The sequence below is a fragment of the Jaculus jaculus genome, chromosome 3, assembly GCF_020740685.1.
Source record: "Jaculus jaculus isolate mJacJac1 chromosome 3, mJacJac1.mat.Y.cur, whole genome shotgun sequence".
Classification (NCBI taxonomy): Eukaryota; Metazoa; Chordata; class Mammalia; order Rodentia; family Dipodidae; genus Jaculus; species Jaculus jaculus.
In genome coordinates, this window is record NC_059104.1 from 101,200,678 (window position 1) to 101,305,523 (window position 104,846).

Here is a 104,846-nt window from a genome sequence, read left to right on the forward strand (position 1 = left end):
GGTTCTTGGGGCTGTTTTTATTTTTTTTGGGGGGGGAGGATTGAGGTCATTACACTTTACTATAAGTCAAAAACATCAGAAGAGTCTGGCCTTTCCTTATCTCTGCCCCCTTAAGGAATCTTTCCACTCCTGTCTGAGAAGGCCCTTCCTAGACAATTAAGATTTCTTGGAAGATAGCCCTTTCCCCAAAACCCTCACCCCAGACACTTGATGTCAAGACTAGTGGGCTAAACCCAAAGCTTATCCATGGGGCTCACATGGAAATTTTCAACCTGAGTCTCAAGTTGGGCTCCCTGGGCAACAGCTCTGCACTCTTTCCTTCTCTTAAATTTGGGGTTTCTCAAACTCTGTTTTGCCTCCTTGGGCAAGACCTGTGCCTTCCTTGCCTTAAGTTCTCCTCTTAAAGGTCTCCCTCCTTAAAGCTCAAAGACATAAGGTTTTGTAAATATAAAAACATGTCATCTATGAACAGAGATGTTTTTATTTTTTCTTTCCTGGTTGTTGCTCTTCATTTTGTTTCCTGGCCTAACTATTCTTGCTGGAATGTGAAGAACAATGTTTAATAGTGTTGGTAAAAGTGAGCCTTTTCATCTTGTTCCCGATCTTAGAGAAAAAGTTCTAAATTGTTCCCAACTGAACATGGTTAGATATGGGCTTTTCATATTTCCATTCACTACTTGAGGAATCTTTCCTCTATTCATAGTTGAAGAGTTCTGATTGTGAATGGGTGTGAAATTTTGTCTAATGCCATTTCTGCATCAGCTGAAATGGATCGAATGGATTCTGTCCTCTCTTTATTGCAGGTCTGATTTTCACTTGCTGAGTCATCTTGATAGTACAAGCATGAATCTCAATCTCATTTCCTGTTGATTCAGTTTGCTAGTAAAGTTATGAAGGCTTTTACATCTATGTTCATCAGGAAAATCTGTCTGTGGTTTTCCTGTCTTGGAGTATCCCTATCTGGGTTTGGAATCTGGCTAATGCTAGCTCATAAAATGAGCTGGAGAGAACTTCCTCCTACTCTGTACCTTGGAAGAATTTGTGAAGGATCATTGTTAATTCTTTAAATGTTTGGAAGCATCTTTCAGTGAAGCCAGCCAGCCCTGGACTTCTCTTTGCTGGAGGGCTTAACATCCTCCTTGTTAGAAATGTGCTTGGAATCCTTTACATTGGCATGGTTTGATCTTAGTAGGTTGTATGTTTTACAGAAATTCATCAGTTTTCTTGAAGTTACACAGTATGTAGGTACATAATGGTTCATATCAATTTTTGCATTTTATTTCCGTGACTGACATCTGCTGTAATTATCTTTTTCTAATTTTAGTTATTCTGAGTTTTTTCTCACTGTTTGTAGTCTAGTTGAGGGCATATTCATTTCTTTTATCTTTTCAAAAAGATCAGCTCTTACTTTTATTGATATTTTATTGTGTTTATACTATATTCTAGCTCACTTCTCTCTGTCCTAATCTTTATTATGTCCTTCCTTCTGTTGACTTTGGGCTTTGTTTGTTCTTTTTCTGGTTCCTTGAAGTGTAAAGTTAGATGGCTGGCTTGCAGTATTTTTCTTTTTAATGCAGGCATTGCTGCTATCACCCTTCCTTTCACTGTCCTCTCAATGTGCCCTGCATCTGCTGTGGCTCTGTTTTCATTTGTCTTCAGACGGTTTCTAAACTCTCCTTTGTTTTCTTTCTTGACCCAGTGGGGGTTTAAGAATGCAGTGTTTAATTTCTACATATTTTGGGGTTTTTTTTTTTCCTCCTATTGATTTCTAGTTTCATTTCACTCCATTGTACAGAAATGGGTTTTTGAAAAAGGCCTGTTCATAACTATAAAGAATATTTCCATGAATTCAAATGGCTTGCTCAAGTCTTGTATGTAAACAGCAAAGCCAATATCTACTGTAACCTATTGCTTCAAGGAAAAAACACTGTAAGATATTCAAACCCTAGTGCTTCTTTTAAATGAATAACTAAGATGTAAGTGGCATAAAGTCAGGAATTGTACACCAACATCTGATGGCCTTTTTTATTCAGCTTAAACAATTATAACTTATTGTATTAGTCAGGGTTATCTAGAGGAACAGAATTGAAAGAATGAATTATATTAAAAGGGAATTTATTGGATTACCGTATGGCAGTCCAACAATAGCAGTTTGCATGCCTTAGAGTCAAGGAACCCGGTAGCTGCTCGGTCCATGAGGCTGGATGGCTCAGCAGTCCCAGTCAGGCACTGAAAGTCTGGAGGTGTCCTGGAGCCTCTGGTCCATGCTGATCTTCAGTCCACACTGGAAAGCAGCAAGGAGAACCTGCATCCAGGTGGGAAGAGAGGACTACTTCCCTTCTCAGAACTTCCTTAGATTAAAGCCCACTCTGGGCAAATGGCTCACCCTGGGGGAAGGATTCCTCCTTTAATTAATCCTTCCTGGAAGCAACCTAGAGACTCACTTATGAAGAGCGTCTGAACAGATCAAGTTGACACAAAACTTAAAGATCACACCTATCATTATATCTATTTTTTAAATTAATTTATTTTGGGACAGGGTGTCTTATAGGCCAGGCTGATCTCAAACTTGCATTGTAGCTAAGGTTGACTTTGAACTTCTGATCCTCCTGCTTTTCCTTCCCGAGTGCTGGGATTACAGGAGCATGCCATAGCACTGGAGGATGGTGCTGGGGATTGAACCCAGAACTGGGTCCATTACTAAGCAAACACTCTTATCAACTAAGCCACAGCATATTAGACTTTATTTTTTGTCTGTGTATGTGTGCATGTGTAGATGCATGTTCATATGTATGTGTGTGCACATGCATGTACTTGTGGAGGCCAGAGAACAATACTGGGTGTCTTCTTCAGTCAGTTTCCACCTTATTTTTGGACAGCATCTCATGCTGAACCTGGAGGTCCCTGATGTGGCTAGAGCAGCCAGCTAGCAAGTCCCAGGGATCCTCCTGTCTCCACTTCCCCAGCGCTGGGATTACAGGAGGGTGCCACTACATCCAGCTTTTACACTGGCACTGGACATCTGAATTCAAGTTCCTCATACCTGTGCAGCAAGCACTTTACCCACTGAGCTATTTCCCAAGCCATTTATACTTCTTAAAACAAACTCCAATACTACAGCCCAGCATTAAAGCAATGCTACCTAGAGAAGAATGCAGGCACCTGTTATGTCGTCTGCGCAGCGTCACTTACCATATATGACTACTGAGAACCTGAAATATGATTAGTGCAGTTGAAGAGCTAATTGAAGTTTAAACAACTACATATAGGGCTGGAGAGATGGCTTAGCTGTTAAGGCGTTTGCCTGCAAAGCCAAAGGACCTCTATTTGATTCCCCAGGACCCAGGTAAGCCAGATACACAAGGTGGTGCATGCGTCTGGAGTTCATTTGCAGTGGCTGGAGGCCCTGGTGTGCCTATCCTCTCTCTCTCTTTCTCTCTCTGCCTGCCTCTTTTCCTCTCTCTCTCTCTCAAACAAATTAATTAAACAACTACATCTGACTATGTCTGATATGTTAAATAATGCAACACTAAAAGAGAAGTTATTATTCTAGACTGACTTAAAGCATTCAGTTTACTGAATGCGATATAGGGTGGAAGGCATATTGTAAATGATTTAAATAAACCTTTATTGCATCTGGAGAATGAGGGTAAGAAGAGAAACCATATCACAAAACTGTGATGAAGGACTTTGAGAAAGTTTTGGTCTAAAAATGAGAATTCAGTAAAGCAATTAATCAAGAAATGTTTAGAAGAATAATGAGATGATAAAAGGAAGATTTTTATTTTTTAAAATATTATATGTATTTATTTATTTGAGAGAGAAAGAGAGCAAGAAAGAGAGAGAACGGGTGCCCCTGGGCTTCCAGCTCTGCAAATGAACTTCAGGTGCCTGGGCCACTTTGTACATCTGGCTTATGTGGGTCCTGGGGAGTCAAACCTGGGTCCTTTGGCTTTGCAGGAAGCACCTTAACTGCTAAGCCATCTCTCCAGCTCAAGAACGAAGCTTTGATTATGAGTTCTGTTATTTAGAGTCTGGTCTTGTGCTCTGTGACTTGTCCTTTTCACTGATGTCATGGTATAATAGCTTTACTTCCTTTCACTCAGAAGCTCAAGGGAACAGGAGAATGGTCCTTGATAATAATGCTCAAATGCTTGAGAAGTAAGCTAGCACTGTTTCTAAGAGAAAGATACTGGCTCAAAGGTTATGAAGTATTTGAGGACTCCCAAACCATACTTCTAGGTTCACCAAATATCAGGGTTCCTAGGCCTGACATTGATATAATATTTATGGTTTTGGTTTATGATTCATGAGTCTTAAGGGAATCTAAGAAGCAACTGTCAACCATATTTTAAGAAACTCTAAACAAGAAGACACTAAGTTTTCTCCTATAGATCACATTTTCTCTAACTGGTATTTTTCATTTGAAGTATCACCTTGGCCTCTGAGATTCACAAGAAAAAAAAAATATGCTATAGCCCTTTAAACATTATTGACCCTACAGATGAAAATGCTGATGGAAAAGGGTCTGAAACTTCTGGGCTGTAAATTTCTTTAAAGTTTGAATTATGATGACTTGCTATTTAGACATAATGGTCAACATGGAGACATGGCTTTAACTCTGGTTTCCTCTTCATAGCAGAATGATTCACAATGGTCAAGAGGTGGTCAACAAACAACATCAATCAACAAACAGAAAAACAAAATGTGGCCTAGTCATGGAATGTATATATGTGACATTCCTCTCTAAAAGCAAGGAAACTCTGCTGCACACTACAGCATGGATGAGCTTTAAAGCCAAATAAGTATAACACAAAATCACATATATTTTATAATTACATTTAGATGAGGTGTCTAGAATAGTCAAGTTCATGAAGACAGAAAGTGTGATGTAGTTGCCCAGAGCTAGGGGCAGGAGTGACTGAGTTGTCATTTAACGTGGTTGTTTCTGTTTGGGATGATAAAAAGCTCTGAGGATAGATAATGATGATAGCGGCAGGCACTGTGACAGTACTTAGTGATGCTGAACTGTACACTTAAAATGGCTGAGTTGTAAATGTATGTTAGGTACATTGAACTACATTTCTTTTTTTTTTAAATCAGTTTATTCTCAACTAGGATTGCATTAAGTTATACTTGGAGCATATATGAGATCACCAAGAGAGATGGACAAGTGCTGTTTTCAGCATTTCTTCTCTAGCAAATGTAGTTTAAAAACATGTCAATCTGACTTCCAATAACATTATCAGGTGGATGAACATTATTGGTGGAATATGCAATGGTCATATCCCAGGCATCAATTATACCCACATTGAGATCCTCAAAAATATCCCTCATGATAAGATTCTGAATATAGCCATGAAAGTCACTGAACATCTCTGCATTTTTATGTACCTCTCTGGTGTTTTCAGTTTTAAGTATCACCTTGGTCTCCGAGCTTCTCAAGAATAGACGTTCTATGGCCCTTTTAATATTGAGGACCCTACGGATGAAAATGTTCATGGGAAAGGGTCTGAAGTGTTGGCCAAGGGTAATGACAATGACTGTGGCATCATCTCCTGCTATCCGGTCAATTTCGCGTGGAATATAGTTGTCTTCTTTCATAGAGAACAGCTTTTCGGTAACAAATGGATTACCATGCTTTTTCCATTGAACCAAAATATGTCTTTTAATATCCAGAAGAACAAGTATTTTAAAGGGCCCAGATCCATGATGATCAAAAGATGTTAAACCTGATGGAAAGCAAATTAATATATCTCTAAACAGAAGAACAATAATAATTTTAAAATGCATGCAATTTATAGAACTCTAATCATGATCACCTCTAGCCACAGAATTGTTACTATTAAAAAATAAAGGCTTGTATCATATTTTAGATGTTTTTAAACCTGAAGAATATGTTGAAGTTTTCAGCAGACTATTTGAACAGAGCAACTACACTAATATTTGTGATTAAAAATACTAAAACATAGCTGGGCGTGGTGGCACACGCCTTTAATCCCAACACTTGGGAGGCAGAGGTAGGAGGATCCCCATGAGTTTGAGGCCAGCCGGAGACTTCATAGTGAATTCCAGGTCAGCCTAAGCTAGAGAGAGACCCTACCTTGAAAAAACAAAAAGAAAGGATACTAAAATGTGGGGTGGAGAGATGGCTTAGCAGTTAACATGCTTACCTGTGAAGCCTAAGGACCCAAGTTTGTTTCCCAACCACCTATGCAAGCCAGATGCACAAGGTGGCGTATGTGTCTGGAGTTCATTTGCAGTAGCTAGATACCCTAGCACACTCATTCTCACTCTCTATCTATCTGCTTCTTTCACCCTCTCTTTCTCAAATAAATAAAAAACATAAAATACTAAAATGTGGGTCTTGGGAGATAGCTTGGTAAAGAGCTTCCCCTGCATGAGGACCTGAGTTGAGTCAACAGTCCTCAAGAAGAAAGACAGCCGAGCGTAGGAGAGAGCTGAGTTGCTAGTATGACAATCACTCTACCTTACTTGATGGGTTCCAGGCCAATAGAAACCTTGCCTCAAGCAAGGTGGGCAGTGACTGAGGAACAATAGCCTAGGTCGTCCTCTGGCCTCCACCTCCACATGTACCCACGTGCATATGCATTTGCGCCCCCCAAACATGCACCTTAACACGCATGAACATGCATGCAGACACAAAAAACTAAAATTTACCTTTTTATTCAAAGCTGAAATACAAAAGTTTGACAGATTAAAAACATTCATAAATTAATTCTAGCACTCGGAAGGCAGAGGTAGGAGGATCACCACAAGTTTGAGGCCAGCCTGGGCTAGAGTGAGACCCTACTTCAAAAAAACAAAAAAATAAAAATAAAAATAAGGGACTGGGGAAATGGCTCAGCAGTTAAAAACACTTGCTTGTAAAGCCTAACAGCCTGGGTTCAATTCACCAGTACCTACATAAGACCAGATGTGAAAAATGGTGCATGTATCTGGAGTTCATGTGCAGTAGCAAGAGGCCCTGGTGCATTCTCTCTCTCTTTCCTTAAAAATACAAATAAAGTAAATAAATTTAAAAAAAAATAATGAGAAAAAGAAAAAAAAAAAGAATTCTAACTGTTACTATTTTTTAAATCCTTCAAGAGTTAAATATAATTTCAAAATACAAGAACTGGATTAATCATAATCTCAGCATTGGGAGGCTGAGGCAGGAGGGTAAGAAGTTCAAGGTCATCTTCAGCTATATAGAGAGTTGGAGTCCATGCTGGGCTACACGAGACTCTGTCTCAAAAAAAAAAATTAAAAGAGCATACATACTTTTTACAACTTTTTGTAAATAGTATATCCATTGACGCAATGTTGAGTCTCCCATGAGATAAATAAGCTTTCTTTTCAGGCAGTCATTTATTTGCTGTATTGTACTGAACTCGTGCTGTTTGCAAAATGTCATAATCCACCTTTCTTTCAAAGTATAGCCACTGGGGAAAGGAGTCTTCATTCCAACCTGACATTTCTTTTGCATGCCCTCAGTCTCTGGCAACAACAGAAAAAAATAATATTTACTATCACAAATTATATTTTAAATACTTTTGCTTTTGCTTCCTTTTCTTTTTCTTCCCTTCACCTCAATTTTCTTTCTTATTTCCACCTTCCTTTCTCCCCTGGGTGTTTAGCTCATGAAGTGATGTTAAAGAGATGGCTGAATTGGGCTGGAGAGATGGCTTAGCGGTTAAGCGCTTGCCTGTGAAGCCTAAGGACCCCGGTTCAAGGATCGGTTCCCCAGGTCCCACGTTAGCCAGATGCACAAGGGGGCGCACGCGTCTGGAGTTCGTTTGCAGAGGCTGGAAGCCCTGGCACGCCCATTCTCTCTCTCTCCCTCTCTCTGTCTTTCTCTCTGTGTCTGTTGCTCTCAAATAAATAAATAAAAATTTAAAAAAAAAAAAAAAAGAGAGATGGCTGAATTGTTCTCACTGGATATTTTTTTCTTGGAGCAAGGATTTCATTTGTCTTGAACCTTTGCGATTCCCTGGTATCTACCTTGTCCCTAAGGCCACTCCACAGTGGGACAGCTAAGCAAAGTCAGGAAGAAAATAGCAAGGCTAGGCGTCCCAGTTGAGTATGTCACCAATGACAGTGGCCTAAACCTTCAAGCCCCATCCTCTTCAAACAGGGAAGAGGGTCACACTGTTTATTTTGTGTCAGCCAATAACATGGTCTCTGGCTAATAAAAAAGAAAGTGCTTAATTGTGTCTAGGACTGAGCATAATTTTCTCGGTGTGTTCTTCCGTATGTAGAAGATAACATGCCATGGCCTCCTTGTTCTGCATCTCCCAGGCTGAATTCACAAACACATACTGAGCCTGAGCCCAGCTATGATTCTGAGGCAGCTTTCATATTTGCAAGCAAAAAGAAAAAAAAAAAGTATTCTCTTTCTGACTCTTTGGGGCTTGAGGAACAAATTTAGGAGCTTACATTTATACCTACTGGATTACATCAGATTTGTTAGCTGCTCCAAAAAAATAACAACAACAGAAAGGTCCTGACTTTAATAGACATTACCATCCAGGAAAGAGAGAAACAAAAAGGGAAAAGAGGTGTAATGAGGATTCAAGCCAACTCAGGAGTCTTCAAACTTCCTTTGGTGTAAAAGTTGTGCAGGGGTAGTGGTTGCCCAGGCAGAGAAGGTGTCTGGCTTCTTCACATAGGTCTGGACCCATGATTTATTTATATCTACATTCTTGTTCAGCATTAGTGAATCATTTACATACAGGAAGTCCTCGCTAAGCACTTACTGAATGCATAAAAGTGGAGGCAATATGTAATGACACACCTGTTCATTGACATATTAGAAGTCATTTGCTTTACTGAAATCCACTTTAACTGAGGTTTAGCAGAAGCATCAGTGCTGTATGGATTAGATGTCTGTGTCGACCACTAAAGTTCATGTGATAAAACTTTTTTAAAAAAATTCAGATATGGGGCTGGAGGGATGGCTTAGCAGTTGAGGTGCTTCACTGCAAAGCCAAAGGACCCAGGTTCAATTCCCCAGGACCCACGTTAGTCAGATGCACAAGGAGGCGCACATGTCTGCAGTGTTTGCAGTGGCTGGAGGCCCTGGCATGCCCAGTCTCTCTCTCTCTCTCTTTCCCTCCCTCCCTCCTTCTCTGTCAAATGAATGAATGAATAAATAAATAAATAAATAAATATAATATTTTAAAAAATTCACATATGGCCAGTTTGTAGCTGTGTAAGTGACATGGTTTAGCTGAAAGAGAAATTAAAATACACTAAAGAAATTTGCTAACCCTGAATCTACTCAGCAGAGGCATATCCACATGGTGCTGGCACAGTTCCTGACTGGGGAAGTGACCTCAAGTGCAAGTGCATACAGCATATATATGTATGTCTATGTGTGTGGTGTATGTATGTATTTAGTTTTTTGAGGTAGGCTTTCACTCTAGCTTAAACTGACCTGAAACTCACTATGTAGTCTCAGGGTGGTCTTGAACTTATCAAATCTTCCTATCTCTACCTCCCAAGTTCTGAGATTAAAAGCATGTATCACAAGCCTGTATATTTGGAGAGAGGGCAGCTGTAATTAGTGGTCTCCTTGGATTTTTATGTCTTACTCAGGCTGAAAATTAGCTTAACAGGTACAAAAATAAGTTCCAAGTATAAAACTCCTTTTAAAATTTTATTTTTATTTATTCATCAGAGTCAGTGTGTGGGGGGGGGGGGAGAAAGAGAACAAGAGAGAGAATGGGCGTGCCAGGGCCTCCAGCCACTGCAAACAATTTCCAGACGCCTGCGCCCCCTAGTGCATCTGGCTAACATGGGTCCTGGGGAATCAAACCTGGCTCCTTTGGCTTTGCAGGCAAGTGCCTCAACTGCTAAGCCATCGCTCCAGCCCCATAAAACCTCTTCTTTAAAATTTCAAAGTATTTGATATCATTTGTCCAGAAAAACAAAATGGCAGCTTCAAATGGCCAGTGTGGAATAAGCACGTTGCAACACAAAACAGTTGCTTACGCTGGTACAGCGGGGACGAGAAGTCAGGAGCACATGGCACTTACTGTTACACCGCAAGACCTGGACAGGTGGCAGGTTCTTCAGCACTTCCACCCCCACATTGGATCTTCAAGAAATGTAAAAACAAATTAGCTGACCTCTGCAGATAGCAGAGTAAGGAGGAGTCTCTGGCTTAGATGGACTCAAGCAGCCCTGAAAATGCTTGTTGCTGCTGTTCCTATTTTGATACATTTAAGATATTCTGAGAAAGGAATTGGGTAAGTATGTCAGAAAACTGTTGGCAAGGGGAACCTAGTGTCATTGGCTGTTTGTATACATAGTCACTTATGCATTTGTTAAAGGTCAGGCTCTTCTGATTAAACCATAGGATTAAAGGGATTTGTCTGTGCCTTGTTGAAGGAAATAAGAAATAGAGGTAAGGTATGGAATGGAAAGGAAATATGCCTATGGAGACATAAAGAAGGGCTGTTCTCTTTGACCTGACCATGCTATTGAAAGTGTCAACTTCTATTTGACTTTCTGCAACAAATCCATTTGCCTACCTGTTTGCTGTCTTTTCATCTCACCAGAATGTTAATTCCAACACCTAGAGCTGTGTCTGGAATATAGAAGATGCTGACTATATTGTATTTTTTGATTGAATGAATAAGGGAATAAATAAATGGGGAAAATGTTACAGTTCTCACTTCTTGAAACTTGTTTTTTATTTTTGGGTTTATCGAAGTAGGGTCTTACTGTAGCCCAGGCTGACTTGGAATTCACTCTGTAGTCTCAGGCTGGCTTCAAACTCACAGTGCTCCTCCAATCTTAGCCTCCTGAGTGCTGGGATTAAAGGCCTACACCACCATGCCTAGCTTCTCAGAACTTTAATCGATGTAATTTTGGGGAAGAATAAAATACAATGAACAAAACAGGAGTAATGGTATTTCACTCAACAATATGTAATGGTTCCTAGAAGAGATAAGGTCCAAACTAAGAGCTATGAAATGCTAGTGGTAAGAGAAAAGCTGGTCCATTTGTGAAATGAAGGCAGTTCAGTTTGACAGAGTAAAGCAGAAAGAAAGTGAGCCAAAAGGCTACAGAACTAAGCAAGTCCCTGTAAACTTATTAGTGTTTGAAATTCACCAAAAGAGCTACGGAGTCATAATAAAGGGTTTAAACAAAAAGTTGTTGTTTTTTTTTTTTTAAAGAAAAAACATTAGGAACAATGAAGAGAACTGAAAAGAACCCTTACTGAGCACTGGGGAGATGGTTCAATGGATAAGGTGCTTTAGATGTACAAGTGAAACCTGAGTTTGGATCTCTGCGGCAGGTGTCTAATCCCAGCACACCTATAAAGAGATGGAAATGGAGCTAAACCATCCCCACAGCTCATGAGCTAACGAGCTTTGGAAATGAACAAGAAGTGCTACTTCCAAACACGGTGGAAGGTGAAGAACAACATCCTAAAGTTGTCTTCTGTGTACTCTCTCTCTCTCTCTTTCACACACACACACAGAGACAGACAGAGAGAGAATGACTGAGGCCAGTGACTCCAGCCCTGGAGATAGTTGTGAGAACCTAGGTGAAGTCTGAGAGTAACTTGCACAAGGAAAGAGGCAACAAGAAGACAGAAATCAGGGGGCTCCAGAGGTCACTGAGAAGTGTGACTTGGAGGATTTGATGATTCATTTGATTTAAAGGATAAACCAAACTATAAGCCTATTCACTTTTTGGGCATAACATCTATTGGTAGTGTGTGGGAATTAGTATCTCATGAGCATATTATAGAAAAACATGGTTTATAAAAAAATTATTGAATCTAGTTTCCACACACCACAAAACTCACTGCACAGAGCACTTCCCCAACCACTATCCTTTCAGGAAATACTCCCAGAGGGCACCTAGTTGGTCGCAGTAAACATGACACCAGCTGAGCTGTCTCTGGAGAATGGGTCTAATTACAACTTTAGTCAGTATGAACTGACACGCTAGAGCATTGGGTTGGTAAAGCTAATGTATTAGACAGCTTGGTCTGACCCAAGCCTGTATGCCTTGCTGCAAAGACATGATTACCTTTGGAAAAGGCGCCATTCTTCCTCACTCAGGTAAGAAATGCCTCTATTTTTGGAGTGCATGTGGATGAGGGACTCACAGGGAATACGTGGAGGTTTCACACAGTAGAAAGCCTCTTGGTCCCGAGCATCCAGGTACTGACACAGTTCAGACTTTGTATTTAGGGTCAAGCCACATTCGGTGACAACCTGGGAGGTGCCATTAACAAAGTGACCCGTGAAGATGACCCTGTCATAGGCTTTATTCCTTGCCCTCCAGAGAGCCGATACCCCCTCGCTGGGGTGGATGAGCAGGACAGACAGGAAGACGCTGCCCTCCCAGAACAGCTTGAAGCTGACAAGGTAGGTGCCATTGTTGAAGTCTGTCACTTTTCCTGAAGCGCCTGCTTTCAGGGCTGGGGAGGACATCCTGGCCCTCAGGAAGTCCCCGCCGTACTTCTTCCTGCGTCCCAGGTGGTCCCTGGCCTCCAGCAGGACGTCCAGCTGGTCCCCCACGCAGTACGTGCGCCGAGGGTTGAGGACGGTGGCGGTGCTGTGGGCGGCGCTGGTGGTGGTTTTGAAGTGGGTGAAGGGTCTGGGCGGGATCAGTTGATCCAGTTTCTCCAGGATCTCCCCCACTCTCAGCTCTGTCTCTGTTGGTGAAGCTGATGGGTTCAGAGGTACTTCGGAGCTTGAGAACTTCCTAAAGATCTGCCATTGTCTCAGGGTGATGGGGCTTCTCAACTGAAACAAGAACTGCAGCATTGAGGGGAAGGGGCATATTTACTACAGGCATTAAAAGGGAGCTTGCTCTTCAATACAAGTTGTTGTGACTCACTTTATATCATCAATGGGATGAAATGACACGTTAGAAATCAATTCTAACTAGCTTTCAGCTATGGAATTACAGAAATTGATTTCCACATAGTGGGACTTCTGCTATTGTCAATAAGTAGTTTCTTTGGGAGAATCATTAGCTTCAAGATTAACTAGATATAACAAATATCTATTTCATTACTGAATCTAAAATATTTATTTCTCCTTGCTTTATTTTTTTATGAAAATCATCTAACCATATTGTACAAAATGTGGAAACAAATATTTAAAAATATAATTTTACTTAAATATTGATCTTTATTGTACTTTATATTTTATCACACCCATTTCTTTCCCTCCTGAGTGTATCTTTTACCTAGCTGTGATCATACCAAATACATAGTTATACTATCTTTTGCAGCTAATACAATGCATTATAAGTAAAGTGGCTACATAATTTTTATGATTATTATTTTTATTGATCAGGTAATATAACATCAAGAAAATGTTCCATGGGTTGTAAGGCCTATGATGTTGGAAAATTGGATAATGTCTACTTATTAATGGCACTTTACAAAACACTTGGGTGTTTCCCAGTTTTTAATATATAGGGTTATTTCTTTATTACAGGGTTGGAAATATACCCTTGTTTGTTCAATTTTTTGCTTGTTTGAATTTTGCTTTGTATTGTTAAGTCACAATTTGATATTTGTATAGAAAAACATAACGTTCAAGTATACTATTTTTTCCTTTTACCAAGAACAATATAATTATGTCAAAATAATTATATAGCATCACATATATCTTATTCTAGTAATTAGATAGTTGCCTGAATGAATCAGTCTTTGTTTGATGACATCAGAAGGCTGTGTGCTCACCTAAAGAGAGGGATTATCTTCACATCGCACAGCTGACTGAATATCCCTAACAAAGTTCATCAGCTTACATATTTGTGACTAAATTATAGAATACTGGCAATAAAAGCATTTACAAATTTAACAGATAAAAATGGAGGCTTACTATTATGTTAGATTGTACTCACTTTTTTAATATCTATCAATTTCAAATTTATTTTTATTCACATACTATTTTACTAATGTATTTTTCAGTTTTAAACTGTCTATGTCTTATATCTAACTTTAATTTTCATTTTAACTTATCTCTCATTTGATATTACATCTACATAATAAAATTTTAATAGGTATTTTAACATTTAAACTTTGCAGAAAGTATTTTTAGCTCTTCATTGCTTTATATTTTTAGAAGTATTAATATTTGTACTTGAAGTTTTGAAAATTTACTTTGTGATTTACTTCTGTTGCTTACAATCTTGGGATAGGCCCCACTTTTATTTACTAAATATTAAATTCTGTTTTTATATTTTCTATGATTGAATCAGTCAATATTTTACTCTTTTGGCTACCCAAATTAAGTCAAGTGTATAGAAAGGCCAACTCTACTAGATACTTTGATAATTAAAGATACTCTGCCATAATTGATCTTAATAATGAGAATTTACTTAATTATTACTAGTAAATTGCAAAAGAAAGACACACATACATTGTTCATAACTACTATGATTATGATATCACAAAGTCCAATCCGGAGAGTCACAAACATGCAACCCTGGCTTCCAGAAGTGAATCATTTAAGAGATACACAAGGGCCCCATGCTTGCAACACCAAAGAACGCCTTGACAGAGACAGGGGAATGGCAGTTACTGCTTAATGACGACAGAGGTGGCAGAGACTTTTAAAAATAATGTACTAGTTTTTGATGGACAAAAATTATGTATTTATAGTGTATAATGTGTTTTAATATATGCAGGTGATGAGAGATCATAAAATCAAGCTAATTAACATATTCATCACCTGACATAGCCATCTATTTGCATGACAGTAATAAGCTATTTTGGTGACTCTATTTGGTGGTAGATCTTGGATCAGGTACCCATAATGCCTGCAGTTTCATTAGTTTTGGTTGTTCAGGGTCTTTGATGAGTCCATAAAATTTTAAGAGTTGTTTACACATTTCTATGAAAATATTATCTTCGGAATTCAGATACAAATTATCTTGACTACATAGATCACTTTGTATAGTATGGAAATTTTTAACACTATTTTAATCTATGCACATGGTATATTTTATACTGCTTTCTTTAATTAACATTTTACACTGTTCAGTGCACAGGTTTTTCATCTAAGTGGTTAAATATATTCCTAAGTAGCTTATGTTTGTCTGGTGCTGTTATATGAGCTTGTTTCCTTGGCTCCTTTACTGCAGGGTTTGTGGCTGGTGTGCAGAAATGTCACTCGTTTTGCTCTGGTGCTACAGTGGTGAGTAAAGCTGCACTCCAGAAATGTTGCTGATTTTTAAATGCTGATTTTGTGTCCCTCAATTTTATGGAGTTCATTGATCTGTTCTAACATCTTTTGGCCAATTGTGTGTGGATACATATGTATATTTATCTAGTGAAATGTACTGGTGCAAAAAGGAAGTCAAAGATGGCAAGAGGAATATAAAGAGCTTGAGAGAGAGCTGTCATAGTGAAAAATAATGAAGATGACTGCTGAGCAAAGATGGAGTAAACAGTTTGAAGGAGGAGAAACTGAAAGTCAAATCAAGTAAGAAAGACTGTAGAAAGAAAAAAAATCAACACCAACTTTTCTATGCAAAGAATAAGAAAACCTCTGAGAAGGAGAGGACTGACAAACATTTAACTAGATTGGAGTCTTTGAGGCCAAGAAAGAAAACACACTCGCTAGAGGCAGGATGGCTAGCAGTGCTAAGAAGTACACAGACAGGATCAGACCCATCTGCTGTTAACGGAGCAACAGTCACATACAGATACACGCACACGCGCGCGCGCGCGCGCGCGCACACACACACACACACACACACACACAATTGTCTAAAGGATTAATGCAGAACAGAGAACCCTCTATCCACATTATCTCATTAAGGCAACACATGCTTTTCACGTCCACTTCTTGCCCTCATCAAAGAGCATTCAAATGAAACCATTACGACCCTCTGTGAAATTTTGAAAAAGAAAACAATCCCTACCTGTGTACTGCCTTTGGAAGTCAAGTAGATGACCCAGAAAACTAAGACAGAGATCAGCAGCAGCAGTTTGTGAGCTGTGACGTTCGGAAACAAAGCCAGTTTCCTAGAAGACAGCAAGGGAGAAATGATCTCATATTAAAGCAACCCCACCTGGTGTGGCTCTGAGTTTTTTCTGTTCCTCCTCAGAAATTTCTAGAATAGGACAATTTTCTCCTGGGATTTCAGAGTTCCCTTATATGTATTATTGGGAATCAGAGAAGATTTTCCTCAGGCAAGAAACAAAACAGGTGGAGAGACTGCTGGTTTCTGGTTCTCGGGTAAGTCTGTTCATTGGGGTCACAAGTCTGTCTATAAACTCTTCTTATGGAACGGACAGCAAAGTTAGTAACAGTTGATTAAATAAACACTTTTCACTCTGTCCACACATGAATCCCAGGCTCTAAGTTTCTGCCTGGTGCACAAACTCACATATGCTCACACACATGTGCATGGGTTAGGTGTCTTAGTGTTATCTGTTTAGTCACAAATTTTTCATTTGTTGTTGCTAATTTTAGGTAGCTCACCTCAGACTTCTGTTTGTGTTTTTGTTTTTTCGAGGTAGGGTCTCACTCTAGTCCAGGCTGATCTGGAATTCACTGTGTACTCTCAGGCTGGCCTCGAACTCTTGGCGATCCTCCTACCTCGGCCTCACTAGTGCTGGGATTAAAGGCGTGTGCCACCATGCCCGGCAAACTCACCTCAGATATTTCTCTCCACTTGCCTGAACAGTTGACAAAGAGTTCCCCCAAAAAGCAATGGTTACAGAATTTAGAAAAACTCATTGTTGATTAACAAAAGTTTTAGTTTTAATTTTTGTAATCCAGAATCACAAGAGTATGTGACCAAAAACAGAAAGGTAAAATTATGACAATATTCCCCAAAGGTTTGGCTGACTGAATTGGAAAAAAAATAATGCATGCACATTCACATGTATTAGATTTCTCATAAAACAATACTTCCTCATGCAACGCAATGATGTTTTGTAGCTATTGTACTAGATTCTGTTCCATCATGCTCAAATAAAATGATTTTACAATGGATTTTAGGTCAGCAACATACCATTTGAAACACATTGACTGTAATTCTCCCACCTGTCTCTGCTACTAGAACCCAGAGATGGTGGAAAATACACACCTACTGAAGAGTATCTTCCTCATGTTCTCATATTCTCCCACAGCAATTCAAGCTGTCCAGAATCTCCTGGGGGAAAGAGGACTTTGCATTTCTTTCAAGGTTGGAATTGCCATATGTAAGCTTCAATGAGCAAAAGCTGAAATGCCATTTGTGACTGCCATGGTGTGCCTGTAGGAATTACAGAACTTCTCTGAGTGGTCTGTTCCTCTGCCCCACGGATCCAGGCAGAGAAGTCAGGTGGCAGCTCTAAAATTTGTTTTTAGAATGAACATCTAAGGACAGGGCAGGGCAGGGAAAAGTGGTGAGAAAGGTTTTTTGTCGCAAGAGTTCCTTGCTTAAGGCATTATTTACCTAGCCTGTGTAACTAGCTGCTCCTGGAGAGCAAAAGTACCTGAAAAATTGGAAGGACTAAAAGCACAAGCCCTAGTCCAAAGTTCCATGCCTAAGAGTGACTGGGCTGGTTCTTCTCCATATTCTAAGAGCATTTTTGTAAACTTCTCTCCTTACTCTAAACCGCCACTACATCAAGCACTGTAGTAATTTCAGTTAAAACTCAAGACTACCAGGAGAGCAGCCACAGTCCTAAATTCCACTGGAGCATGCATAAAGGAAACAAAAAAAATTAAAAGATAGAAATAAAAGGAAAGAAAAGAAACCAAAACAAGCTCTGTAAGGAGAGATGGTATCACACAGCAGAGACTACCAGGGGACTTGCTGCCAGCATGTGTAAGGGACATATACTTCACTCTGTAGGAAGACAGCTGGATCTATATCACTTTGTATAGATATATAATAGTTATCTCCATAAAACTATGTACATAAATACTTGTATGTGTTTCATACATATATTATATATACACATACATACATACATACATACATGTATCTTTGACTCAATAGTGATTCCTCCAGGCATGAGCCTGTGAATGTATGTCATTACTGTAATCACAGCATGTTGGAAATTTCCACAGAGGGTCAGTAAAAAATTTCCAAAGAAATTTATTGGACTTTTAAGAAGCTTGTGATGCATGACTTGGGGATTCAGGAGGGCTCTTCCAAACTTATGAACCCCAATTTTGGGTCCTCATCTGATTAATAATAAAGAAATAATAACATGGACTTGGTTAGGAGAAATTATGAATACTGAGTTTATTTACGGAGAAAATATAAATGTGAGGTTTATCTTGGAAAGAGCTGGAGCAATTTTGGCCCCCTCCCCCCACACGGAATACCTCACATAGAAGCTCCTTCAAATCACAAAGGGAAGGTTAACAAATAGTGAAGGACTCAGGGATCAAAAATAAATTGTGCAAGTAATCAAAATGAAAAGGTACCCCAAAGCATAACACAGAGGCAAGCATACCTAGTCAAGAGAGTATCCTCCCCTTTCCAGAGAGGTTGAGTCTAAGTCTCCTTCCGAAGTTCAGACTACATCACAAGGCAAAAGGAGCTAAAGACCATATTGGTAACCTCCATTATATGGATCAGACATCCAATCAGGGTGAGCCTCATCATCAGGCTCGGGGTATAAGCCGAAACCTGATTGGTTCAGACTCAGGGGTAGGAGGGGCCAAGATCAGATTGGTTTGTGTACTTGGAGGGCTGACCCAGAGCTGAAGAAACAGCTGGAAGTTCATGCTGGACAGGTCCCTGACAGCCATCTTGGAAAGACAGGGTCAGATATAAGTTTCAGTTTTACCAAAATGGACAAAATAGAAACACTTTCTTGCCTCTTTGGGCTTCTGTCCCTAACTGTCTAAAAGAAGGAAGCTTTCTGTAAGGAAAGTGAAAAAGAAAAGCAAAGGAAAACACTGGACTTGATCTCAACAGGCAGCAACTGTTCATTGAAGCAAGTGAAGGGCTTCAACCTTCTGGACAGGTGGAGGCTGAAAAAACAGGTAAGCTGGGGTTCAAGCTTATAAGGAGGATCCTAAGAAAAACAGACTGAACCAGGGGCAGGTCCAAGGAAAGTAGATAGGGAACTGTAGTTATTTGTATCCTTGATCAGGATAAGCCTTATTAGCAAAATTGCCTAGAGAGGCTACCCTGGATGGCTTCTGTTCCATCAAGGCTTTCTGAGTTAAAGGAAGTTTATCAATCAGGCGAGTTGTCAGGCTCCTCTGGGACTGGCAGGCTCAGGTATTTCTTCAAGGCTTTCTAGTCTTAGTGGCAGTCATTAACTCTTTAGTTCCCCCTGGTTTTCAGGGAGAGCCATTAACCCTTCACTTTCCCTGTCTCTTTCACTATCAGTTCTATCTGTGCTTCCCCACCTTTCTCCTAGGACAGTTCCTCTGCACTGTCTTGTGCTGTGTGTGGTGTTTGAGAATTACAGGCCTGTACCGCATAATAATGGACTGTCTGTAATGGTGATCTCATAAAACCATGTTATGCGATTGGAGCTCTATAATGATGCAGGTGAGCGTCTGAGCTCTGGGCTTAGAACCCCCACACTTGTGACTCCCAAGCCTCCATTCTTATCCTCATTTAGCAAAGGATGGAAAAACATGCGATATAGGATTTTAGTGTTCCTCGCCAATACCCCAATATGATAAACCCACAAACAGCACTAGTGGGGTGTCTCCACATTCCTGTGTAATGAGTTAGAAGAATGAAATCCACAGACCATGGGTTCACAACGATTTCATTATAGCTTAGAGCTTTAAGGAGGGAAAACTTTAAAAGAAGGGGAACTTAAGGGTAGGAAGGAAGACATAGCACTTACCCAGGGAGGTAAGAGGGAGCTGAAGAGACCCAGAATTTAAGAGAAGGAAGAAAGGCAGATTTTTTTGCCCAGGGAGACAACAGGAGGTTTGATAAGCCCACCTTGAGATTCAGGTTGGGAATTTTATTTTTAAAGGATATTGTATTTTAATTTCTGTTTATTTATTCATTTGAGATTTACAGAGAGAGAAAGAGGGGGAGAGAGAGAGAGAGAATGGGCGCCCCAGGGCTTCCAGCCACTGCATATGAACTCTAGACACATGCGCCCCCTTGTGTATCTGGATAACATGGGTTCTGGGGAACAGAGCCTCGAACCAGGGTCCTTAGGCTTCATAGGCAAGTGCTTAACCGCTAAGCCATCTCTCCTGCCCAATGTTGGGAATTTATATGTGTGCCCTATGGATGGAGAGCTGACCTACCCAGTCTAGTCCTATCAGGTGTTTGGGGGTGGAGGGAGAGTGTCAGGATATCTAGAGAAAGGCAATCTTCCCAGAAATCTTTTATATCTTTTATTTCATTTTATTAATTTATTAAGGTTATACTCTTATACCTCCTCTTGCATATCACCTATCCAATGAGGCCCCTCCTCAGTGGGATTATTAATTATCACTGTGGGGCTGGAGAGATGGCTTAGCAGTTAAGCACTTGCCTGTGAAGCCTAAGGACCCCAGTTTGAGGCTCTGTTACCCAGGACCCAGGTTAGGCAAATGCACAAGGGGGCGCACACGTCTGCAGTTCCTTTGCAGTGGCTAGAGGCCCTGGCACGCCCATTCTCCCTCCCCCCCCCCCCCCCCGCCTGTTTCTCTCTGTCACTCTCAAAGATAAATAAATAAATAAACAAACAAAATTTTAAAAAGTTCACTGTGGGCTTATGAAGGCCTCAGTCAGTCTCTGTGGGGAGGCAGGGAAACTGTGCCTCTGGATATTCCTACCTACCCTTTGCCTCTTAGAAACTTTACACTCCCTCTTCTCATGAAAACATTGTATGCTCTGCATATCACCATTTATTTGTATTCCTAACCAGTGCCCAGCAGCTACCACCATTCTATGTCTTACTTCTATGAGTCTGGAGTTTTTAGAATCCATATATAGATAAGATCAGATAGCTGGGTGTGGTATCACATGCCTTTAATCCCAGCACTTGGGAGGCAGAAGTAGGAAGATCACCATGAGTTCAAGGCCAGTCTGAGACTACGTAGTGTGTTTCAGGTCAGCCTGGGAAGAGAGAAACTCTACTTCAAAAATAAATAAATAAATAAATAAATAAAAAGAAAAGATGGCTACCTTCTGAAAAAGAAAAATAGATTCTCCAGCAAAGTGAAGTCAGCATAGATTAAATGAGATAAACATTATTAATTTAGGGATAATTTGATGGATATTGCCCTTTTAGTAAACGTCTAGTGGGAGCTTGTCATTGGAGAGCATAATCTGTCCCCATACTATTCTGACCTGTTTCCTCGTCCAGATATGGGTCCCTCACCACTGAGCAGATCTCTTAGCCAATCAGAAAGCCAAAGGTGACCCACCAAGGCTGTTTGCCACCATTGCACTGGTGTGTACTTCTTGTCAGGCTGGTTGCTTCTGAGTAGCTTAGACTGCTGCATGCTCACACCATTGTTGGCCACTTTCCCCCAGTAGCTTATGTAGAGCTTTCCAGCTCTAGATGCACTAACCATCTGCCGACTGGCTCCACTCAAGATTCCAGCCAGGTCTCTCCACACTCGGTGTCAGCAGCATATGGTGTCTTCAGCAATAGGGTTTAACTTTTACCTCAGGCAAGGAACCAAGTGCGTTGACAGAAGCCTGTCTTGTTTGGGGGACCTCATAGATCTCTCCAATCAACAGCTCATTGTGAGTAGCAACTGATTTCTGGTACTGGGAGTTACAGACCAGAACCAAAAAAAATTTAAGGTTAGACTTCCTCCCACCCTCTTAAGGGCCCTTCTTTCCAGATGATCTCCCCTCCCCAGGTTAAATGTTTTAGACTACCTTCAAGAATAAAGATTTCTATGGTACCAGGTTATTTTGGGTTTCGTTTTGTGTATTTACCTCTAACCACTCCTTCCCTGCCATAAACATCCTTCATCTGGGCCTCAAGGTATGCCATCAACTCAAGCTGATCCAGGTTCGGAACCACAGATGAATGGGAAAATGAGGCATTTGTCTTTCTGTGATAGTGTGTGTTTGCTGAGTATGATCTGTTCCAAGTCTGTTCATTTTCATTTCATTGTATCATTTTTTTTTTTACTATTGAGTATAATTTCATTGTGTAAATGTACCCCAACTTCATTATCCATTCATCCTTTGATGGGTTGATTCCAGATCTTAGCTATTATGAATTGAGCAGCTATAAACGTGGTTGTGTAAATATCTCTGTAGTGAAGTGTGGAGCATGTAGGATAAATGCCCAGTATGGGAATAACTGGGTCTTTTGGTAGTTCCATATTCATCTTTTTCAGGAATCACCATAGTTGTTTTTTTTCCATACTGGTTGTACAAATTTACATTCCCAGCAACAGTAAATGAGGGTTTCTCTTTTTACACATCCTCAAAAACATTTGCTATTGTTTGATTTTTCATTAATTCCCATCCTTATTGCAGTAAGGTGGAATTTCATAGTTGTTTAATTTAACCCTGATAGTTAGAAATGTTGAACAGCTTCTTAAGTGTGTGTTAGCCACTTGTATTACTTCTTCTGAGAACTCCATATTCCATTCTGTGCCCCATTTTTTTCTCAATTTTTATTAACATTTTCCATGATTAAGAAAAAACAACTGTGCCCCGTTTTTTTTAAGTGGGTTGTTTGTGGGTTTTTAGATTTTTAGTTCTTTGCAGATTCTAGATATTAAGCCTTTGTCAGTGGTAGTTTGGAAAAATTTCTCCCATTCTGTGGAAAATCTATTGGCTCTGATTATGGTATGTTTGTCTGTGCAAAAGCTTTTTAACTTCATGAGACCCCATTGGTTGTGTGATTGTTTAATTACCTGGTGTGTTGGTGTTTTGTTTAGGAAGTCTTTCCCCACTCCTAGATCGTGAAGGGTTCCTTCTTCCAGTACTTGAAGAGGTTCAGATCTTGTATTGAGGTCTTTAATGTATTCGGACATGATTTTCGTGTATGTGAGATGAGTGGGTCTAGTTTCAGTTTTCTTCACATGGTCATCCAATTTGTCCAGTCCCATTTGTTGATGCTATCTTTTCTCCAGTCTGCATCGTTGCACCTTTGTCAAAGATCTAGTAGCTATAGTACTTGACCTAAGTTCCATGTCTTCCATTCAGTTCCATTGGTCTGTATTTCTGTTTTATGCCAGTACCATGCTGTGTTTGTTACTATGACTTTGTAATATAGCTTGAAATCAGGTACATTGATACCTCCAGAAGTGTTTATTTTGTTGAGAATATGTTTGGATATCCAAGGACTGCTGCCATCAATACGAATTTTGAGATAACTCTTTTTCTCTATCTCTGTGAAGAATGATGCTAGAATTTTTATTGGTATTGCATTAAATCTGTATATTGCTTTTGGTAGAATTGACATTTTCACAATATTAATTCTACTTATTCCGGAGCATAGGAGGTCTTTCCATCTGCTCAAGTCCTCCTTAATTTCTTTCTATCATTCTTTGTTTCTTTCTTTTGCTTTTATTTATTTATTTTTATTGCAAATTTCATAACCTCATTTTTCTTTACTGCTGAGTAGAACTCCATTGTGTAGATGTACCACATCTTCATTATCCACTCATCAGTTGAGGGACATCTAGGCTGGTTCCATTTCCCAGCTATTGTGAATAGAGCAGCAATAAACATGGTTGAGCAAGTATCTTTAAGGTAGTGAGACGAGTCCTTAGAATATATGCCAGGAGTGCTCTAGCTGGGTCATAGGGTAGATCTATTTTTAGCTGGTCTCTGGAACCTCACACTGATTTCCACAATGGCTGGACTAGATTGCATTCCCACCAACAGTGTAGAAGAGTTCCTCTTTTTCCACAACCTCACCAGCCTTTATGGTCGTTTGTTTTCATGATGGTAGCCAATCTGATAGGGGTGAGATGGCATCTCAATGTTGTTTTAATCTGCATTTCCCTGATGAAGAGGGATGTAAATCATTTCTTAGATGTTTATATGCCATCTGTGTTTCTTCTTTTGAGAACTGTCTATTTAGTTCCATAGCCCTTTTAATTCGGTTGTTTTATTTCTTATTACTTAATTTTTTTGAGTTCTTTGTATATCCTAGATATTAATCCTCTATCAGATATAAAGCTGGCAAAGATTTCCTCCCATTCTGTAGGTTGCCTCTTTGCTCTATTCACAGTGTTATTTGCCATACAAAATCTTTGTAATCTCATGGAGTCCCAGCAATTGATCTGTGGTCTTATTTCCTGAGCAAAAGGGGTTATATTCAGAAAGTCTTTTCCGAGACCAATATGTTGAAGGGTTTCCCCTACTTTTTTCTCTAGCAGTTTCAGAGTTTCAGGTCTGATATTAAGGTCTTTGATCCATTTTGGACTTAATTTTTCTGCATGGAGAGAGATAAGGATCTATTTTTATCCTTCTACAGATACATATCCATTTTTCCCACCACCATTTTCTGAAGAGGATGTCTTTTCTCCAGTGAGTACTTTTGCCATTTTTGTCAAAGATCAGGTGGCTATAGCTACGCGGACTTACATATGTATCCTCTATTCTGTTCCATTGATCTATATGTTAAAATCAGGTATGGGGATACCACCAGCCATATTTTTGTTGCTCAAAATTGTTAGATATTTGAGGGGTTATTTTTTTGTGCTTCCAAATGAATTTTGGGATTTTTTTTATTTCCATGAAGAATGCCATTGGAATTTTGATGGTGATTGTATTAAAAGTGGAGATTGCTTTCAGTAAGATTGCCATTTTCCCAATATTGATTCTTCCACTCCAAGGACAAGGGATATCTTTCCATTTCCTAGTGCCTTCAGCAAGTTCTTGCTTTAGTGTTTTAAAGTTTTCATTGTAGAGGTCCTTCACTTCCTTGGTTAGGTTTATTCTAGGGTACTTTATTTTTTTAATGCAATTGTGAATGGGAGTGATTCTCTGATTTTATCCTATGTGTGTTTGTTGTTAGCATATAGGAAGGCTACTGATTTCTGCGTGTTTATTTTGTATCCTGCCACATGGCTACAGGTATTTATCAGCTCTAACAGTTTGCTGGTAGAGTACTTAGGGTCCTCTATGTATAGAATCATGTCATCTAAAAATAATGAAAACTTTATCTCTTCCTTTCCAAATTGTATCCATTTTATGTATGTCTCTTGCCTTATTGCTATGGCTAAGACTTCAAGGACTATATTAAATAAAAGTGGAGACAGTCGACACCTTTGTCTTGTTCCTGATTTTAGTGGAAAAGCTTCATAGTTTTCTCCATTTAGTATTATGATGGATGTAGCTTTGTCATAAATAGCCTTTATTATGTTGAGGTATGTTCCTTCTGTTCTCAGTCTCTGTAGGATTATTATCATGAAGGGATGTTGGATTTGTCAAATCCTTTTTCTGCATCTAATGAGATAATCATGTGATTTTAGATTTATCAATTAGCATATGTAGAACCATCCATGCATCTCTGGGATAAAGCCTACTTGGTCGTGATAGATAAGCTTTCTGATATATGCTTGTATTCTGTTTGACAATATTTTGTTCAGAATTTTTACATGTATGTTTATGCTGGAGATTGGTCTGTAATTTTATTTTCTTTTGTTCTGCCTTTGTCTGGTTTTGGTATCAGGGTGATGTTGGCTTCATAGAAGGAGTTTGGAAGGATTCCTTCCTTTTCTATTTTATGGAAAAGTTTAGGAAACACAAGTGTTAGCTCTTCCATGAAGGTCTGGTAAAATTCACCAGTGAATCCATCTGGGCCTGGATTTTTTTTAGTTGGGAGATTTTTGATAACTTCATGAATCTCCCATGATTTTTATAAGTCTATTTAAGTGGTTAATCTCATCTTGATTTAATTTAGATATGTCATATAAATCACAAAAATCATCCATTTCTTTCATATTTTCAAACTTAGTGGAGTTCTTATAGTATGTCCATATGTTTTTTAAAATTTCTCTGGTATCTGTTGTGATGGTACATTTTTCATCTTGTAATTTTATTAATTTGTGTCGCTTCTCTCTTTCTTTTTGTCAGATGTGCTAAGGGTTTATCAATCTTGTTTATCCCTTCAAAGAACCAACTATAGTTTGTTTCATTGATTCTTTGGGTTGTTTTTTTTTTTGTTTGTTTGTTTGTTTCTATTTCATTAATTTCTTCCCTAATCTTTATTATTTCTTCCCATCTACTGATTTTCGGTTTGCCTTGTTCTTCTTTTTCCAAGGCTTTAAGGTGAAGCATTAAGTTGTTTACTTGAGACCTTTCTAATTTCTTAATATGGCCACTTAAAGCTATAAATTTTCCTCTTAGGAGTACCTTCATTATGTCCCAATGGTTTTGGTATGTTGTGTTCTCATTATCATTTGACTATGAATTTTTTGATTTCCTTCTTGATTTCTTCATTGACCCCTTCATCATTTAGTAGTGTATTGTTTATTTTTCATGATTTTGTGTATACTCTGTATCTTTTCTTGCTATTGATTTGTAGTTTGATCCCATTGTGATCAGATACAGTGCAAGGAATTATTTCAATTTTCCTGTATTTGTTAAGATTTGCTTTGTGTCCTAATGTATGGTCTATTTTAGAGAATGATCCCTGTGCTGCTGAAAAGAATGTTTATTCTGCAGCATTTGGATGAAATGTCCTGTATATATCTTTTATGTCCATCTGTTCTAGTACCTCATTTAATCCTGATGCATCTTTTTTTTTTTTTTTCCCCAGGATGACCTATCAGGTGGTGAGAGAGAATGTTGAAGTCACCCACTATAGCTGTGTTTGGTGTTATCTGTGACCTTAGTTCTAATAGCAATGGTTTGATGAAGCTGGGAGCCCTCATGTTAGGTACATATATGTTTAGGATTGTAATGTCCTTCTGTTGGAGTATTCCTTTAATCAATATAAAGTGACCTTCCCTATCTTTCCTAACTACCACAAAAAAAATGGGACAGCCTCACTGATTTCTTTCTCTGTATATCTATCCTATGCATATAGATATAGATACTGATATTGATATTTGTGCAGGGTGCAATATATAGATCTAGGGTCATTCTTTGGCATGTAGGTAGCCACTTTGCTTAGAACCATTTACCAAAGAGGCTGTCTTTTCTCCAATTTATATTTTTGGCATCTTTGTTAAAAATCAAATGAATGAAGCTACACATATTTACATCTGTGTCTTCTATTCTATTCCATAGATCAACATGTCCTTTTTTGTGCTAGTATTTTGCCATTTTTCTTACTGTGGGTGTGCAGTAAGCTCCTAGTTGCTAAGATAAACATCCAATTGAACACAGCTCATGGGAAGAAGGGGTTTACTTTAGGCTTATAAATCCAGGGGAAGCTCCATTAATATCAGAACTGGTCTCCCCTCCAGAGAAATACAAAAATCAATCTTTTTAAAGAAACCAATCTTTAAATTTATGGAAGCATAAAAGACACACCAATAGCTGAAGCAAATATGAACAAAAAGAAATCTGGAGGAGTCACCATACCTGATGTCAAGTTATACAACATGTGGTAGTTTGAATGTGGTAATTTGAATATATTACCCCATAGACTCAGCCATTTTTGATTAAAGTTCCTATGTGATCCCTTAGCAGGCAGATCCCTTGCTATAAGGGGATATGTCATTGGGGACAAATCCTGGAATCCTGTCCTAAGGTGTGTTTGGGGGCGAATCTTCAATCCAGTCTTACCAGGTGTGTTCGGAGCAGTTAAGCTCTGGGTCTTTGTGTTGGCTTATGATTTCTATCCACTTGGATCTATGGAGGGGAGACCACTTCTTCTGATATTAATGGAGCTTCCCTTGGATTTATAAGCCTCAAGTAAACCTCCCATGAGCTGTGTCCAATTGGATGTTTGTCTTAGCAACTAGGAGCTTACTGCAGACCCACAGTAAGAAAAATGGCAAAATACTAGCACAAAAAAGGACATGCTGATCAATGGAATAGAATAGAAGACACAGATGTAAATATGTGTAGCTTCATTCATTTGATTTTTAACAAAGATGGCAAATTTGTAGAATTTTGATAAAGATTGTATTGAATCTGTTGATTGCTTTTGGTAATTTTTTATTTTATTTTATTTTTATTTACTTATTTATTTACTTGGTTTTTGTTTTTCAAGGTAAAGTCTCACTCTAGCTCAGGATGACCTGGAATTCACTATGTAGTTTCAGGCTAGCTTTGAATTCATGGTGATCCTCCTACCTTTGCCTCCTAAGTGCTGAGATGAAAGAAATGTGCCACCATGGCTGGTGCTTTTGGTAGTATAACCATTTTTAAATTACTAAGTATTCTGGGCTGGAGAGATGGCTTAGTGGTTAAGTGCTTGCCTGTGAAGCCTAAGGACCCAGGTTCAAGGCTCAATTCCCCAGGACCCACGTTAGCCAGATGCACAAGGGGGCACACGCGTCTGGAGTTCGATTTGCAGTGGCTGGAGACCCTGGCGTGCCCATTCTCTCTATCTCCCTCTTCTCTCTCTGTCTGTTGTTCTCAAATAAATAAAAAAAATTTAAAAAAAAATTATTAAGTATTCCAAACAATGAATAGGGGATACAGTTACATTTTCTAGGGTCTTTTAAATATCTTTCTTCAGTGTTTTCAAGTTTTTATTATAAAGCTCTTTAATTTCCTTAGATTAGTTTATTTTCTATGTTATAAATATTTACTAATGTGTGGTTTTTGTTTTGAATATATATGTTAATGTATGGCTTTCTGGATGTAATTATGATTAGATTATATCTTCCAGTTTCTTCCTCAGAATGTTTGTCATTGCTATATTGGAAGACTACTGATTTTTGCATGTTAATTTTCTATCCACTTTGCTAAAATTGCTGATCATCTCTGAGGGTTTTCTGGTGATGTCTTTATTTATATAATTTATATTTATATCATCTACAAATAAGGACACTTTGACTTCTTTCTTTCCCATTTGTACCTGTAGCAATTACTTTTCTCTGACAAAAGCATGTTTTTCTGAGACATGATCTCTCACTGAATTGGTAACTCACTGCTTCAGCTAAACAAGTTAGCCAGTAAAGTCCAGAGATCCTTCTGTCTCAGCCTCCCCAGCGCTAGGTTTATAAACATGTGTCATCTTACTTGGCATTTTGCAGAGGTGTTAGGGATCTGAATTCAGGACCTCATGCTTGCTTAACAAGCGCTTAATCCACTGAGCCATCTCCCTAACCCTGTTAGTTACTGACATGACAAAAGTACCTTCAGGAAGAAGTCTCAAGTTAAAACATCAGATCGCATTCTTTCTAACAAATTTTAGTAGTTTTTCCTCTTAAATACATGTTATTCAATTTGTTGTATGTCTTTGATTATTTTATTTTATTTTATTTTATTATTTTTTTGATTATTTTCTAGTTTAATTTAGTTTAGATTTAAAATTTTTTCAAAACTTATATTGATAATTTTCATACATATGCATAATGTGTTTTGATAGTAATATCCTTCTATTACTTTCTTCTATCCCTCCTCTACCTTTCAGCTGAACCCCTTCTTCTTTCCAAGTAGTCCTTCTCCTATATTTATTTGCAAGCTGAGAGAGAGAGAGAGAGAGAGAGAGAGAGAGAGAGAGAGAGAGGGAAACTATAAGGTCATGAATGCAGCAGCCACTTTGTGTCTAGAAGACAACCTCAAAAGCACTCCTCCCCATCCTTTGGCTCTTACATTTGTTATGCCACCTCTTCAGCACTCTAATAATTAGAGGGTATGATAGAGATGCCTCACATAAATATGGGCATGGTGGTGCACATTTTTAATCCTAGCACTCAGGAGGCTCAGGTAGTAAGATCACTGTGATTTCAAAGACAGTTTGGGTTACAAAATGAGTTCCAGGTCAGCCTGAGCTAGAGTGAGACCCTGCCTCAAAAGAGAGATTGAGAGAGAGAGAGAGAGAGGGCTCTCAGTGACAAACACTCCACTGCCACTCCTTAGCACTTTGGTGAATTTTAACATTCCCAGTAGCTACCACCGTCTGAGAAGAGAAACTTCTCTAACCAGTGGTGAGAGCAGCATTAATATATAGAAATAAACATAAATATGTAGAAGGGATTTGGTAAGCATAATATATTCATTTAGCTAAACAACAGTATAGCTTTTTTCCCCTAAGAGGAACTTCTAACCTCCATAATCTAAGTCTTTCAGAGTCCTTGGATCCTGACCTTGACTTCATCCCTGGATCTCTGCTACCTAAACACACTAAATGACTCTAGATTCTTTCTTCTTCTAGGGTGCAGTCTTTTACCTACACTGACTGTAACAGTCATTCCTGGCTCTTCATGTCCTGTCCTGTTGACACCTGAGGTTAACTATGTGGACTTCAGAGAAGTTATTCAAGTTATTTAAAAAATCCACATGTCCCCAGCTATAGCACTCCTAGGCATATATCCAAAGGACTCATCTCATTTCCTTAGAAGTACGTGCTCAACCATGTTTATTGCTGCTCAATTTATAATAGCTGGGAAATGGAACCAGCCTAGATGTCCCTCAACAGATGAGTGGATAATGAAGATGTGGCACATTTATACAATGGAATTCTACTCAGCAGTAAAGAAAAATGAAGTTATGAAATTTGCAGAAAAATGGATGGACCTGGAAAGTATTATACTAAGTCAGGTAACCCAGGCCCAGAAAGCCAAGCGCCACATGTTCTCTCTCATATGTGGATCCTAGCTACAGATGACTGGGCTTCTGCGTGAGAATGAAAATACTTAGTAGCAGAGGCCAGTAAGTTGAAAAGGAGACATAAAGGGTGGAGAAAGGAAGGAAGGAAGATACTTAATAGGTTGATATTGTATATATGTAATTACAATGATTGTAATGGGGAGGTAATATGATGATGGAGAATGGAATTTCAAACGGGAAAGTGTGGGGGTGGGGAGGGAGGGAATTACCATGTGATATATTTTATAATCATGGAAAATGTTAATAAAAATTAAAAAAAAAAATCCACATGTCCTTCAAATAGCCTGGATATCCATGACCTCATAGTGCCTGACACTACCTACACAAGACCATCATAAGAGGAGGAAAAGATCATGACATCAAAATAAAAGAAACAGTAAGATGGGGAGGGGATATTATGGAGAATGGAATTTCAAAGGGGAAGGTGGGGGGGGCATTACCATGGGATATTTTTTATATCATGGAAAATGTTAATAAAAATTGAGAAAAAATTAAAATCCACATGTCTTTTCATGCCTTGAGATCTTCAGAGTTTTCATGCTTTTTAAAAAATATTTTATTTATTTATTTATTTGACAGAGAAAGAGGGAGAGAAAAAGAGAGAACGGGTGTGCTACGGCTTCTAGCCACTGCAAACTAATTCCAGATGCATGTGCCCCCTTGTGCATCTGGCTTACATGGGTCCTGGGGAAAAGAACCTGGGTCCATTGGCTTTGCAGGCAAGTGTCTTAACCACTAAGCCATCCCTCCAGCCCCTCATGCTTTATTTTTAATACTGTCATATCAAATACTGACATGGGATGGTTTCCTCCAAGTGTGACTGCTGGTAGGATAAAAACCATGTATTACATTCAGAAACATTTTCTTTTTTCTAGTGTATTACTGCTGCATGGTGATTCTAGTCAAAAACTGTAAGAAACAGTCAAACTGTTGTTTTGGGATTTTTTTTTCAAAGTGCCTTCACCATGTTTATACCCTCCTTTTTTATTTACTTATTTTCTATTTACTTATTATTATTATTATTATATTTTTATTATTAGACAAGTGTTCTACCACAGCACTACCCCAGCCCTTGGCTTTTTGTTGTTGTTGTTTGTTTATTTTTTTGAGGTAGGGTTTCTCTCTAGCTCAGGCTGACCTGGAATTCACTATGGATTCTCAGGGTGGCCTTGAACTCACGGTGATCCTCCTACCTCTGAGATTAAAGGTGCGTGCCAGCATGCCTGGCTGCCCTTGGCTTTTTTTTTTTTTTTTTTTTTGAGGTAGGGTCTCACTCTGGCTCAGGCTGACCTGGAATTAACTCTGTAGTCTCAGGGTGGCCTTGAACTCACGGCGATCCTCCTACCTCTGCCTCCCAAGTGCTGGGATTAAAGGCGTGTGCCACCAGGCCCGGCTCTAATGAAATTGCCCTTGGCTTTTTGAGACAAGTTTTCCTTATATATCCCAGGCTATCCTCACACTCACAATCTTCCTGCTTCTGCTTCCTAAGTGCTGATGTTATAGGCTTTACCACCACATAGACTAAGAGCTGCCATGTTAACAGGTTGTTATCTCATTGTGAATTCCCTAAGGAAAGATGATGTTAAGCATCTTTTTATTAACTGGTTCTAATCTACAAAATGATGGGTTTTAGTATGACAATTTATACACCATATGTATTATTGTATTTTGCTCTTCACCCCTCCATCCTCCACTAATTCCTCTTCCTACTCTCACTGGTCTCCTCCTACTCCCTAAATAATCCCCCCTCTGCCTTTGTGTTATATACAAATATATGCAAATATGTATTCCATATAATAAAATGTGGTGTTTTTATTTCTTCCCTCTCCCCTCCTTTTAGACTTTCTGTCCCCTTATACTCCCTATTCTACTTTGATATTCTCATTTACCAGGTGTATATCTTCTTTGATAACATGTCTAAGCATCTGTACAATTTCTGTATCACTTACTTCCTTACTGTTGATTGTTGGGAGATCTACCTCTCCAAGTCTGTGGCTTAAAGGAAATGGCCTGTGTTCATAGACATGTCTTTACAAATAAATAAAGAAAAGATTTATACTTTGTTAAGGTCCAACTATCAGCTTTTTCTTTTATGAATTGAGCTAATTAACAGTGTCAGTTCAAAGAAATATTTGCATAATCAAACATCACAAAGATTTTCTCTTGGGTCTATTGCCAGATTATTTTTTAATTATGCATACAAATTTAGGATTTATTGAGTTGATATTTTATATGTTATGTGCAGGTTTCTGTCAAGGTTATTTTTCATACATCATAGCTCTGTTGGATTTTTGGTTTGTTTTGTTTTTCCTTTTTCATTACTTTTTTTTTTAGACACGGTCTCCTGTACTTCCACTAGGTAGTGAGGGATAACCTTAAATTTTGATTCTGTTGCCTCCACCTCCAAGTAGTAATATTACAAGCATACACTGTCATGCCCAGTTTTATGCAGCACTAGATGTCAAACCCAGGGCTTCATGCCCTCTACCAAATGAGCAGCATTCCAAGCCCCAAAATCTTTCCTCTCAATTTAATTGCCTTTCTGCTTTCATCAGAAATCCATTGACTACATATATGTTCCTCAATATCTGGAATCTCTATTCTTTTCTATTGATTTGTGTCTTTTTTCATCTATGCTATATTGCCTTAATCATTGTAGCTCCATAGAGAGTCTGGAGATATGGGCTGGAGGAGAGAGCTTGGCAATTAAAGTGCTTGCCTGTGAAATCTGAGGACCCAGGTTTTAGGTGGCACATGTATCTGGAGCTCGTTTACAGTGGTTAGAGGCCCTGGTGTGCCCATTCTCTCTCCCTCTCTCAATTAAATAAATAAAAATGTTTTTGTTTTTGTTTTTGTTTTTTTTAAAAAAAAGCAAGTCTAGAGATAGGTACTGTGAGCCTGTAGAAAGAAGAATAGGTTCTGGATGGCCATGGCCAGGCCAGGTTGCCTCGGTCTTGCTAGGGGACAAAATATACCAAGAATATAAGATGAGGAAAAGAATAGAACAACTTACGATATAGCCTCATTCCTTCCAGAATCAGCCCTTACATTTCAGTGATCCCTCTGGCACTTAAATGGATTGCTTGTGGTGTCCCACAGCTATGGTGTGACAGGGCATAGAAAAACAAGGTTTGAACAGTTTTCTTAAGTGTTGGGGGACCAGCTTACCAGGTCTTGGATTCTGTTTCCCTGACTGCCTGACTGGTGGTCACTTCTCCTGGCTTGAGGCGCTAGCGTTCTGCACCTGTATAGATCCAGGAACATTGGCAGAATTCTTCAAAACAGCTCTTGTTTCAAAACTATCTGGCTTTCCTTGCCTTTCTAGATCAATTTTGGGATGAAGTTTTTGATTTATATGTTTAAAGTACCCTCCTGGATTTGGATTTTGAGCTTATTGAGTCTGGAGGTCAACGTGGGGAGAACTGATATAATAATATTGAGCATTCCCATCCATAAGCATGCTCCATTTATTTCTGGCGTCTGTGATTTCTTTCCACAGAGTTCATGCTTTGCAGCATATAGGTCTCGTGTGCTCCATCAGGTTTCTTTCTAAGTATCTCATGGCTTTGCTACTATTCTAAATTATTCTTTTTTAAAAAAAATATTAGAGACAGAGAATGAGGGAGAGAGAAAGTGAGAATGGGCATGCCAGGGCCTCTAGCTACTGCAAATAAACTCCAGATGCATGCACCCCCTTGTGCATCCGGCTTCCATGGGACCTGGAGAATCAGGGTCCTTAGGTTTTGCGGGCATATGCCTTAACCGCTAAGCCATTTCTCCAGCCCACTATGGTTTATTTTTAATAGGGTTTTTTTTTTTTTTTGAGATTTTCTATGTTGTTTGTGAAGAAAAACAGTTGTATTTCTCTTATGTTTGCCTTTTATTTCATTTTTTCATAATATTATCAGTAAAAATATTGCATAGGAGAAACCAATATGGATGCAGTGTTGCAGAGGAGAAGAAGTCAATATTGTTGACTTTTTCCTTGTCTTAATAGAAACTGTTCAGCCTTTTACCCTGCATTTATCAAGTTAAGGGAATTCCTTTCTCTTTCTAGTGTATCACAGTTTTATTATGAAAAATGCTAAATTATATCAAATTATATTTTAGCTTCTACTGAGATTGTTACATAGCTTTTCTTCTTCAGCTTCATGATAGGATGATCCTGCTGATTTATTTTCAAATGCTAAACAAGGCTTGCATTCCAGGAAAAGGCACATGATTATCTATTTCATCAATTTCTGAATTCTTTCGCTGAAGTATATATTAGCTACTTCAAGGTAACTAACTAAGATAACCAAATGTTTGATGGGAACAATTTATGAGTGGCTTGTTTTTAACTCATGGGCATTTTGAGGCAGGATAGAAAGACTGGGAAAATCACAAGGACATAGAAAGGAAAAAGAGCCCCTTTCCTGGAGTGTGCCTGGCACTTCTTGCCAGCTGAGAAGTAAAAAATTCCAGCACAGTTATACTTGCTGTGAAAGCTAATGATATGGTTATAATATCCTTTTTATGTATATCTTGTGTTTAAATAACAACGAACCTGGCTTAAAATCTGAATAGGTATGACGTAGAGGCTGGGCCTCCATGCTCGCCTTACCCCCCCCCCCCCCCCCCCCGCCACACACACACATTTTTCTGAGACTCTCAAGCAAGAATAGTAACTTTATTTACAATAAAACTATCCTGCCTTGCAACGCCTCTTCAGTCTTATCATTTGTAACAGGTGCCCCTCAGGAACCATCCCATGACCTCTTTTAGGTTTCTTAGCAACCCTATAAAGATAATGGCTTCAAAAACCCATCCAGGGCTGGAGAGATGGCTCAGCAGTTAAGGCACTTGCCTGCAAATTCTAATCACTGGAATTCAATTCCCCAGTACCTACATAAAGCCAGATGCACAAAGTGACATATGTATCTGGAGTTGTTGGCAATAGCTAGAGGCCCTGGTGTGTCCATTCCTCTCTGCCCCTCTCTCCTTGAAAATAAATAGAAAAATGAAATTAAAATAAACCATTCAAGCCCTATATGTGACTGCTGTAAAGAAGATGAAGTGTGACTCTTCTTTAAGATGCCCACATCCATGCTCTAGCCTGTGTCCTTCTTTCTGAGCACCTCTTTCTCTTAACCCTGGTGCTTAAAGTCGGTATGAAGTCACTACGGGCTGGAGGGATGGCTTAGTGGTTAAGGCATTTGCCTGCAAAGCCAAAGGACCCATGTTCGATTCCCCAGGATCCCCACATTAGCCAGATGCATCAGGGGGCACACATGTCTGGAATTCATTTGCAATGGTTGGAGGCCCTGGAGTGCCCATTCTCTCATTATTTGATTCATTCTCATTATTTGATTTTTATGTTTACTATTTTCTTTTTCTGTTTATTTTATGTAACTTACTGTTTTCTCTAGTTTATTAAGGCAAAAGATGAGTTCATCAACCTTTGACTTTTGTTGTTTTCTAACAGAAGCAGTTAATGGTATTCATTTCTCCCTAGCTTTCTTTATCTGCATCTCACATATTCTGATATACTGTTCCAATTTTTATTCCATTAAGAATACACACACACACACACACACACACACACACGTATATATGTGTGTGTGTATATATATATATTTTGTTGTTGTTGTTGTTGTTCTTTGTTTGTTTTGTTTTTCAAAGTAGGGTTTCATTGTAGCCCAGGCTGACCTGGGATTCAGTATGGAGTCTCAAGGTTGCCTCAAACTCACAGCTATCCTCCTACCTCTGCCTCCCAAGTGCTGGGATTAAAGATATGCGCCACCACACCCAGCAAGAATATTTTCTAATTGCCACAGTGACTTCCTGTTTGCTCCATGGGTTATATAGAAATATGTGATTTCATTTTTTAAAATTGTGTAGATTTTCCCAAGTATCTTTTTTGTGAGAACATTTGATATTCCATATTTCTTGCATATTGTGTATACCTTTTCACAGCTTTTTCCCTCTTCATGTTTGAGGATAGTTTTCATTAACGAATCTTCACATTAATTGTTTGTTTCCTCATTCTCGGTAAGACTCGCCGCACTAAGTTCATTAAAGAAATAGGTCACCTTAGGTGCTCTGATTATCTCAACACATGGGCCATCTCTGACACTGGTGGCTACTATGTTCTTTACTGTGAATTATTTTTTTCTTATATTGTGTGTTTCATTTTAAGAACATTTGGGGGGCTGGAGAGATGGCTTTGTGGTTAAGGCATTTGCCTGCAAAACCTACATACCCAGGTTTAATTTCCCAATGCCTACCTAGGCTAGATGCACATAGTGGCACTTGCATCTGGAGTTATTTATTTATTTGAGAAAGAGAGGCAGATGGAAGGGAGAAAATGGGCACACCAAGGCTTCTAGCCACTGTAAACAAACTCCAGATGTATGTGCCACCTTGTGCACCTGGCTTTATGTGGGTCCTGGGAAAACGAACTGGGCCATTTGGCTTTGCAGGCAAATGCCTTGACTGCTAAGCCATCTCTCCAGCTCAGTGTGTAAGGCAAAAAGTTTACAGCAATATAGCCTGACATAAACAGCCTGTATGCAAAGAACTGTGCATACATAGTCTCCTAAGAAGAGTTCAGTGTGATGTTCAAATTCCTCTGAAGGCCGTTGGTACTTACCTACTCTTTTGACCAAGGGGTTTTCTCACTGTCTGTATTTCACCATTGGCTTAGCTCTTCCTTTGCACCCATGTCTCAAAGAGTCTTCCTGTCCCTCTTCTCGGGGAACTGTTGCTGTTGATTCTGCCTGGCCTTGTGGGACATGGAATGGGGTTATCTGTTTGGGTTCAGCCTCAGTCCTAGTGAGAAAGGGTTGCTAGACAGGAAGTCACGGGTGGGAATAATTGCCATGATATTATCCTCTTCTTATCCTACATATGAGACAAACCAGTCTCTCTGGTGGAGGAAGCCATTAATAAGAGATCAGAGACTAGAGCCTGTCACCCCCATCGGAGAATTTTTACTTTGGTCCATGGATCACTGTGAACTGACATCACAGAGCTGCTGCCTGGAGCCCTATGACTGAACTTGGATCAAACAGGACCACCCTGGTTTGCATGTCTCTTTTTTGCATAGCAGATTACACAGCTGGAAATTACATGCACAGCACCTTATGCTAACAACTGTGGCTGGCCAATCTGGACTTCCTCCCAATGTTATTTTGTGTTTGTTTGTTTCATTTTTTAAGATTTTTTCAATTTTTATTTATTTATTTGAGAGAGCGAGGGAGCGAACAAGAATGAATAGGTGCGCCAGGGTCTCCCATTGCAAATGAACTCCAGACACGTGCACCCCTTGTGCATCTGGCTAATGTGGGTCCTGAGGAATCTAACCTGGGTCTTTTGACTTTGCAGGCAAGTGCCTTAACTGCTAAGCCATCTCTCCAGCCCCTGGTGTTTTTTTGTTTTTTTTTTCTTTTTATGGCATGTTTTAACATATGAACACACTGTAGTTTGATTGTATTCATGTCCTATTACCCTCTTTTGTTTCCCCCAGCCCTCACCCCATTCTCCTGAGCACCCTCCTCTTTCCAAGTAGAGCTTCTTCTGTATTGATGTCTCTTTTATTTTCAACTTCATTTATTTATTTATTTTTTTATTTTATCATGAATATATGTTGTATGTGTTGGTCCCATCATTACTCTCCTTCTTGGCCCCATCCGTTAAGGGCGCACTTCCGTGGGGTTGCTGGCATTCCCCTTGGGCTTGTGGGTTATTCTTTGTAGGAGCAGCAGTCCGTCATTGTTGGGGGTGGGCAATGCCTCTGGGAATGCCCTCCCAACCTGCGGTTTATACAGTCTTTCCACACCTTCTTCCGCGAATTCCCTGAACAGTCGTGTGTTTTAAGTCATTTCAATGATGAGCTCGTAGGAGCCTCTGGATTCCTGCTTTGGCCTGTGTTGAGTACCCTCAGCATCTGTCTCCTTCACCTTGGCTGGGGTTGTCAGGCTCTCAGCGGAAGTAGCACTCTTTCTGGATTTTTTTTTTTTCTTTTTTTGTAATCCTCCTCCGTCCTCTATGTCCAGATGTTGATGGGTTCAGAATTGTGCAGATCTTATAGGGGCAATGACAACCCCTGTGAGGTCCTGAACACACCAATTTTCTTCCTGTCTGTGACACAAATTACAGAACAGGAAACTGCACACAGAGAAACTCACCCTAACCAAACAAGCCATTTTCCAAAACGGAGGAATCCGCCCACCCCGCCCTTCTCAGCACATTATTCAAAACAACTGCCAAGTAGAAAGATCCAGAAAAGTCCACGCAGACCTCCCTTCAGCATCAGGCATGTTTTCCATCTGTTTTCTTCCTCTTCTGGGTTTGCTCCCAACCCCCAACATTAACCCAGGCCAGCTTCCTGCCCGTCCTTGGGGAGCTCATAGCTATTTGTGTCCCAGGTCCCCAGCCACCGTGCGTCTTGGTATGTGCCCGGAAATCACAGGACTTGGGAGATGGGCTCAGGGAGGTCTGCTGCTGCCGTTTGTTTCTCCTTAACGCAGCCTTCCCCTCCCCCAGGACTGCTCCGGGGTTCAACTTTCTCGAGAGTCTCAGTGGAGGTCACAGAGAAGAGCCAGCTGGTAGGTGCAGAGTCTCCTTACATACAGTCTCTTTACATGGTACGCTCAGAAGTTCTGTGCTATCTCACAGCCAGCCTTCTTCACTCATTCACTTTAAACCGTTAGCTGAAATTAACCTCCAGGATGGCAAGTAAATTTCATCTCAAGTGCCAACCTGCTGATGCACGTAGCCTCCTAGGCACTGTGTTCTGGAGGTTCAGAAGCTACTTAAGGATCCTGTCTCTGTTCCGCATTGTTTACCTTTGAACACTAGATGGTGATTGAAGAGTTAGCTAAATTCTTACCCATTGTGTGACAGTTTCATCCTCTTCCTGTTTCACTTCAAAAGTGAGTCAGTGTTTGTGTTCCGCTGATTTTCCTTTTGTGGCATTTCAAGTTACAGGGTTGGTCTGTGCCCTCCATTTCTGTGAAGTCAAACAAAACTGTCATTTTCTGGATTAGATTGTTGGGACTTTTCACTGTGAATATTATGATGTTCTAGGCACTATCTATAGCCAGGGCTGATGCTGGAAGCCCTTCAGGGTTCATTTCAAATCAAATAAAACATGTTAGGAAGACAAGAGCCTTAGGTGGACAGTTAAAAAAGCACATGCGGCTGTAAAGCACTTGCCTGGCATGCACAAAGCTCTGGGTGAGATCCCCGGCACCCATGTAAACTGGGCATAGTGGCGTAGGTCTGTAATCTCGGCCCTTGGGAAGTGGACATAAGAGAAGAGCAGAAGTTCAAGGTTAGTCTTGAGGCCAGCCTGTGACACTTGAGACCCTGTCTGCAAAAGAGAGAGAGAGAGAAAGAAAAACTTAGAAGAAAAGGAAGGAAGGGAGGGAGGGAGAGAGTAAAGAAGGAAGGGAGGAAGGGAGGGAGAGAGGGAGGGAGGAAGACAAGAAGAAAGAAAGAGACGTGGTCAGCAATGTGACTGGGCATAGTCGTGTAGAACACTGAGTATGCTGTATTAGTCCCTTTCTCTGGGGGACAAGAAACATTAAATGAGACAAATTTTGTTCAGGCTGTAAATTTGGGGCTGGAGGTTGACTTGTAAATGGGAACGATACATTTAAGTTGAGAGATATACATGTTATGGTAGCTACAACCACAGAGATCTTCAATGTTATTTAGTACATGGAACCCTTTCATGATCTATGAACTTTTGCCTAAACCATTTCTCAACTGTATAAATTTAAATATGTTGGATTACAAAAGAAGACAATTATATTAGAAAGTTCTTTTCCTTTTTAAAATATTTTTATTTATTTGCAAGCAGAACAAGACAAAGAGAGACAACGAGATGCATGCACTTTGTGCATCTGGCCGTACATGGGTACTGGGCTATTGAACCAGGGTCTTTAGGCTTTGTATGCCTTAATCACTGAGCCATCTCCTCAGCCTGATTTTTACTTCAAAAAAATTATATTGAACTTAAAACTTTTGAAGTATTTTTAATGATGGGCACAGAAATATTTCCCTTTGCAATTTAAAATGATAAAGAGCAAAATCTAATGGTGAGCCTAATTACTGTGATTTCAAAGTACTGGTGAGAATAAATTGTTGGGTTTGTTATTTTCTTTATCTTGTTTGTTCTTTTTGAGACAGAGTCTCACTGTGAAGCCAAGACTAACCTCAACTCATAAAAACACTTCTGCCTCAGCCTCCAAAATATGGTTACCTGAGTCTCTTGGGCCAGTGGTGCCAAGTTCATTGTGTTGCAACTCACGAAGAATTGACAAGTGCAGACATGACAGAAGACAAAATTAAGACAGATTTATTTTAGGAAAGAAAGTAAGCCTGAGACCCCCCAAGTTGGAGGGGTTCTGAGAGTATAGCCACATGGAAACTTGGATCAGTTTAATAAACTTTTGGGATGTGAATGAGTAATAGAGTTGGGATGAGCTTTACTGGTCAAGTTTAAAAGTATATGGAGCATCTTGATTGGTGGGTAAATCAGGGAGAATAGACTCTCAATGGGCCTGCTGGCAGGGAAAAGCCTAAGAAAAAGTTTTAGATGGAGGAAAAAACCCTCATTGCCATTTTGATTCATCTGGGTTCAGACGAGAGTGGTGCTCTATTCATTCTAGGCAGATTGATATCTATGTTCTTTGGGGCCTGGGTCCCTAGCTAACTACTTACAAAAAAAAAAAAAAAAAAAGGCTACCTTGCTCCTCATCTCAATCAATAGTTCCGGTATTTGCCAACTGTAATGACATTTTGTGAAACCGGAAACAGTCACTGCATGATATGAAATATCATCATTTCTACTCAGTTTTTAAATATTGTCGATATTCCTCAGCCTTACTACCTACAATCACATTAGAGGAGATGCCAAATTTCTGTTGGATGTTAGTGGAAATAAAGATGTTATTTTTTTCCCATGTTAAAGTCTCAAATTTGTTCATTCCAAAGAAATCCCCTAAGGATTAAGAACTTCCATGATGAAGGGTCATCAGCTGCAGCCAGATGCATGTAGAAAGTCCCTCCCCCCCGCCCCCCAGCATTTAGAGCACTTGGCAGTGGAGTAGCAATGGAGTACCTTCAAAGAGCTCAGGTGCTCCGCGCTTGCAACACTGCTGTTGCAAACTTTCACACTGCCGAGTACTTTGTCTCACTGCCATAAAACATCAGGCACATGAACGATGAGCAGTAGGACAAAGGAGATTGATCAAGAAAAAAGTGGAAAAGCCCCAAGTCATCAGAGTATGTAGACTCAGGATTTCAGCCTGTGTCCAAAGAAAACAAAGAAAGGAACAAGAGGAAAGTTACACTCTGTAAGTTAGAACTCAGAGAAACTGGGTAGTAGGTTCAGCAGGGAAGATGTGCAAGCAGTTGCACTGAGGGAGGCACTTCTGGGGATGTAGTATGTTATTTTATTGAGGGGATAACTACTCCTCCACCTCCTTAGCATGTCTTTAGGGGAGGTGTGGTCTCTTGACCAAGCGAGCTAATGAGAGGCTCCATTGGTTTGACTCTTAAGGGAAGTAAATTAGTCTATATTGTTTATACCCAGGGCCAGAGGATTTTGTTCTCTGGTCAGGAGGAAATAGTTCTGCTTTGCATATGCTACTTTAAATCCTATGGAAGAGCATCTGTGATGTGTTCCTTTCTAATGTTGCTGAGAGACCAGAGGTGCAGTCCATCTTTCAGTGACTTCCAAGCCTAATGTCTGCCTCCCTAAAGCAATATTACTATTAGTTAGCAACTTATTGCTAACTTTTGAGATATCAACCTCTGTAGTATACACATTGTAAGTGTCTTTTGTTCTCTTAAAAGATAATGTACTTGGTTCCCATTTGAGAGATGATATCACTGGGCCCAAGGATTTTTCTTTTTTACTATTTTATTTATTTATTTATTCAAGAGAGAGAAAGAGAGGCAGATAAACAGACAGGATGGGCACACCAGAGCCTCTAGCCATTGCAAACCAACTCCAGATGCATGTGCTGCTTTGTGCATCTGGGTTTACCTGGGTACTGGGGAATCAAACCTGCAGGCGAGTGCCTTAACCACCGACCCACCTCTCCAGCCTAGAATTTTAAACATCTTTCTCTTCAGCAGTTCTGCCTTCTCTCTCAGTGGCTGCCTGAAATAAGAGCTAGGACAAAGCCCTATGTTCACAGACATTGCCTGACTTGTTAATGATTCTTCCAGTTCTCTCTTTTCATTTTATGATGGAACAAAGTAATACACATTTAGTGGTAATCATTCTTTGGATTTTAGAGTTTAGTCTTCTCTGGAGCCACGTGCAGTGCAGTGCTATGTCTGAGGCAGGCGTGCCTGATGGGCCTCTCTGTCCAGGGAGAAGCAAGCATTGCCAAGATAGGATGCACAGTAAGCCCAATAGATTGTCAATTCAGGATATCTTCAATTGACAATGACTGATTGAGTGGTAGACCCATCAAAAATTTAAGAATATCTACTATTTGTTTGTACGTATGTACACATCTATATTCAAACTTATTTTACAAATGGAGCATAGTAAGATACCAACCAAAATAGCTAACTACAAATTGAACACTTATGAAAATATATTGCAATAAGTAGTATGCAAATGGGCTTTCTTTCAACATATCTTACTGTACCCGTACTTCTCTGATGATATGGATGATGTGATACCACGGTCACTGTGGGCAAGTGGAACCATTCAAAGAAGAACCTTGGGTAAGGGTTTATACTGTATATATTTCAACTGCGGTCTGTTTACCAAAGCTGGCAAGTAGTTTAGTGTATGTCTTTATCTGCATAGAAGGTAGCCATCTCTGACTGGAAATGCTCAGGTTGAAGATCCTTGAATGCCACACCAACAAGAGTGACTGTATCTTGAATGCCAGGGCAGGGTCTACTCTTCAGCTTCACATACATGCCTGTGCCAACTTTACCAGACGTAGCGTGACCTCCCATGTGTGCTTTTCAATGCCCTGCCAGGTATGTCTCTAAGTATGACTCCTATTAACTGGAGCATATCTTTCAAGACTTTTTAGGGGCTGGGGAGATGGCTCAATAATTATAGTGATTGCTGGGCTGGAGAGATGGCTTAGCAGTTAAGGTGCTTTCCTGCACAGCCAAAGGACACAAGTAAGGCAGATGCACAAGGTGGCACATGAGTCTGGAGTTCGTTTGCAGTGGCTAGAGTGCCTGGTGTACCCATTCTCTATCTATCCATCTGCCTCTTTCTTTCTTTCTTTCTTTCTTTCTTTCTTTCTTTCTTTCTTTCTCTCTCTCTCTCTCTCTCTCTCACACACACACACACACATACACACATACAAATAAATAAAGTAGTAATAAAGTGCTTGCTGCATAAGCGTGAGTGGTACAGGAATGTGGGGTGTCTTTGAGCTGAAACTTTGGAGTTAAGGTACTCTGGTTTACATTTACAGTCACACAAGACTTCCACTTGAGTCATTGCCTCCAGGTTATTTCTTGTGACTGTCAATGGATGAAATCCACAGGCTACTGAAGGCAAAGTTGAGATAGAAAGAGATTGCCGGGGCAGACGGCCGGCGCGCGGGAAGGCCCGGCGGCGCCGCCGCCGTTTTGCGGGGCTCTGTGACGCGGGGCCGCCGCCGGGGCGCTCGTCGGGACCGTGAACTGTTCATTGGAAACCCACCGCGAGAGGCCAGAGCGGGAGATCCGCTCACTCCTCGAGCAGTGCGGGAAGGTGCTGGAATGTGACATCATTAAGAACTACGGCTTTGTGCACATAGAGGACAAGGCGGCCGCCGAGGATGCCATACGCAAGCGGCACCAGTACAAGCTGCACGGAGCGAACATCAGCGTAGAAGCCAGCAGGAATAAGAGCAAAGCTTCAACCAAGTTACACGCGGGCAACAGCAGCCCCACCTGTACCAACCAAGAGCTTCGGGCCAAGTTTGAGGTATGGTCCAGTCATCGAATGTGACATCGTGAAAGATTATGCCTTTGTGCACATGGAGCGGGCGGAGGATGCAGTAGAAGCCATCAGGGGCCTCGATAACACAGAGTTTCAAGGTGAACTGTTATGGGGCTTGGGTGGCAGAGCTGAATGGGGTCTAGCTCAGGGCAGAAGCAGGAACACAAGGTCATGGAATGGTTTCTTCTATTCTCTTTTCGCTGAAAATAATTGTGTTTAACATTCTCAAGCAAGTACTTCCCTCTCTTAGGGTTGCTAAGATGCTTCTTCACAACTATGTGTAGGATCACAAAGTGTGTGTTACTTTATCTATGGTCTTCATTTGCGTGCTGTTGGAACTCTAATCTGCCCAGGCAAATGAGTGCCTCATGGGAGAAAGGAGGACAAAGGTTATGATGTACCTGGCTGCTTTTGTTTTGGCCAAGAGACCTTCTAAATGCTAAGGGCTTATACTCTGCTGCCTTGAATGATAGCTAGTAGTGGGAGAGGGGGAAAAGGATATCTAGAGGAACCCCTGTACTTCTTAAATTTAGGTGGCCAGTCTAGATTTAGAAATGGGGCTCTTTGGGGTGTTCAGACTTGTTCAGACTTTGGGTCACAAGCATAGCTAAAATATATCATGGGTTATCCTGCTCCACCTATTTTTAAATTAAAAAAAAAAAGAAAGAAAGAAAGCGCTTGCTATACAGTTTAAGAGTAGGGAAGTAGACAGAGTTCCTACAGAACAGGCAGGGATGTCTGGAAATGGAAAAGCCTACCTGGGGACCCTGATTGGAGGCTTATGGGAATTTCTGGATGGGATGAGCTGGTCAATCCAGTTCCCTTGACAGGTGTCTAGTCACTTCTTGGAAAGGGGATATTTTCTTTCTTTTTTTTTTTATTTTTATTTATTCATTTATTTATTTGAGAGCGACAGACACAGAGAGAAAGACAGATAGAGGGAGAGAGAGAGAATGGGCGCGCCAGGGCTTCCAGCCTCTGCAAACGAACTCCAGACGTGTGCGCCCCCTTGTGCATCTGGCTAACGTGGGACCTGGGGAACTGAGCCTCGAACCAGGGTCCTTAGGCTTCACAGGCAAGCGCTTAACCACTAAGCCTCCAGCCCCGGAAAGGGGATATTTTCTAAGAATAATAATAAGAATATTTTCTAAGAATCTTTTATTTTTTTTTATTGACAACCTCCATAATTATAGACAATAAACTATGGTCCTTCCTCCCCCAACTTTATCCTTTGCAACTCTGCTCTCCATCATACTCCTTTATCCTCTCAATCAATCTCTTATTTTGATGTCATCATCTTTGCCTCCTGTTATGATGGTCTTGTGTAGGTAGTGTCAGGCACTATGAGGTCATGGATATCCAGGCCATTTTGTGTCTGAAGGAGCATGTTGTAAGGAGTCCTACCCTTCCTTTGGCTCTTACATTCTTTCCACTACCTCTCCCTCAATAAACCTGAGCCTTGGCAGGTGTGATAGAGATGTTTCAGTGCTGAACACTCGTGTCACTTCTTCCTAGCACCATGATCCTTTCTGAGTCATCCCAAGGTCACTGCCATCAGAAAAGAGAAGTTTCTGTAAAAAGTGAGAGTAGCATTAATATAGGGCTAATGTACATTAAGAACAGTGCTTATGGGACAGTTTGGTGAGCACAGTATATACATTAAGCTAGACACCAACAGATATTACAACCCTAGGGCTCATTACTTCTCCTTCATAGGTTTTCGGTATCAGGCATGTTTTCCCTCCTATGGAGCCTACAGTCTAATCAGAGGGCAGTTGGTTTCCCCCATAACTGACATGCCACTATTGCACCCATTGGCTCATCCTATCAGGCCAAAAGACATTTCTCATCTTCGGCCATTTTCAGTTTACTTTGCAGGCCCTGCTACCCCTAAACTGCCTCTGAGTTCAGACCCACAGAGCCCAAGGGTAAGCCAGGAGCAGCAGCATACCTGCAATCCCAGTTCTAGGGATACAGGCCGGAGGATCCCTGGGCCTTGCTGACTAGCTAGTCTAGCTGAGGAGATGAGCTCTGGGTGCAGAGAGAAACACCATCTCAAACAATGGGGTAGGAAGTGATTGAGGGCACCTGTCATCACCCTCTGTTTTCCACATGCACATATATACACATGCACATACAAACACACATACATGCACACCACACACACAGGCAAAAAAATAACAATAAATAACTTCATAGGAAGTCCTCTCTAGTTCACAAGTGCACACATACTGCTTTTTGTTTAGGAAAGTTGGAATCCAGAGCTTTCTAAAAACAAGAGGAAAGAAAAATAGGACAAGACCACTTCTGACAAGAAAAGAGAAGACAATATGGGATAGAAGCAGCAAATGCTTTTAAAAAATAGCTTTAAAGCTGCCATATAGGGTCATAAAAACTTGCCAAGTCACAAAAAGAATAAGAGGCAGTTTAGATGTCTTATTGCCCGCAATACAAGACTGTCAGGTTGACTTGAACACTGCTGCTTTCCTGAGCAACCCCACCCACAGGGTCAGCCCTTGTGAACCAGTTTATACTGTTTGCTCTCACACTTCCTTGTGCACTTTTAATCTTAACTTGTTAAATCTAGGACAAGAGAACTCATGTTCTAAAATCCTTTTCTTCAAACACTTTTATAAGTTTGAAAGCTGTGCAAACAGTCAGTATTGTCATCTGTACATCTCAGAAAACTCTTGAGAATTCATGCGTCCAACCAGTGGGAAAAAATAAGTTCAAGGCAGTAGAGGACACCTATGAGGAGCGCTACAGCAGCGGCTGCAAATTTGCATCACCCCGTCATCGCCGTTTCTCTACATATTAGAAATGCAAAGATGCACAGCTATGATCCCAGCACTCAGGAGGCTGAAGCAGGAAGATCTCTACAAATTCATGACCAGCCTAGGCTGCATACTAAACTGGAGAGTATTCTGGGCTGCACAATGAGATCTTGTTTCAAAAGAAAATTCAGGTTTCACATATTCATCTAGTTGAAGCCAGAAATCATTCCCAGAGGTGATAGAGAAGAGTGGACCCCCGTGTACAGACCAGGCACAAGCTTTCCGGAACTCCAGGGCTGCTAACATGCTGCCACTCCTGGAGTCTCAAACGGGGATCAGCTCTTCACAGCTGCTCTCTCTCATCCTGCAGTCTGTCAGTAAGCCAACTGACTTGCTTCACCTCCTCATATTGAGGCCATCTTCCAGAATATTTCCAAGACCCCATTACCTCCTGATGATAATTATGAGAATAACCAACATATCGCAAGCAGTTCCTCCCCATGTTAATCATTCTTACACAGACATCTCAGTCTTCATCATAGCCCCTTGGAATAAATCCCTTCATTTACCAGCAGAGAAAGGTAGATCTTACACAGACATCTCGGTCCTCATTGTAGCCCCTTGGAATAAATCCCACCACCGCCTTCATTTACCAGCAGAGAAAGGTAGATCATTAAAAGCTCAACACACGGGACTGGGGAGATGGCTCAGCAGGTAAGGTGCTTGCCTGTGAAGCCTGGTGACCTGGGCTTAGTTTCTCAGGACCCATGTAAGCCGGATGTGTAAAGTAGTACATGCATATGGAGTTCTTTGGCTAGAGGCCCTGGTGAACCCATACTTTATGCCCTCCCCCCCCCCCCGTGTGTGTGTGTGTGTGTGTGTGTGTGTGTGTGTGCGTGTGTGTGTGGATGTCTGCTTCCAAATAGATAAATAAAATTTTAAATATTTATTAAAAGCTCAATACACTTGCCCAAAATCCCATATGGTGCAAGTGGCCAATTGGCTCAAGGCACCCTAGTCTAACTCCTAAAAAGTCATAGCACAGAGAGTCAGTCTCAAGCCTGGGTACTGGGAATACTGGGTATAGAAAGGAAAGGATGCTCTGGGGGATCATTTATTTCCCTTTCCACCTGCTAAGTCCATTGGGGCTCCTGAGTTTCTCCAGTCCTACTGGTGAACATTTTCCTAGGTGGGAAGCAATGTAAAAAAGTAAAGAAAATGATAATTTGGGATATTGGTTATGAGGGCCAGAGAGATGGCCCAGTGGTAAAAGGTACTTGCTTGGAATACTAGTGGATGTGTAAGAAAAACTGAATTAATTACTTTTAAGATTTGGGTGACAAATCCTTCTGAAATTTTATTGAGTTCCAAGTTTCACTTCAATGTGGATGCAAAAAGCTGTATTATTAACACTCCCTTGATGACATTAGTGACTTTGTGAGGGAGCTAAGCTTACTTCAGTGTACCAGACTGCAAATTCTTTGCTTCCTTGCTTTAAGGTAGAAGCTCAGGTGCCAGAGGCAGAGGTGTCCCCTATATGTTCCTGCCTCCCATCCAATCTTAGCCATCTCCGTAAGCCAGGGTGACCACACATAACCCTTTCCCCAGCTGCAGAGTGCCATTCCTGTTACTTTGCTGGATCAGGGGTGGAGACAGAAAGGTGTCTCTGTTTTCTAGTCCAAACTCTGTGCCAGGCAGGTTCTCTATGCCTGGATCTTGGAAAGAGCCCTTCTCACAGTTCCTGCCCCTCCATCCTATGGCAGCCCCATTCTGCCTTGGACCCATGACTGGTCTTCAGTAGGAATTGCCTGCCTTCGTCGAGGTGGTAACACATCTCCACTTGGTATCAGCATAGATCCAACATGGCTTCCTGCCTTCCCCTGAGAAATAGAGGACTCATTTCCCTTCCTGCCTCTGCCCTCCTGTGTCTGTGTTGGAGTCCTAAGAGAGTCCTGCCCCTCTCCAGAGGCAGACACGGATATAATTTCTTTCCTTAGCAAAAGATTTTTCTTGTGTCCTAGGGACTGTAGTGTTGTGCAGTCCTTTGACTTAAGCCTCTTACTCTAGACCCGGGCCTTATGCGCATCCTCCAGCAGCCGCCAGTTATCTCCTCCACTCCTGACCCAGATCACGCCTCTCACTTGCTTGCACTCTCCCCAGTCTCCCACAAACACCTGCAGAAGACACAGGGAATAGCTTGTGTGTGACGGTGACCTACCTTTCTTTGGACCTCCGTTCAGCAACCAATCCCGCTATAGGACTTTAACAATGTGGGAGGTTTTCCTGAATTCCTCTTGCCTTTTTCCATTGCTTTCTTCTCCTTTCCCTGAACTCTACCAAAGACAAAACATTTGTGTGTCTCAAACTCTTCTCAGGAGAAACTTCTGTCTCTTTGAAATTCCTATCAATGGCTGTCTTGTTGCTTGAGCCCACTGTTGTATCTGAAAAAGTAACAGTTCGGTATATTATCTGCATTTTTTTTTCTTTCTTTCTTTCTTTTTATTTTATTTTATTTTACTTTGGTTTTGTTTCAAGACATGGTATCACTCTAGCTCAGGCTGTCCTGAAATTCACTCTGTAGGCTCAGGGTGGCCTAAACTCATGAGGTCCTCCTGCCTCTGCCTCCCAAGTGCTGGGACTAAAGGCGTGTGCCACCACACCCGGCTCTACGTTTATGTTCTTTTTTTTTTTTTAAATTTTATTCATTTTTATTTATTTGAGAGTGACAGAGAGAGAAAGAGGCAGAGAGAGAGAGAATGGGTGTGCCAGGGCTTCCAGCCACTGCAAATCAACTCCAGATGCATGTGCCCCCTTGTTCATCTGGCTAACGTGGGTCCTGGGGAATCGAGCCTCGAACCAGGGTCCTTAGGTTTCACAGGCAAGCACTTAACTGCTAAGCCATCTCTCCAGCCCTACGTTTATGTTCTTATTGGTAGTGTAGAAACAGTAACTTTCTTCTGTTTTTCTTTCTTTTGTTGGGTTGTTATATTCCATTTGGAAATGTGAGCCTTTATTAACTGTACTTCAGATGACTTTATTGAGGCACATTTTACATATCACACAATTCATTCATGTCAAATGTACAACCAAACCTTATTTCACACTACACATTTCCAACAGGCAGCAGTAGACTTCCTTTCTTGGTGGACCACTGTAAGTGATAGGAAGACCAGGGCCCTGAGATGTGTGAGAATGTAGAAAGTGCTTAGTAAATGCTAGTCAGAGAGAGAAGGATTATTCCAGAGACTGATGTGTACAGTTAGAAATGGCACCTAGGGCTGGACAAATGGCTCAATGGGTTAAGAGCACTTGTGCAAGAGCACAGACCTGTGTTCAATTCATAACACCCACTTAAAAACCAAGAACGGCTGTGCACATCTGTAACCCCAGTGCTCAGGGAAGTTGAGATAGGAGGATCACTATGGTTCACTGCTCAGCCAGCCTAGCCAAAAAACAGGTGCAAGCTCCAGGTTCAGTGAGAGACTCTGTCTTGATGTAAGGCAGGAGAGCAATAGAGGAGAACCTCCAATGGCCTCCTTGGGTTTCCACATACATGTATATAGGGCATATGCATCTGCATGCACATGTACACTATACATACTACATACACACACACCAAAATATGATGCTTGGATTCATCCCCCTTTGGATTTCTAGAATTATTTCCTATTTTCCTTGCCTTTAGTCTTCTTCCATTTTAACCTGTTTTTGTATTCGGTGGTTGTATACAACTATCACCATCAACTAGAACATTTTTATCACCCCAGCTATTCACCTACTGTCTGTCTGTAACTGACTTTCTCTGGAAATTTCATGCAAATGGAATCATATAATATGTGATCTTTTGTGCCTGATTCTCATTCTTTCTCTTACTCTCTCTCTCTTCCTGCTTTGAATTATGCCATAAAAGGCAAGGTGTCTTGAGGGCACCTCGGGAATCAGCTTGACCCCAGCCACCCAAAGTTCAGAGCACAGTGGTATAATCTCGTTTGAAAAACTTTGCTTTGAGAAGGGACCTTCAGGATGCCACTCGGGCCACCTGTGGAAGGATTTCTTCCATTTTAACCATCCAGGCAATCAGAGATCGCTGCAGCCATGGCCCTGTTGTTTGAGCTGGTCACAGACTACCAGTTTTATCCACATGATGCTGTTTTGACATACATACAGAAAACAAGAGTTGTGGGATCACAGAGCCTTCAGCCCATAATTCAGAGTAGTCCCAGGAAGGCAGGAAGTGTGTGGGAGTGTCAGAATCTCTGTGACTAGCCTCGGAGTGGTGTGTATAGGACACTGAGAAATGATGAGGCTGCAATGGCCACTGCAAGAAGAGCTACCAAGAACATGGCCCAGGAAAGCTGCAGAGCTAGCCCAAGACAGTATCCATATCTTTTACGTGTGTGTGTGTGTGTGTATCTTATATAATTCTTTTCCTTTTGTGCTGCTTATAAAGTTTCTTATCTTTTCTTCTGAACAGCAGAGCCTATGATATGAGACCGACCATAATATGCCTACTTGGGCTGTCTTTGTTTAGTTCTGAGAGCACACTGGATTTTTTGTATCTGTGAATTGATGCCTTCCATCAGTTTTGGAGGATTCTCAGTTATGATCGTTTTAAATAAATCAGCTCCTTGGAGGCTTCTAATTGCTTGCATACTAGATCAAATGATACTGCCCTGTAGATCTTATGTATTGTTTTCTTGACATTTAGTTTTCTCTTTTTGGTCTTTCAATTTGGATAACTGCTATTGGCATATATTCAAGTATGCTGTTCATTATCTGGGTCTAATGTGTCATAATTCAAATAAATGTGCTATGACTACATTTTTTTTTTCATTTTCAGCATTTACATCTAGATTGTCATCAAAGAGAAATTTCAGTCCCTTCTGCTGAAATTTTCCATCTACTCGTTTTCTGACTTTAAAATATTTTCCATAGTTATCTTAAAATCTATATCTAGGGAAGGAGAGATGGTTTAGTGGTTAAGGTACTTGCCTGTGAAGCCTAAGGACCCAGGTTCAATTCTCCAGGTCCCACATAGGCCAGATGCACATGGTGGTACATACATTTGGAGTTCGTTTGCACTGGCTAGAGGCCCTGGTGTGCCCATTCTCTCTGTCTCTCTCTGTGTCTGTCTCCAATAACTAAATAAATAAAAATAAATCTTTAAAAGATCTGTAATAATTCCAAGATCTGTAATAATTCCAACAAGGCCATCTGTGGGTCTTGGTATGATTTATAATTCTTGACTGTGCATCAAACATTTTGTATAACAAACAGTAGATTTTGAAGGAAATAATATTTACTTCCTCCAAAGGACATATTCTTTCTACTACTGAGTTGCTAGCTTGCAGGGTTGCATTAATTTGCTCTTTAACTGAGCTGAGTCTGTCCTTGGTTCAGGTTTTAGAGTGGTGTGGGCTATCCCTTGCTTCAAAAGACTTGAAGGAAGTGTCAGGGCTTTGGCAATAGTAGAATATGGATCTCAGCCTACACAAGACTCCACAGATATGGCCTATGTGTGTATGTGCATGTGTGTGTTTATGTGTATACACGTGTATGTGTGTACACATGTGTATGTGTAAGCCAGAGAACAGTGTCAGGAACCATCCTTCTTTCTGGCTGGTCAGACAACATCTCTCACTAGCCTGGAACTCATGAGATAGACGACACGGGGCCACAGAGCCTCACAGCTGTGCAGCCGCCACTTCGCCAGTGCTAGCTTATGAGCATTCGCCATCACACCTGGATTTATTTTTAATATGGGTCTGGGGATTGAAGCCAGCTCCTCATGCTTGCAAGGCAAGTACTTTATCAACTTAACTATCTCCCCAGCCCTCCATAGATCAATGTTTGCTTTAGAGAATAGCCACTAACTTCCTAAGTCATGAAGTCAATTTTGGCGGAGTGCTATTTACTGTCTAGTCTCACAGTCCAATCACTGCCCCTTGGTACACTGCCCTGCATCCAGCTTCTTTATCTCTAGCTTTTGGAAGGTTACTGCCAAGCTCTGGAGGAAAGTGGTCCTGTGGTCTGCATTCTTGGAGAGCTTTCTCACTACCTCAGGGAAGAGCAGCCTGATTTGTTGTGGAGGGATTTCTCGTTACTCTAACAGTCTTTGTTACCCAACAATTTCAAGTGCTTTCTTACATATCCCCCCCCCACCCTCCACCATTGGAAAACTATAACAATTAACTTGATGAAGGCATAGGTCACCTCAAACCAACTGGATATAACTCCAGTAAACTTGATGATGGCATGGCTCACCCCAAATCAACTGGATATAATTTTGACTCTCCCATCCTGCACTCACTTCAGCGGGCGCTGACTTTTACCTGGAAAATCCCCACCGTTCTTGAAAACTCTCAAACCTTCCAGGTGATGTTAGTAAAGAGCCTTGACTTACTCCTGACCTTAGACTGCATGCAGTCACGACCTTTAAGCATAATGAGCAGAGTTCCTAACATAACAGAACTAAGCAGAGCTGGGAGGAAATTGATTTTCATCTCATTCTTGTTAACATGAAAAAAAAAAAATTATCTAGATAACTCATAAACTTACGAAACCAGAACAGTAAAAATTGCATGGTAGTGTATGCCTGTAATTTCAGTACTTGAGAGGCAGAAAAAGGCAGGAGGCTCAGAGTTCAAAGCCAGTCTAGGCTGCACAGTGCCTTCAAGACCAATCTGAATACATGAGACTGTATGGAGTGGTGGGGGATGGGAGAAAGAGAAGGAAAGAAAGAACAAGAGGGAGAGAGAAAGAAAAACTGAGAAAATATAAGAAAGAGAAAAGAGAAAGAAAAAGAAACAAAAACAATTTCAACAAGTCAGAAGAGCCCAATAGAAAGCCAAAGAGCTATGGAAAGTGTGTGGGCTTTTTTCTACCAACAAATATGTGTCATTTCTCCATGCACACATCCATTCTATAATTCATCAATGCTAACCAGGCATACAAAAGTTTAATTTAATTCTGACTCTAACAATCAATAGAATGTTGGTGCACATAACCTGCCCTTCCCACACACAGGTTAAGGGTTCCATGTCATAAAACTTTATACCATAGTTATAATGTTTAATAGCCCGCCCATGTTTCTGACCAATTCACTGGCTAGTAAGTTTATAATGTTCTCTCTCAGTTTCTTGGGTATTCAAAGTTACTTATTTTCATTTTGTTTCATTAATTAAATATCCCCTCTTTCTTGTCTCCTATGCACCCTTTGCCCCTTCCTCCTTCTTCGGGTCTTTCCCTCAGCCTTTAAGAGAGTTATCTTTCGTTTCAGTTTTTCATTTCAACTGCAGGGCTTTTCCAGGCAAAAGTCAGCACCCACTCAAGTGAGTGCAGGATGGGAGAGTCAAAATTATATCCACTTGGCTTGAGGTGACCCATGCCATCACCAGTATGTGCAAATACCCACTCCTTATGTTTGTGCAAACTAAAGTTCTCAGGGGAACAAAGCCAAAACTATGCTAAAGAGTCCCTAAGGCTGGCTGATCAATGAGACCTTCATGAATGTGGAGAGTTGGAGTGCTGCAGATTCAGAGCCACGTAGTGTAATGGATACACTTAGAACAGCCAAATGGAAGAGGTGCGTAGGGCCAGGTAGGAGGAAAGATAGGCCCAGCGCTTCCACGACTGCCCTGGGAGCACCACCTTTCTAGAACATCAGGGCACTCACCAACCCAGTGGCTCCCAGAGTTCATTGTTGGACAAGTTTTATCCTTCACTATTCAGTGCTTTTTTCTCTCCCAAGTACAAGGAAATAGTCTTAATTTCTAATCAGGTCTTTGCTTACCTTCAGTCTCCATACTGAGCTACCTCATAGCATAAACTCAGATGTGGTCAAAAGGGTCCAGTAGGACTGGAGGGCTGGCTTAGCATTTAGGTGTTTGCCTGCAAAGCCAAAGGACCCAGGTTCTATTCCCCAGGACCCATGTTAACCAGATGTACAAGGAGCCGCACATGTATGGAATTCATTTGCAGTGGCTCGAAGCCCTGGTGCACCCATTCTTTCTCTCTTTCTCCCTCCCTCTCTCTCTCTCTTTCTCTGTCAAATAACTGACTAAATAAATATAAAATATTTTTAATAAAAGGGTCCAGTAAAAGTAGCAAATGACACTCCTATCTTCAGGAAATTCTAAGAGTTTTAGGAACACTCTGTCAGGCATCAGGAAAAAAAAAAGTCAGATATGCTATGTTTATACATAGGAAGTATTAACAATTCCAAGATACAGTTCTTTGAAAAAATAGAAAAGAAAGGTAACTCTCTTAAAGACTGAGAGAAAGACATGAATAAAGAAGAAGGGACAGAGGGGTGTATAGGAGGGAATAAAGAGGAGATACTCAATTATTGAACACAAAATGAAAATAAGTAACTTTGTATACCCAAGAAACTGAGAGAGAACATTATATGCTTATTAGTCATTGAATTCATAGTGCAGTACAAAAAGATAAATTTCTGAAAAAAGAAGCAATGCCAAAATTGGCATCAAAAGAAACAAATAATCTTAAAGGAGCAGCACACATTAGTAAGGAAGTAAGACTGGTAAAGACCTTGCTTTTCTATAGATAAGCATGACATGTAGATGGTTTTGCAAATGACAGCTAACAAACTTCCATGGAGGAGATTTTCCTATTGTATATAAGCTGTTCTAGAAAATAAGGGGGAAGTCAGAAACTCTCTCTATGAAACCTTGACAATAAGGGAAAGTTACAGGCCCATTTCTCTTAGGAGCTGCATATGAAAATCCCAAGGAAAACATGAGTTATCTCAACCTGATCTTCCTGCTTCCACTTCCCAAGTGATAAGATCACAGGGGTATGCCACAATGCCCAGTTATGTGGCACCAGATACTGAACTCAGGGCTTCATGTATGCTAGGAAGGCACTTTATCCACTGAGCCACATTCCCAGCCCTGAAATTAAACACTTAGTCTAGTTAAATATCTCCATATACTTATTCAGGTCTTATTTTTCTGAGCTTCAATATTTGTAGTCTTTTTATAAGGACAAGGAGATGAAAATCTGTCCAGGGCAGGGTGTCCTGGGTGTGGGGACCATTAGTCTCTTCTTTCTCTGGTGGTTAACCTTTCCTTAGAATATAACTACAATCTTCCTAAAAAGGGAGTTTTGAGATTTGGATTATCCATAAAAATTTTCCATCTGTGCATTGGTTTTAGATATTATACTAATGAGATTTTTTTCTGTTGTGTCATTACTATTGTTTAGGAATCCAATTGACCTTAAGTTGGTGTTTTGTTCTATACTTGTTTCCTATGATGGGCAAAACAAAGTATCGTAAAGGGGTGATCTAAAGCAGCAGAAATGGTTGAAATCTCTGCTAGCCTGTCAATTTCTGGTGACCCTGAGCATTCTTCAAGGTTTTTTGTTGTTTGGGTTTTTGTTGTTGTAATTTTTGTTTTTACCAGTTTTATCCACCCCCAAACTGGGACCCTTTTCCCTCTTAGAATTGTGAAACCAGGGCCAGATGTGGTGGCACATGCCTTTAATCCCAGCATTCGGGAGGCAGAGGTAGGAGGATGGCCATAAGTTCGAGGCCACCCTGAGACTACATAGTGAATTCCAGGTCAGCCTGCAAATACCCTACCTCAGGGAAAAAAAAAATTGTGAAACCAATCAAGGAGAAAAAAAAATGACATCAAAGTAGACAGGGGCTGGGGAGACAGTTCAGCCATTAAAGGCACTTGCTTGAAAAGCTTGCTGGCCTCAGGTTCAATTCCTTAATCTGTCTCTCTCTGTCTGTCTCTCTCTCCCCTCACACACAAAAAAAGTAAAAACAATTTAAAAAAATAGAACAGGGGGACTACTGAAAAGACAAAGGGATTCAGTAAAGGAGGACAGAGGAGAGGAAGCAAAGGAGAGTGGTGAGAAGGGATTATGGTCATGGTATACTGAGTATGTGTCTGAAGGTCATTAAAAAAATGTTCAAAAGAAAGAAAAAAAGGAAAGAAAAAAAAGAATTTTGAATCCAGTGATGAGTACTGATCAAGTCATGAATTTTATTTCTCACCAAGAGTAAAAGAACTAAGAGTTAAACTTACAAGTAAAGTACTACATCTTCTGAGGTTAGGAAGGCTAAAGACACAGGCTCAAAGACGAGATTGAGAGTGGATACTAATAATGGGCAGGAATATCTGTGTCTTTTCTGGGCATGGACTGAGGTTTGCTAGAAATTCAGTTCTCTTTTTATGATTCTTTTTTTTTTGTCATTTTCATGGCAACTGTTATGTAAGTGAAGAGTATGTCATTTAGTATACAGGTGGGATTATAGTGAACCTAGAGACTGTCTGGTGGTCTCTCCAGTAGCCATCTTACAGCTTAGTCTGGCCAGTCAGGCCAAATGTTCCAACTAGTGTAATGATGGCATTCCTGTTATGGGGGAAACCAACTGCTATCTGACTGGACTTAAGGCCCACTCCATCCATGGGAGGGAATTCCTGACTGGTACAGAAAACCTAAGGAAAAGCCCATGGGTGGAGAGAGCATAAGCCTAGCAGGATGGGGGGACCATTACTGTTTTCTGGCTAAATAGATTTATTGTGCCCATCAAGCTGCCCTATAAATACTTATATTCATGGCCATATGTTAATTCTATTCTAATTTTAGTGCTGAAGGCTCCACTATCACTTGAGTCACCCCAGTGGTCATTGCCATCTGAAAAGAGAAGCTTCTCTAAATAAAAGTGAGAGAGAGGATAAGGCATCTTCTGCATCTATTTAATCTCAAATGTCTTCAGCTTTAGGTAATCTCTTTTTGTGTGCATTTGTGAATTTCTCATTTTTTATAATTTCATATATGCATAACATGTATTATGATCATATTCGAGCCCTCTTACACTAACCTTTCCCCTCCCACTCCTGCTGACCCCCTTCCTCTTCCCAGGTGGTTTCCCCTTCTACTTTGATGTATTTTGTGTATATGTGATACAATGAATATAATTATGGTTGCTTACATAAATACAGATGGAGTGAGTATTTACTGGTGATAGGGAATTTACCAGTGGCTATATCACTGAAGAAAATGTCTCCCCTTATGCAACAACTATGAACTGCCAATGGTTCCTGAGGGAAGGGTGGAAGTTCATGGGCATTACATCACCCATGATGGAATATTGACAAGTCCAGTCTTTGGCAGATCTTGTGTAGGCAACCACAGTTTCTGTGAGCTCAGGTCAACAGCCATCATGTCATCTCCAGAAGACATTGTCCCACAGCATTGCTCCCTCTCTTCCATCTCTTACATTCTTTCTATCCCCTCTTCCATGATTTTTCTTGAGTCTTAGAGGGGGATAACATAGATACCCTGTAAGAGCCGAGCATTCAACAATCACTTATTTTCAGCTTTCGATAATCTTTATATTAATGCTGGAGTTCCAAGTGGCTCTTACAGTATCAAAGATAATGGATGTCCAACATTTTCTTCCCAGGATAAACCTAATACAGCTGGAGTGCTTTCCTTTCCCATACATTTCCTTACAAAAGTGAGGATTTCCAACTTTTTTTTTTTTCTATTTCTAAACTAGTTTATATATTCTAGGTAAAGTAGGGCAAAAGTAGTATAGAGCTTGCAGGTTTCAGAGGGAGACAGAATCTGAAGATAATTTTGTAAGTGTGTTGTTTTAGGGAGATTGTGTTGGGTTTGTTTTGTTCTATCATTGTTTTGAGACAAGGTCTTCCTATATAGCCCAAGCTGACTTTGAACTCATATTCTTCTGCCTTAACTTCCTGAATGCTGAGATCATAGGTATGAATCACCATGCTAAGCTAGAGAGCACTTTTATTATGTGTTCATGAGTAACCTTTTCATTGTGACTAAAGGCCTGGTGGGAGCAACATAAGGAAGAAAGGAGTTTATTTTGGTTCAGTTATAGACAGTAGACTCCATGATGGCAGGGAAGCTGTGGTGGGCCAGATCATCACATAGACATGCAGGAAGCAGAGGAGAAACATCAAATAAGGCCAGGCTATAAAACATCAAGGCATACTCCCATTTCTTCCAGCAAGGTTCAACCTTCCCAAATATCACCACCAGCTGGGGACCAAGTGTTCGGATGCATGAGCAGATTGGGGACATTTTACATTCAAACCACAACAGACTTTCATCACTGTGTGTGACAGAAGACAATGAAGGGAGGAATGATGTGTCTCAGCCCACAGTTTCAGAGCTTTCATTCTGTGGGTGTGGCAGAGAAGAGAACCTGCATTGCAGGCTTTCTCTCTCTCCTTGTACTCCATCTAGGCCCCTGTAGCACAGTGCTTCCTCATTCAGGGTAGGTCTTCCCCCTTAGTCAATCCTATCTGAAAATACCCTTACCTTCATATGTAGGAATTAGTATAGACACTCCTAGTCATTTCTTGACCCAATCAAATTTTCAGGACTGACCATCACATTATGAACTATGTTATTCAATGATTACATTTTAAAGATAATAGACGTCATTTTGTAAATGTTTTATGCACAGAAAACTTGAGGACATAGCCAAGTGTCCTTATACCCTTCAATCTTCTACTATAGGTATCTTCTACTGTTGTAACACACTAATATCATGTAATAAATGTGTATGTATAGAATGTGCTATTATAGTGACATGTTTACTCTGGTACATTGTTTACTGTGGTACATTCATGATCCTGCATCAATATATTGACATTTACTGAAGTCTGTATTTTGCTCAGTTTCCCTGTTTTTACCTAATGTCCCTCCCCACCCCAGTCCCCTATATTACATTTAGTAGTCATATTTTCTCAGGATCATTTGGCTTATAGGGAGTTTCTCAGATGTTCCATATTTTATTTATTTATTTTTGTATTGCTTCATGAGAGAGAGAGAGAGAGAGAGAGAGAGAAAGAATATTGGCATGCCAGGGACTCCATCCACTGCAGTCAAACTCCAGGTATGTGCCCCACCTTGTGCGCATGTGTAACCTTGTTCACTGGCATCATCTTGTGCATCTGGCTTACATGGGATATGGATAGTCAAACATGAGTCTTTAGGCTTGGCAGACAAGTGCTTTAACTGTTGTCAGGTGTCCCCCTTAATCTTAGGTGTTTTGGATGCTAGGCTCCCCAGCTGATGGCAATTGGAAATTAAAGCCTCTTGGAGGCAATGTTTTGTTGGGGACAGGTTTATAGGTATTATAGCCACTTTCCCTATGCCAGTGTTTGGCACACTCTCCTGTTGCTATTGTCCTCCTTGTGTTGGCCAGGGGGTGATGTCCACCCTGTACTCATGCCATCGTTTTCCCCTGCCATCATGGAGCTTCCCCCTCAAGTCGATAAGCCAAAATATTTTTCCCACAAGCTGCTCTGATTTCTGCCAGCAATGCGAACCTGCCTGCAACAACCACTAAGCAATCTCCCCAGCCTTATTTATTTTTAATAAATTATTTACTTGAAAAAGAATGGGCATACCTGGTCTTCTTGCCACTGCAAATGGAATGCCACATGCATGTACCACTTTGTGTATCTGGCTTTATGTGGGTACTGCATAACTAAACCCAAGCATCTTTAACTGCTGAACCATCTTTCCAGTTCAAAGTATGTATTCTTTTTATTTTTTACTATTTTTTTTTAGGCAGGTTCTCACTAGAGCCCGGGTTGACCAGGAACTCACTCTGTGGTCCCAGGCTGACCTCAAACTCACAGTGATTCTCCTACATCAACTCCTAAGTGCTTCCTAAGTGCTGGGATTAAAGGCGTGCACCACCATGACTTGCAAATGTTCCTTATTCTTTCTTTTCTTTATCAACAAGTTCCATGATTATAAACAATATCCCATGGTAATGCCCTCCCTCCCCCCACTTTCTCCTTTGAAACTCCATTCTCCATCATATCCCCTCCCCATCTCAATCAGTCTCTCTTTTATTTTGATGTCATTAACTTTTCCTCCTCTTATGATGGTCTTGTGTAGGTAGAGTCAGGCACTATGAGGTCATGGATAACCAGGCCATTTTATGTCTGGAGGGAGCACATTGTAATGAGTCCTACCCTTCCTTTGGCTCTTACATTCTTCCCGCCACCTCTTCCACATTAGACCCTGAGCCTTGGAAGGTGTGATGGAGATGTTACTCAGTACTCCAGTCACTTCTTTCCAGATTATGATACCTACTGAGTCATCCCAAGGTCACTGTCATCTGAAGAGAGAAGATTCTGTACCCAAAGTGAGAGTAGCGTTAATATAAGGGTATATATATTAGGAGAAGTGCTTACTGGGAAGTTTGATAAGCATTGTATATACATTTTTCCAGACATCAGCAGATATTACACCCCTAGGGCTCATGTTTTAAGTTTTCAGTATCAGGGATGTATTCCCTCCCATGGAGTGGGCCTCCAGTCAATTGGAGGGAAGTTGCTTTCCACCATGACAGACCTGCCACTATTGCACCTGTTGGCTCTATTGTACTGGCTGGCCAAATAGAAGGCTTGCAGTGTCCACTGTTGAGTATCTTCACTGGTGGTATCTGTGTCTCCCATTGAACTACATGTAGAATGGCTTCTTCCAGCTTTCTGTCAGCTGGTCAGAGGTTATCAGCTCAGTTCCAGCAGGATTTCTCAATGGCCTTGCAGCCCAAGTATGTGGAGTCTTTAGCAATAGAGTCTTACCATCTATTCCTGCTGTAAAACCAAGGACCTCAGCAATGATATATAATATTTTGGGGGCATCAGGGACCTCCCTGGCTAACAACTTACTGGAGGTATCCCATCCCTGGCACTGAAAATTTTCTAGCAAATGTTCCTTCTTCTTGATGACTTGTTTTGAGGAGTATTGGTCAGTATTTGTATAGTTTCCTCAGATGGGATTTGTCTGTTTTTTTTTTTTTCTTTGCTTCCTTTTGGTTAGACTGGGTTTATGAGTTTGAGAAGACTAGGGAGATAACATGTCATTTTCATCACATGATAGAATGGAACACATGGTTATGACCAGTGCTGCTGATGCTGGTCAGTGGCAGCCTGAACAGAGCCGAGCTGGAGACACAGCCCCACACTGTTGCCTGCAGCAGGAGCAGGAGGACTTCTTCCCCAGCATCATCATTCCACTGAAGCTGGGCTTCTTGACTGTACTGCTGAGTCTGTATCAAACAAAGATTGGGTTATTAAGAAAAGGTGTTGTGGACTTTCGGTTAAGATGCCGGCATAGGTACCACGCCAAAGCAGCCTGGGGGGGCAAAGGCCAAAAAAAAAAAACCTCAGCAAAACACAAACTTTTACTAAAACGTGAGGTGTATAGGAAATTGAAACGGCAGCAGAGAAGTGGAGAAGTAGGAGAGATCCAGAGCATCCACAGCCCACACAGGCCAGCAGAAGCAGCTGCAGCTGGTCCACAGACCGTGGCGGCAGCAGTGTGCCAGAAAGCCACCAGGCTCTGCTTGAGCCTCAGGAAAAGCCAGGCAAGGGGATTTTCCACTCACACCAGAGCTCTCCACAAACTCAAGAAACATGAACAACAGAGAAGCAGATCACAAGGTAGAAGAACACGTGGAACAGCGAAAGAACTAGAGCAGCTGCAGCTCCCTCCCCTCCCCCATCTCCAGTGCCCAGCTCCAGCGAACAGAGCAGTGGCCCGGGACCCAACCACACCAACTTGAACCAACAGTGGGACCCAAGAAGGAGCAGAGGTAACTGGGATTACACCAGGGAAGGGTCTCACCTGGTCACAAGCTGACCTGGAACCCTCAACAGATCTGAAATCTTAACCTCCTTGTTGTCAGGATTAAGGGAGTGGGTGGGGTACCACACACCCTAAGGGACAGTTAGATGATCTGGCTGTCATAATACCTAATCTTGGATAAATACTCTGAGCTGCTTTTCATTGAAAGTGTACATTGTTTAGTTAAATTTTAGAATCTGCCTGTATTTTGTTCTACTCAGCCTACTTGAATATTCTCATAGCAGGCAAACCTAACACCTACGGTCACTTTTGTAGATACTCTGAGAGTCTTGAGAGCTACACCTAACGCCTTAAGATCCTACCCTGAAGATATATAACATCAGATTGTCTGATACATCTAATAATACCCAGCTATTTAGAAAATCCAATCATTAAATAATCTAGGATACAAAAATATATACATTATAACACAAGAAACACCAAAAATCAAGACATTATAAATCCACCAAAAAGTATTAATGCATCAGAAATGACATCCAGTGAGAATGAGTTGGAGTTAGAAAAAATGCCTGAAAAACATTTAAAAGAATGATTATAAATATGTTCACAGAAGAAATCAAAAGAATGAATGAGGAAATCAAAGGAATCAAAAAAAAAACACAGGACACCAATTTAATGAAATAAAGAGGTCAATACTAGACATAAATGAGGAAATAGAAATAATAAAGAAAAATCAGTCAGAATTACTAGCAATGAAGAACACAGTTAATGAAATAAAAATCTCTGTAGAAAATCTCACCAGTAGAATGGATGGAGAGGAGAGAATATCTAAGCTAGAAGACCAGGTGGCAGACCTAATACAGTCCAACAAAGAGAAAGACAAACTAATAGAAAAGTATGAGTGGGAATTTCAAGATATTCGGGACACTATGAAAAGATCAAACAAGAATTCAGGGCATAGTAGAAAGAGAAGAATTTCACTACAAAGGCATAGTAGGCGTCTTCAACAAAATCATAGAAGAAAACTTCCCCCAAATTGGGAAAGAAGTGTCAGTGCAGATACAGGAATCCTTTAGAACACCAGCCAGACAAAACCTGAAAAGAACCTCTCCTCGCCATATTATAATCAAACTACCAAACACACAAGCCAAAGAAAAATATTGAAAGCAGTCAGAGAGAAAAATCAAGTTACCTATAAAGGCAAGCCTATCTGTATTACAGCAGATTATTCAACACAAACATTAAAAGCCAGAAGGGCTTGGAGTGATGTATTCCAAGTTCTGAAAGATAAAAACTGTCAACCAAGGTTACTTTATCCTGCAAAGCTATCCATTCAAATAGATGGAGAAATAAGGACATTCCATGACAAAAGCAAGCTAAAGGAGTATTTGAAGACAAAACCAGCTCTACAGAAAATAGTTGAAAGAATCCGCCATGCTGAAGAGAAAGAAAAGTACACATATAAGGAACCGGGAAAAAACAAACACTACTCAAATACTAGTTAACACAAGAGAGCAAAGGTAAAACTGGAGAACTACAAAAAAATGGCAAAAATGAATACATACCTTTCAATATTATCTCTTAATATCAACAGCCTCAATGTCCACACCAAAAGGCATAGGTTCACAGACTGGGTTAAAAAGCAGGATCCTTCAATTTGTTGCCTCCAAGAAACCCACCTTTCTACAAAGGATGGACACTATCTTAGGGTGTGCTGCAGTCCGGTTCACATTGCTGGTAGAAATCACCCAACCAAGAGCAGTTTCTGGGAAAAAGAGATTTATTTGGCTTACAGGCTCGAGGGGAAGCTCCACGATGGCAGGGAAAACGATGGCATGAGCAGAGGGTGGACATCACCCCCTGGCCAACATAAGGTGGAACACAGCAACAGGAGGGTGTGCCAAACACTGGCATGGGGGAACTGGCTATAAAGCCCATAAGCCCGCCCCCAATGATACACTCCCTCCAGGAGGCATTAATTCCCAAATATCCATCAGCTGGGAACCTAGCATTCAGAACACCTAAGTTTATGGGGGACACCTGAATCAAACCACCACAGGGTGAAAGGTTGGAAAACGGTGTTTCAAGCCAATGAGCCTAGAAAACAAGCAGGGGTTGCTATCCTAATATCTAACAAGGTAGACTTCAGTCCAATGTTAGTCAAGAAAGATAAGGAAGGTCACTTTATATTGATTAAGGGCACACTCCAACAGGAGGACATTACAGTCTTAAACATATATGCACCTAACCTGGGGGCCCACAAATTCATCAAACAAACACTATTAGAACTAAGGTCACAGATAACACCAAACACAGTGGTAGTGGGGGACTTCAACACCCCACTCTCATCAATTGACAGGTCATCCTTGGAAAAAATAAACATAGAGGCATCTGGACTAAATGAGGTCATAGAAGAAATGGACCTAACAGATATCTACAGGACATTTCATCCAAATGCTGCAGAATATACATTCTTTTCAGTAGCACATGGAACATTCTCTAAAATAGACCATATATTACTACACAAAGCAAATCTTAACAAGTACAGGAAAACTGAAACAAATCCTTGCAATCTGTCTGACCACAATGGAATCAAACTACAAATCCATAGCAAGAAAGGCTATAGAGCATACACAAAATCATGGAAATAAAACACCACACACTACTAAATGATGAAAGGGTCAATGAAGAAATCAAGAAGGAAATCAAAAAATTTATAGAGTCAAATGATAATGAAAACACAACATACCAAAATCTCTGGGACACAATGAAGGCAGTCCTAAGAGGTAATTTTATACCTTTATGTGCCTATATTAAGAAATTAGAAAGGTCGCAACTAAACGACCTAATGCTTCACCTTAAAGCCTTGGTAAAAGAAGAACAAGGCAAACCAAAAATCAGTAGATGGGAAGAAATAATAAAGATTAGGGCAGAAATTAATGAAATAGAAACAAAAAAAAATCCAAAGAATCAATGAAACAAAGAGTTGGCTCTTTGGAAGGATAAACAAGATTGATAAACCCTTAGCAAATCTGACCAAAAGAAAGAGAGAAGAGACACAAATTAATAAAATTAGAGATGAAAAAGGTAACATCACAACAGATGCCAGAGAAATTCAAAAAATCATAGAGACATACTATAAAAGCATATGCTCCACAAAGTATGAAAATCTGAAAGAAATGGAAGATTTCCTTGATTTATATGACCTACCTAAATTAAATCAAGATGAGATTAATAACTTCAATAGACCTATAACACGCATGGAGATCCAAACAGTTATCAAAAATCTCCCAACTACAAAATGTCCAGGCCAAGATGGATTCACTGCTGAATTTTACCAGAACTTCAGGGAAGAACTAACCTTATTGCTTAAGATTTTCCATAAAATAGAAGAAGAAGGAATCCTACCAAATTCCTTCTATGAAGCCAGCATCACCCTGATACCAAAACCAGGCAAAGATAGAACAAAACAAGAAAATTACAGGCCAATATCACTCATGAACATAGATGCAAAAATTGTTAACAAAATATTGGCAAACAGAATACAAGAACATATCAGAAAAATCATTCACTCTGACCAAGTAGGCTTTATTCCAGAGATGCAGGGATGGTTCAACATTCACAAATCGATAAATATAATACATTATATAAATGAACTGAAGGACAAAAGTCATATGATCATCTCATTAGACGCAGAGAAAGTGTTTGACAAAATCCAACATCCCTTCATGATAAAAGTCCTACAAACACTGGGAATAAATGGAACATATCTCAATATAATAAAGGCTATTTATGACAAGCCTACAGCCAACATATTACTAAATGGGGAAAAACTAGAAGCTTTTCCACTAAAATCAGGAACAAGACAAGGGTGTCCACTGTCCCCACCTTTATTTAATATCGTACTGGAAGTCTTAGCCATAGCAATAAGGCAAGAGACACACATAAAAGGGATACAAATTTGAAAGGAAGAGATCAAGTTATCATTATTTGCAGATGACATGATTCTATACATAAAGGACCCTAAAGACTCTACCAGCAAACAGTTAGAGCTGGTCAAAACCTACAGCCATGTAGCAGGACACAAAATAAATACACAGAAATCAGTAGCCTTCATATATGCTAACAACAAACACACAGAGGATGAAATCAGAGAATCACTCCCATTCACAATTGCATCAAAGAAAATAAAGTACCTTGGAATAAACCTAGCCAAGGAAGTAAAGGATCTCTACAATGAAAATTATAAAACACTCAAGTGAAAAATTGCAGAAGACACTAGGAAATGGAAAAACATCCCTTGTTCCTGTATTGGAAGAATCAATATTGTGAAAATGGCAATCTTACCAAAAGCAATCTACACATTTAATGCAATCCCCATCAAAATTCCAAAGGCATTCTTTATGGAAAGAGAAAAAACAATCCAAAAACTCATCTGGAATCACAAAAAACCTCAAATATCTAAAAAAATACTGAGCAACAAAAATAAGGCTGGTGGTATCACCATACCTGATTTTAACCTATACTAAAGAGCCATAGTAACAAAAACAGCATGGTACTGGCACAAAAGCAGATATGTAGATCAATGGAACAGAATAGAGGATCCAGATATAAGTCCAGGTAGCTATAGCTACCTGATATTCGATAAAAATGCCAAAAATACTCATTGGAGAAAAGACAGCCTCTTCAGCAAATGGTGTTGGGAAAACTGGATCTATATCTGCAGAAGGATGAAAATAGATTCTTCTCTCTTGCCATGCACAAGAATTAAGTCCAAATGGATTAAAGACCTTAACATCAGACCTGAAACTGAAATTGCTAGAGGAAAAAGTAGGGGAAACCCTTCAACATATTGGTCTTGGAAAAGACTTTCTGAATATAACCCCAATTGCTCAGGCAATAAAACCACAGATTAACCACTGGGATCTCATGAAATTAAAAGTATTTTGTACTGCAAAGGACACTGTGAATAAAGCAAAGAGGCAACCTACAGGATGGAAAAAGTCTTTGCCAGCTATATATTTAATAGAGGATTAATATCTAGGATATACAAAGAACTTAAAAAGTTAAATAATAAGAAATCAAACAAGCCAATTAAAAAATGGTCTTTGGAGCTAAATAGAGAGTTCTCAAAAGAGGAAATACAGATGGTGTATAAGCATCTAAAAAAATGTTCTACATCCCTAGTTATCAGGGAAATACACATTAAAACTACATTGAGATTCCATCTCACTCCTGTCAGATTGGCTACCATCATGAAAACAAATGATCATAAATGCTGGCGGGGATATGGAAAAAGGGGAACCCTTCCACACTGTTGATGGGAATGCAATGTGGTCCACCCATTGTGGAAATCAGTGTGGAGGTTCCTAAGACAGCTAAAGATTGATCTATCATATGACCCAGCTATAGCACTCCTAGGCATATATCCTAAGGACTCATCCCATTTCCTTAGAAGTACATGCTCAACCATGTTTATTGCTGCTCAATTCATAATAGCTGGGAAATGGAACCAGCCTAGATGTTTCTCAACAGATGAGTGGATAATGAAGATGTGGCACATTTATACAATGGAGTTCTACTCAGCGGTAAAGAAAAATGAAGTTATGAAATTTGTAGGAAAATGGATGGATCTGGGAAGGATTATACTAAGTGAGGTAGCCCAGGACCAGAAAGCCAAGCACCGCATGTTCTCCCTCATATGTGGATCCTAGCTACAGATGATTGGGCTTCTGCGTGAGAAGGAAAAAACTCAGTAGCAGAGGCCAGTAAGTTAAAAAGGAGATATAAAGGGAAGAGAAAGGAAGGGAAGAGGGTACTTAATAGGTTGGTATTGTATATATGTAAGTAAAAGAATGGATTAATGGGGGTGAAAAGGCCCAAAGTGAGGTCAGGGGAAGAGATTGAGTAAAGGAAAGGTGGAGGGAGGGATAATCAAAATCTAAGAGGATATAAATAAATAATATGGAATCCTCTGGTTTCAGACAATGGAACATTCAGGAGCCATAGATCGTTGTTAGAAAATTTTCAATGCCAAGGATGGGATACCTCCAGTAAGTTGTTGGCCAGGGAGGTCCCTGGTGACCCCAAAATATTATAGGTCATTGCCAAGGCCCTTGGTTTCACACCAGGAATAGATGGTAAGACTCTATTGCTGAAGACTCCACATACTTGGGCTGCAAGGCCACTGAGAAATCCTGCTGGAACTGAGCTGATAACCTCTGACCAACTGACAGAAAGCTGGAAGAAGCCATTCTACATGTAGTTCAATGGGAGACAGAGATACCACCAGGCTGCTTTGGCGTGGTACCTACGCCGGCATCTTAACCGAAAGTCCACAACACCTTTTCTTAATAACCCAATCTTTGTTTGATACAGACTCAGCAGTACAGTCAAGAAGCCCAGCTTCAGTGGAATGATGATGCTGGGGAAGAAGTCCTCCTGCTCCTGCTGCAGGCAACAGTGTGGGGCTGTGTCTCCAGCTCGGCTCTGTTCAGGCTGCCACTGACCAGCATCAGCAGCACTGGTCATAACCATGTGTTCCATTCTATCATGTGATGAAAATGACATGTTATCTCCCTAGTCTTCTCAAACTCATAAACCCAGTCTAACCAAAAGGAAGCAAAGAAAAAAAAAAACAAAACAGACAAATCCCATCTGAGGAAACTATATAAATACTGACCAATACTCCTCAAAACAAGTCATCAAGAAGAAGGAACATTTGCTAGAAAATTTTCAGTGCCAGGGATGGGATACCTCCAGTAAGTTGTTAGCCAGGGAGGTCCCTGATGCCCCCAAAATATTGTATATCATTGCTGAGGTCCTTGGTTTCACAGCAGGAATAGATGGTAAGACTCTATTGCTAAAGACTCCACATACTTGGGCTGCAAGGCCATTGAGAAATCCTGCTGGAACTGAGCTGATAACCTCTGACCAGCTGACAGAAAGCTGGAAGAAGCCATTCTACATGTAGTTCAATGGGAGACACAGATACCACCAGTGAAGATACTCAACAGTGGACACTGCAAGCCTTCTATTTGGCCAGCCAGTACAATAGAGCCAACAGGTGCAATAGTGGCAGGTCTGTCATGGTGGAAAGCAACTTCCCTCCAATTGGACTGGAGGCCCGCTCAATGGGAAGGAATATATCCCTGATACTGAAAACTTAAAACTGGAGTAATCATGAGCCCTAGGGGTGTAATATCTGCTGATGTCTGGAAAAAATGTATATACTATGCTTACCAAACTTCTCAGTAAGCACTTCTCCTAATATATATACCCTTATATTAACGCTACTCTCACTTTGGGTACAGAATCTTCTCTTTTCAGATGGCAGTGACCTTGGGATGACTCAGAAGGTATCATAGTTCTGGAAAGAAGTGACTGGAGTACTGAGTAACATCTCCATCACACCTTCCAAGGCTCAGGGTCTAATGTGGAAGAGGTGGCGGGAAGAATGTAAGAGCCAAAGGAAGGGTAGGACTCATTACAATGTGCTCCCTCCAGACATAAAATGGCCTGGTTATCCATGACCTCATAGTGCCTGACTCTACCTACACAAGACCATCATAAGAGGAGGAAAAGTTAATGACATCAAAATAAAAGAGAGACTGATTGAGATGGGGAGGGGTATGATGGAGAATGGAATTTCAAAGGGGAATGTGGGGGGAGGGAGAGTATTACCATGTGATATTTTTTATAATTATGCCAAATGTTAATAAAAACTGAGAAAAAAATTAACAAAAAAAGAAAGAAAAGGTGTTGCTATGGCTTAGCAGTTAAGTCATTTGCCTGCAAAGCCAAAGGATCCCAGTTCAATTCTCCAGGACCCACATAAGCCAGATGCACAAGGGGGTGCATGTGTTTGGAGTTTGTTTGCAATGGCTGGAGGCCCTGGCATGCCCATTCTCTCTCTCTCTCTCTCTCAATCTCTCCCTCTCCCCCTTTTTCTCTCTTAAATAAAGAAAAATAAATAAATAAATAAAAATAAATTAAATTAAATGAAGGCTGTTTATGACAAACCTATAGCCAACATTATTTAAAAAAGAAGAAGAAAGAAAGAAAGAAAAAGGAAAGGTGTTACAGCTGAGCATGGTGGCGCATGCCTTTTATCCCAGCACTAGGAAGGCAGATGTAGGAGGATCGGCAGAGTTCAAGGCCACCCTGAGATTATTTAGTGAATTTCAGGTCAACCTGAGCTAGAATAAGACCCTACCTCAGAAAAAAAAGAAAAGAAAGAGAGAAAAGGTATTAGCATATTAGCATAGATTTAAACATAGGCATTAATAGAAGGAGAGGTCCTTAGGGAAAGGATACATCATCCCCAAGTGTAAGTGTGGGCGTCTCACACAAGTATCTTAACAATAGCCATATATACAGTGTTGATGGCTGCTAAAGTTACATTATTCTCAGGATGTATCTCTGTCTCTCTCTCCGTCTCTATCTCTTGGTAGGTGAGATTATAGAGTTGTCCCTGGGGTACATTGGATAGGTGACATATGGTAAGACAGAAGCATAGATCACAAATGCTGCACAAGGAAGTCTAGACACATTTTTATTGTGATCACAGTTTACAGCCTTGTTTGTGAGATTCCAGAAAATTGCAGATTTATGTTGGGGAAAGCAGTAAGTCCAGAAGCAAATCTCATGTATGCTTGGGCCTTCAAGCATGGTTTATTGCTGTTATTACATTCATATTTGACCTATGTCTATATAAAAGTAATAGTGTCTCCATGGTAGGTAAACTTCACAGCAGGTAAGAGACCTAACCAGACGTTGGAGTGAAGGGTTCCGTTTCTGACCCTGTCCTCTCTGTTTTCCCTGTGTCTCTGTCCTGCCCCAGGGCGGATGGTGAGGGCTTGGCTGAGTACTAGGCATGAGGTTTTTCTACCACAGAAGTTCCTCCCTCCTCCCCATTCCACGCCTAGACCCTGAAACAAAGTCACTATGCACGGAATAACTACCTTCCTTATTTTTTTTTAATTTTGTACTTACATACATAAAAAATATATTTCCTCCGGTCAAACTTGGCAGATATGTTGGAATCAATTTATTTTAGTTTTCTCTCATGAATTAAAAAAAGTCAGATGTGGTATGCCCTGTTTTACTCTCTGAATCAATCATTTATCTGTATTTTCCTTCCCTTGCTCACATTGCTGGAAAGTCGCCCACCTTTTCAGTGCTCTCATGAATTGGCTCTTTCCTTGGCGGATCCCTGTATTGTTTGTTTCTTCTTCTGTTAGTGTGACACTTGCTCCCTTCCTGTTACTGTTGTGGTCTTTCTAATCTTGACTTTGATACCTACTTTATTTATTCTTTTTCATAGCTTTTTTTTTTTTCTTTCAAGTTAGGGTCTCACTCTAGCCTACGCTGACCTGCAATCACTCTGTAGTCCCAGGCTGGCCTAGGATTCATGGTGATCTTTCTACTTAGGCTTCCCCAGGGCTGAGATATAAGGTGTGTGCCACCATGTTGGGCTTTCATAGCTATTTAATACCAGCACCATTTACACTCGCATATTCTAACTTGATACTGTTTGGTGGCATTGTACAATACTTGATGTTGTACAATACTTGATTGTAGCGTACTATCATCATTATTCCTTGCCCAATAGTTTGCATTGTCATTTTTAGTTATATTGCAGTGGTGAATTTGCACGTTGTTGAGATCTCCTTTGTGACTGGTGTTGTGAGCACTTGGGTTTTCACATGTACTTGAACATAATGTATTGCCTCTCTGTTTCCTTTTTTTTTCACCTTTCTGGAATTTGCATTAAGTACTTGTTATGCCCAGTTCTCGGCACCTCCAGTGACCACCAAGGAGAACCAAACATATATGCAAGTGCAAGGAGCTTTATTTTCGGGCATAAGCTCGGTCTCTTGACTTTACCAACGCAGTGGGTCTGTACAAGAGCCCTGAGTAGTGGGAGGGTAGGGTTTTTATAGGGGTTTGAACATAGAAGAAGGGGATGGGTACATGATTGGTTGATTTAAACAGTGTACTCTTCTGGTTGGCTTAGGATTTTGGTGGGCAAAGTTGGCGGGCTGGAGCTAGGGGAATTGAGCTCATTTATGGCTATGGGAATGTCTCATGACTTCAGGAATGTATGGGATAATCAGTTTAACTGTTAAGCCTACCCTTACGGCAAGGTTGGTGGGCTGGGTCTAGGGGAATTGAACTTATCTTATGGCATAATCAGTTTCCAGTAACTGTTAAACCCATCCTTAGATCTTGCCGGGAAACAGAAACTTAGGTCTACTGAGGACTCTGAAGCCTGTCATGGCGTCCATCTGGTTCCCGAGTCCTTCAGTATGGATATTAATTAACACTTTTAGTTTCATATTCTTCCAACACTATACTCCTTGATGATTTCTGGCATAAGTCCTCAATCTGAGCTTCTAGCTCCCTAATTTAATTTTTGTTTACCTTCTATTAAGGGAAACTGAGACACACAAAATGGGTACCAGAGACTGAGTGGAGAATCAGGATGAAAGTTTATTTTCATGCCAGCATGGGCCTAAGGGAATCTCTTCCAAAGCCTGGACCCTGTTTCTTGGTGGTTCAGAGTTCATATACCTTATTTTGGACTACTCTCCTTATTGTGAAGTCTCAGAGCCCAGAGCCTCAGCCTAGTGCCAGAGACCTTGAGTGTGAAATGGGCAAGTTTTACAGAAACAGAAAAATGGTTAGTGTAGCAGACAGCTTCAGGTTCGCTGAGATGAACTTCCAGACCAGGCACAGTTATGGAGGAAAGGATATTTATGGAAGCTTAAAGATCCGGGGAAGTTCCATAATGGCAGACAGGTCCAAGCAGAGAGAGAGAGAGAGAGAGAGAGAAGTACAAGCCAAAAGCCAAAAGTGACACAGCCTAGCACACTTCAGGAACTCCAGCTAGGCACACTTTGCATGTCTTTAGATTGAAATCTCAAACCTACCACCACACCTTAGGATCCACCCAGTGACACTGCCTCCAGCCAGATGTCTGTGCTGTGTTCTACTGGGAATTTTGCATTTCCTTTACTTTTACTAACTCTACTTGGAATTCTTCTGTAGGGAACAGCTACTTCTTCTCCATTCAGTTAACCTTTTATTTATTTTTATCAGAACGCAGTCATGGATTTTTAAAATTTTATTAACAAATTCTAAAATGGCTTTTCCTTTTTTTAAAAAAAAAACTTTTTTGAAATTAACAACTTCCATGATTATAAAAAATATCCCATGGTAAGGCCCTCCCTCCCCCCCCCCTTTCCCCTTTAGATTTTTTTTTCTTAATTTTTTTCTAAAATTTCTTTATTTGTGACTCATAATTCAACTTTGATAACTTGGAGCCCTTTTAAGTCAGTTCCTGTGCCATTTTGAGGTGGCTCCTATATTACTTAAAGATTTTTAAAAAATTTTTTATGTATTAGAGAGAGAGAGAGGGCGAGGGAGACAGACAGAGTGAGAATGGGCATGCCAGGGCCTCTTGCCACTGCATACGAACTCCAGATGCTTGTGCCACCATGTGCATCTGGCTTACGTGGGACCTGGAGAACTGAACCTGGGTCCTTAGCCTTCGCAGGCATGCTCCTTGACCACTGAGCCATCTCTCCAGCTCCATAGCTCCTGTATTTTTAAAGTAGCTCCTAGCATTAAAAGATGCCTCAGGCCCATCTAATATCTCATGCAAAAGTGCTAGGATCCCCCAAACACTTATCCAAGGGACTCTGTTTTTATTTAGTGGAGAATTTGGGAACCAAGACCTAAGTATGAGGTGCCATTGCACAAAACTTGGAAATGTCTACCTGTATACCAACTCATGCCCACATACAAATGCAAACACACCTATCCAAGTGTCTATCAAACATGGCTAAACATTGATAATTCTCATTCAAATCAAATTCTACAAGGTTCATTTTAATATAACCATTATGTTTTCTTGTTTATAACTTCTCCTAAAACATTTATTATCTGACTATTGGAAGAAAATGTCGATCATCAGATTAGACCTTTCTTATTTCAGATTGCTATTCCTATTTTGGAGTTAACTATGCTATTTTAATAGTTGTTTTCTACATTCCATTTCTGTTTTTTTTTTTCCTTTCTTTGTCTCTTCTTGGGATAATTGAGCATTTTTTTATTATTCCATTTAGTGTCCAGTATTGTTTTATATCATACTTCTGAAATACTTTGTAAATGGTTGTTCTACTGTATTATTTAACAAATAACAAGAAGTAAAAGATGTCTGCACACAATTTTTGGTTTCAAAAATTTTTGTTGGTTTGGTTGAACCCACAGATGCAGAACAATGAATGTTGAAGGCTAGATGTATTTACTGTAACACAATCTCTTTTTTATCATAATTATACATATTTTCCTTCTCCAAACAGGTTGTTTTCTTAAATATTAATGTTTTTAAAATCTTGGCATGGAATACTTGAGAATCATTTCTCCTAAAGCATAACCTTCCCACTAGAACTCAAAATTATACATAAAGGCTTGATAGAAGCTCATACTCTATATGAGCCTCTGGAATTTGATCTCTGAAATACAGACTTCATTGTTCCCATATAGATGTGACACTGGTCTTCCAAATGAGAATTCAGGAATATGTCTCAGGCAGTACTGGCTTCAGGTTTCTATGGTTTGATGATTATTACATGACCTGTAGAAAACAAAAGGCCATTGCTTGCTCATGAATATCTGAGTACAGATAAGAATGTGATGGTTTGCTCCAAAGCTCCCAAGAGTTGATTATCCAGTGATCCATCATCAATACATTTTTAGCTTCTGGTCTCTTCAGTTACAGATAATACAAGCCATGAGCATCAGCAGCCCAGTTCGGGCCATGTTGGTAAACCTAGTCCATTGTCTTCACAGACTGTTCCAGCCAAAGGTGACTAGGGGAACTCAGGCTGTATTTCTTTGTCCTGGTGGTCAGGATCACCATTCTCAACCAGCCATTAGCAGCTGCTGAAATCAGAGCAGAAACAGCCATGAAAGAACACACAGTAATTGCACATATGGAGCAATTCAAGTCCATATTGAGAAGTAGGCAGGGTTACCCCCAGACAAGTAACAAATCCTTTGGAGAAATGGTACACCTTAACCATGCCTCTATTTATATTTCAAGATGAAATGCTCTTTATGCTAAAACATCTGCATTCATGTTACTCCATTTCACTCATGTTTTCTGCAAAAAAGGAGACATACACTTGCTTTATAATTATATAACTAAAAGGACCTTGGTGACAGAAGAATCCCAGTCAATCCCAAAAGGCAAGACTCCTTGAGAGTTGTAAAAATAAGCTTCTCTTCTTCCATCTTGTAGATGAACCCTAAAGTATCAAGTTTGGTCTGAAACTAACCAGATGGCCTGGGCTCATATTCTCCAGTTGAGGTAGAGGAAACCAACCACATCACTAGCTGAACAAACATGCTTATATGCCTAATTAAAAGGTTAAGGCGCACTGGTTATGGTGGTACATGCCTCTAATCCCAGTACTTGGGAGGCAGAGGTAGGAGGATCGCCATGAGTTCGAGGCCACCCTGAGACTACAGAGTGAATTCCAGCACAGCTTGGGCTAGAGTGAGACCCTGCCTCGAAAGAACAAAGGAAAGGTTAAGATGCCTTTCCAGCGTAAGAGTAAACCCTGGACACATGCTGGTGAGCTTCAATACAATGCTCATACACGTCTCATTTCATTTTTCATCTTCATGGGAAACATGCTTTCATGTTGTCACACTCAAAACTACAAGGACTTGGCCTGGAGTTGTGACTTAGTTGGCAAAGTGCTTGTTAATGTGCATTAAATGCTGGGTTGGAGCCCCAGCATCACTCACACTCAGCATGTTGGGAGGTGACTGTAGGAGAATCAGAAGTTCAGAGTTATTCTTGGCTATATAATCACCTTGAAGCCAGCCTAAGTTACATGAAACTCTGTCCTAAAAAAAAAAAAAAAAATGAAGAGTGTGTGTGAGTGTGTGTGTGTAGCTGATTTTGTATAATTCTGAATTCCACACATTTGAGAACCTGCCTGAGATTTGGGGGTGGGAGGAAGAGATAAGTTCTTCTCAGATTGCCAACATCAGTATTAGCTACTTCTCTTATTGCTGCCCAACGAAAACAAGTGAAAGAGAGAAAGTTTTATTTTGGTTCCTGTTTTCTGAAGTCTGGCTCCAGGCCTGGTGTGAAGAAAAACACTAAGACACAAGCACAGGAGCTACTTCACGCCAGGAGACCCCACCAAAAAAAAAAAAAAAAAGAACTCCTTTATTCCCTTTGAGGTGAGAGCTATGCTTTCTGCTCTGATAGGTGCCAGGGCTTAGGCTCTGACATGAGTGACTGGTGACAGTACCACCAAAACAGAGGAGTGGGACATTAACCAAGGTAGGTCTGCTGCTGACGTAGTACTGAAGCGGTCACTAGGGGCGCGCTGTGTCTTCAGGAGTCTCCCACTGTAGTTTTCAGCAGTACTTAAGATTTTTGCACTTGGGCTGGAGAGATGGCTTAGTGGTTAAGCGCTCGCCTGTGAAGCCTAAGGACCCCGGTTCGAGGCTCGGTTCCCCAGGTCCCACGTTAGCCAGATGCACAAGGGGGCGCACGCGTCTGGAGTTCGTTTGCAGAGGCTGGAAGCCCTGGCGCGCCCATTCTCTCTCTCTCCCTCTATCTGTCTTTCTCTCTGTCTCTGTCGCTCTCAAATAAATAAATAAAATATTTTATTAAAAAAAAAAAGGTTTCTGCACTTGATCTTAACCAACAGGCTAGAAAGTGATAGCACTTAAAATTTAAAAAAAAATTATTATTGACAATTTTCATAAATGTATGACCATGGTCTTAGAACAGAGATTTTGGTTGCCCCATATTCTAACATGAGAATATTTTCATGACGCTTGTATAGGAACAGAATAAAGAAAGTCACAATGAAAATACTTTGCAGGTACATTGGGGAAACATCAAGTAGATAGGTTCCAGCAAAGTGAAGAAATTTCTGCTGTAGGCCTTAGATGCTATCTGATGACATTCTCAACTTTTGGGCTCTGAAAGCAAAGAGTATGTTCATACAGTCCACAAGATTTACCTAATGGTCACAGGATGTTAGGTCAGACACAAAGTTTGCAATAATTGGCAACTAAAGGGATTAAGATAGCCCAAGATAACTTGGCTATGAACTTGCAACATTTCAACTCCCACGTGTCACTGGAATTCTACTCCGCCTTAAATGTTTAACATAGGTGTGCGTCCTTTCTAGGAACTTTAGTTCACCTAGCCCTAACAAGCTAGGCTCAGTCACCCATCCTCACCAGACCAATAGAGATAAGCAATAGTTAAAATCTAGAAAAGGGGATTTATTCAATGTGGCCACATTGGGAAGAGTCACAAGGAGGTCTAGTGATCTTCTCCCACACCTCCACACTCGCCAAGTCCTTTCGGACCCTAACATGAGATTTAGGTTAAGATAGAGGGCAAAAGGCATATATAACTATACGCATATATAACCTGACCAGGTGTGGGCCTGCCCATCATAGACCCACCACTGTCTAGGCACCACTGTATCTTGCAAGGGTTGACAAGTTGCCAGAGTGAAATCTGTTCATGGAAGACCTCCTCAGATCAGTACAGGGCTCCAACCTTTTCCCTTCCCCTATCATGAGATTCTCAGGGAATCTACTTGGAGTCCATTGTTTCAATAGCCTCTTAGACAAAAGTACATGTGTCTTTAGACTATCTTCCCTCTTGATGAGACAGCTACAACTGCTATCTCTGCTTCTCCTTCTGCTGTTAACATCTACTATCTATACTCTGCCTCATAACTTCTACTATCCCAGGACTCCTGGAAGCAACTGACAGTGGTGTCAAATGCAGATCCAGGATCTAGGTTCAAGGCCAGCCTCTTTCACTTACTAACTGCCAGCTTAGCTAATGTCATTAATGCCCCATGCCTCATTTTCTTCATCTAGAAATGCTCACTACCTTGTAGTATAATTCTGAGGATTAATGCATTAAAGGTTAATAAATCTTAGTTAATGTTATCTCATATATATCTCTATATCTACTCCCCCACTTCCTTCTGCACATGCATGCATCTTCTACATATTCCAATGACTGGGAGATAGGAGGGTTAGGCCATCGCCATCAAAAGGAAGTGCCCCTACTTGGCAGGGTTCTCATGCCAGCCTCTGTTTGCCAAGTGCCCCACCATCACATGGTTTATTGTCTTTGCAGAGGTACCCATCTTTGTTTCAAGATGCTAGGGTAATAAATGTCTTAGTCATAGCATTTCCACTCCTTTTTTCAAAGAGGGTCAAGGTACCAACTATCATTGAATTTTCTATGTTTCTCCTTTTCATAACTGGCAATGGCAGAGTCTATAACCCTCTGTGATTTTAAAGTCTGAGGCTGTGGTGAGCCTTCTGTTCATGCATCTACTACAACTTTGCCTTTTTTCCTTCTGGTGGTTAAAACAGATTTCAAGCTTCCATAGCACATACCCTTAGTCATAACTTCATGAGCCCTATGCCAAGCCCTCACTGCTGGAATCTGGACTCTTTCTTGCGGCTTCTGTAGTCTTTATGCTCATTGTCCCACGGTTAAGGCCCCTTTTCTATACTCGTGGAAATTAGACTTTCTACCATGTCATGTAGCCTTCCTTGAAGAATGAGCACATCTTGTTCCATTCCTGTGGAATGAGACCACAGTAGCCACCCACACTCCCTTCCCACGCACACATACTGATCTCCAGAAAATGATCTCTGGATACCTGCCCTGTGATTGCCTGATGCAGATAAGCTATCTGTGGCTTTGGGCTGGGGGAAAGTTTGCCAAATGCTATGACCTTACTTATTACCCCATAAACTGCAAGGATATCACACCACAGAGGAACATCCATCTTCCTTATGCCAAGACACCAGGCTTTTGAACCATTTGAAAGAAAACACGGAGATACATACAGAGACACACAAAGACCATATTCTTTAAGCAAAGTGGCAATAAATATGTAAAGCACAGGATCTAAGAACTTGGAAATATTGTGTTATGTAAGTTACAGAAAATGCTCTGATCCAGAGACCATAAAGACAGAAATCTGGGACTCACTGTTCCAAACCTCATTACACAATAGATAACCTGAACAAATTGTTTAAACTCTCCCTGTTCTCAATTCATTAAGTCAAGAGGACCTAGTATACCTGTCTCATAAAAACATGCCAGTTTGTGTTAAATGTCAATGTCTATATGATGAGAGCAAATTAAATCCATAAGCCTGTGTGACTCGGAGCAGGCTATGATCTTGGGAGGTTGCTGGCATCTGTAACTAAGGAACAGCCAAACCAAACCCATCACATTTTCTTTCATGATAGTTTCCTGAGAATGCAACTGAACAATCTCAGCCCAACCATGCAAGGTTACAACAGCTCTTTTGATGGGCATCATATAAAGATGTATTGTTAAAGCTCCTTTGGTAAAGCATGACCCAAAATGCTTGAAAGATTTGAAAATCTGTAGGATCTTTATGAAAGAGGGATTGTTTCATGCTTTAAATTTTTTTAAATTTTATTTATTTATTTATTTGAGAAAGAGAAAGAGGCAGAGAGAGAGAAAGAGAGGGAGGGAGGGAGAGAATGGGCACACCAGGGCCTCTAGCCACTGCAAAGGAACTCCAAATGCATGTGCCCCCTTGTGCATCTGGCTTATGTGGGTCCTGGAGAATAGAACCTGGGTCCTTAGGCTTTGCAAGCAAACTCTTTAACCACTAAGCCATCTCTCCAGCCCTGTTTCATGCTTTTTAAAAGAATAATCCTGGAAGAAGCCATATGTTGTGATATATACCACCTGTAATCCCAGCATGTAGGAGATGGAGGAAGGAGGAGAAGGAGTTTGAGGTCAGCATGGGTTACATGAGACTAACAAAAAGAGAGAAGGGGCAGGAGAGAGGAAGAGAAAGATTTGAAGGATTAAGAATGTGTTCAAGTCCATTTTCTCTTGGGAAGAATGACATAAGTGTGACCTGTGGAGAGAACTACAGGGCAACTAGCCTGCTGCTTCCTCAGGGCCCGTTCCACAGACGTCCACGTGTTTCCTTGCACCCTCTCCATGTGCTTCCCAATAGCCTATCCGTGTGCTTCCATGTGTCCCAGGCACCTGTTCTTCCTGGCACAATTTATGTCAGATGAAGAATGAAAATCTGGGACTGGAGAGATGGCTTAGTGGTTAAGGCATCTGCCTGCAAAGCCAAAGTACCCAGGTCCAATTCCCCAGTACCTGCATAGAGCCAGATGCACAAGATGGTGTATGCATCTGGACTTTGTAATGGCCATAGGCCCTCGAATGCCCATTATCCCTCTCTACCCAAACCCCCAAATAAATAAATAAACTATTTTTAAAATATATATATTTAAAAGAATGAAAATACAAAGTAGAGTTCAAACTTATAAATGTAATTTTATCATTATGTTGGTTTGAGACATAATGAACATTGTTTTGCCTTCATTGTGCTTGAGTTTCTTTCCATCTGGTTCAGCAAATGTTTCAGATTGCATGTATGCACAGGATAATATACTCTTGAATCTTGGTCACTGGATTTATTAACAAGGCTCAGATGGAAAGTAGGCACTTGACCTATTCCATTATTTTATATTTATATTTTATTATATTATTTTGTTATTATGGTATGTACTCTCAGTCTTTCAACTGCCAGCTTCAGGCACTTGCTTCCTTGTCAAATATTTATTATGCTTAATAGAATTAGGTTCCTGGCAGCTGGGGAGATGGCTCAGTTGGTAAAGTGCTTGCTGTGTAAGCACGAAGACCTGAGTTTGGATCCCCAGCATCCACGTAAAAGCCAGATGTGGCAGCATGTGCCTGTCATGCCAGCACTAAGGTGGCAGAGACAGGAGCAGAACTGGGACTCACTGGCTAGATATCTAGCTGCATTGATGAGCTCTGCATTCAGTTAGAGAAGTGCAGCTGAGAAACACACCCTACATCAACCTCTGACTTCTACACACACATGCACGCATGGGCACCAGCACATATACAAACATACTTGCATACATTCACATACACACACCAACAAGAAAAATACAAAAAAAAAAAAAATCAGTGTCCTAAAGTCTCAGGACATTGCAAGTCACTCCCCATCCTTTCTCCTTGACCTGATTTATAATCCAGATTCCACTTTAAGGTGGTGCTGGCAGGCGTAACATTTCCAAGTGAAACAGGCAGAGAAAAGGGCCCACAAATCACAGCTGTGCCTGTGACTTGTTTTGGTCAAGGACAGTGTATGTCGGTAGCACGCTGGTGTGTCCAGAAGACAGTCAAATTCATCAAATTCCTAAGTATGGGATATAACGAAGTCTTTACACCAAAGAAGGTATGAAAACACTTGTCAAAGGAAATGAAAAGGAAAAGGGGTATTATTTGGTTTAGGGTACAGAAACATTTGATGTATAAACTGGGAGTCCAGGACAAGGGAGCTTCCATGAGAGTCCACTTTGAGGGATAGAAAGTTGCACACAGAAGCATTCAAGCAGTCTGATGCTTTTCTTGCATGACTGGGATTGAAACTGGAGTCTCGTGTGTTCTAGAGGAGCACAGTATCATGGAGCCGCAGCTCCGGCCCAGCCATCTGGCTTTTAAAAGACAACTTAGAAAAAAAGATACAAAAAAATAAAAGGCAGCTTGCAATTCCAGGTCAAAGGCAAATATCAATATGAATGAAAGACTTTCATAAAGCCTCAAAATAGTTTAAAGGAAAATAAAAATTATGAATTTTAAAGTTACTCTTTTTCAGGTCAGGAGGCACTGCCAAAGCTGGCAAGACAAGAAGAGACCATAAGGAAGCTAGAAAGCTAGCTGACTTTAGAAGGCCAAAGTAACTCAGTTCCCTGCGTCAATATTTGTGTAAGGTTTTTATTTCTTCTCTGTGGCTGGGGGGGGAAGCAAGGGGATAGTGAGGTGACACAGGGACCTCGTGCCGCACATGTGCCCTGCCCACTCCAGGTTCTTGACAACTGGGCTTCTGTAGTTCATGGTGGGCTTCATAGACCACCTCCTCCGTGGACTTTTAAAGCTCATAGTCACAGATAGTACCCAGGCACACCAGAGCAGCTGGGACGGCCAAGACAGTTCTGGAAGTGACTTCTTCATGGGTTAAAAGTCATCAGGGGCCATAACAATTTCGTGCACTTCCACGTTTTCCTGGTCTTGCGGCATCTTTGTGTGATAGCTTGGGTACTGCTTCTTACAGGACTGTCGCCATGAAAGCTGTGACAAGCCATAAGTCCCTGCTGCTCCTGTTGCTGGCGTTAACCTTCTGGATCGTTTTTGCAGTTTTCCAGAACTCCACGAAGGTAGGAGTTGCTTTTTTTCTGTGTTTTACAACAGTAGCTTTGCTTGTCCAAACTACAAACCTATGGATTGTAGGAGGGGGGTTCCAAAGCTCTCTCCCCATATGGTAGTCACTAAACAATGCTTAGCTGCATGATAATAATCGTGTGTGCGTGCGTGCGGGCGTGTGTGTTAAACTCGGGCATGCTTCCTTTGCCACTTATGTGCTCCTTGTACAAAATTTATAACCTGTCTTTTCACCTCCTTTTAGGGAACTTCTGAAGAACAGAATGCTTCCAATTTTATGTACTAAAATGTATCTGTCTTTTAAAAATAGTTGAGATGATTTTTAAGGGAAATATTTTCCTACTCCAATAAATTGTCTAAAAACATCTGTTAAAACTCCTGATTACTGGCTGGGGAGATGGCTCATCCATCAAAGGCACTTGCTTGCAAAGCCTGTGGGCCTGGGCTCAATTTCGCAGCACCCACATAAAGCCAGGTTCACAAAGTGAGGCGTCTGGAGTTTGTTTGCTGCAACAAGAGACCCTGGTGCACTCATACACACATTCTTTCTAAAGTAAGTAAATAAAAACATTTTTTCAATGTTCCAACTATTGTTTTAAACAACACTTAGGTTTTAAGACTTTTTCGGTTTGGCTTATTTATTTATTTCATTTATTATTATTATTATTATTATTATTATTTTGGTTTGTTGGCTGGTTACTTTGTGAATTTTGTTTGTCTTGTTTTGCTGAATTTTCTTTTATTTCTCTGTTTTCCCTATTGATAATCACTGTTTTTTTTTTTTCTTATCTCAAGGTAGGGTCTTGCTGTAGCCCAGGCTGACCTGGAATTCACTATGTAATTTCATGGTGGCCTTGAACTCACAGCAGTCCTTCTACCTGTGCCTCCTGAGTGCTGGGATAAAAGGCATGTGCCACCATGCCTGGCTCCAATAATCACTTTCTTGTTCCTTCTATTTATTATAATCCTTTCCAACTGATGCCACTTTTGGTAGCAGATTAAATGTTCAAATACATGAAGGGTCCTGTATTTTTTTTTCCAGTAAGCAATATATATCTCTAGTTAGGCCTTCCTCATTGCCTTTCAGTAAGTTTTACAGTTTTTATTAATAGTTCTTATGATTTCTTAGATTTCTGTCAAGGTACTTTATAATGAATGTCTTTCTGCTTGTGGATGACATGGTTTGAATGACAGGCTGTACTTGCTCGTGGCTCTTATGCAGAAGCACAATACACTGACTCATAATGTCACCTCCATCTTCCACAGAGCAGTTGTCTATGTTTGAAGCTATGATTTTCTTCCTTCATTTTCTTCCTTCCTCAACTAATTTTAAGTTTTGAGGAGGTTTCCTATAAGTACTGGTTCAATTCAGGCATCTCTTCCTTTTTCCCCAGGATAGGGATTTGTAAAGTTCTTTTCTGTCTTGTAGAGGGCTTTATGGTAAACACTGGAGGCAACAAAATGTGCTTTTGTCCTTCATCTGGAACGTAACTTTCTTGCTACATTTCTTTTGTGGGGGGGGGGGCGGTGTTGCTTTAATCTTTTTTTTTTTTTTTTTTTTTGGAGACAGGATTTCATGCAGCCCAGGTGGCCTTGAGCTTGCTATATAGCTGAGGCTAGCCTTGAATTGCTGGTTCTCTTGTCTTCACCGCCTGGGTGCTAAAGACAGCCATGAGAGACCATACCTCACTCTCTTATATGTTGTTTTTTGTGAGAAATATGTCATATTTCTCACCAAAAAAACTAATGCATAGAAATTTATTATACCAATCTAAATATCACTTATTATTTTTTCATTTTAAGTTGCAGCAATATGAAAATATTGGGAAATTGTTTTATTGGTTAAAACACATTAGTATGATAATATATATAGATCATTCAGGACTTTGCTCATGTCTTCTTATAGCTTCTATAGCAACTGAGAGGTTGTTAAATTTCCAATTATGATCTGGGAGGATAACTCAATTGTTAAGGTGCTTGCCTGACCCATATGAAAAAAGCCAGGTGTGCTGGAATGTGCTTATTATCCCGCTGCCCGGGAGATGAAGACAGGTGGATCCCTGGGGCTTACTGACCAGTGAACTTAGCATATTGGTCAAGCTCTAAGCAAATGGCAGACCTAATCTCAAAAAAAGAAAAACTGGGGCTGGAGAGATGGCTTAGCGGTTAAGCGCTTGCCTGTGAAGCCTAAGGACCCCGGTTCGAGGCTCAGTTCCCCAGGTCCCACGTTAGCCAGATGCACAAGGGGGCGCACGTGTCTGGAGTTCGTTTGCAGAGGCTGGAAGCCCTGGCGCGCCCATTCTCTCTCTCTCCCTCTACCTGTCTTTCTCTCTGTGTCTGTCGCTCTCAAATAAATAAATAAAAAAAAAAAAAAAAAAAAAGAAAAACTGTAAGGGTTGGAGAGATGACTCCATGGTTAAGGCACTTGCCTGCAGAGCCTTCAATTCCCCAGTACCTGCATAAAGCCAGATGCACAGGATGGCACATGCATCTGGAGTCTGTGTGCAGTGGCTACAGGCCCTGGTGCATCCATTCTTTTTTTCTGTATTTCTTGTTTCTTTCCCTGCTTGCAAATGGATTAAAAAAAAAAATTTTTTTTTTTTTGGTTTTTCGAGGTAGGGTTTCACTCTAGCCCAGGCTGACCTGGAACTCACTATGGGGTCTCAGGGTGGCCTCGAACTCACAACGATCCTCCTACCTCTGCCTCCCAAGTGCTGGGATTAAAGGCATGCGCCACCACGCCCGGCTTAAAAAATATTTTAAAAGAAAAAATGTATATGGCATCTGAGAGGAAACCACTAAAGGGTGTGCTCTGCCCTCCTTGCATGCCACATCCAGACTTGTGTATGTGCACCTGTGGACACACATACATGTGTACATGAGTACACCAAAAGCAGATGACACAGCCGGGCGTGGTGGCGCACGCCTTTAATCCCAGCACTCGGGAGGCAGAGGTAGGAGGATCGCCGTGAGTTCAAGGCCACCCTGAGACTACAGAGTGAATTCCAGGTCAGCCTGAGCTAGAGTGAGACCCTGCCTCAAAACAAAACAAACAAAAAAAAACAGATAATAATTTAAGTTTGATCACATGTAGAGCTCTGTGCTTTTACTCCTACCCACACAACTTTCTGATGCCACGATGTCTTTTTATGTTGTGCATTCCTTAATAAATCACTGGAGAAATTATCTCAATAGTTTTGCTTTAAACTTTTAATACTAAAGATGTGACTTCTATCACGTGTCACAGTTGCAGTATTGGGTTTCTATTGTGTAGTGGTTATCACAGTCTCCTCACAATATTAGGGCATCCTGATTTTAACTGGATATTTATTTTGACCAGTGACTTTACAGCTTTATATTTTTTGTGTTATTAATTAGCATCTTTTTCTTTCAGCTTAAAACTACCTGTACCATTTTTATAAGATAGATCTGGTAGTTATGAATTATTCTGTTTTTATTTGTCTGAGATTAAACATATTTCACAAATTTTAATTTAAAGAAAAAATAAAACAATAACAAAGATTCAATTTTCTACAATGAATTATTATTTATTTTTAAGGACATAGAGCAAAAGAGAGAGAATGAATGGGCTTCCCACTGAAAATGAACTCCAGATGCATGGGCCACATTATGCATCTGGCTTTACCTGGGTACTGGTAAATTGAATACAAGCCATCAGGCTTTGTAAGCAAGTGCCTTTAACCACTGAGCCATCTGTCCAGCCCAAGGAGTTGTTTTCTACTATATAGCTAAAAACATTTCCAGGGGGGCTGGAAAGATTGCTTAGTGGTTAAGGTGCTTGCCTGCAAAGCCAAAGGAACTAGATTCAATTTCCTAGGACCCATGTACAGCCAGATGCACAAAGAGAAACATGCATCTGGAGTTCGTTTGAGGCAGCTAGAAACCCTGACATGCCCATTCTCTCTCTCACACACAAATAAAAATATTAAAAATATCTTTGAAAATATTTTTTAAAATTTTCAGGGCTAGAGAGTTGGCTTCATAGTTGAGGCATTTGCCTATGAAGCCTATGGATTCAGGTTTGATTGCCTAATACCCACATAAAGCCAGATAAACATGGTGACACCTGTGTCTGGAGTTCATTTGCAGTGGCTAGAGGGCTTGGTTCACCCATCTCTCCTCTCTTTCTCTCTCTCTCCATACATATATATGTATATATATGTATATATATGTATATATATGTATATATATGTATATATATGTATATATATGTATATATATGTATATATATGTATATATATATATATATATATATACAGACGGACGGACAGACGGACGGACAGACAGACAGACAGATAGATAATATCTATAAGTCCAAGCTGGGTGTGGTGGTATACAGCTTTAAACCCAGCACTCGGAAGGCTGAGGTAGGAGAATCACCATGAGTTCAAGGCCAACTTTGGCTACAGAGTGAGTTCCAGGGATGAACTGAGGCCCTGCTTCAAAAAAAAAAAAATCCTAATTCAGACTTTACAATCACCCTATAAAGTAGATTGCATCATCACTAATTTTTCATGCATGTGTACGGGTATGTGGTACATGTATGTGTAGTTTGTATGTGATATCACCTCCATTCCAAAGAAGATCCTAGCAAGGGCTATATGGGGTTGGGTGACTCTTTCAAATTAGATTGGTCAAAAAAAAAAAAAAAGAGTAGCACCAATAGAGTTTCTAAACAAAAATGTTTTATGTAAACCAAAAAAATCTCAGTGTCAATTAAGTTTCAAGACAGAAACCTACCAAAAATTGTTATATTAAATAGTATCATTTTGGGGCTGGAGAGATGGCTTAGAGATTAAGGCACTTGCCTGCGAAGCCCAAGGGTGCAGATTCGATTCTCTAGATTCCACGTAAGCCAGATGCACAAGGTGGCACATGCATCTGGAATTCATTTGCAGTGGTTGGAGGCCCTGATGCACCCATTCTCTCTTTCTCAAATAAATAAATAAAAATTAGAGAAGAGAAATAATATCATTTTCTGTGTTCTTTATTCTATTTATTTTTTATTAGTTACGTACACAGTGAATATACAGTGAGACCCTACCTCAAAAAAAAAATAAAATAAAAATTCATTCTTTTCAAAAACCTGTGTGTGTATGCGTGCATGTGTCATAGTGGGAGTATGGAGGTCAGAGGACAACTTCAGGGCATTGGTCCTCTCTCTCCTTCCACCGTGTTGGAGACAGACTAGCTTTTGCTCTTGTTTTACCACTGAGAATGTTAGATTGGTGCAACTCAAGCTTTGGGATTCTCCTTTAGGATTCTCATTGCCATAGGCACATTGGGTCTCCAGACACATGTGCCACATTTTGTCTGGTATCATGTGAGTTCCTGGGATCCAAACTCCAATTGTCAGGCTTTCACAGCAAGTGCTTGTAACCACTGGGCCATCTCTCCAGGCCCTCTACATTCTATTTCCTTTCATTTCAGATATGGGCTGTATTCACGTTGCCCGTTTCTCTCAACCATTGGAAGTATGACATGAAGCCTTCATGCCCTGAAATACCTCTGAATCCATCAGCGTCACCAACAAAGACAGAACTGAGAGTCAGGAAGGTTCTGGAGAAGTTAGAGCAGCAGATCCCGCGCAGACCCGTTACCCGCTTCAGCACCACCACCAGCGCCGCCCACAGCACCGCCACCGTCCTCAACCCTCGGCGCACGTACTGCGTGGGGGACCAGCTGGACGTCCTGCTGGAGGCCAGGGACCACCTGGGACGCAGGAAGAAGTACGGCGGGGACTTCCTGAGGGCCAGGATGTCCTCCCCAGCTCTGAAAGCAGGCGCTTCAGGAAAAGTGACAGACTTCAACAATGGCACCTACCTTGTCAGCTTCACGCTGTTCTGGGAGGGCAGGGTCTTCCTGTCTGTCCTGCTCATCCACCCCAGCGAGGGGGTGTCGGCTCTCTGGAGGGCAAGGAATAAAGCCTATGACAGGGTCATCTTCACGGGTCACTTTGTGAACAGCACCTCCCAAGTCTACACTGATTGTGCCCTGGCTTTAAACTCAAGTGTTGAACTGTGTCAGTATGTGGATGCTCAAGATCAAGAAGCTTTCTACTGCGTGAAGCCCCCACATGTTCCCTGCGCTGCACTCACCCACATGCATTCCAAGAACAATAACGTTTCCTATCTTAGCAAACAAGAAAGGCACCTCTTTGAAAGGTAATTAAAGGTAATTACTGCTAGTTGTGCAGGCAAATATGGTCGTATGAGCTGCATGTTAGTCCAAGGAAAGTATTGTAAGTGCAATTTGGGGACTCGTTAAAGAGAACCATTTGGGAAAGGACCTATGAATTTATTTGGGGATAGTGTGCACTCCCTAGCCTTTTAGGATATGTAGTCCTTATCAACAAACCAAACAATGAGGGTTGAATAAAAACTAAAAGACAATGAAAATTCTAGGTGTGTGCCTATTCACATCCGTATCTCAATAAGTTGCCTTACAGTACCTTCTAGGTACCAGTTTTCTATGGACGAAGAGATGAAGAAATGGAAATTTAGTAAAACCTGAAATTCTAGACACAGGAATTGGTTTATGATCAAAAAATAAGAAAAGCACTAAGTAATGTGAATTCTTGATTGCTCCCTGATTTGAGACCACTTCCACATTAATTTCTAAATCTGTCTTTTATAGGTCAAATGTAGGTGTGGAGATTATGGCAAAATCCAATGTGATTAGTGTCTCCAAATGCAACAGTAAGTGCTTCTGCGCTTAAGGGTGATATTTAGTGCTAGAATCAAGGCAAGGTCTTTCCCTTTCTATTGAACTTTTATGGTCAGTCCTATCACCATTGTCATCTAAGGCAGACCAAGGTACCAAGTCCATCGGTAAAAAGTTGCAGTCCCTCTGCTGTCATTTACCTGCCTTAGTAACTGGCCCTTGTCACCCCTGTCATCTTTACAGAATAGAACTTCCACATTTATATTTACTAGTTTTCTTTAATTCACTTGATTTAAAATAGCCTTTTAAAACCCCATATAAAATCATTTAAGGCAACTGAATCTTTGCCTCTAAGCTCAACATGAAAAGCTTGCTGAATACTAAACCACATACCCACACTGAAGTAAAAATATGTACCTGATTGTAGAACAGGTACTTTTATTGTGTCTCAGATATGCATGCATTCATACATGCTAGGAAAATACTACACTACTATTCTTTCTTATTTTTTAATGGAGAACTTGAATATATGAACATACTGTAATTTGGTGGTGTTCCCATCACAGTGACCTCTTTGGTCCCCTCTTCACTGTCCTCATTCCACTGAGGTTCCTCCTCTTTCAAGGTAGTCCTTCCTCTACTTTGTTGTCTCATTACATCTTTCTGCTTCCACCCACTATGTCAAAATGTTGACGGGCTCAGAATGGTGCAGGTCTTGGGGAAGTATAGGTAATCATTATGGGGTCCTGAATGCACCAGTCCATGTCACGACAGTGCCCCCAAATCTGCCTTCCTTCCCTATGGCTCTTAAGATTCCTTCTACCCTCTCTTCCCCAATGTTACCTCTGCCTCGGAGGGTGTTTTAGAAATCTCCTACACAGTTGAGCTCTCGGCAGACACTTATTTTCTGCTTTGATGAGTTTGAGTCTCCTCAGTGTCTGCTGCCATCTTCACAGAGAAGGTTCTCTGGCTAGCATTGAGGGCAGCACTCATTTTCAAGTTGCCCCTTCCCCTGTAATGTTCCTCAGGCCCTGATGCTTCCAAACTTAAATCATGAATAACCATAACCTCAAACCTGCTGCCTCACCATCCCAGTCCTTCGGACTCTTCATAACCAAGGAATAAATGTACATATCTGGCCTTTCTTGGGTCTCCATTTCTCTCCCCAGGCCACAGATATTATCTGCAGATTGGCTTTTAATATGTTTTAGGTCACCCTACCTCTACCTCAAAGAATTTATATTTTGCTGGCGACATTTAAGACACTGTGTGACAAACTTAGGGGCAAAATGTGCTAAAATAATAGCCTGAATGAGCTTCCATTCTATGCAAGAATCAACAGTGTTATTTTCATAGCAAAACTGGCATATACTTAAATGTTACTAAAATGTCTTTTTTTTCCCTTAGAGAAAACATGTGCTTTCATAATAAGCATTAGTTAGTATCATTTCAGAAACTCACATCAGAGAAAATTTTTCCTAAAAAATAGGCAATCCATTATGAAGATATTTGAATAGCCTTTTCTATCGCCACCACCACCCACACTCCTTTTAAGAAGGTACTTTAGGAGGAGAGATGGAAGGCTTTTAATAAATGCTGGTGAATAACCTGATGTTTTAGAAATTCCATTTTGCTGACTCTTTGGCAGAAAAAGCAATTCCAAAAGAGAAATGCAAGCTTGGAATGGTCTCCACTATCCCCAGTGGGCATGTCTGGAAAAACATATGGAATCCTGTCTCCTGTAGCTTGGCTCCAGTCAAAACGAAAGACTGTCTGAGAGGAAAACTCATCTATCTACTGGGAGATTCCACCATCCGCCAGTGGATAGAATACTTCAAAACCACAATCAGCAGTACGTTTTAGGAGATGTTATTACTTATATCTCTTCCAGAAAGTTCTATTTTATTTCAAGGGAAGAAAAGGATATGGAAAAGTATGCCTCTTTATCATATTCCTTGATCATGATACACTAAAAATATTTGCATGTTTATCTTTCCTCTAAAAGAATACATGTATCTGACTAAAAGGAATCCAGTGTAGAATGTGTTTATTAACCCTTAGTCCTAGAGAATTTACACTTCAGAAGTTACCCCGCATGCTTAGGAAGTTTTTGGTGGAGCTAAAGATGATTTATATTAAACTGTCCCCTTTTACAGTTGGTACACTGAGGGTGGATTCTAGATGCCTATGGCCTGGGTCCAAAAAGCCTGGTGTCACAATGTGTCTAGTGACCTTAGAAAATTTGTTTTACTGAGCTGAAGAGATAGGTTAGCAGTTAAGACACATTCCTGCAAAGCCTAAGGACCCAGGTTCAATTCTTCAGGTCCCACATAAGCCAGATGTATATGGTGGTGCATGCATCTGGAGTTTGTTTGCAGTGGCCAGAAGCCCTGGAGTGTCCATTGTTGCTCACTCTCTCTTCCCCACCCCTCTCTCTGTCTCTACTAAATAAATAAATAAATAAAAATATTTTTTTTAAAAAAAGATTAGAGCCGGGCAAGGTGGCACATGCCTTTAATTCCAACAGAATTCCAAGCAGAGGCAGGAGGATCACCATGAGTTCAAGGCCACCCTGAGACTACATAGTGAATTCCAGACCAACCTGAGCTAGAGTGAGACCCTACCTCAAAAAACCAAAAAAAAAGAAAATTTGTTGTACTATCTTTCCCCTTACTCTCCTCATGTGTTAACTAGATATGGAAAGAACACCTGATAAAAATGTGACAATATGTTTGATACATCTAGAACATTAGCTGTCACCAAGTAAGCTCCTTTTGGTGTAAGCTAACATTGTTTTTGGTGCAGAGGCAAAGCAGTAGTTTGGCATCAGATAGGCACACTGTTTAAAAGCATGGGGTCTAGAGTTGAACAGACTAAAGCTACTGCACTTAAACACAATGACCTAGAGCATGTTTTCTGTTTCCTCTTCCTCATCGACCAGCATCTCTCTCTTGCAACTTCACTCACTGGCTTAAGACCGTAAACATAGTCTTTTCCTGCAAAAATGTGTTTATGATCATTGACTCCACATCTTCCTCAGAAGCTGTAGCTATAAAATAGCTGGACTTGCTGGGCATGGTGGTGCACGCATTTAATCCCAGCACTCAGGAGGCAGAAGTAGGAGGATCACCATGAGTTCGAGGCCACCCTGAGATTACAGAGTTAATTCCAGGTCAGCCTGGGCCAGAGTGTGACCTTACCTCAAGAAACCGATAGAAGAAATTGCTGGACTTGATACTGTAATAAGGTTTTGATTGTGATGAAAATGGAAGGGCTTCATGATACTCTGTTCCTATTGAGCTTATTTTCAGAGGTATCAGGATTAAGTAGACTATTTTCATAAGAATTGGGGGTAATTTTAAGTGCATATTTTGTCACAAGGTGTAATCTTGGGTAATTTGACTCCCTTTATTGATTGTGCAACATGACAGTTGTGTGAGTGTGTGTGTGTATGAGTGTGTGTTTTGTGTATGCATGTGCGTGTGAGAGTGTGTGTTTGTGTGTGTGTGTGTAGCTGTGTTTTGTTTATGGATGTGAATGATTCTGTCAGTCTAAATGCTTCAGGACTTCTCAGCTGATCAGTAACATTGTAGATGTACTTATATCATTCCATGCACATGGAACAAAACAGAGTATATATTAGACTTAATGTAACTACAGAGTGGTTGAGGAAATAGGTTTACTTGGCTTCTTAATGTAAATAACATCTATTCGTAGCTTTCCTATATACCCTCAAATGAGCTCCATCTACGGTTAACAAGTTGCATGAAATAGTATGCTCAGACTAACCATATCAGCCTCCTAGCATGTTGATGACATGCTAACCATCCCCAGTACAAATCACTCTATAGGACAAAAATAAAAACAAACAAACAAAAAACAGTAAAAAGCCAGGCATGGTGGCACATACCTTTAATCTCAACACTTGGGAGGTAGAGGCAGAAGGATCGCTGTGAGTTCGAGGCCACCCTGAGACTACATAGTGAATTCCAGGTCAGCCTGTGCTAGAGCAAGACCCTACCTCAAAAAACAAAAACCGAACAACAACAACAAAAAATTTCACTCTATAGGGCTCTAAACAAGGGCTCTTACATTATATAACACCTTTAACTGTTCAAGTAATGTTCAAAGCTACTCCTCAGTTAGGTCTATCATAAATCAGACATGATTCGTTTGTTTAGCTCTTAACACCAAATCTTTTCTCCTATCTTCCTCTTATCCTAGTGAGTCTTTGTTAACGCTCTTCTCCTTTCATTTTGGCATTGCTGATGCGCCACCAGCACTGAGGCCCGTGGACCTACAGGAAACTGGGAAATTGCAGCACCAGCTTTTTGTGGACTTGGACGGAGAACTCAACATCCAGTGGCAAAAGCACAGTTACCCCCTTATTGGATCGCTGGTTTATTCTGTCAAAGAGATAGAGAGCATCGCCCGGATAATTGACAGAACTGGAGGAGGGGAAAATACTATCATTGTCATTTCTGTGGGCCAGCATTTCAGGCCCTTCCCCATTAATGTCTTTATCCAAAGGGCCCTGAACATCCACAAAGCAGTTCAGCGTCTTCTGATGAGAAGCCCTGACACTGTGGTCATCATCAAGACAGAAAACATCAGGGAGATGTACAATGATGCAGAAAGATTTAGTGACTTCCTTGGTTACACTCAATATCTTGTCTTAAAGGACATTTTCCAGGATCTCAATGTGGGCATCATTGATGCCTGGGACATAACAATTGCATATGGCACAAATGATGTGCATCCACCACAACATGTAGTTGAAAATCAAATTAATGTATTTTTAAACTATATTTGCTAGGTATGACATATCTTGGAAAATCATTCATTTAAGCAAAAAGATACATTGAGTCCTGCTATCTTGACAAGTGCCAAGTTTTCCACTGAACTTCCATGTAGTTTGAGAATATGGTCTGCACCGTGGCTGATCTGATCTACCCATTCTACAAAACAGAGTATTTCTAACTGGGCTTTGCTTAAATATGATGCTCAAAAGAGCCAGTGAGGGGTCTTCCCTTCTTGAATGGACCCATGCTGTGCCTCGCCCCTGGGAAAGGAGATCTCCTGTGGGGAACACCTCCCTCCATTGGTATAAATTCAGAGCAATAAAGTAATTGGATAATCTTCAGAGCAATAAAGTAATTGGATAATCTTCTCAGTGCGTTCTTGAGTTCTGTTTGCAAGTATGTTGTTGAGAATTTTTGCAACTATGTTCATCAGGGAAATTACTCTGTAGTTTGCTCTTTTTCTTTTCTCCTTCTATATTTCTCCACTCCTTCCTTTTCTCCTTCCTTCTTTCATTCTTTGTTTTTTTTGTGTGTGACTTTATCCAGTTTTAGAATCAAAGTAATGCTTACTTCATATAATGAGTTTAGTAGTGTTCCCTGCCTTTTGATTTTGTGAAATAGTTTGAGAAATATTGGTATTAGATCTTCTTGAAAAGTTTGGTGGGGGCAGACTGGAGAAATGGCTTAGTGGTTAAAGCATTTGCCTGCAAAGCCGAAGGAGCCAGGTTCGATTCCCCAAGACCCACATAAGCTAGATGCACAAGGGGGTACACACATCTGGAGTTCATTTGCAGCAGCTGGAGGCCCTGGCATGCCCATTCTCTTTCTCTCTCTCTCTCTCTCTCTCTCTCAAATAAATAAAGAAAAATTAAAATATACTTATATTTTAAAAGTTTGGTAGAGGGACTAGAGAAATGGCTTGGTGTTTAAAGACACTTGCCAGTGTATCTCATTACCCATGTAAAGCCAGATGCACAAAGTGGCACCTGCATCTGGTTTTTGCTTACAGTGGCAGGAGGTCATGGGTGTATCCATACAGACTCACTCTCTCCATCACTCTCTCAAATAAACAAGACTATTTTTTTAAAGATAAGTAGAATTCAACAGAGTATCTACTGAGTCCTGTGTTTGGCTTCCTATGGCAGATTTAATTCCTAATTCAGTCTTATTACTTGTTACCAGTCTGCTTAATTATTTGTATTTTCTGGATTTAATTTTGATAGGTCATATGTACCAGCTTTTTGTATATTTTGGGATCAATGGAAACAAAGCATTATGAAAATGCCATCATAAAACCTATTAACTTGTATCCTAATTTAAAAACAAAATAAATAAAACTTAAAAAAGAAAGACATATTAAAGGCCAGAGAGATGGCTCAGCTGTAAAGGCAATTGCCTGCAAAGCCTAATGACCCAGGTTTGATTCCCCAGTACCTACATAAAGGCAGATGCAGAAAGAGACATATGCATCTAAAGTTTATTTGCAGAAACTGGAGGCCCTGGCATGCTCATTCTCTGTGTCTGTCTCTCTTCTATCTTTCTTTGCTTGGAAATAAATAAGCAAATAAAAATATATTTTCAAAAATGCATTAAAACAAGACTGAATAAAATATTTTTAGCAATTTTAACTTCATATATTTTGTTATACCTAAATGCATTATAAAAATCTTTTTACAGGGCTGGAGAGATGGCTTAGCGGTTAAGCGCTTGCCTGTGACACCTAAGGACCCCGGTTCAAGGCTCATTTCCCCAGGTCCCATGTTAGCCAGATGCACAAGGGGCCACACACGTCTGGAGTTCGTTTGCAGAGGCTGGAAGCCCTGGCGCACCCATTCTCTCTCTCTCCCTCTATCTGTCTTTCTCTCTGTGTCTGTCGCTCTCAAATAAATAAATAAATAAAATTTTTTTTAATCTTTTTACAAAACTATTTTGGGAGCTGGAGAGATGGCTCAGCAATTAAAGGTGCTTGCTTACAAAGCCTGATAGCCTAGGTTCAGTTCCCCAGTACCCATGTAAAGCCAGACACACAAAGTCAAGCATATTTCTGGAGATCAGTTGCAGCGGCAGGAAAGCCCTGGTGTGCCTATTCTCCCTCTCTGTCTGTCTTTTTCCTCTCTCTCTTCTCCTTTCCTCTCTCTTTCTCTCTCCATAAAAATATATATAATATGGTCTCTTTCTCTCAAATAATTATATAAAAACTATAAGTTTTGCATTCAAAAGTTATATGGATGTTAGCAGGGCATGGTGGTGCATGCCTTTAATCCCAGCACTTGGGAGGCAGAGGTAGGAGAATTGCCATGAGTTCGAGGCCACCCTGAGAGTACATAGTGAATTCCAGGTCAGCCTGAGCTAGAGTGAGACCCTACCTCGGCAAATCCCCCCACCAAAAAAAAAGTTATATGGTTGTCCCATCAACTTTTTTCTTTGCTAAAAGGAGGAAATGTCCTTGAGCCTATAAGGGGGAACAAATTCTTCCTTATCACTTTTCCCCCTAAGGAGTTCCCCTTCCCTAAAAGCCAAGCATGAGAATGTGACCAGCACTACACGGTGGGTGCATGCACACCTGGAATGGGAACTAGACTGACCAGCCTACCACTGCCCACCCCACCCCACTGCCACCGCCAGTCCAGTAGTCTTAAAAAAAAATATTTGTTTATTTATTCATTTATTTGAGAGAGGGAGCAAGAGACAGATACAGAGAGAGTAGGCACGCCGGGGCCTCTAGCCACTGCAAACGATCTCTAGGTACATGCCTTACTTTGTGCATCTGGCTTTTTGTGGGTACTGGGGAATCAAACCAGGTTCCCTTGGCTTTGTCAGCAAGTGCCTTAACTGCTGAGCCATCTCTCCAGCCTAAAGACTTATTCCTATTAAAAATAAAAATAAAATGGCTGGTGTGGTGGCCCATTAGATCCCAGTACTCAGCAGGCAGAGGCAGAGGCTAGAGAATTGCCATGAGTATGAGGCCACTCTGAGACCACATACTGAATTCCAAATCAGCCTGGGCTTGAGTGAGACCCTACCTCATAAAAACAAAAGAAAAGGAAAACAGTCTGAGTCACCATGCACCCTTCAAGGCCCCTCCTGCTAAACAAGAGCGTTACCTTCTTTCTGTCTCTTAGGCTCAATAAGAAAATCTTTTTAGGGCTGGAGAGATGGCTTAGCGGTTAAGCGCTTGCCTGTGAAGCCTAAGGACCCCGGTTCGAGGCTCGGTTCCCCAGGTCCCACGTTAGCCAGATGCACAAGGGGGTGCATGCCTCTGGAGTTCATTTGCAGAGACTGGAAGCCCTGGTGCACCCATTCTCTCTCTCTCTCCCTCTATCTGTCTCTCTCTCTGTGTCTGTCGCTCTCAAATAAATAAATTAATTAATTAATTAAAGAAAATCTTTTTAAACTTCACCCTGTGCCCATGGATTTCATTCTTCAAATTTATGAGACAAGGACTGGAAGCCAGTGACTCAGTGGATGTTTTGTGTGAGTGTGAATGTCCTGCATGCACCCCAACTCCCTGAGTTAAAAGCCCAGCCAAAAGCCAAAAATGGTTCCATTGTGCTCTCAACTACTCCCCAAATTCCCCTATCAGTTGGAGAAGTTTGTTCTTTCATAAGTTCTTTGAGGTGTTTACCGAGCAGAGACTTGCTCTGTCTTTTTCTCTGAAGTCCTTCAGCGCTGACCTCTGACATCCCTGCTCACCAAGTTCATGAGTGAAAACTAGTGAGAGGTAAAGGGAGGATGAAGTATCAGGAAATGTCTATCTCTGGAACTCAAAGCAGCATGTGAAAATGATAGGTTGTTACAGAAATTTAGGCAAAAGGGGAGGAAGTTTGGTAGTACTTTGTTTATACTGCCTATCAAAATCCAAAAAGAAAGGCTGTTTCTTCTTGATAAGCTGTGGCTCCTTCTTTAAAAACTTGCTTTTATTTTATTTTCTCTCTGTGATTGTTCATCTGTTCTGTTACAAATTGTTTTGTAGTTATTTCCTTCAAATTAAAACATTCCCTCCTGGGGTTAAGAGTTCCCATCCCTTCCTCCTCCTCCCACCTGGGCAAGCCTAGACCGGGTCTACGATTCTGGAATCACATCCTGTTATCATAACTGGGCAGAGAAGCGGGAATGCCACCTCCCCTCAGTCCCGGCCTTAGCACCTCACCCAAGGACCATCCCTTACATGGAGTTTCCCTCGTCACCCTCTGGGGACTCCCTCTGTGATGAAAGTGGAGAAAGCAAAGGGACTTGATCTCCATAGACAGCGACTGCTCACTGGAGCACAGGCAGGGCCCGCAGCCTTCCCACGGGTTGGGGCTGAAGCCCAGAGCAGGAGACCGGTTGGGGCCAAGCAATGCAGTGAGTGCAAACCTCTTCTCTGGCTTGAGGCCACAGAGGCATCTTTACAGCTGAGCAGACTTTTCTACAAAATGAGGGGCGAGAAGAACATAAGCGAGGATGGGAGTCAGGGAAAACAAGGCGGGAGCCAGGCCCTTCCCCTTGCTAATGAGAATGTTAAAGGGGCCTTTCATTGAACAGGTGTTTTTTTTGTTGTTTGTTTGTTTGTTTTTGTTAGGCCCAAAGTCTAAGAAAGATGTTATTACCAAGGAATTTGACCTTCATTCCCAAGCCAAGCCTCTGTTTTAGGTCAAGCTTGTCTCAGAAACTTTTCAGAATTTTATTAACCACCCATGCCCCCACCAAAACAAAAGATGGCCAGGAGTGGTGGTGCACGCCTTTAATCTCAGCACTTGGGTGGCACAGCTAAGAGCATCTACATGAGTTTGAGGCCAGTCGGAGACTACGTAGTAAATTCCAGGTCAGCCTAGGCTAGGATAAGACACTACACCCTTCTCTCTCTGGCCTTTATCATTCCCTTTTGTCTCCCAACTCCCTAGTCCATACACAACCCTCTATCCCCTCCTTTCTCTCTTCCTGTCCCTATCTCTGTCTCTCCGTCTTTCTTCCTCCCACCATTACAATAAAGTCTTAAACTCACAAAAAAGTGCCTCTATCCTGAACCCAAAATCCGACAGAAGGAGGTTCATAAGACTCAAGAGGCTCAGAACCCTACATGATTTGCAAGCCCCTCCCTGAGGCTATAAAAGTAGTAAACAAATGCTGAGGGAGGAGACTGCCTACTGGAACTGTCCTGAGTTGGGCAGTGAGTTATAGAAACGCAGCGTTCCTGAGACATCACTGGTGCTCCTTAAGTCAGCCCTCGCCTGTGAGCGTGTGAGTAACCCGAATAAACTCATTGGTTCACCCAGCTAGATGTATGTGGAATTGTTTCCTTTGTCTACCATGAACGTCCTATCTGAAGTGAATAGGTATTTGTTCAAGAAAAGTCACATGGGCTGGAGAGATGGCTTAGTGGTTAAGACGTTTGCCTGCAAAGCCTAAGACCCAGGTTTGATTCTCCAGGATCCATGTAAGCCAGATGCACATGGTGGCACATGCAATGGCTAGAGGCCCTAGCGCACCCATTCTCACTTTCTGTCTCTCTCTCTATGTCCCTCTCTGTGTCTTTAATAAATAAATAAATAAAAATAAATCAGAAAAATAGTCACACAACAAATGTCAGTAGTACATATTTGCAGCTGATATTTGTTTGGCTTCATGTGTGACATCGAAATAGAAAATGTCTAAATTTGTCACAGGAACAGGGAAAATGATAGAGAACAGTGTGGTCTGGAATTAGTCTGGAAAGCTTTCTGGAGAAGGAGGCTCCTAACTTATGGACTGACTATCAAGTTTGGATCTGTGGCAGGGCAAGCTATAATGTCATAAAAGCAGAAATGTCTTTTTAATTTGTCTCTGGATAGAAATGTATCTGTAAGGAAAGTATAAGAGAAAAGCATAAGAGAACACCGGACTTTGATCTCTACAGGCAGACTGTTTATTTATAGAAAACAGCAAGGGGCAGCAACCTTTCCGGGGGATGGAGGCTGAAGCTCTGAGCCAGGCTGGGGTGCAAGCATGTAAGGAGGATCCTAAGAAAAACAGACGGTGCCAGGTGCAGTTGAGAAGAGAATTGTAGCTGTTTGTGTCCTTGTTCAGAATAGGTTTCTTGAGCCAGGAATGTCTAAGGAAGGATACTCTAATTGTCTCAGATATGATAGAGATTAAAATGTTAATTAATTCTGAAATTTAGGTTTAAGGGATTTTTTGCATAATTCTTTAATTTTTGTGTATTATTATTTATTTACTTGAGAACAACAGAGAGAAGGAGAAAAAGAGAGAAAGAGAGAGTGAGAGAGAATGGGCGCACCAGGGCCTCCAGCCACTGATCAAAAACTCAAGTCTCTTCTTTAGGGGGCTGGAGAGATGGCTTAGTGGTTAAGTGCTCTCCTGTGAAGCCTAAAGATCCTGGTTCGAGGCTTGACTCCCCAGGATCCACGTTAGTCAGATGCACAAGGGGGCGCACACGTCTGGAGTTCGTTTGCAGTGACTGGAGGCCCTGGCGCACCCATTCTCTCTCTCTCTCTCTATCTGCCTCTTTCTTTCTCTGCCTATTGCTCTCAAATAAAGAAATAAAAATACCCAAAAAAAAATTTTAAAAAAAGAAGAACCAGAGGAGATGATGATTTGATTTTAAAAAAAAAAAAAAAAGGTCTTATCTTTAGGAGAACTAATGAAAGTATGTTAGGCTGACAGGCTAAAACTTTGATTAGTCTTGATAATTTATCAGTTGTTTATTTTATAAATATAATTAAATTATGTTTTATATAATTATGTTGGTTATATAATACAATAAAATATATTTGATATAATTAGGCCATTTTATTTATTGGAATATGTTTATAGCAAATAACTAAAAAGTCTTACCCAATAGGAACATATTTGAGAGTATAACATTTAAAAAACTTAATAGTTGTAAATAGGTGTCCTATGTAACAAAATAAGGACTTAGTTTTGATTTTCATGTCATAATTAGATAGAGTTTAAATAAATAAACAAAAGTAGTTAAAATATCTTGATCTTGTTAACTCTGATATTGATATGGGAAAGTAAAAGAACCAGCACCAGAGACAGAGTGGAGAATCCCTCTATTATTACATCAGTGTGAGTCCAGGGAAAATCACTTTTTGAGCCTGAAAAAATGGTTAATTAGTAGAGAGATGATGGTAGCTGTGTTCTGGAGTTAAGAGGAATAGTTTGAGCTATGCAAACAATTAAAGCAAGAGAAATAACGAGAAACAGCTTTTTAGAAGGCAGGCATATCTCAATTTTGACATATTTAACAGATACTGTCTTTAACATTCTGTTTAAATTTACTCACACCCTCACCCACGGACCGTGCCCGCACCCTCACCCACGGACTGTGCACATACCCTCATCCATGTACAGTACTCATACCCTCATCTACATACTGTACTCACACCATCATCTACATACTTACTCATACCCTCACCTACATCCTGTACTCACATCCTCACCTACACAGTGTACTCACTCATACCCTCATCTACATAATTACATAATTAGATACTTGCGCACCTTATTCACCTGGCTTATGAGGGTCCTGGGGAATTGAACCAAGGTCCTTTGGTTTTGCAGACAAGAGTCTTAATTACTAAGCCTTCTATCCAGCCCCACAATCATAAATCTTTATGCACCAAACACAGGGGCACTGCAATTCATAAAACAAAACCTACTTGACAACAAAACAGAAATAATCTCCAATACCATCATAGTTGGAGACTTAAATACTCCACTGTCAGCAATAGATAGATCATTCAAACAGGGAAGTGAGAGGACTCAACAAAACCATAGAACAATTAGAACTAACGGACATCTACAGAACATCCTGCCCCAAATCCAGACTACATATTCTTCTGAGCAGCCCATGGAACCTTCTCTAAAATGGATCACACACTGGGTCATAAAGCCTGCCTCCATATATTTAGGAAAATAGACATAATTTCCTGTATTATATCAGATCACAATGCTGTATTGCTAGAAATTAAAAACAAAAGATGCCCCAGGAATCCCATCAGCTCTTGGAAACTGAAAAACCCACTTTTAAACAATAAATGGGTAATGGATGAAATAAAAAAATGATATTGAAAAATTTCTAGAAATGAATGACCTGAGAACACATCATACAAAACTTATGGGACACAATGAAGGTGGTTGTCAGGCGAAAATTCATAGCACTAAATGCCTTCATAACAAAGACAGAGAGATCCCAATTAATACCCTAATCATCCACTTAAAGGCACTGGAAAAGCAAGAAGAATCCAACCCAAAAAGCTCCAAATGGAAAGAAATAATTAAGATCAAAGCAGAAATTCAAAAAAATAAATAAATAAAATAAAATTCCTTTGAATAACATTAACCAAGGAAGTGAAAGATCTATACAGTGAAAACATAAAAACACTCAAAAAAGAAATTGAGGAGGACTTGGGAAAATGGAAAGACCTCCCATACTCCTGGAAAGGCAGAATTAACATTGTGAAAATGGCAATCCTATCAAAGGCAATATAGAAATTTAATACAATACCAATGAAAATCCCAACATTGTTCTTCACAGAGATAGAAAAAATGATCTCAAAATTCATATGGAAAGGCAGAAGGCCTCAGATATCCAAACATATCCTCAGCAAAAGAAACACCTCTGGTGGCATCACCATACCTGATCTAATGCTATATTACAAAGCCATAATAATAAAAACAGCATGGTACTGGCATAAAAGCAGGAGTATAGACCCATGGAACAGAATTAAGGACCTAAATTTTGGGTCAAGTAACTATAGCTACTTGATATTTGACAAAGGCCCTAACAATATAGGCTGGAAAAAAGACAGCATCTTCAACAAATGGTGCTGGACAAACTGGATAACCATATGCAGGAAATTGAAACTCGATCCACACATCTCATGCACAAAAATCAAGTCCACATGGATTGAAGACCTCAATATAAGACCAGAAACTCAGCTACTACTAGAAAAAAAAAATAGGAGGAACTTTTCATGATATAGGAATGAGAAAAGACTTTGTGAACAAAACCCCAGTAGCTCAGGATCTTAATCACTCAACCACTGAGATCTCATGAAGCTGAAAAGTTTCTTTACAGACAGACATACAATAAGCAGAGCCAATAGATTATCCACATTATGGGAAAAAAATATTTGCTTGCTATCCAATTGAAAGAAGCCTAATTTCTAGAATCTACAAAGAACTCAAAAACCTAAATAATAAAAAGTCAAACAACTCACTCACAAAATAAGGCAAACAACTAGACAGGCAGTTCTCAGAGGAAGATACACAAATGGCAAACACACGCGTAAGAAAATGTGCATCATCTCTCATCATCAGGGAAATGCAAATTAAAACAATCATGAGATGCTACCTTACCCTAATAAGGACAGCAAATATTAAAAAATCCAATGAAAATAAATTCTGGTGAGGAGATGGAGAAATAGGGACCCTCATCCATTGTTGGTGGGAATGTAAGATAATACAACCCATTTGGATAGCAATATGGAGACTCTAGAAAGGTTGACTATAGAGTTACCAACAGACCCATTTATTCCCTTATTGGGTATTTATCCTAAAAGCTCCATGCCTCAGTTCACAGAAATTTGCTCAACCATGCTTATAGCTGCTCAATTCAGAATAGCTAAGAGCTGGAATCAACCCACATGTCCATCATTAGACGAATGGATAACCAAGATACGGTATATCTACACAAAGGAATTCTACACAGCAATAGGGAAAAAAGACACAATGAAATTTGAAGAAAAGTAGTTGAACCTGGAACAGTTCAAGCAACTCATGGTCTAAGCTACTCAGCAGAAAAACCTGATGTAATACTCATGCAAGCGCAATAGTGGTACACACCCATGGTGGAAAACCAACTGCTCTTGATTTGGCTAATTAATCTGCTCAATGGAACAGAACCCATAGCTAGAGCTGGGAAACAAGTCAGAACCATATGCAAAACCAAGCCAGCTCTCCATTATCAAGCTCCTACCAATCATGGGCTACAAGAAGGCCTACACCTATTAAATTCTCTCTAAAATAACAACGGTTATCCCACTTATCTGGCACTA

At 40.6% G+C, this 104,846-nt stretch overlaps 2 protein-coding genes and 1 pseudogene across 12 annotated transcripts; 2 read left to right on the forward strand and 1 right to left on the reverse strand.

The window, feature by feature from the left end:
• Window positions 1–5,196: 5,196 nt before the first annotated feature.
• LOC101607280 (NXPE family member 2) lies at window positions 5,197–18,525 on the reverse strand. The gene is made up of 7 exons (XM_045146017.1): window positions 18,449–18,525; window positions 17,086–17,253; window positions 15,913–16,015; window positions 12,052–12,785; window positions 10,041–10,102; window positions 7,285–7,500; window positions 5,197–5,732 (listed from the first exon to the last, which is right to left on the reverse strand). The coding sequence occupies exons 2-7, from the start codon at window positions 17,106–17,108 to the stop codon at window positions 5,197–5,199; spliced, it is 1,674 nt and encodes a 557-aa protein (XP_045001952.1). The 5' UTR covers window positions 17,109–17,253; window positions 18,449–18,525.
• A 214-nt stretch (window positions 18,526–18,739) lies between these two features.
• On the forward strand, window positions 18,740–95,171 carry LOC101594698 (NXPE family member 4). 11 transcript variants are annotated; one of them, XM_045146407.1, is made up of 8 exons: window positions 38,904–39,212; window positions 57,985–58,060; window positions 82,755–82,864; window positions 83,211–83,313; window positions 88,769–89,502; window positions 89,975–90,036; window positions 91,650–91,853; window positions 94,282–95,171. In XM_045146407.1, the coding sequence occupies exons 4-8, from the start codon at window positions 83,221–83,223 to the stop codon at window positions 94,815–94,817; spliced, it is 1,629 nt and encodes a 542-aa protein (XP_045002342.1). In that variant the 5' UTR covers window positions 38,904–39,212; window positions 57,985–58,060; window positions 82,755–82,864; window positions 83,211–83,220; the 3' UTR covers window positions 94,818–95,171. The 11 variants fall into 11 exon arrangements, with proteins under 11 accessions (XP_045002343.1, XP_045002342.1, XP_045002340.1 ...); XM_045146405.1 differs by lacking the exon at window positions 57,985–58,060 and having other exon boundaries at window positions 38,904–39,055; window positions 39,151–39,212; XM_045146408.1 differs by lacking the exons at window positions 38,904–39,212; window positions 57,985–58,060 and adding an exon at window positions 18,740–18,983.
• Window positions 41,838–44,807, forward strand: LOC101607577 (annotated as a pseudogene).
• Window positions 95,172–104,846: the final 9,675 nt, after the last annotated feature.

Excerpts from the sequence above, each read along its gene's own strand:
- LOC101607280 (XM_045146017.1), bottom strand. The coding sequence starts at position 17,108 with ATGAGGAAGATACTCTTCAGTAG. Across the intron at positions 12,786-15,912 it reads CTTCCAAAGGCAGTACACAG|TTCTTGTTTCAGTTGAGAAG; the intron begins GTAGGGATTGTT and ends TCAATGCTGCAG. Across the intron at positions 5,733-7,284 it reads TTTACAAAAAGTTGTAAAAA|GTTTAACATCTTTTGATCAT; the intron begins GTATGTATGCTC and ends GCTTTCCATCAG.
- LOC101594698 (XM_045146408.1), top strand. The coding sequence starts at position 83,221 with ATGAAAGCTGTGACAAGCCATAAGTCCCTGCTGCTCCTGTTGCTGGCG. Across the intron at positions 89,503-89,974 it reads GAAAGGCACCTCTTTGAAAG|GTCAAATGTAGGTGTGGAGA; the intron begins GTAATTAAAGGT and ends TGTCTTTTATAG. Across the intron at positions 90,037-91,649 it reads TAGTGTCTCCAAATGCAACA|AAAAAGCAATTCCAAAAGAG; the intron begins GTAAGTGCTTCT and ends ACTCTTTGGCAG.